The sequence below is a fragment of the Bicyclus anynana genome, chromosome 6 (genome assembly GCF_947172395.1).
Source record: "Bicyclus anynana chromosome 6, ilBicAnyn1.1, whole genome shotgun sequence".
Classification (NCBI taxonomy): domain Eukaryota; kingdom Metazoa; phylum Arthropoda; class Insecta; order Lepidoptera; family Nymphalidae; genus Bicyclus; species Bicyclus anynana.
The window spans coordinates 14,626,206-14,745,009 of record NC_069088.1 but is presented as its reverse complement, the minus strand read 5'-3'; the positions used below and the strand labels follow the sequence as shown (position 1 = coordinate 14,745,009).

The following is a 118,804-nucleotide window of genomic DNA, read 5'->3' as shown; positions in this document are numbered from 1 at the left end:
AGGTCCAGAGAACTACGATGAAGTTTCACAAAACCACATAATCTTAAATACAATAAAAGCTAAGTTCAGTTATTCTTCAAAAGTGTGTTAGCAGTTATCGCATTGTAAGGAGCTTCCAATTGGACCCATGTCATGAATAGTTACATTTTCCTTTTCTCGTTGAATAAAAGTAATTTCTACATAATAAAATTCAAGTAGGTTTACATTTGTATCTTTTTCTTACAAGTTTCTTTTATATAGGTTCAATCTGCAAAATAAAAGGCAATCTAAAAAAAAATTAATTGTATTGATATTGACTTAAGCTTACAATAGTTACCGTCGCCAAAAAAGATTTAATTAGACATTTTTTGTGAATAACCTGTTTATTGGTTGACACGTGTCAATAAACAAAAACTTAATGACTTTATTATAATTAGAATACAAAGTGACTGTTAGATACATGTATTCGAGTCATCTCGTTAAATTCATCAATATTATTCATCGATAATAATTTATAACCAAATCCATTACTTTCTAATTTTGAGACGTAAATAAATAATATTTTTTCAAAATTATTATTTATTTACGTCTTTAAAAATAAAATTGTAGGGCCCGATAGTATAGTTTATAGAGCGCATTCGGGCCTCCATCGGCGGTCCGAACCATTCCATCTCGAAGTTTTCGACCACCTTAGCGAGGAAGATTTCCATCTCCAATTCAGCGATCCGCCGACCTGGAAAAATTAAATATAGAGTGTTAAATCCAAGCTTTGTCACTGTAAATCAGTTTAAAATTATATAGCTCCATATTAGAAACGACTCACGTATTTAATGGATTAAAAGTATCATAAGCACGTTAAAAAATTTCGAGACATTATTGTTGTTGTCAGTTGTGAACTTGTAACACGGTATTTTACCGCTTGAAATTGAAAGTATTTCCAGTCTCTAATACCGCTGCCACATATTATACTAGTGCGAGGAAGTGAGCAGGGAAGTTATGTAGCCACGTTGTATCGGACCATGAACTGATCAGAGTGGGCAGCCGGGCATTCGTAATACGGCATTGCACGTTCGTTCGTAATACGCGTATACGCGAAACATGAACCTTCAAAGAATTGGTTAGAGAGGCAATTAATATTCACGGTCGAAGTGTCGCGAGTTGACCAGGGTTGGTTGACCCCAGCTGACGAGCGATCTGAGTGTAATGTGTCTAGTGTAGGTCGAGAAATGGTGTGTTCTATGTATTCACCCGTCCGCATTCAGCTCTATGCACTTATATGTCCAGATATGTATAGTCCACTACCGCGGCAAAAGTTAACTTCGTCAAGTAGGCTATAACAATGCATCAACGCAACAAAAAATAGTCATAGGGAAACCAAAAAATACTAATTCTCCAACATAACTACACGTGTTTTGCTACAGCCGTCAGCCATAGACAACAACAAAAAAATTGCGGCCGCAGCGCGCACGCGGTACAATGTTGCCCGCTCACTTTTCAAAGTTCGCGGCTTCAACAAAGGTATCATTTGGGATTTCATCAAAATTCAAAAGGAGAAAAGAAGGAAGTTATTGATTTGTTTACCTATGCACATACGAGTTCCAAATCCAAATGGAGTAAATGCGAAGGGATGTGCGTTCCGGTGAAACAGTGGATCATCTTTTTCGGTAAGCCATCTTTCGGGTATGTACTTTTCGGGCTCCGGGAAATGTTTTTCCATTTTGCATAAAGCTTTGTGCATGGATGCCACATATGTCTGTAATGTTAAGGAAACTTATCATAAGTATTTTAGCCAAGGAAAATATTAAAGTGTTAACTTTATGTAGCGTCACTCGATTTCATCACCTGGCTTTGATGGCAAGCTAAACTTGCTTTTCATACAATGATACACTCTATATCAAATTAAAAAATATAAAATCCTAAACTGATCCGAGCTGGGAACGTACTCAGGAGCTCTCTGTTGCGTCATAGCAATACCATACCATAGGGCTATCTCAAGCGCTAGGCTACAGGTATTACGGCTCCCACAAATATAAGACGTAACTAGATTTATAAAGTGTCAATTCTTTGTATTGAAACCAGCGTACCCAGGGGCGTGGCCTAAATGGCTGTTTAATATTTAGTGAACAATTAAATATGTCACTCTTACTTTACAGTTGAATAATATTTATTCCTTTTGTCCCAGAACAAAACAAGACTGCTAGTACATGCGCGGACACACTTGCGATGTTCCGCACACCCGGGTGTACTCGGGCCACGCTCCCTTGCTACTTATATTGCTAAAAGCTTTTAGCGTTGTCTGTTCTGTGACGGCTCCAACCATAGATTTACGAGTCGGTACATATGGCTCCAACTGACGTTCCAAGGCGACGTACGCATTGTATAACAAATTACTTAACAATAATAATAAATACTAGCCGATATCCTGCAGTTTCACCCGCGTAGTTCCCGTTTCCGTGAGAATACGGGGATAAAATGCCTATGACACTTACAAATAACGTGTCTTTCTAATAGTAAAAGAATTTTGAAAACAGTTCAGCAGATCCAGAGATTACCCCCTATAAATCCACTAACTTTATCTCTTTATTATTAAAGAAGATGATAAGTACTTACGTCCTTAGGTAATTTATAGCCTAATATGTTGTATTCCTTCGTAGTGACCCTAACATTGATTGACACAACGGGCATCAGTCTCATAGACTCCTTTATACACGCCCTGAGGTAGGGGCGCTTCTCTTTATCAGTGAGAATTTCTTCTCTTAGCTTTTTCTGTTTGTCTGGATTTTTTGCAAGAAAATATAAGATCGCAGTCATGGTATTCGCGGTCTGGGAAACATGAAAAAATTAGAAGTAACCTTTAATAGTAAAACTAGAATATTATATAAAACAAAAAATATATTTAAATAGTTATGTTATTTATTTATTTATACATCTTTATTGCACAACACAAATGTAAAAATTACAAGCAAAAAGCGACTAATAACTTATAATCTTTTTCAGGTACCTAACCTAGATAAACGTATAAAAACAGTTTGAGGTTGCAAAAAGGGAACTGGAAATTGCAATAAAATAAAATAAAATTCTTAGACATAAACATACATATTTCGATTTTAATCTACAAGTTTAGGTATCTACCTCAATTTTATTTATGCTACAAAAGGTAAGGTTTAATGTTATTTGTATTTTTAGCGACAGACTTACCGAATCAACACCAGCAAATATCAAGTCATTTGCCACCGTAACGGCAACGTATTCATCAATGTCAAGTAGTTTCTCTAAAATGCCCTTTTCGTGAGTGGAAGTCTTTTTAGATGCGAATGTTTTGACGGCCTCTGCGATAAAATGTTTACTTAAACTGAAATAATTCAAATTAAATAAGTTATTATGAGTAAATCGTGTTAATTTTTATCTCGAATAGGAAATATTTACTTCATTTGGTCGTCATACAACTTCATCGCCTTTCTGTAATTTGGTGTTGAGACGTATCTCCAAAGACTCGGTTTGAAGTCCAGTTTTTCAGATATTTTAAATATGTCGTGGATCATCTGTAACAGTTTCTTCGCGGGAGATTCTTCAGGAAGATTGGGGTCTAAGCAGTTCAGTCGGTCACCGAGAGCTACCACAGCGATAGACTCTAGTGCCCATAGATTCATTTCAACGTCGAAGTTGCCCTCTAACATATTTTTTTCGTTTCGAATCGTCCTCATCCTGCAAACGTTATGGTGTTATAAGCATACCCCAAAAATCATAGAAGAATTCTAAAGTGATGAATTAATTAAAATAGTTTGCTAGTTTTGTAAGACCCCTAAGAAATTATCGTAACATAATCATTTGGGGAAATAGCGGACGGTATACGGCGTCGCGACGCAGAGGGTTCGTGGGCAGTTTTTATTTTCTTTGTTTTTTTTTGTTTTTTTTTTTTACAAACTCAATGCAATTCAGATTGCATTGTATTAGTTGACTAGCTGACGCCGCGCGGTTTCACCCGCGTGGTTCTCATTCCCGTAGGAATACGGGGATAATATATAGCCTTCCTCGATAAATGGGCTATCTATCACTGAAAGAATTTTTCAAATCGAACCAGTAGTTCCTGAGATTAGCGCTTCAATCAAACAAACAAACAAACAAACTCTTCAGCTTTATATTAGTATAGATATACACGATACAAAGACTAAAAAGTCGGCGCTCAGTCAGTAGAGGTTACGTCGAATAGCCGTCGCGTCCGATGTGACTTTCATCTAACACAGTTGCAATGGAAGCCATCCCGTCCCAATGGGGATGATGACTAGGTTTGAATATATTGATTTTATGATACATTCGGATAAATAAGGTCAATGTTAACTAATTTATACATAAAAAGCAAATATTGTCTGGATATTTGCAAAATAAATAAGATTATAAAATTTATATATTCAAAATCTATTAAGAATGAAAATATTTATTTATATAATTCTAAATATTTATTTATACACTAGCGGACGCCCGCGACTTCGTCCGCGTGAAAGTCGTTGTAAGCTTTCAACTACCCCTATCCTACCTTACCCTAACCTACCTCTACCCAACCCTAACCTTGCCCTACCCCTACCCTACCCTACCCCTACCCTACTCATTAAGGATGCACTTCTTTATTTATTCCTCCCACCGCGAGTCGCGTCGAGCGCGGCAACCGTTACACAAAAATAATCCATAAAGCATGAATTAGTATTCACGCGCGATGGCTTAGCGTATTTCATGTATAACTTTGGTGTTTCTTTACCAATGTTTATGATTCTTTTTTTATTGAATAGGTAATAATGGTAACTTTCTTATTAGGGATGAGTGATGAGTGTTATAAACATAAGAGTAGACAAATATAATTAGAAAGCTTCGAACTGCTAAGCTATCGGGAGTTACACGTGTTATTGTGAGTCAACCATAAAAGATAGACATATATATGCTGTTGTGTTTTTAAAGATAATTTTAAGGAGAATATTTCCGTCATACATGATTTCTATGTAGCTTTAACCATTAAGGCTGTACACGCGACGGAATCTTAAAAAATTGAGTAACTTCTCCCGTTTTCTCAACATTTCTCTTCACTGCTCTGCTCCTATTGATGGTAGCGTAATGAAAAGTATACTATAACCTGCCCAGGAGTATGTTGAATAATTGTACCAAGTTTCGTTAAAATCCGTCCAGTAGTTTTTGTTTCTATAAAGAACATACAGACAGACAGACAAAAATTTTACTGATTGCATTTTTGGCATCAGTATCGATCACTAATCACCCCCTGATAGTTATTTTGGAAAAATATTTCATGTACAGAATTGACTTCTCTACAGATTTATTATAAGTATAGATATATATTTATTTGTTACCTTTCAATCATGTCTTCTGCTACTCTTGTAAGTGAGTTGGTGTATAGTTCACTAGTTTTGAGATGTAGTAATATTGGGTTCACGGTCGATCGAAATTTCTTCCAAATCTCCCCGTGCCTGTAACAGTAAATTGTTAATATATAAGTCTATATAGAATACGCTACCTGATACGACAACGCAAATCAGTCTACCAAGTTTAGATTAGAATAAATTAGAACATCAGAAATCCGTTGAGAAACTATTTGTAAAAATATCAGAGTTCAGACTTGCTTTCTAAATGATTAGAAAGACTATGGATATTTGTCAAACATTTAATTGAAAGCAGGTCGTTATTAGTAATTTGCTTTTAATTATACTAGTTAAATTTTATTTTTCATTAAAAATATATTATTCGGTAGGTATTTTGGTATATAAATTGATGGAAGCCAGATTTGAACACTCACTCTGTAAGAAGACCAGTCGGTGCGTCAGGGGGAAGACCATTTTGCTTCCTATAGTTATTTCGAAAATAACCAAGCGATATGAAACCCGGACGAGTTGGCATCAAATTTTCACCGCGAAGCACCTAAATAAAATGTAAACTTATAGCTAATATAATGATTTATTTATTTTGCTATCACTCTACAACGTGCAATTGCAAAGTTGCACGTTGTAGAGTCAATATCTCCTGAGGATTTTCCGGTTTCGGGGTGAAACGTACGTAGAGAGTATTTTGTCGGACCTGGGTGACGTTGTCGCATGGGTTCCTCGACTTTTCGCGGAGTATATCAAAATAAATAAATCATTATATAAGTAATCATGATGAACTTCCGCAAAGTAACGCCTGCTTCTATCCAACTTGTAGGTAGTTTTATCAATTAATGTGTTTTATTTCGGAAAGTGTTCAATTCACTGAGATACAGGTCTCGGCTGAAAATCAGCGCCGTGTATTATGCTTGTAAATAGTACACAGCATATGCTGAACTGTACATACATGCTGTTTTTATGGTAGGGTACTGTTTGTAACTTTTAAATCTGAATAAATTTATTTTCTTTCTTTAAATTATAGTTATAGTTAAATTATATTGTCCGTCATTCGGTTCTTAGTCAAGTCATCATGGTAAGGCGAAGGCAATTTTACCAAAACTTTTGACAGAGTCCAGCTTCTCGCTGGACCAAGTGGACGAAGTCGCGGGCGTCCGCTAGTACCTATTAAATGCATTCTACTTTATGCAATAAAATTCTAAAATGCAGCAAATAAATGAAAATAAAACGAAAGCTACTTGTTATTCATACGATTTTCTCGCCAAACTCCTAGAAAACGCAGTTGTGACAAACCAAAGAATAGCTCAATTACTTTTTAGCCGAAGTCAGGATTTTTAGAATCACTCGAGCGCAGCGCCGGATCGAAGTAAATTTTAAAATGGAGCGAGATCCAATTATGGCGCCTCTCCTGTTTGTTCCTAATAATATGTAGATACCTATACCAAATTATGAGTGTAAAGTAAGAATGGAATGCGAAGATCTCGTCCATACTCTGGGGTGACCACTTGAAAATCAGGTGCAGCAATGTCTACGGTTGAGTAGGATTATAGGATTTGGCGCCTGGAGCGACTGCTCCGTTCGCTGAATGGACGGGCCGGCCCTGCTCGAGCGCGGCAGATGTACCTCCACCAAGTACTCAATATTAGTGGGATTCATTTAGGGTAGCACGTTACGTTATATAAGGATAAGGCATGCATTGCATTGCAATTGTATGCAAAATCCGATTTCAGAGTAATCTAACGGAGTTGGAGGGTTACAAATTTGCAAGAAAATCTCATGCATTTCTGTTTTCAAATCACGAGCATGTGCCATTAGGTGAGTTTAGGGAACATGTTATTTGTTAAGTTGACCTAATTTTTGACGTAAAAACGTCTTATAATTCGGTGGAGCTAAAAAAAGAGAGAAAAAAGATGACGTCATGCGTCGTTCCCTCTCTCTAGGGTTGCCAACAATTTTACAAAAAATAAAGTATATTCTGGTCTATGAAGATTATTAAACAGTATTTTAGAAAAACGAACATTTTCTTTGGAAAAATGCAACCATTCCATCGTTGTCACGTTCAGCTATCGTCAGTAAACCGACTTTACAGACAACCGATTTTTTGATAGAATTTACGTACCTGTGACGCAGCTTCTGCGTCGTAAAGCAGAACGACTGATGGCGCTCCGAAGAAGCCGGCCACTCTTACAATGGGACCGTATCGTTCATACATAACCGTACTATTAACGCCGTCGGTTTTATATAGAGAACCTGAAATGTATTTTGTATCATTGATTTTTAACAAAAAATAGTAATTATCTTCTTGTTTTGTATTAAGTAGTTAAGAGTACCTACAACCTAATCTTTAGATAGGACGAGAGTGTTGTGGTTGTGTTGTATATTGAACATATTTTGTTAGGGGGCATTATATAATCGATACTGAAGCTAGAAATATTTTTTCTATTTTTTGTCCGTATTTTTTTGTTATTCGGGCATCACGCTGAAACTACTAAATGAATTCAAATGAAACTTGGCACGGTTTAAGACCATAGTACGGAGAAGGTTATAGAATACTTTTTATGGCGAAAATAAAATGAGAAGGGGGTGAAAGTCCTTCATTTTTAGAGTTACAGTTTTAAAAATTTGTTCATAAATCATAAAAAAAAATTCGAAATATAATGTAATTAATATTTTTTTTAGTTCAACCCATAAAGTTGTGAAATAGGGCTTAAAAGTTTACATTGATTTCCACGCGGACGAAGTCGTAGACTTCCGCTTGTACCTAATATAATAATATTCCACTCCTAGATTTACGGTTACCGGTGTGTGGTTCAGGTTGACGGACTGTGTGACTGTGGTAGTATGTATATATAATTGGTGCCATGGGATGTTGTGACGCTCTACCATAAGCGATGGATGTGGTCCACTTACCGCCAGGCATAAAATGATGCAATTGCCCGATTACGGGCAGTGATGAAGGCCCGGGTATTTCCATCAATGACTTCAGGTTACTCTCCCCATTTGTGACGACTGACGAGCTGACTGCAACTGATCTGTAAACAGTCTCATTTTCATGTGAAATAAGCAAATTTGTGATACTACTAATCTTTCTAATCTTTCTCTCTGAGCATATCTTAATGATTTTATTATTTTTTGCCCGACTGCGTCAGAAGGAGGGTAATGTTTTTCGACGGTTTTAGACATATGAGGCGTTGAGTTTGTTAGAACTGTGGCAGTGACATAGATTCTAAAATGGCGCGTGTAAGTGGAAAAGAGGTGGGGGAAGTGGGGGTGGGTAAGTTTTTTTTACCTTATCCTAAAAATATGGGTATCAAATAAAAGGTCTTAAAAAGACCATTTCAAAAATATATATACATTATACCATGTATCTATTACTGTTTTAACACAAATTATCAAAAAGCGTACCAATTGTATTGGGACCATTGAAGTAAAATTTACTAACTAGAATGTATTCAAGTCGAGAATGACATTGTCTGTTCTTAGTTATATTAAAAAAAAGGTCTAAAATATTATTATAAAAATAATATTTTTAATTTTATAATATTTTTTTTCATTTTAATATCAAACGAAATATACTCTTACATATTTCGTTCGAAGATACTTGTAACAATATTTTGTAGAAATATCTCGCCTATACGAGAAAGTACTTAGAGCTCTGTTCATACATACGGAGCGATGTGGAAGTTTAATTTAATTTTAACTTTTTCCTTTTGAAACTAATGAGGATATTAGAAGACTGTACTCCTCTAAATATTGATGATAAGAGTTACGTATGATTATCTTGTATTAAGTAAATATGCCGAGCAGAGCCGTGATAGCCCAGTGGATGTGACTTCTGTCTTCGATTCGGACGGCGTAGGTTCGAATCCGCTCCGGGGCATGCACCACCAACTTTTCAGTTATGTGCATTTTAAGATATTAAATACCATGTGTCTCAAACGGTGAAGGAAAAACATCGTGAGGAATCGTGCATACCTAAGAATTTTCTTAATTCTCTACATGTATGAAGTCTGAGACACTCATTCTGAGAGGAAATTCATGCTCAACAGTGTGTTGAAAATGGTTTGCTAATGATGAAGTAAATATATAGGTAGAGTAAAATTTCAATTGAAACACAAATAAAGATCATGAAATAGACATCAAAAAAGATTTTAATTTAAAATCTATTATTAAAATAATTTAAAATATTCCTTTGTCAAGACTAACTTTAACTAATGGGTATTGACATTACCAAATTGATGGAATGGGTTTGATTGGACCCTGAAATAGAGTCAAATTACTTACTGTTATCATACACTTAATTAATCGTAAGTTAATCAACTTATGCGGCACCGGCTGCGGTTACAATAGGTTGAATTATTAATTTCTTTTTTAATTTTCAAATACATTAGCTATTGTTGCATCCATACTAATATTGACAGACATTTATAAAGTCAAAGTAAGTCTGTCTGTATGTTACCTTTTCACGGCTAAACAGGTGAACTCATTTTTATGAATTTTAGTTGTAGATAGATTGGAGCAGAACATAAGAAATTTTTGTCGGGAAAATATAAATAGAAGGGGGTAAAAGCAGGAGTCAAAATGGCGATATTTTACGGAGTTTTGATTTTGTAGGGTTCCATACTGAATTCCAAATATGATGATGAAGTGCATTCAATAGAGCTATTCATGAACTAAAAGATATATTAGATATATAGATTATCGAAGCAGAAGATGCTAAAAATTAATCTCGCATTGAATCGTTCTCTCCGACTAAACTTTCTGAGTAGTATTATCTATGGAAAGGATTAAAAAACTGATCGGCCTGTTGTTGCCAAACCAAGGATAAGAATTCCGGGCGGAAATCTTTGAGCAAGGACTCAGCAAGAAAAGGCAGACATATTTTATAGCTATCTAGCAAAAATAATCACGCCAAATACGGTACCAGGAAATGTAGACGATTCTGACATTGATAATGCTCTCCCTTTAAACATACGGCAATCAAAGACACTGGACATTTTTAAAAATGCCGTAAAGTCTCATTATCTGGTGCAGTAAAGACGATCTGTATATATTATTTCTTTTCAATATGAGGTATTTATTAGTATATTTTGATATGTATTTTATTCATTATTGTAGGTATTTGTGTATTATTTGTATGTATGTGTATTACTAATACTATGGTTATTTTTGTTTTACGCCACCTGCTGATGTCCTTAAGTTTTCCTAAACCGAAGGTTGCCTGGAAGAAATCGCTACTTAGTGATAAGGCCGCCTTTTGTATGCTGATCTCTTCCTAATTTGTTTTTTATTTCACTTGTTTTTGTCTTTGTGGTGTGCAAATAAAGTATATTTATCTTATTTATCTTATAATATATTGGACCAGGACTTACAGCTAGATCCACTTCTTAAATGCGTCACACCTCAGGAAATTCGAAGAACAGTCATAACTCTTAAATAAAGCTTTTATCTAATAGACAAAAGGATTATAAAGGAACTCCCTAAAAAGCCATTATGTGTCTAACTATCCTGTAAAACAGCATTATTAAAATTGGACCTTCCTACTATTATGGAAAGTGTCTCAAATAGTAATGATCTGCAAACCTGGTCAACCTACTAGTAACTTTACTTCTTAAAGACCTGTAAGTTTGTAGCCACTGCTGTCCAAACTATTTGAAAAAATGTTGCTAAATAGATTGCTGCCTGCCATATCTCAAAGAAAAATACTGCCAGACCACCAATTTGATTTTAGGAGGGAATGTGCAACGCGGTGAACTTGTTCTATACAAGTTATCCGCGTATGTTAAGTCATAAGAACATAGACAATATTGTTCCTCAGTATTCCTCGATATACAACAAGCATTTGATATAGTTTGGCACAAAGACTTGTTATGCAAAATAAAATGCTTTTACCACACATTTTTATGATTTATTAAAGTCCTACCTTTTCCTAAGTTAAAAAAAGGTGAATCTACCTTAAGATTCTACGATATTAAAGCTCAGTGTTGGGTCCAGTCCTATACACATTATTTATTTCTAATCGACCACAAACCCCTGATGTAGCAGTAGCAACTTTTGCTGACGACACAGAATTACTAGCGTCTTATGAAAATCCTATAGAAGCATCAGAAACCCTGCAAAATTGTCTACGTAATAAATAACAAAATATGCCAAATAAAACTTAAAATTTAGATCTAAATTCAGAATAGTTCACAGCGGCGTGCCATAGGGCAGTGTGCTGGGTCCGTTTTTGTTTCTAATTTATGTTAGTAATGCAGATGATACAACAATACTAATAACTAATAATAACATTGACCATCAACAAGTTGTAAAAAATTGCGTGTAAGTAGAATATAATATAATGAAATAATGAGAAAAAATATAAAATTATTAATGAAATATGAAAAGAAGACTTTTAAATTTAATTAACAACAGTCAAGTTTAGGATATTGATAAAGATATAAACACACCAACCTTGTGAACTGCTTAGTCGCAGTCGCTAACATCAAACCTGATCTTTTAACGCTATGCATATTTTCTAAGCAGAAAAACCAAAAATTTTAATTGTTTTTCATAAACACACACATTTGTCACTTCTATCTCATAAGCACTAGATGATTTCAGTTTTTCTATAAGACACAATTAGCTTATAGTTATTGAATAAATAAAGGTTAGAACTGCTTATAACGTAGACTCGTATAATCAGGCTGTGCGTAAGCTTTAGTCCGTGTAGACGAAGGTAATGAGTCCAAATGTGTATAGTACCTTGGCGTAGGTTTAAATAATCACAGACTCTTATCTGTAGCGCTATTATGTCATGATGTTTTTAATAATAATAATAATCAAGTCAGATAATAAATACTAAACGAAATATCTTAATTGTAGTAGTGCTTTACTTAATAATCAAAGAAATGAAATATTAAAAGGTTTTGTATGATAAGTAAGATTGTCTTCCATTTAAATATCTACATTTCTTTTTTTTAATTTTATTCTTTACAAGTTATCCCTTGACTGTAATCTCACCTGATGGTGAGTGATGATGCAATCTAAGATGGAAGCGGGCTAACTTGTTATAAGGAGGATGAAAATCCACCCACGACTATAACTGATCGTGTATTGGTCACTGCGTGCATGACGGCTCGACTTATGAAAAGTCTTCGCTGCCGTTTGCGCTACAGAAACGTGAGAATAATTGAACGTCAATGACTGACTAGTTGTGCATTAATTAAACTGATTTAGTGCAATATTTACACGGATTGGTAGGTATATTAAGAATACACACATTAAAAAACAACAAGGTATTTTAAGGACGTATTCACGCCAAAAGAAAGTTCAGTTATTCATTAGAAGTGGTAATCTCGTACTAAGTTGCTTTCAACTTCAAGAGGACCCACGTCATACATCTACTCGTATTTACATTTCTTTTTTTATTGAATGCAAAGCAATTGCTACGTAATAAAAGGCTATACAATTAAAGTAGGTTTACAGGCATTCGTATCTTTTGAAAGGTTCTTTTCTACAGGTTAAAACCGTTGACGTACGTGCTATGAGGTCTAAAAAGGCAATCTGCATTCACTATATCACAATTCATCACAACTTTTAATCATTATCAATTTATTGTTTAAAAAAATAGATAATGATTAAAAAAATATAATGACCATTAATTTTAAATATTATAATATACTAAATATTTAGTATTTAATATTAAAATAAATTCTAAACTGAATTTTGTCTAAAGTTATATTTATTTTCGAACGACCATTTGCCGTCTCATTCTTTCTTTCTTTCTCTTTCTCCCCAAGACGGTGGATTAAACATAAACAAGACGTTTTTAAGGTGCAAAATCTGCAAAATGCTATCTGAAGTTTTATTTTAAAAACCATATAATCGGACTATATCCGAAAATCTAAATACCTCGGGAATTGATTCTTTCCACCCTCGGTTAAGAATCTACTATTGGCTATTTTGAGATTCCAAAAAAAATCTTTTCATGATCTTTATTTTATTCATAAATCTTCTATATATTGTTCCAAATATTTGCATTTTTGCACATTTGCAAGATTGCACCTTGTTCATATAATACGATTCAAATTGGTAAGATTTTTATTTTCTGATTGAGTAGGTGCCGTAAGCTCCTTAATAAGGCTCTAGCGGCGTCACCGGGGGTTTGGGCGAGCCCAGAAACCTCGTCTGATGGGGCCTGCAGAGTAAATGGATGGAATGATTAAGAGCCGTTTCGTTAAATGCATCAATAAGTGAATACAAGTCCTTTATTTAATAATATATATTAGTTACACTTAATTTGTAATATATTTAAATTATAATTATTTATTTGCATCTTTAAAAATAAAATTATAAGGTCCGATAGTATAGTTCAGAGAGCTGGGTCGGAACTCCAGCGGCGGTCCGAACCATTCCACCTCGAAGTTTTCGATCACCTTAGCGAGGAAGGTTTCCATTTCCAATTCGGCGATTCGTCGACCTGGAAACAATGAAATTGCAATATTAAAACCAAGCAAACGTTAAATTTACAATGGACGAAAACTTTTAATTTTAATTGAAGAAAAAATTAAAAAGAAAATAGTATTTTTAACCGACTTTAAATAGGAGGAGGTTCTCAAGATTTTTTTTGATCTGAGTAATTAGCGTGCTTGTGGACAAATATATACTTATTTATCGTTCACATTAACTATGTCCAGTGTCCTTAAATTATTCTTGTGCGCTGGTACTTTATCTGTGTTTTTATTTCATTAATACAATATGAACAGAACTTGCCCGAGGCATTAAAATACAGCTGTTTGCTACCTAGTAAATGTTATCACTATTTATGGCATTACTACTCGTTTTCAATAACTACATAGTATACTATATTATGGTGTGGTAACTACAGTCCAAGGTATTAATTATTTTACCTATGCACATTCGAACTCCAAATCCAAATGGATTCCAAGCGAAGGGATGTGCGTTCCCATGAAATAGTGGATCTTCTTTGTCAGTGATCCATCTCTCAGGTATGTACTTTTCAGGCTCTGGGAAGTGTTTTTCCATTTTGGATAAAGCTTGGTGTATGAATGTCACATATGTCTGAAACGTAAGAAAGTTATTATTATTTATTTGAACTAATTGCAATTTGCGCGATTTCAAATATAATCTACATACAAAATTATAAAAAGGAAAGATTTATAGTTTGATTGATTGTTTGTTTGCATTGAATAGGCTCCGAAACTACTGAACCGATTTTGAAAATTTTCTGTTGGGAAGCTACACTATCCCCGGGTGTTATAGGCTATACTTTATCCCAGTATCCCCACGGCAACGGGAACTACGCGGGTCCAACCGCGTGGCGGCTGCTAGTTAAAATATAAAGGCTAAAGCGTTTAAGGCTTCTGCCCCTTTAGTGCGTTGACTTACGTTGTGTCGTGTTCCACATATTTTAAATGACATGCCATAAACGTTGCGCCCAGATTAAGCGAGACGAAGAGGACGCTTTCGGACTATTGGAGCTCCAGAACGACGACATCCATGAAAAACATTTGCTTTGTATGCATGTTTGAGACTGGGTGCGTGCGTCGTCCTCTTGCGCTGCGACGTCGTGCGTCATTGCAACGCAGGTGTGGCATACATTGCCTTGATCTGTTGCAACGATGCTTTACAACGTACCAATGAGGCATCGCCCTATACTGATTGGCGACATCACAACTCGACAAACGTTTAATCGATTATAAAACTATGTCACTTACGCCCTCAGGTATTTTATAACCTAAAATATTGTACTCCTTGGTAGTTAGCCTCATGTTGCCAGCAACTACGGGCAGCATTCTCATTGACTCCTTTATACAGGCTCTGAGGTAAGGTCGCTTTTCTCTATCCGCGAGTATCTCTTCTCTTAGTTTTTTCTGTTTTTCAGGATTATTGGCCAGTAGAAATAAAGTTGAAGTCATGGTATTAGCGGCCTGGGAAAAATTAGGAAATGCTATTACTATATTACTGACCCAAAAAAAAAACTATACAAAATCAACCTATAACTATTAGAAGTACATTATTTTGATCTATATAGTAAAAAAATAATGCATAGTCTCATTTATCTGGGGGCACGGCAGTCACTGTAAGATGTTGTTAGGTTAGCTAATTAAGTAATAACTTGAAACAGAAGTCCCTTAATTATGGACAGAATAAGGTAATCGACTTGGTATTACATGGATCTCACAACTTTTTGCGGTAGAATAGCTGATTGCGAGAATTGCTACATTTTACAAGTGTTGTTTTTATGGTATTTAAGTTTCACTTACCGTATCAACACCAGCAAATAACATATCGCTTGCCATAATAACAGCAACATTTTCATCAATTTCAAGCAGTTTCTCTAAAACGCCCTTTTCTTCAGTTGAAGACTTTTTGGATTCAAGCTTTTTAATGGCCTCTCCGATAAAGTGCTTACTTATGCTAAAATAAGTCAAATTATAGGATTTAATACAGTTTGTGATAAACGAAGCTTATTAAATATTTAAGGATTGTTCACTAATACATATCAAGTGGCCTGAGCTGCTGCTTGTTTGGTTCAACGGATAAGCCTTGTCATTCAGAGAGGTAAAAGCGCCATTGCATTGGGCACCCTGTTCATTTATTTGATGAACCATTTAGATGGCGTGTATTTCTTTTGTTAAAGTCTTAGTTTAGTTATTTAATTAAACTATTTTATATTATTTTATTTTAATTAACTAATTTAACTATTTATAAGCGAATTTAGTTTTTTAGATTATGTAAAATACATATTTACTTAATTTGATCCTCATACAACTTCATCGCCTTTTTGAAAGTTGGTGTCGAGATGTATCTCCAAAGACTCGGTTTGAAGTCCAGTTCATCAGCGATTTTGAATATGTCGTGAACCATCTGGATCAGTTTCCTGGCAGGCGATTCTACCGGAAGGTTGGGGTCGAAGCAGTTGAGACGACCACCAAGAGCTACTACACCGATGGACTCTAGCGCCCATAGATTCATCTCGACATCGAAATTACCCTCTAACATGTTTTTTTCGTTCCGAATCGATCTCATCCTGTAAAACAGAATAATATTATAAGCAAAAACTTTGAATGCTATTTGGAAATATATAATAAATTGTTGTATAGTTTTGTGAGCCATATAGCGCTGTCTCTACCTTCCATTTCATCTTGTACGCTTTTGCATTGAGTTTAAAACCTTCTATATTAATGACTAGCTGCCGCCGCGCGGTTTTACACGCGTGGTTCCCGTTCCCGTAGGAATACGGGGATAATATATAGCCTATAGCCTTCCTCGATAAATGGGCTATCTAACACTGGAAGAATTTTTCATATCGGACCAGTAGTTCCTGAGATTAGCGCGTTCAATCAAACAAACAAACAAACAAACAAACTCTTCAGCTTTATAATATTAGTATAGATTTCTTATAATCATTAATTTAAAGAATTTAATATAATTACTTCAATAATCATAAACATTTAGTCTGCTTTTGTGTAAGTCAGCTAAGTGACTCTATCATATATTTATACACAAATTATTATTTTATTTATACCTTTTTATCATGTCCTCTGCTACTTCTATAAGTGCGTTGGTGTATAATTTAATGGTTTTGGGTTGTAATAAAATGGGGTTCACGGTCGATCGGAATTTCTTCCATACCTCGCCGTGGCTGTAACATACAAAATACAATTTAAACTTTAAAGAAATAAATCTTTTTCTTTCTTACCTTTCTTTATTAAAAATATTATTATTTTATTATTAAACTAGCGGACGCACCGATTTCGTCCGCGTGGAATTCTGTTATTCACAAATCCCGCGGGAACCATGGATTTTTCCGGGATGAAAATCAATCCAGAGTAAAATCTATGTCCATTTCAAACAATTTACTACTTTACTATTTACTAGCAGCGTTAAAGAGTATACCATCCATTCCATACAAAGTTTTGTATTTATAATATTAGTAGGATAATTTGATATAGTATTAATTAATTATTAGTAATTGTCGTGAACACTTACTCTGAAATAAGACCAGTAGGTGCGTCAGGGGCAGCGCCATTTTTTTTGTAATATTTATTTCGAAAATACCCAAGTGATGTGAACCCCGGACGAATCGGCATCCAGTTTTCACCGCGAAGCACCTAAAAAACATTTTTTACAACAAATAGAGACATAGTAGAAGATCCGTATTAGAAACGATCTTCACCCATCTGTTTAATGGATGAAAAGTGTTTTATATCAAAATTAGGATGTTAAGAAATGTTATCAGTAGGTTGTCTCAAAAACTCCCGGCCAAACTATTATTAAGTATTATTAACATATTTAATAATAATAGCTTGGCCAAGAATTAACGTACTTACTAAATTAACATTGGTTTTGACAAACAGACGGACTAGAAAGTAACTAGTTACACTAGACTAGTTATAAGGTTTCAGACTTATTTCTTTTGAAGGTCCCCTTTGAATTCCCAATCTATTTTAAAACTCATTTTTTCGAGGGATGTTTACACATTTTACAAGTTTTAAGAAAAAGTCCAGTCAGATCTGTAAGCAATCCACCTCTAGTTATGTTTGACTAATACAGCTACGTTTAATAAAGCACATTCTTGAAGTTGCGTCTATTTGACCTTAAACTGGATATTAGGTAATATTAATTTCTAAGAATCGCCCTGAAGTTCCACTCTTTTATAGAGCCATCTTGAATTAATAGACGATCTAACACTGAATTAATTTTTCAATTTGATCCTGAAAATTGTATGTTTAACCAAACAAAACTAATCAGCTTTATAATATAAAACAGACAGACCTTAAAATGTACGCGAGTGAGATTATAAGGGTTCCGTTTCTGTACTACGTACGTTCGAAACCCTAAAAAGTATAAATTTATCTACCTTTTTGACGGCCTCCGTGGCGCAGTGGTATGCGCGGTGGATTTACAAGACGGAGGTCCTGGGTTCGATCCCCGGCTGGACAGATTATGATTTTCTTAATTTGTCCAGGTCTAGCTGGTGGGAGGCTTCGGCCGTGGCTAGTTACCACCCTACCGGCAAAGACGTACCGCCAAACGATTTAGCGTTCCGGTACAATGCCGTGTAGAAACCGAAAGGGGTGTGGATTTTCATCCTCCTCGTAACAAGTTAGCCCGCTTCCATCTTAGACTGCATCACCACTTACCATCAGGTGAGATTGTAGTCAAGGGCTAACTTGTAAAGAATAAAAAAAAAATACCTGTGCTGCCGCTTCTGCGTCATAAAGCATAACAATCGACGGCGATCCGAAAAAGCCATCCATTCGTATGATGGGTCCGTATCGGTCATACATAGCTGATGTAATGAAGTCGTCGGATTTGATCGGATATAAAGAACCTGAAACATATTGTAACAATCAATCAGTGAGCCTAGTGGGAGTTTTCAATATTTTCATACTGTTACCATCACGTTGACGTAAACGCAAATTTATATGGAATTGAAACAGTTGTGCAGTAGTGCCACTAGGTGGCGCTGTTTCAACTCCTAAGAAATTCCCGTTTACGTTACGTGACATTAACAGTATCAAAACTGCCACTAGGCCCTCTGTATATCTATAAAGAAAATCGTATTAGTTACACTACTTAAAATTTAAGAATGGCTTTTCTTTTATTCTTTACAAGTTAGCCCTTGACTACAATCTCACCTGTTGGTAAGTGATGATGCAATCCAAGATGGAAGCGGGCTAACTTGTCAGGAGGAGGATGAAAATCCACACTCCTTTCGGTTTCTACACGGCATCGTACCGGAACGCTAAATCGCTTGGCGGTACGTCTTTGCCGGTAGGGTGGTAGCTAGCCAAGGCCGAAGCCTCCCACCAGCCAGACCTGGACCTGGCTGGACCGATTTGGCTGAAAATTGGTGGAGAGGTAGCTTAGAACCAGGAGACGGACATAGGATACTTAGGGTAGGGGTAGTGTTTCACACAGACAATGTCGCGGGCGTCTGCTAGTTGTTATTAAAACGAAGTTTTTTACGCTGATTACTAGTAAGTGACTAGAACCGGCAGCAATCCAAAACAGAGGCGCAGAAGCAATGTAGATCCCGTATATTTCATGATTTTTATACATTTATTTAGTCCATAAGAGATTGTTACAGTTTTTGCATTTATTTGATCAATCTTATAAAAGCAGATACTGCATACGTAAAACACAATTAAAAAAAAGTGACAATAACACAACAACAACAAAAATATTAAAGTAATCTTACAATAAGTAGTAAGAAATGACGGCCGCGTGGCGCAGTGGGTAGTGACCCTGCTTTCTGCATCCACGGCCGTGGGTTCGATTCCCACAACTGGAAAATATTTGTGTGATGAGCATGGGTGTTTTCCAGTGTCTGTGTGTATTTATACATTATACATATAAGTATTTATATGTAGTATATAATTGTAATAATTTATATTTATTAGAAAAAAAAAAAAAAAAAAAAAAAAAAAAAAAGAAATAGTTAAACGTAAAACGGTGATAGTGCTATTATTTTTTTAAATATGGGTATCTTGTGCGGGTAACTGTCGAAAGATGACTATAGCTTGGCAACTTTGTTCATAACACTCCCGATGTTGCGCGCGGGCCGGAGGGCGTGTAACGATGAATGAAAAACCCACGACTGATGCACGTCACATCACATGATTTCACATCCCCGCAGTCTTTTTCCCCTGTCGCCCGCATATCATCACTAAATCACTGTTGCAATAGTTTAAAGGTAATGATCGAGAAACAATGTTTCCTGTGAATATTGTTGTAATTTGTACGAAATCCAGTGTTTGCGTAGTTTTGTTTTTGATGCTAATTTCCGCATTTTTCTAAGGATTGTTGTTAATTTATGTTCCTAATCACAAATACAGTTTATATTTATACATTTTACATTTAATAATACATTTTTCATTCATAAAACATTTTTACAATGTTACTTATCACTGATACATTTTTAAACACTCTTTTCTAATCTATACTTATATATTAAAGAGGTAAAGTTTGAGAGATCGTAAGGAGTAATCTCTGGATCTATTGAACCAATTTTGAAAATTTTTGATTTTTTTTTATTATTATAACAGGAACAGGAATTACCCGAGTGATACCGCAGGGCGTCGGCTGGTAAAAAATATTTCCGGTACAGTATATGGCACACCTACCTCCAGGCAGAAAATGATGTAACTGCCCGATGATGGGCAGTGATGAAGGTCCTGGTATTTCCATCCATGACTTCAGGCTGCTCTCTTCATTTGTGACCACAGACGAGCTATTAACTGCTACTGATCTGTAAACAATACTTTTTTTGTAGATATTATAAAAAAAATATAAATAAAGCATCAATATTATTATCACGACATTTTATCAATTGAAACATTTTAAAATAATAATCAAAGTGTAATTAATGTATTTTCGTATGAATATAAAAATAGTGATGACTATGCAATTATACAAATTACACTTTTAATCCGTCCGGGGAAACTCTGAACTTCTGAACTACTACATGCTTTATTAAGTTTTTTGCTTGCCACTCTATTAATTGCTAAAAACCACTTTGAGATCTAAGCGTACCTACTGAGAGAGGGTGTGAAGCGATTTTGCTTTACCTTATATTACGATATATTACGAGTAACTATAGGTATGTGTCATCATCAACATCATTGACAAGCCAAGCTCAGTCAAGGAATTCCTTAACCCTACGTTCATTGGTCACTAGTCCAGGACTCTGGACTAATTTGTATATGTTACAGAATTTTAGTGAAATCAAACATAATGTAAAAATAATCCGAAAACTACAAGAATGATTACCAAGATGCAGCCGATTTGTACAGTTCTCAGTACAGTTCTCAGAGATAAAGTGTTTCATGACGTTTACTTCAAACAAGGGTTGTTACTAAGCCTGAATAGATCCACGGTTAGGGGGTCAGACTCAGACTAAACACCCCATAGGTCGTGCCTTCGTGTATATAGCCATACCTACGAGTGTATAGCCATACCTATTTTGTACACTGTCTCTACGACTACTCGGAGAAGATAAGCGCGAATAATTTGAAAACAGTTAATTTTACAAAAAAACTGCAAGAGACATGTTTTGTAGACAATTTTCTGAGGAACAATTGTTATAATGACCTCTATTGACATCCAAGCAATAAGTCGCGAAATATTTGCAAAAAACTGATTTTCGTGACCTTTTGACCTTTGTAACTTTTTTAGCCGGCACGATATCGATGACCTTCACCTCTTCACAATAACACCGTAATACAGGCGTAAACAAAAATTCAGCTCACTAGGAATTTTTCCCCAGATTGGGGCTTAAAATGCCTAAAATTACTGGACTACTAGTTGTCTGAAATATTTATTGGGCACATGATGTCATTAAGAACGTAAAAGGTTATTGAAATAAACAATATTTTATTTATATTTATTTACATATACTCGTATGATCATAAAAGCGATGTAACGCTAAATGCTATAATTACGACGATGATGTTATTCATAATTATCTTATAATTACGTGCTAACAATAACAATAATATAGAATTGTAAATAAATTAGCGTCTGTGAACGGTTGCCAAGATTATTATTAACAGAGTATACAATAAATTGAAAACAAGCAGATGCTATAACAAGAAAAAGAAGAAAGACCTACTCGTACCTTCTGAACTGCTTCGCGGTCGCTAGTACCGATGCGGATCTTCTGACGGTTTGCATTATCACTTCACAAAGCGAAAAAAACTGTTTTTTTCTTCCATAAACACTTCTGACACTTCTAATTCATAAGCACTTTATGATGATCTCAGCGTATTTTATGAAAACAATAGCTTATCAATATAAAGTTATCGTTAGATAGGAGGGATTTCGCTGTACGTAACCGATAGTCAGTGTACATGAACGTTGTGAATGACGAATGTGAATTATGAATTACGATACGAGCGCGTCCAAATGTTACCCATAACCTTGGCGTACGTTTAAATAATCACAGACTACAGACTCCCGCAGACTATTTGATCTGTTACATATATTTTGTATTCACAGAATCAGTGAAGCGATTCTCGTATAAAAACAAGTCGCAATATTGATTTAAAGATAAAAAATTGTAGATACTTTCATAACAATATTTTGTTTTTGAAAATTAATTGTGCACAATGAAATAAGATGTGAAGATAATGTAACAATGAAACTGCTGACGTGGATTTGTCATAATACGAGTACCTACGCTCGATAACCGAATCAATTTATAATTCATGGAAGAACAAATGGAATAAGATGTAAGATATAGAAACAACTAACGTGGATTAGGTTCTAACTGACTCATTTTAAGTGCATAGATTCTAACAAACTTGAATAAAAACTTTAAATCATATACAGAATCTATAAATTGCTAGTAGTTAACTAATAAATGAAATTAAAATAAAATATTTAGGATTTCTTCTTTTTATATAGTGTTATTTCTTTTTATATAGTGAGATTTTATAAAATGAAACTATTGATCAATAAACTTTTCACCGTTGGGTTTTATTGTTCACGTAATATAAGGGTAGAGCCGTGCGCTCCTGTGACAGACACTGACACAGGCATTGGTAAATATTTAACTTCTAAGGCTTCATTGTGTCAAAATTGAGGCGCTAATTAGCTGGGATTAGTCTAAAACGTGGTTTCCATCCAATTAGACGACATTACGGATATTTTATTATTATTATTATTTTTTTTTTTCGTGAGGACAAAATAATAGGAGTATTAGGTATATGTACAATTTGTACACCTAGCAATTACTTAACAGTCGGACTAAGATAAGACTAAAACGAAAGTCTTCGATCAGTGCGTGTTGCCCTTGATGACCTACGGATCTGAGACTTGGTCGCTGATTATGAGCCTTATTAGAAGGCTCAAAGGCACTCAGCGGGCGATGGAGCGAGCTTGCTAGGAGTTTTTCTGCGTTATCGAATCAGGATAGAGGAGATCCGTAGACGAACCAAAGTCACTGACATAGCTCAGCGAGTCGCGAAGCTAAAGAGGCGAATGGCAGGCCACATACTTCGAAGAGCCGAAGAGAGAATCGGTTCAGGCGTCTTCGAGTAATCAATATACATACATAAAAAATACCGATCAACTTGAGAACCTCCTCCTTTTTGAAGTCGGTTAAAAAGTGGTAATGTTTTGTATTACTTACCTACCAAATGGCGTGATCAAGTAAAATATGTGTGTTTACCTATACGATAAATCATGTGATTTCGTAGTAAAGTGTGTTAAATACATTAGTAAATATGTCTAGAAACGTTCCTCATTTCCAGTCAGTTGCTTGTCATATAAGGAGCATTTATTCAATTAAGGCCGCTACGGAAACAAAGGTCAGCTAATAAGTTGGTGTTATATTACACGTGGGTTGTGGAACCTACTTATTTCTTGTATTTGTTTTGCTTGGTACAAATGCTCGCTTATTCCATGTATGAACATAAACTAAATGTAACAGTAATAATGTTCAGAATCCTGTCTTATTAGAATCTTCTTTTAAATCGTTTGATAGAGATGATATTGTTTTTACTGTTAAATATTTTTTTCCAGTAATAATCGTAGTAGTTGTGACATGGATTAGTATATAAATACAATTAAAAATTGCAATGAATATTATTTAGGATTAATTATGAAAAGATGCTATTTAAATTCTATTGATCAATGAATTGTTTTTCTTTGAAATTTACCTATTGATGCCTTTTTATTGTATATATAAAAATATTTTTAAATAATTTGTTAATAAAATCGGATAATTTACTGTCGCTACAATAACAATAATTACATAATATTTATAAACTATTATTTATTTTTTTACGTCTTTGAAAATAAAATTGTATGGTCCGGCAGTATAGTTCAGAGAGCTGGGTCGGGTCTGCAGCGGCGGTCCGAACCATTCCACTTCGAAATTTTCGATCACCTTAGCGAGGAAGGTTTCTATTTCCAATTCAGCGATTCGTCGACCTGGAAACATTGACATTTCAGCAGTATTAGAGGTTAAATAATCTAAAGCCAACAATTCAAAGAAAGAATTTTAATTAATTTAAAAATTGCTAATTGGCAAAAAATTTCTGTAGAGCTTTTTCACTAAGAGATATTTTAGCAATATAGGTATTTTTGTCTTCGTTTACTGCTATTGAGCAAACATTAATATAATCATGACATGTTCTTACCATCAGCTAGGCTATTCTGTAACTATATTTTTATAACTCGCATGTGCGAGTTATGAATTCACCTCTATCTCTCTCTGTTTAACACGATACTTCAGAATGAGAAAGATAGCGGTGAATTCGAAACTCGCACTTGTGAGTTATACAAAACATCGCCGTGTTGTTGTGAATTTGTTATGCGGTTTTTGCACCAGTCGCTATACATCTTTGTACTTTCTTTGAAGTTTCATCAAAATCAAAACATATTTTACCTATGCACATTCGAACTCCAAACCCAAATGGATTCCAAGCGAAGGGATGTGCATTTCCATGAAACAGTGGATCGGTTTTTTCAGTAATCCACCTTTCGGGAATGTATTTTTCGGGCTCTGGGAAGTGTTTCTCCATGTTTGATAAAGCTTGGTGAACGAATGATACATGTGTCTGAAATGGTAAAAAAGTATACATTTATAAAATACTAACTTCAATTTTAGAACACGACTTATGCATATATCGTAACTAGCTGACGCCGCGCGGTTTCACCCACGTGGTTCACGTTCCCGTAGGAATATGGGGATAATATATAGCCTTCCTCGATAAATGGGCTATCTAACACTGAAAGAATTTTTCAAATCGGACCAGTATTTCCTGAGATTAGCGTGTTCAATCAATCATTCAATCAATCAAACCAACAAACAAACAAACAAACAAACTCTTCAGCTTTATAATATTAGTATAGATATGGTAAATCTCTAAGCTATTGAAAAACTTCATTATTTACTACCGGACGCCCGCAACTTCTGCTTTTCACAATTCCCTCGGGAACCATAGATTTTTTGGCATAAAAAGTATGTTGCATAATAACCTCCTTTATCTATCAGTGAAAGTAACCCGGACAAACAGGCAGACAGATAGACATACAAAAAGTAAAAAAAAAACTCGATTTGTTTTAGTATCGTGTAAATATAAGCACAACAGTTATCTTAAAATCACAGACAGACACTTATTTATATATATGTATTGATTAATCCTTCATTGGTCCACAGCAAAAGGGGCTGGACTCAACACTGAAAGTTCATGGGTTCGATCCTCACCTATCTATTGTCACACCCTTCAGTCCAGTCTTTCTAGGTGGAGGAGAAAGCGAACAATGGTTAAATTAAAATATATAGAATTTTTTTCCTAAAAATACTTACACCCTTAGGAATTTTATAGCCTAGAATATTGTACTCCTTCGTGGTTACCCTCAAGTTGCCGGCCACTACGGGCATCATTCTCATCGACTCCTTTATACACGCCTTGAGGTACGGCCGCTTCTCTTTTTCTGAAAGAATCTCTTCTCTGAGTTTCTTCTGTTTGTCAGGATTCTTGGCCAATAGATATAAGGTCCCAGTCATAGTATTCGAGGCCTGGAGACATAAAAATGTTATTTACTATCATAAAATAAATGTGTAAATATATTTCTATATATAGTGCGGGAACGGGAACCACGCGGTTTCATCCGCGTGGTTCCCGTTCCCGTAGAAATACGGGGAATATATTTATATATTTATATTTCTCGATAAATTGGCTATCTAACACTGAAAGAATTTTTCAAATTGGACATGTAGTTCCTGAGATTAGCACGTTCATACAAACATACTCTTCAGCTTTATAATACTAGTTTTGATAGTATATATTTGATATGATTAAAGATATCTTAACTGCCACAGATTTACTTACCGTATCAACACCAGCAAACAGCATATCGCTTGCCATAATAACAGCAACTTTTTCATTAATTTCAAGCAGTTTTTCTAAAACACCCTTTTCTTCGGTGGATCTCTGACTTTTAGACTTAAACTCTTTAATGGCCTTTGCGACAAAGTATTCACTTATACTGAAATAGTTATAGTTAATTAATATAGTAACAGTAAATGAAATGTACTTAAATATATATTACTAATATATAATAATATTACTAATATATACTTGATTTGGTCTTCATACAACTTCATTGCCTTTTTGAAAGTCGGTGTCGAGAAGTATCTCCAAAGATTCGGTTTGAAGTCCAGTCTGTCAGCGGTCGTGAATATATCGTGAACTGTCTGTATCAGTTTCCTCGCAGGAGAATCTTGAGGAAGGTTGGGGTCAAAGCAGTTCAGCCGACCACCCAGAGCAACTACGCCGATGGACTCTAGCGCCCAAAGATTCATCTCGAAATCGAAATTTCCGTTTAGCATATTGTTTTCGTTACGTATCGATCTCATCCTGCAATCATTTAAGAAGCAGTGAAGTAAGGTTAACAGAACGAACAATTAGGGTTTCTTATATCATTACTTCGAACTATTCGTTGCTGATTCGATCACGCGGATATATTTCGAACACAGCGCTCACTCAGAATAGATAATAATCTAAGAGCCTTCATTATCTATTTAGAGATTGCGATATTTTTAATAAATGCTAAATTCAATCTGAATATATACGTATCACGTATTCTTGAAAACCGCATAACGTACAAAGTTGAGATTTAGCAGGGAGATAGGTAATAGTTAGTAGATGCCCGCTAAGAATAGATTTTGCGAGAGGGAAAGATAAAGGAGTTTCAAGGGCTGTGAAAATCGCGGGCATTCGCTAGTATTTAATCAACGAAATAATTGTAATAGGGACGTCCCCATTGATCAATCCAAATCTATTGATTAATGTAATTAAAAACCTTTTAACCATGTCTTCTGCTACTTCCGTCAGTGAATTGGTGTAAAGTTTAATAGTTTTGGGTTGTAACAGAATTGGGTTCACGGTCGATCGAAATTTCTTCCATACATCGCCCTGGCTGTAACATAAAGAATGTTTTAGCAGTAGTTTCAGTTTGGTTGTATCAACGCATTAGTAATAATATGACATAGAAGAAAGAATATGATAATTTAAATTTAAGTTTTTAAGTAGAACTTAATTTCGTTTTAATTAATTCCTTCTATTTTCGTAGTCGAAAATACTTCATGACCACTTACTCTGAAATAAGACCAGTTGGTTCGTCGGGTGCAGCACCTCTTCGTTTGTAAAAATTTTGTCGAAAATAATCAAGAGATTGGAAACTCGTACGAATTGGCATCCAGTTTTCACCACGAAGTATCTAAAAAAATAAGGAGATACACATAAGAACTGAAGTTACTGACATAGCAGAAATGGCAATAGGCGTGCCATATAATTTGTAAAACCGATGGACATTGGGATCCCAAAATGCTGGGATGACGATGTGGTAGCATAAAATAAGATACAAATAATACCTAAATATAGGTAAGACATTTACTTAATACAGGCATGTAACAAATATTGACGTATAGATATATACTTAATTAATAAAGTATTTTTTTTAATCGTAAATATTATAAGAATAAATCAATCATACATCGTAACAACTCATACATATACCAAGGTATCGGCAACATGAAATATTGTTAGTTCAGATTCTTTATAGGCAACTACATACGGGAAAGCACCGCAGTGTTATTCGGCCCTTACTACCCTTACTACCTAGCAGTAGCGAAGACTGAAATTTTTTAGAAAGAAGAAAGAAAAAACATTTATTTAAAAAATTGTGCCATACACCACAATGCCTAATTTGTATTGTAGTGTCTGATGCTTCAACCACCTGAACGATTAAAAATCAAAACTAAAGTAGTTGAAGCATCAAAAACCACTTCGTGTTTGGCACAACCTTGAAAAAAGATAACAGTTCAGTATTGTGCCGCATTATCCAAGCAAAGTACTTAGCCAAGCGGCGCTGATTTTCAGCTGCTACCTCGATCCAGGTGACACCACGGATATACATAGCCACAGTGACATTATACCATATTAGCTTTAAATAAAACAAAAACAAAACAACCTTGAATTAATGTGCTAAATAAACAAATAAAAGTATTTCAACAAATTAAGCAACAATATAAAATTAAAATGTATAAAAAACACACACACACACACACACACATACACAATAATGATATGCCTTATATCTGACTATCTACGAGTATAATAATAATAACAAAAAGAAAATAAATTTTTGCATTAACGAGTTTACAAAACTACTGTAGTATGTACCTAAATAACAAAATATATGAAGATTACTAGGAAATCTCATTCACTAAAGAAGTGAAAACTCCGCCACATAATCCTGTAATTCCTCCTGTTTACTTTAGCAAATATCTTTTTAATTTCTTCTTAAATGTAAACTTACTCTTAAGGTTCTTTATAGTCTTAGTTCTGACCCGTTCATGTGTTTTTGGTTAAATTATGAACGTCCGTAAATGTAGTGGATTTTTATAAGGTAACTCGATAGGAATCGTGTTATTAGGAACCATCGACTCTGCTACGTATTAAGGGCCGAATAACACTGCGGCACTATGCAAACTGTTAGAAGATATCAAACAGTTTACAGGCATCGTCGTGAAATGGCATAGCACCCAGCCGCAATGATGATTTTGATGATGATTCACCTGAGCTGATGCTTCTGCGTCGAAAAGCAAAACAATCGAAGGAGATCCGAAAAAGCCATCTATTTTTACTATTGGCCCGTATTGATCATATAAAACTGTAGTAACGAAGTTTTCATGTAGAGAACCTGAAATACAGTCAAAGTCTTATTATTTCAATTACGATTTCTTTTCAAGCACTTGAAACGTCAGGTAATGTTATTAGATAACATTACCAGACGTTTCAAGTAATGTTATTAGATAATGTGAAATTTAGTCGAAAACTTAAAATTAAAGTTATGTGGGTTTCAAAGGGCGCCTTGGTCCGGGAAGAGCCTACAACGAACTCCAGTGTTTTTTTTTATTTATCACCATTTAACAATATTTTATTTTCAAGCATTTTTATAATCATTAACACTAAGTAAATACGACGTTTCAATAATATTTTTTTTACACTATATACTATAACTTGCGTTTAATAAAATCTTTGCAATTATTTGAATACTATAAATAAATATTTTGCAATATTTATTTTATTTATAAAATACGGATAGCGGACACTCGCGACTTCAGCCGCGTGGAATTCAGTTTTTCACAAATCCCGCGGATTTTTCCGGGATGAAAAGTAGCCTATGTTTTCCGGAGTAAATCGCTTCAGCAGCCGTTAGGCAAAGGTGGAACAAACATACACACACAAACTTGTGATGTATGACTGCCGAGAAAATATATTCCATACTAGATCACAGGTAAAATTCGCAAAACATACACATCTGAGGTCGTCGGGTGCCGGTCACAGCATTCTGGTTTGGGGTGACACAAATGTTACAAATAATATTTGTAACATTTGTGATACCTGATATGACGCATTAGACGATGGATGTGAAGATAAACTCACCTCTAGGTAGAAAATGAAGTAACTGCCCGATTATGGGCAGTGATGAAGGTCCTGGTATTTCCTTCCATGACTTCAGGTTGCTCTCATCATTTGTGACTACAGATGCGCTGTTAACTGCAACGGACCTGTAAACATCTTAATATAATGAACTAGTTATTAGAAGACGTATTATGGAAAATAATACATGCATTTATGGAGGTAGTTCAAGAAACGTTGTCTGCATATGTAATTGGTCCGAATGAGTAGCATGGAATCATTCTTTATCGGTATTTCGTGCAGTTTAGAGCTAGTGTTTATGAATTTAAAAATCAGTGTTTGTGTGTACGTGTATTTAGATCATCATCATCATCATCACATCAGCCGATGGACGACGACTGCAGGACAAAGGCCGTTGAGCTATGTCGGTGACTTTGGTTCTTCTGCGGATCTCCTCATTTCTGATTCGATCACGCAGAGATACTCCGAGCACAGCTCGTTCCATCGCCGAGATGCCGCATGAGACGATCAACTTTTTTATTTACGAAAATTCTTGTTTCTGGTAGCTAACTAAGTTACCAGGGAATGACAAGTTCAGAACGTTGGAACGAGATAATTTACCACGCAATTTGTAGGACAATGTGGCTGTTAAATTGTATAACTATTAATTAATCCAAAAAATTAGGTTGTTAGTAAACAGGTGTACAAAATGTTCTAGAGATCCCTGACTATGAAATTTTGGCAGTCCTGCTACCGTACAATGACCCCACTGCTCATACGCCAAAAACATAAACGTGTGTGTCAGTTTGTAAGTCTTCATGTCGCATGTACATTTTTTCTGTCAAAAGAGTATTAACTTTCGATTAAGGTGTAGTTAAATGAAAAGAAAACATGTAGAAAAGGGGTAATTAGACCCACCTTGTAAACTTCTTACTCACAGTTGCTAATGTTAAAACTGATCTTCTAACGGTCTGCATACTTGTATCTTCACTTCATAAGACGGAATTAAACTGCATTAGTTTTCCATAAACACTTATGTTAATATCATACGTAATCAGTTCGAGTATGCACTTAATGAAGGAGTATTTGTACAAAAACAATAGTTTATCAGTCGTTGAATGATCGTTAGATATGAGTATCGCGATGCATGTGAACTTGAACGAATGATATGTGCACGTGCGACTGCATCCATGACCTTGGCATAGGTTTAAATAAGCTCAGCCGTTTGCAGATGATGTTACACAGGATTGTATAAATAGAACCATTTGATGCACTATAAAATATCCATCTACTATATAAAAATAAGTCGGGTTTTCCTTCCTGACGCTATAACTCCAGCACTCACGAACCGATTTCCACGGTTTTGCATTCGTTAGAAAGGTCTCGGGTTCCGTGAGGTTTATAGCAAAGAAAATTCAGGAAAAATTTCAACAGAACAGCGGGAAAATGTAGGGATTGGGTAAGGTAGGGGTAGTTGAAAGTTTACATCGAGTTTCCCGAGGATGAAGTCGCGGGCGTCCGCTAGTGTTTTTATAAATATATAACTTCGGAAAATATTTTTGTATATGTATATTTAACGGTTGAACTTGTCGGTTGTGGTTTTACGAATTGTTATTTAAATGAAATTAGGTTACTGTCGAATCATTCGAAGACATACAACGCAATACGTTTAATTGGTATACCGAATAAAACCCCTGTGTGCACAATTTTATCAAAAATTATTGTTGACGGCCTCCGTGGCGCAGTGGTATTAGCAGTGAATTTACAAAACGGAGGACCTGGGTTCGATCCCCAGCTGGGTAGATTAAGATTTTCTTAATTGGTCCAGGTCTAGCTAGTGGGAGGCTTCGGCCGTGGCTAGTTACCACCCTACCGGCAAAGACGTACCGCCAAGCGATTTAGCGTTCCGGTATGATGTCGTGTAGAAACCGAAAGGAGATTTTCATCCTCCTCCTTCATCCGCTTCCATCTTAGACTGCATCATCACTTACCATCAGGTGAGATGTGTAGGTAGTCAAGGGCTAAGAATAAAAAAAACAAAAAAAAAATTGTGATTAAGCCATGTGTACGCTTTTGCCCATCCACAAAACAGTTGATGATTATCTACATTGACTCACAGAATCAATTACAATTACTGACGCATGCATAATTTAAATTGAAAAGTAAAATTTTATAAGTGCTTTCCAACCCCAAAGGGTTGAAGGAGAAGCTGAAAAGGCCACTATGTGTTAATATCGAATTTACACGGTCTATTCCCTTTTGAGTGGAATTTATTTGAATAGAGGCTTTAATTTAATGTATTCAGAGATATTGGGATTATCCTTTTCGTATTTTATCAGCAAGGGAGATCAGAGGGTTAAAACCTGTTTAGCCCATGGGTGACTGAATTTCATATAAATTCGTCAGGGATTGTATTTACAACTATTCAATTTATTTTAGACGGATAAAGATCATTGTGATAAAATATTGTTTTAAGTAATTTTACCAAAAAATAAAACTAAAATTCTAAATAATTTTCGTGTTGGACGACTTTTACGAGAAGTGTTTTAAAGAAAAATAAAACCAAATAAGGTACTGTCAACGAAAGTTACGTACGGCATAGGGAATTCGGATTGTTCTACACTATAAGACGAACAAAGTTTACTAGGTAATAATTATGGTCTCTACTCTTAAATCTATGGTTTCTGCGGAGTCAGATTTATAAAATGGAAAATTTTAAAATTCTAAAATAAAATTCTATCTAGTCTCTAGTCGGGTCTAATTACCCTTTTTCTTAGCATCCACATGTTTTTTTTTCATTAAACTGCACATTAATCGAAAGTTAAAACTCGTTTGACAGAAAAAATGTCGAAGCGACATGAAGACTTACAAATGACTCTCACGTTTATGTTTTTGTCGTATGAGCATTATATTTAAGTTCTTACTTTGATTACAGCGGGTGGCAAATCAAAGCAAGAAAATGAAAATTTATTAAATCTATGGTCTCTGCGGAGTCAGATTTATAATATGGAAAATTTTATACCTGTTCACATACTCCTATGTGAACAGGTATAAAATTTCAATCAATCACGTCAAGATGTGATTTAACTATTTATTATAGTAAGGATTTCTTTCAAGTATTGAAATCGGAAACAAGAACAAAGTTGTCCAAAAATATCGAACAATACACATTCGGAATCGTCTGTTTATATGCAGTGATGTGTTACAAATAAACTAGAAAGAAAGAATATTAACGCTGTGTAATACATTGCCAAAAACATAGCGTATTACAATTTTAGTAGCATTGTAGAGTCAGGCGCTTCTACTAAATAATCTAATATCTAGAACCAATTAGTAGATGTACCTTGAATCTACCGTAAGTATTTACCTAAATATAATATTGAGAAATAAATGCTCGAAACATTGGTCATATGCGTAATCTTTTGTTCATTTCCGTTAAATGAATGAGATTTTAATTTTTCGTCTGAAAAAAGGAATTCAGGAAGAATTCAATTAGGCGCTTACAAAAAATTTCGTCCGGCGGCATTACAAAAAAGCCGTAATTCGGTGAGTGGAGAATTAATAGGGACTAATGGTTGGTATCACTCGAACTTAGGTAGCCATTACACAGAACATATGAGATGGGTTCCAATCTGCACGAGAATTGAAATAGATCTACGGACGGAAACCGGTTATTAGGGCTTTACTAGGTATATAACAAAATAGTTGAAAATTTAACTTTAAACTGCTATTGTTTATCTAACAGGCTTCAAAAAAGGGTGTATTTCATATTGTGAATGATGCACAGTTTTTGCTATGTTTAGTGTTTAGTAGCCTCCTTGATTACTATTATCAAGCTTATCTAGGCATAGGGTTAACAGGAATAAAGCTATGATATGAATATGTCTGAGGTATGTATTTTTTACTAACATCTTCTTATTAGATAAAATGAAAAGCTATCCGAGCATTGTGAACATACCTTTAAGAAAATGTGAGTCGGTTAGTAATTTCTCAATATTAAAAGTTCAAAAAAAATATATTAAAATTTTTTCGATCCCGAACAATCATGTAATTCACTCGGTGTTCTCGTATTGAAAATAGCCAATAAATCCGTTCAGTTGATTTATTACTGTTAGTTATTTGAAATAGCGGGCGGCTATAAATCATTTCGACTCGTGTTTCTCTACTGGGTGAGAATTTGTTCATTAATAAGTTGTTGAGACACGAATTTCATATTTTAAAGTAACAAGTTGAAGTGACTCAACGTCAATAAATGATACTTCCATCCTACGAAGTATGATTGATTGTCTGTCTGTTGGCAAAAAATTCGAAAACGGATTTTATCCGGTTTTCACCAACATAGGTATATGAAAATAGTTAAGGTATATAATTCCCAAGGTTTTGTGTTCAGTCTGTTTGAACAGTCAACAGTCGGTTGAAGTATGACGAATTATCATCATACTTCACGCAAGCCGCCATCTTTCATCAAAAATGTTGCCTAGCAGTGCATGGTAGGATATTCCTCTTTTGAAGATCTACAATAAGCCCGCGATGGCGTATCTATATCTACTTTTTCCAGTCAAAGCTTTCACCTATTTTCTCGCGTACGATGTCGAAGGTATACGCATATATATGTGAAATTATGATAAAATACTATAGCCTAATTTTTGTAATTTCTTTCAAAGTATCAGAGACAAGGAAACACAAAAACATAACAATATATTATTATTAAGTAAAGATATAAAGTTTCGGCAATTATTATGCCCGAGCACGTATAAGCTTCTTGTATATGAACGATACCGAGAAACAAAATCCATCATAGCTGCTGGGAATAGTCCATCACTGTATCGCTAATATTAATCAAAGAGGGTTGGCCTTGCCTCACGTAATATGAGATGTTTATTAGGAAATGTATTAGCCAGTATTTGTATATGCCAAGATAATTTACGCATCTACTAGCGTTTTAATGTAAATAATAATCATATTCCTGGAAATTTTGCTACTTTATATAATATGTGATAATGAATTCTGAACTAATATTATAGAGAGGTAGAGTTTGTGAGTTTGTAAGGTTGTTCAGGCAGATGAATCTACAATAAATTAAAAATCCGTTTGATGCGATGCATCCGATATGTAGGATGCGTATCTGTGGACGCCTATCATTAGGGTAATCTCTGGATCTACTGAACTGACTTTGATTTTTTTTTAACAATAGAAGTCTACGTTAAGTGTAAGTCTTATGGGCTTGATTTTATAATCTTATTCCTACAGAAATTGGACCAACGCGGGTGAGTCCGCGAGACGTCTGCCAGTATTTATTAAAAATGCGTATTGTTTTCTAACATAAATGTTATTATACAAAAAATAAATTGTAAATTAGTGACATGGTTATACACAGATCATAAAGCACTTATAAAAGTGGATCATGTGTACAGGCGGTTCATCAATTTACCTCGTCGAAGTACGTTTTGTCGTTTATTAAGAAGAAGCGTTTTGTCCAAAAAAAAAAGATAACATGAAATCTCCATGCTTTCTTTCATAATAAATAATCGTAAATATTTAATAAAGATGACTACCTACATAGAACTATTTCGCACAGGTAATTATTTATCGTTCGTCACGAACTGAATTTGTTTATGTTGACCTGCGATCTAATGAAGATTTGCCAAATAGAAAACTCTTGAGTCATCAAACTAAATGTCCGAATTATTTTGTAATTTTTAGTGCGTGCTAAAAGCGTTGTTTTTAGTTTTTTAAACAATTATTTTTATTTTATACTTTTTAGTCTTCTTAATACTTATTTCTTGTATTTGTTTCGTATGGTATAAATGCTTGCTTCTAACAAGCAAATATCAACAATAAATAATAACTTAATGTAACAGTATTATCATGTTCAGAGTCCTGTCTTCTATAAATTAAATTAAAAATAATAAATCTTATTTTTAATTGTTTGATAGAGAATACATTATGATTGTTATTTGTTAATATTTTGTTCTAGTAATAGTAGTATTTTTGTGAAATAGATAACATATTGGATAGAAGCAGGCGCTAGTTTGCGGAAGTTCATCATGAATATATAATAATTTATTATATTTGCTATCATCCGCGAAAATCCGACGAACCCATGTGACAACGTCACCCAGGTCCGACAAAATACTCTCCAATTGAAAATGTTTGCAACATAATATTTTGATTAGTGATTTATTTTTCTTTGAAATTAACCCATGGATGCCTTTTTATTGTGTAGTTATAAAAATATTTTTGAATAATTTGTTAATATTGTATACTATCGCTACAATATCTCTAATTACATAATATTTATAAACCATTATTTATTTTTTTGCGTCTTTGAAAATAAAATTGTATGGCCCGACAGTATAGTTCAGAGAGCTGGGTCGGGTCTGCAGCGGCGGTCCGAACCATTCCACTTCGAAATTTTCGATCACCTTAGCGAGGAACGTTTCTATTTCCAATTCTGCAATTCGTCGACCTGAAAACATTGATATTTCAGCAGTATTAGAGGATACTTAACCTAAAGCTATTAAATCAGTTTCCAAAGAAAGAATTTTGATTACTTTTAAAATAGCTAATTGGCAAAGAACCTCGAATATTTTTGTAGAGCTATTTCACTAAGTAATGGAACTTATAGTTGTAATAGTAGATTGTTAACCGAGGGTGGAAAGAATCAATTCCCGAGGTATTTAGACGGCTATAGTCCGAGTAGGAATTGATTCTTTTACCCGTCACCCGTGTTAAACACTCTACTTTTCATTTCGAATATGTGGAAATTTCATTTCGATAACGAGGAAATTATAATTATTGTCTATTTATTTGACCCGCTCTTGGAACGTCGGTAAAGCAGTCGTCAAATTGGACGACTGCTTTACCGACGTTGTGACTACTCCCCGCTAGGCGGCTCTCTCTAAGGAAAATGACTTACGTAAAAATCTCGTTACATCCTACTCGAAGAACCACTAATGTAATAGAATTCACTTTTCCTTTGGTGGAATACCTATATTGCTTATTGCAATATAAAATTACTGGTTTACATTTGTATGGTTTTTAAAATAAGCCTTTAGATAGCACTATGCACCTTAAAAACATTTTATTTAATCCACCACCACCATCTTGGGGAGAGAGAAAGAGAGAAAGCGCGAGAAGAAAAGAGACGGCAAATAGTCGTTCGGAAATAACTTTAGACAAAATTCACTTTAGATTTTTTTTTATATTAAATACTATATATATAATATTTAATATTTAAAATTAATTGTCATTATAGTTTTTAATCATTATCTATTTTTTTTTAAACTCCGTCACTGTTATGTAACAAATTAGTATCCCGCCAATTTATGTCGACTTTACAAATTTTATTTAGGGAACTCAACACATTATTGTTGCGGCTTATTCCGATTAAGAAGTTTGCGCTAAATTTACACTGGCTGTTTAGAAACTCACATGGCCGTAGCATTTTTTTTATAATTACTTTACTTTTTACATAAAAGTTTTCCTCTAGAACTTCATTGACGTCTGAATAGGCTGTATGATCAACGATCTTTGCCTGTCCCCGAATTTAGTTGGGGACAAATTAAAAAAAAACAAAACTCTTCACAGCTAATGACAGCAGTTCTATTTTTAAAGTTCATTCCGGCCCTTAGGTGGGAAGTAATTTGTATGAGTTATTCCCTCCCTGTGTAGGGAAGCAGTATTTTCCACCCAATAGTCAGATCAAAACAACACTACTTTCCGAGTATGAGAAATGAAAAGGTATTTTTTGTCTTTCGTTTACTGCCATTTCACTGCTATTGAGCAAAAATGAAAATAATTATGACGTGTTCTTGACATTAGTTATGAATTTGTGATGCGGTTTTTACACCTGACGCCTGTACATATTTGTGATGCTTTTCTTTGAAGTTTCATCAAAATCAAAAGTATTTTACCTATGCACATTCGCATTCCAAATCCAAATGGATTCCAAGCGAAGGGATGTGCATTTCTATGAAACAGTGCATCAGTTTTTTCAGTAATCCATCTTTCGGGGATGTATTTTTCAGGCTCTGGGAAGTGTTTCTCCATGTTTGATAAAGCTTGGTGCATGAATATTACATGTGTCTGAAATGGTAAAAAGCATAGTTATTGTTCATTTTTATAATTTCAACTTTAATTTTAGAACACAACTTATGCATATGGTAAATATCTAAACTATTAACAAACTTTATTCATTACTAGCGGACGCCTTCGACTTCTGATTTGTTTTTCACAAATCCAATAAAAGTTGCCTTTATGTATGTTATTATCGGTTCAGCCGTTCCACAAATTCAGACCAGACAAAAAATTAAAAATAGCTCGATTTGTTTTAGTATCGTGTAAATAAGCGTAACTATATGCACTTGAGAAAACAGTTATCTTAAAATCACAGACTGTATTAATCAATATGACATATTGATTAATCAATACATTGTATCAATACAATACATTGTATTGATTAATCCTCCATTATCCAATCCATCCAATATAATCAATACATTGTATTGATTAATCCTCCATTGGTCCACAGCAAAAGGGGCCAGACTCAACACAGAAAGTTCAAGGGTTCGAGCCTCTCTATTGTCACACCTACATTCAGTCTAGTCTTTCTAGTTGAAGGAGAAAGAGAACAATGGTTATATTTATACTTTTATTAAAACTTTAACAGGTCAAATTATGTACATCTTAATATATAAATGCGATAGGTCATTCATGACGAAATCTCGAAAACCGCTTGGTGTACAAAGCTGAAATTTGGCAGGGAGATAGTTTATAGTTAGTAGGAGTCCAATAAGAACGGATTTTTTGATAGGGCCGCATTAAAAAGGTCTAAGAGCGGATGAAGTCGAGGGGTCCGCTAGTTGAAGATGTTTTGAAAATTTTTGTTGGAGGGCTTTATATAATCGATACTGAAGCCAAACAAATTTTTCTTTTCGATTTTTTGTCTGTCTGTCTGTCTGTCCGTGATTTTGTTGACCGGGCATCACGCTGAAACTACTGAATGAATTCAAATGAAAGTTGGCACGATTTAAGGCCATAAAACGGAGACGGTTATAGGATACTTGAAATAGGATACTTTTTATTGCGAAAACAAAATAAGTAGGGGTGAAATAGGGGTTGAAATTTTTAGAGCGACAGTTTTAAAAATTTGTTCATAATTCATGAAAAAAATACGATATGTAAAGTGATTTAAGAATTTTTAAAATTCAACCCCTAAAGTGGTGAAATGGGACTTGAAAGTTTACATTGATTTCCACGCGGACGAAGTCTCGGGTGTCCGCTAGTTTAAAATATGTGGAAATTATTAATTAAAAATACTTACACCCTTGAGAATTTTATAGCCAAAAATATTGTATTCCTTCGTGGCTACCCTTAAGTTGCCGGGCACTACGGGCATCATTCTCATCGACTCCTTTATACACGCCTTGAGGTACGGCCGCTTCTGTTTATCTGAAAGAATCTCTTCTCTGAGTTTCTTCTGTTTGTCAGGATTCTTGGCCAATAGATATAAGGTCCCAGTCATGGTATTTGAGACCTGGGGACATATAAATGTTATTTATTATCATAAAAATAAATTGGTATATAAAATAGCACAAGTTATTTTTTTACGTTATATTACATTTATAATAAGTCTGAAAGTTATTGTAAACAAACCATTAATTACTACAAATACGGTTGTCAAATAAAAAAAACCATCATTGTAATTTTTTCACCTTTTCTTATTGATACATTAAAAATAATTCTTATAAACTGTTATCTGGAACTTAACTCAACCGTCCAATATGTAATATGAAAAAAAATAGCTTAAACACTTGCAAATAAATCATTATTATTATTATTTGTCATTAAATTTAAAGTTATTATTTTATTTTCATGACTACGAGTACATTTTCGACAACCATAACTCAATAAGCGGACATGTCTTATCAGCTTTGTAGGTAAGTAACCTTTGGTTCTATTTTCATCTCATAGTTTTACTATTTATCCTGATACTAATGGTATGTCTCGACTAGGTTCGACGCTTTACGTGTCAGGGATGGCCAATAAAGTAACACTATCAATCATTACCGGAATGATCTTTGATTTGATTTGACTTACTAATACAGTTCTACCCTTCAACTACAATATTTATCAATGATATCGCTGATACTATCAGATGGAAACCAGGATTAAATATCGCATCTCGGTGCTGATCTCAGACTTGCAACCAGATGGCAGTAGGGTTAAAGGATACTTTTAAAACTAGTTAACGCTCCCCTTCACTGCTCGTGTTGGCTTCCAGATAAGTTACCCACAATGCAATGGCCATACTATACGGATAACTCGCCCACTAAACGTCTACATCACTATCACTATTTAAAAAATGGAAGACGACTATCCGTTTCGAGAACGCGATTACAAAGATTAAGTTCAAGATATCTTAACTGTCACAGATTTACTTACCGTATCAACACCAGCAACCAGCATATCACTTGCCATGATAACGGCAATTTTTTCATCAATTTCAAGCAGTTTTTCTAAAACACCCTTTTCTTCGGTGGATGTCTGACTTTGAGTCTTAAACTCTTTAATGGCCTTTGCGACAAAGTATTCACATATACTGAAATAGTTATAGTAATTAATATACTTATAGTGTATGATATATATTGATATGTATGTATATTTGGAATTAGTATATACTTAATTTGTTCTTCATACAACTTCATTGCCTTTTTAAAATTTGGTGTCGAGAAGTATCTCCAAAGATTCGGCTTGAAGTCGAGTCTGTCAGCGGTCGTAAATATATCGTGAACTATCTGTATCAGTTTCCTCGTAGGAGACTCTTGAGGAAGGTTGTGGTCGAAGCAGTTCAGCCGACCGCCCAGAGCAACTACGCCGATGGCCTCTAGTGCCCATAGATTCATCTCGAAATCGAATTTTCCCTTTAGCATATATTTTTCGTTACGTATCGATCTCATCCTGCAATAATTTAAGTATCAGTTTCTTCTGCATCGGCTCACTGTTGGGTACGACCCTTCTCTCAAAATGAGAGGAGTTAGGCCTTAGTCCACCACGCTGGCCCAATGCGGATTGGCAGACTTCACATGCGTAGAGGATTAAGAACATTCTCAGGTATGCAGGTTTCCTCGCGACGTTTTTCACCGTTTGAGACGCGTGATATTTAATTTCTTATTATAATTATCTATTTAGCGATTACGATATTTCTTATAAAAACTTCTGTTTAATTCTGTAAATTAAAACTAAGTCTGCCAATCCGCATTGGGCCAGCGTGGTGGAATATTGGCCAAACCCCTCTCATTCTGAGAGGAGACTCGAGCTCAGCAGTGAGCCGAATATGGGTTGATAATGGTGATGATGATGATGATGATATAAAAGCAAAAGGTAAATCGCGAAAACCTCTTGACGCACAAAGTTGAAATTTAGCAGGGAGGTAGGTTTTAGTTAAGCCGGGTCCAGACGTGTGTAACTTAGCGTCAACGGTGTGGACGGCACACGAATTCGAAGCGAATTGCCTACGCGAATCTATTTCAAGAGCTACAAAAGTAGTGCTCGCAACTATTGAAAACCGTTAGCGAGCGTTAGAAAGAAATCTTTACAGCATTAGGTACATGTACAATGCTCGTAGTGCCGTCCACATGTAGAATTCGCATTACTTTACACGGTGGATTACATCACGCGTTACACACGTCTGGACTCGGCTTTAGTAGACGGAGATTTTGCGAGAGAGCCGGATTATGGAGGTTTAAGGGCTGATTAAGTTGATCGTATCCGAAAGTATTTAGTATGATCACGAAATAATTGTAATCGGGACGTCCCCATTCATCAATCTAAATCTATTGATTGATGTAATTTAAAACCTTTTAACCATGTCTTCTGCTACTTCCGTGAGTGAATTGGTGTATAGTTTAATAGTTTTGGGTTTTAACATAATTGGATTCACGGTCGATCGAAATTTCTTCCATACATCGCCGTGGCTGTAACATAAATATCTATATTAAATACAACAGTGGTAATACTCGTAATATGACAGAGAATAGAAACAAGAAATGAAGTTTTTATGCAGTACTTTTTTTAATTATTTCATTACTCATTTTGTAGTCAAAAATATTTCTTGAAAACTTACAAGACGGAGGTCCTGGGTTCGATTCCCAGCTGGGCCGATTGAGGTTTTCTTAATTGGTTCAGGTCTGGCTGGTAGGAGGCTTTGGCCGTGGCTAATTATCACCCTACCGACAAAGACGTACCGCCAAGCGATTTAGCGTTCCGGTACGATGTCATGTAGAACCCGAAAGGGATTTTCATCCTCCTCCAAACAAGTTAGCTCGATCTTAGATTGCATTACCACTTACCATCAGATGAGATTGTAATCAAGGGCTAACTTGTAAAGAATAAAAAAAAAACTTACTCTGAAACAAGGCCTGTTGGTTCGTTGGGTGCGGCACCTCTTTGTCTGTAATAGTTGTGTCGAAAATAATCAAGAGATTGGAAAGTCGTACGAATTGGCATCAAGTTTTCACTACGAAGTACCTAGAAAAATAAGATAGAAATGAGAGTTCTTATGGAGATACACATAAGAACGTTACTGACTACGTAACATGTAGTTCGTAAAACCGATGGATGTTTATTTATCTATACTAATATAATAAAGCTGAAGAGTTTCTTTGTTTGTTTGTTTGTTTGATTGAACGCGCTAATCTCTGGAACTACTGGTCCGATTTGAAAAATTCTTTCAGTGTTAGATAGCCCATTTATCGAGGAAGGCTATAGGCTATATATTATCCCTGTATTCCTACGGGAACGGGAACCACGCGGGTGAAACCGCGCGGCGTCAGCTAGTATTATTTATACACAATAATAAAAATTTAACACAAAACACTATTAAAAATTTACTACTAACTAAAACAAAAATTAACCCTCCCGCTGCGGGACATCTGAGTTCCCAAGCAAACGGTGCTCAGGGTTCCAGAGTGAGGAATCTCCTCACAATAAGCGCCGTCTCAAGAATCACTGTATCCGACTCTTGATCCAACAGTTAAGTAAAGCTTCTATATTATTCCAAATATCTACAGTGTTGTTGTTTTTTTTTTTAATTATTCTTTACAAGTTAGCCCTTGATTACAATCTCACCTGATGGTAAGTGATGATGCAATCTAAGATGAAAGCGGGCTAACTTGTTAGGAGGAGGATGAAAATCCACACCCCTATCGGTTTCTGCACGACATCGTACCCGAACGCTAAATCGCTTGGCGGTACGTCTTTGTCGGTAGGGTGGTAACTAGTCACGGCCGAAGCCTCCCACAAGCCAAACCTGGACCAATTAAGAAAACCTCAATCGACCCAGCCGGGGATCGAACCCAGGACCTCCATCTTGTAATACCACTGCGCCACGGAGGCCGTGTTGTTGGAAGATATCAAACAGTTTGCAGGAACCGTGGTGGGGAGGCATTGTACCCAGCTGTAATGATGATGATTTTGATGATGATCTACCTGAGCTGATGCTTCTGCGTCGAAAAGCAAAACAATCGAAGGCGATCCGAAAAAGCCTATTTTTACTATGGGCCCGTATTGATCATATAAAACTGAAGTAACGAAGTTTTCATGTAAAGAACCTGAAATAAAATCAAAGTCACAATTCTTTTGTTTCTCAAGCACTTGGTACGTCAAGTAATGTTATGTTTAGTCGAAAACTAAAAATTAAAGTTGTGAGGGTTCCAAACGAACCTTGGTCTGGGAAGAGCCTACAACAATCGCCGCTAGGGCATTTTTGTTTATCTGGTTTTTGTTTATTCGACTGATAAGGCTGCATATATGCGTCTAATGTGAAGGTAAGCTCACCTCTTGGTAGAAAATGAAGTAACTGCCCGATTATGGGCAGTGATGAAGGTCCGGGTATTTCCTTCCATGACTTCAGGTTGTTGTCATCATTTGTGACTACAGCTGCGCTGTTAACTGCAACTGATCTGTAAAAAACTCAATATAATGCTATGATGTTAAATACTGTTAGATGTGTTACTAGGTTATGAAAAATGCTGAAAAGAGGAAATTTCCACATTTCATTGTTAGTTGTGGTCAACAACGAACGTTACTTAAACGAATAAAACCTAAATGACGTCTACAATGTCGAGATGTGTGTTCAAGAAATGTAAAGACTATATGTACATAAATAAATAATGGAATTAAAGACAAAATTGTGCAAGTGTACGCTCAGTTTTGTAGTCTATTATTCGGATCACTTTTTGTGGTGATTTTGTACAGACATAACCGATCTATAGTATCAATATATCATTGATATAATGTCAAAATCCATACGAATATTATGAATAGGTAGAGTTGGGGTATTGTAGCGAGTAATCTCTGGATATACTGAACCAATGTTTTACCACTACTTTTACTTTTTAAATGCTGCATTATTTGTTAATGTCATATTTTATCCCCGTATTCTCACGGCAACGGTAACTACGAAACCGCGAGGCATTGGCTACAAGTAAGTAGGTACTACATAAAAGGGGTAACTCGACTCACCTCGTAAACTCCTTGCCCGCAGTTGCTAATGATAAAACTGATCTTCTAACGGTCTGCATTCTTGTATCTTCACTAAGCGGAATTCAACTGCGTTAGTTTTGAAGTTAGTTAGTTATGAAATGACATGCATTGTCTATCCTCAATTTCTAATTTGTTTGTTAGCAAACAGTACTCCTCGAGTATGGCTTTAGTATAAGTCTATTTTTAATTACAAATTTTACGCGGAGCTAATGTTCACTTGTCAATGCAAGACGCGGACGAAGTCGCGGGCGTCCTCTAATTGCTAATTAATCATCGTCCTCCACCTTCATGCGTTCACAATGCTATCACTATCTTTACTGACAATATACATTCCGAATGAAGAATAACATTAAGTCTGTGGTCTGCGGAATTCCTAATCGTAAAAACGCATTAGGAAAACGGGAAGCGAGTTTATGCGGCCAGCCTAATGGCACAACACACATTTAATTCTATAAAGTAGTTTAAGTATCAAGTGTATTAGTTTTAAGTCTTTTCAATGTTTTATGTGCTAACAAATAAAGTATTTTCTATTCAAATAATTACATAAAATAAAACTGTAACAGGTTAAATTCTGTACATTGAAGATATTTTTAAAAATTTAGTTGGAGGGGATTATATAGTCGACACTGGTCAGATCGACCATCAAGAAGTTGAAGCCCATAAAGGCGTCTGGCGCAGATGCTATCACCAACGTTGCACTCCACCATTTGCAGAGAAAGCCTGTAGTAGCCCTAACAAGGCTATATTCAATGGCATACTGCGCTCGGGTCATTTCCTAGATGTCTGGAAAACAGGGATCATAATTGTTCTGCCCAAGCCGGGGAAGAATCCCCAGAAGGCTAGTTACAGGCCCACCATGTCAAAACTCTTCTATACTACAGCCTTTCTTGATGAGTACTGTTTACCAACAAAGAAATTAGAAATGAAGGTAGAAAACGCCTGTCATTTCATAACTTATTTATTTTAAAAAATGTATGGTTTGTTTTAACAATGTTATCTAAAATACATTAACGATATCTAATTGTTTAAGCCTATTAATCAAATTTATTTTCATTAATTTACGAACAAGTTAATTTTAGTTACTATTAGGTGTGTAATGACTAGTGATTTATACCCTCATTTTTAATTTGTTTGTTAGTAAATAGTACTCATCAAGAAAGGCTATATAGATGTTACTCTTGCAGATGATGACACCGCACGCCACTGCCTGCCCGGAACAGTTCGGATTCCGGAACGAGCATAGTACCAAGAGTAAATACATTTGACTGCATCCGTGGCGCAGTGGTATGCGCGGTGGATTTACAAAACGGAGGTCCTGGGTTCGATCCCCAGCTGGGTAGATTGAGATTTTCTAAATTTGTCCAGGTCTGGCTGATGGGAGGCTTCGGCCGTGGCTAGTTACCACCCTACCGGCAAAGACGTACCGCCAAGCGATTTAGCGTTCCGGTACGATGCCGTGTAGAAACCGAAAGGGGTGTGGATTTTCATCCTCCTCCTACAAGTTAGTCCGCTTCCATCTTAGACTGCATCCTCACTTACCATCAGTTGAGATTGTAGTCAAGGGCCAACTTGTAAAGAATAAAAAAAAAAATCTCCTAGCGAGTGCACATACTAAGGAGGAAAAGGCTTTGGCGGTCTAAGTCGGTTAGTAATTTCTCAATATTAAAAGTAAAAAAAATCAATTTACAGTTTTTCATCCCGAACAAACATGTAATTCACTCGGTGTTCTCGTATTGAAAATAGCCAATAAATCCGTTCAGTTGATTTATTACTGTTAGTTATTTGAAATAGCGGGCGGAGATAAATCATTTCGACTCGTGTTTCTCTACTGGGTGAGAATTTGTTTATTAATAAGTTGTTGAGACACAAATTTCATATTTTACAACAAGTTGGAGTGCCTTAACGTCAATAAATGATATTCAATACATATTTATAAAACAATATCCTTCTCCGCGTATGATTTTCTGTCTATCTGTTGGCAAAAAATTCGAAAACTGCTAAACGGATTTTCATCTGATTTTCACCAACATGAAAATAGTTAAGGTATATAATTCTAAAGGTTTTATGTTCGGTCGGTCAACGGTTGAAGTATGACGAATTTTCGTCATACTTCAGCTAATTGACATACATAAGTCAAGCCGCCAGAGAGCTTTAATACCTTACAAATATAACAAAGCAGTATGCATGGTAATAGTAGTAGCATATTCCTCTTTTGAAGATCTACAAAAAGTCCGCGATGGCGTACCTATATCTATTTTTGCGGTCAATGCTTTCACCTATCTTCTATTGGACGTTATTTGTGAGTACTATGGGCTTCATTTTATCCTCTTATTTCTACGAAGATAGGACTTAAAAAAATTGATAAGGGGTGGCATTTAATGAACCTTATTTTTCTATGAATCTGCGATTTCGATTAATGTTCTGATGAACATACTCCTAATGTTCTGATGTACAAACTTTACTTTGTGTGCGAACAACAAAGAGTTGAATATTATTATTTTATAATTATAAAAATACAATACCACACAAAAATATTTATTGTAGATTACAAACATATTGCGAATTTGAGATAGTAACTGAGAACATGACGTAATCTTGAAGTTTAATATTGTTCAACGTGGAATATCAAAAGGTAAATCTGCAACTACGTACGCAAGTGCGGCCCAAAACGCGGCACAATTTACTACATTCGATTTGTTCTGAGCCGTTAATGTATCAGCTGGAGTGTGATGGAACCACATGTATTGGTCATCTTTAGTTAGTAACGAAGCTCCTGGTATACCTAAATTTATGAATAGTTCTATATCAGTTCCTGTGATATTGTTAGCATCCTTTAGTTTATCTATTGGTGCTGTTAATTTTAAAATATCTGCCATCAAACATTTTAAATCTTGAGACCCCGCTACTTCTAAACCCAGTGGTTCAAACGTGCCAGAGTCTGATTCCATTACGAATTCAATATTATTTATTTCATTTGCATGACGTTTTATATACGAAGCTGCACCTATGTACCCAGGTTCTTCTGAAGTCCACAGTACACACCTTATAGTTCTTTTAGGTCTTAAATTCAAGTATTTTAGAATCACCGGTACGAACCAGCTTATCATCATACCACCTCCATCATCTATAGCTCCCGTACCAACGTCCCAACTATCAATATGCCCTGAAACTATGACCATTTTATCTGGAGTTTCTTTTCCTTTTAGATCAATTATGACATTTCGAGATTCTTTTAAAGTAAAGTTATTCAACATTTTCAAATGAACCAATATTTTATTGCCTCGATTATAAATTCTTTGAATATAATCAGCATCTTCCAAAGTAATAGCAGCTGCAGGTATTTTAGTTATACCGTTCTCATAGAGTACTGAACCAGTATGTGGAGTATATAAAGAGAAAGGTGTTATACTTCTCACTAATGCTGCAACTGCTCCTTGTTTTGCTGCAGCTATAGCACAATTCCGTCGGTACTTGACAGTCTCTTCATAAGTAGTAAAATGAGCATTGAACAGTACAATTTTTCCTTCTGCGTCATTATAGTTAGCTTCTAGTTCTGAAAAACTGTTAACTACAATTACTTCCGCTGTCATACCAGCGGCAGGTGTTGGTACACTGGGTCCTAAACCTAATATCGATATATTTCTTGTATATGGCAATGTCATAGTCAACGACTCATATCCACGTTCCCAGTGAGGCACCTGTAAGAAATAATAAAAGATAGTTAAAGTTAGGTATGATATGTTATAATATCTTCGAAATATACTAGATTCAGACGTTTGTATGTCAATACCGATGTAATTTCATATATATTTTTAAAATTTTAATTTGTTCCAAGAAATTGGCAATAGTCTATGACACAACTTAAGAAGCTGGTAGTGTCCCTAACTTCCCACCCCCGAGTCTGCGAATTTGCTATGAAAACTTCAAGGAAGAAAGAGAAGCTTGGTATTTCATAGCCCAAACCAAGACTCAATCTCGAGTCCTCGTGATCCTTTTAACCACTGGACCAACGAGGCAGCACGATTATAAAGGATACCTTTCAAATAAGAAGTCAAATCCTATTTAATATTATCAATGCGGAAGTTTTTATGGATTTTTGTTACTCTTTAACGCCGCAGCTACTGAACCGATTTGGTTGAAATTTAAAACGAGGATAGACAATACCTTGGATTATTACATAGGCTACTTTTCATCATGGAAAAAGTGGTTCCCGCGGGATTTGTGAAAAATTAAATTCCACACGGACGAAGTCACGGGCGTACGTTATTGAGAGTAACTCCATAAAATAAGATCTCTCTCTCTCTCTCTCTCTCTATAGTCGTTGCTTCATTACTGAAGATCGTGGTCCTGGTAAGATCCCAGCCTCCTGCGGGTCCACGCCTTCCATCGGCTTCTGTTGGTGGCCATAAAATAAGATATAATGTAATAGTGTAAAATATTTACCGTAACATTCTCCGTCCATACATCATTGAAACTGGTGTCCAAAGTAAGATCAACCATGTGATCAATCGCTCTTTCCAACGTGGGACTTCCAGAGGGACGAGCGCCGAATGTATCAATAAACTTGGTATACCTGTTATTAACGTAATAATTCTTTGTACATATAAAGAGTTTGGCGGGAAAAACATACGAATCACATGCAGCTATTTTATTGCTTAAAGTAGAATGTATTTTATTTAATGTATTTCTATGAAGGTGCACAAATGAAGAAAATGAATGAAGGTGCACAAGAGTGTTTTAAGTGATTAATTCGATTTCTTCGACGGACTCTATCATTTTTTTTATTCTTTACAAGTTAGCCCTTAACTGCAATCTCACCTGATGGTAAGTGACGATGCAATCTAAGATGGAGGCGGGCTAACTTATTAAGAGGAGGATGAAAACCCACACCACATTCGGTTTCTACACGACATCGTACCGGACCGCTAAATGCTTGGCGGTACGTCTTTGTCGGTAGGGTGGTAACTAGACGCGGCTTAACTCAACTAAAGATAAATGAATATGATTTGTTTTCTAGAACCTTTACTTACTTTTCATAGAAATCGTCAGCGATTGGATCCGATTTCATAATGTTCGTAATATAATTTACAGCAGGTGTAAAAATAACAAGATTTTGAGCCCGAGTCCAGTTGAAATTACATTTATTTTTGACAGTATAGCTTATAGCTTTTTGTGGAAAATATATTTGTTCTGTAAATTTTGACGAAGAGATAAGAAGCAAAATCGTTTGCAAAATCATTTCGATGTAATTTATATAACTTTCATATTAAAATACGATAAACTGCAGCAATAAATAATTCTGTATTAACGCTAATATGTTTTCATACTACTCTATAAAACATAAATAGTAAGTAAAAGCCATGACAAATTTTCAACAAATGGTTCGTAGGTTAAATTAAATAAACAATTTCTTTAATTTGACAGCCGGCAACAATTGATTATAATACTCGTAATCAAAAAAATTGCTATTCATAAATCATATACTGAACTACTTCTCATATTTGTTATCTATAAAATGAATCCATAATATTTCCCTTGGGCACGCTATCACGCGTGAGTGGTTGGATCGATTTAATTTAATGAAAAAAAAAAAAATCTTTATTCGTCAACTAAGTCTTACAAACAAGTAGCAAGGGCCCCTGTACTAGATGGAAAACCCGTATTACTGGGTGCCCCGCTCATTCACCACACAGATCAACCGTAGTTAACAAATAACAGAATTATAAATTATAATATAATATGTTAAGTGTGTGGTTTGATGTGTTTGTTATTGTCAGGAAAAGGTTCTTCTGACAGAAAAAAATTAAAAAGGGGTAGGGGTAGGGTAGTGGTAGGATAGAGGTAGGGGTAGGGTAGGTGTAGAATAGGAATAGCTGAAAGTTTCACGCAGACCATCACTGCGGGGCAGATATGCGCGCGACCGGTGGCCGCGCATGGTTACGCTAGTCACGGCCGGAGAGTAGCATATGCACATAAGTTAAAGTAACCAGTCGAAACCCTAGGCAGAGGAAGTCACGGCCGGTTTTTATGATTACGAGTTTTATAATCGAAAATATAATTGCACCATTGGATAGCTGAGGAAGTCAACTATCCAATTTTCGATATGTATGATAGTTACGTAACTGAAACAACAAACTCTATCCCCCGATTTTGTAATATTCGTTTTTTTGGAATGATACCACACTATGGAAGCTATTTTAAAGTCGTACTTATTCACGTCAAAAGGGGTTGAAAGTATTTTCGATATAAATCGTACATGTTTTAAGTGACATTTTAGTAAAACAGTTAACGGACTAATGTGTTAATAGATATAAATCCTTATAGGGAAACAAAATTTACACCGATTTTTACGCAGGCGAAGTCGAGGGCGTCCGCTAGTATTTAGATAGAAGAGAGACAGATAACAAAAGAAATATATATCACACAATGCAGTTTACTTTTTTTTTATTCGGAGGCACAAAAGCTAACGAAGGTACCAACAAGGCAGTTAGACAATAGTTAGTGTACAAATTAAAAGCCGGCGACCCTTTTGCAATGACGCGTCGACTTTGTTTGACATTGTTGACAAAATTGCGTGACTGGAGGTTTAATTATAAACTTGGTGTATTGGGTAGTCATCATGAGTAGTTTCTAAACTTAATGTCGCATAAAATTGCGTACTAATGCGGGTAAGAGTTCTCTAATGTTTTAACAAAAATAATTTATAAATAATAAGATGGATTTTTTAAATTCATTGGAAAAGCATGCCTATTTATTCAGTAGCATATAAAAGCCCAGTGGATAAGACTTCTGCCTTCGATTCTGAGGGTAGGTAGGTCCGAATTAGATAGGGGGTGCACCTCAGTTATGTGCATTTTAAGAAATTAAATATCACATGTCTAAAACGGGAAAACCATTATGAGGAAACCTGCTTACCTGAGAAATTGTTTTCCAGCTATGGAAAATCTTTTTCACAAAAAAATTTAACCGACTTCATAATTACAAAAATAAACCAAGATTTAATCGGCTTTAGTTAATGCATCAATGTATTGGCACCGCCTTCAAAGTGATCAGAAGGTAGCACATACGATGTTATTTTTTGTTTTTTGTTTTTGTTTATATTTGTGATTTTGAAGTCGGTTATTTTTTTTCAAAATTGGTTAAGAAATGATGAAGTTATGAGGTACCAAATATTAAAAAAAAAAACATACGCGTTGAACTGAGAACCTCCTCCTTTTTTGAAGTCGGTTAAAATATGTTTGTTTGGCCATTTGTTTATAAATAAAACAACTAACTAAGAAGAAAACTAATGTATTTTAATTACAGCTAATTAATGTTTCAGCATATGGCAAGTCTCCAAGTTATATAATTACACTGCAGTTACAGTTTCGTGTAACCTTATTAAGTAGGTACTCGTAGTGTGCTCAAATAATGTTAAATGGCACTGCGAGTTTATCATTAACTAGGAAAACTAATGACAAGTTCACGTGTGTCGTTAAGTTGCCTTTTAGGGCATCTTGATATGTTCGACGGCCTCCGTGGCGCAGTATGAGCGGTGGATTTACAAAACGAATGTCCTGGGTTCTATCCCCGGCTGGGCTGCTTGAGGGTTTCTTAATTGGTCCAGGTCTACCACCCTACCAGCAACGTACGTGTCGTGTCAGCCAGCGTGGTTTACTAAGGCCTAACCCCTCTCATTTTAAGAGGAGACTCGTGCTCCACAGTGAGCTGAATATGGATTGCTGATGATGATGATGAATTAATACAAAACCGGCCATTAGTTGTAACAAAAAAAAATCAGTTGTCTGTAAAGACGGTTTACTGACGATAGTTGAACGTAACAACGTTAGAAAATACTAATGGAATGGTTGCATTTTTCAAAAGAAAATTTTTACTAACGCATTTAAAACAATAAATAAATAAAATAATGTTCGTTTTTCTAAAATACTGTTTAATAATCTTCATAGACCAGAATATACTTTAATTCTTGTAAATAAAAGTTGGCAACCCTAGAGCCAGGGAACGACACATGACGTCATATTTTTTCGAATGTGCAGTCTCCATCGAATTATAAGACGTTGTCACGTCAAAAATAAAACCTCATAATATTCAAATCCTATTAAAGCTTGTTTACACGTGTGTTCCAAATAGCTATACAAATACGCCAAGCTGTAAATGTATTGTAATTAATTTAAAATGGGGAGTCAAGCCTTTTTCAACGGTAACTAGGTAAAGGACGCTTTCAGTTAATTAATTATAGGCATGCACGCTTAAAGGTTACATGTCTCCACGTCTATTCATAATCGTATTTATATGTGTTTACTTGAAGCCGTGCCCGTAGCCTTGTGGATATGACCTCTGCATCCGATTTCGGAGGGTGTTCGAATCCGGTCCGGGGCAAGCACTTTTCAGTTGTGTGCATTTTAATAAATTAAATATCACGTGTCTCATACGGTGAAGGATAACATCGTGAGGAAACCTGCATACCAGAGAATTTTCTCAATTCTCTGCGTGTGTGAAATCTACTAATCCGCATTGGGCCAGCGTGGTGGACTATTGGCCTAATCCCTTTCATTCTGAGAGGAGACTCGAGCACAGCAGTGAGCTGAATATGGGTTGATAATGATGATAATGATGACTTGAAGAACTCTTGCCTTTTTCTTGATACTTACTTAATTTTAATTATCAGTGCATCCGGGATCCATAGAACATTTTTTACAACTGATTACTATAAAGTTATTTTGCGTAAGTAGTTTCATCTCGTTGAAACGATCAACTTTTTTATTTACGAAAATTCTTGATTCTGGTAGCTAACTAAGTTACCAGGAAATAAAAATTTCTGAGCGTCGGAACGAGTACCACGCATTTTGTAGGACATTGTGGCTGTTAAGTTGTATAACTGTTATTGCCGCTTTGCAACGACTTGCGGTACTGACGGCTTCAGTGTGCTCGTGGCGTTCGAGCCGTCCACATCTCTTGTTGTGTAATTCTTTATGGGTTACTTGGGATAGGTGGGGAGAGTGACTTGAGTGGAAAAGGGGAGTGTTAGTCGACTATCAAAGGATCCTTTAACCCTACACACATCGTTCATAAGTACGTGACTTCACTCAAGGTCATTCTCTGCCATTCTAGGGTCTTATTTTGGTTACAGCTTGATTTGTTGATGAAGTTGTCCTGACAAGTGTTGTGAATCATAATATTTTTTTGACATTAGTTTTCTTATATTTGTAATCACTTTTGAGTCCTATAATATAACTATTAATTAAACAACAGCCTATTAAATAAAATAATGATAAAGGTAAAATAATTCTAAACACGCGTCAAGACTCGCACGTTGTGTATCGCGGGCAGGAAGACGGAAGGTGGCCATGAATAATTCACGCGGTTCCCTTTGTGGCAGCTAATCCATTTAGACTGGAGATATGCGGGAATATCTCCAAATAGCTTGACGTTAAGATGTCATATGGGGATGGTATAGAATGTAAATTTCTTTAATTTTCTAAAAGAAGAATGTGGGAAGTGAATTTTTGTATTTTATAAAATATCACGTGTTAATCGCACTATTATAAAGGCGAAAGTTCGTGTGTAAGTGTGTAAGTATGTTTGTTCCTCTTTTACGCTGCGGCTACTGAAGCGATTTGGCTGAAATTTTGACAGGAAATAGATTTTACTCCGGATTAACACATTGGCTACTTTTCATCCCGGAAAAATCCATAGTTTCCCGAGATTTGTGAAAACTGATGATTTTGATGATATGAATGTTTGTTCCTCTTTCACGCCTCGACTACTGAACCGAATTAGCTGAAATTTGGTATTAAGATATATTATAGCCTGGATTAACACATAGGCTACTTTTTATCCCGGAAAAAAACCATGGTTCCCGGGGATTTGTGGAAACTGAATTCCACGCGGACGAAGTCATCCGCTAGTTTATAATAAAACACGACAAAACTTCACGTGATACAACGTCGGAGTTTGTCCGACATGTTTCAAACCCATACAGGGCCCTAGTCATGAGCTGGTTCTTGCAACACGTCCTTTTTGATTGGATCGTGCTGCGTTGCAAGAACCAGCTCATAACAAAGGGCTAATTAAATTCTATAATATTACGTGTCTCAAAAGGTGAAGCAAAAACATCGTGACGAAATCTGAACCTACAATTTTCTTAATTCTCTACGTGTGTGAAGTCTGCCAACCCGTATTGAAAAGTTGGAGGTGCTTGCCCCGGACTGGATTCGAACCCACACCCTCCGGAATCGGAGACAGAGGTTATATCCTCATATAGAAAATATTTCAAACTATTTCCTTTTAAGTTATGTAATATATAATAAAAGAGTTCCCATTGAACTAAAAATGCATTCATTAAATGTTGCTATAATTACTCACGTTAAATTAAAATTCATTCCACTAAATGAGAGCAGCGAACGTACCTACCTCTTGAGCATTCCTGAGTTTTTATATCTCGAGAGAGTACTGGACCAAAGTCAAAAGAGTAATTGTAGGCGATAAATAATGCAAAGGTGTTTTACAGGAACGTGTAATTTTATTTTATACTCCCCGAGATGCTGTCGGTACTCAGAGAGGGAATAGTAAATAGGGACATTTCACACGCGGTCGGTTCTTTTTTCAATTTAATGATTCTTGGCTTCTCACCTGATACTAAGGGCTGGTTTCACTATCTTTTGATGTCTTTTGAAGTGTTGGATAGTCTAAACGTAAAAAAATCATCATATCAGCCGATGGACGTTCACTGCAGGCCTTTTCTAAGAACTTCCAAACATCACGATATTGAGCCACCTGCATCCAGCGAATCCCTGCGACTCGCTTGATGTCGTCAGTCCACCTGGTGGGGGGTCGACCAACGCTGCGCTTACTAGTGTAGTCGCCATTCCAGCACTTTGGGATCCCAACGTCCATCGGCTCTTCGAATTATGTGCCCCACCCATTGCGCTTCGCAAATCGTTGAGCTATGTCGGTGACTTTGGTTCTTCTGCGGATTTCCTCATTTCTTATTCGATCACTCAGAGATAATTCTAACATAGCTCGTTCCATCGCCCGCTGTGTGACTCTGAGCCTTCTTATGAGGCTTATAGTTAGTTAGTGATGTCAAAAGACAAAATTTGTGTAGCTATCCGACAAATATCAGACGGTGGTAAAAACTATACAACGTGTTAGGTAAATGGTATAACATCCAGAAATGTACTCATATAGTTCGATTTTATAAACACAATTATGTGTATATAATAATTAATTAACTAACAAAAAAAAATAACTAACTAACTATGTGTAAAATATATAGTACCAGGGAGATTTGGCGAAATTTGGAATAGTGATAGATTTGGTCTGATAAAACACTCTAATACCGATATTCAAACAGAAACGGTACGCGAGTGAAACCGCGGGGCGCAGCTTGTAGAAAATGTAATTGTCCTACCGTAGTGTATTATGCGGAAGCCGTTTCTTTAGGTATGGTTCATAAACTTTTTTCGTCGACTTGTTTTGTCCTTTCCCTGGCCTTTACTAAACATTAAGTATAATATTATGTAAGTACATACTATTGGGTATAAAAAAATTGTAGTTTTTCCATCCAAAAAGTGTTTTTTGTTAGGTTACTAGAAAATCTTCGTTTTTAAAACCGATAAGCTGTGATTTCGATTGCCAGCTCTTTTAATTTAGGCAGACAAATATCATTAATTTGTAAATTGGATTATGTCTGGTCAGCGGCCATGATCTTTACTAAACGTGAGGTGAATTTCTGATAAAATACTATTATTACTTTTATAATATTATTACTTTTACTCTACTATGATTATTCCTCGTTCAATAAAATAAAGATGTAAAGTGTTTTGGTGTTGTAGGGGGTAATCTCTGAATACACTAAATTAATTTTGTTTTTTTTATTACCAAAAGGCCACGTTATTTGTGAATGTCATACGTTATATTTTATCATGTTATTCTTACTGAAACGGGAACACGAAGGTGAAACCTCGGGGCGTCGCCTAATAAAAAACAAACTTAATATTTTTTTTTCATCATTATCAACCCATATTTGGCTGAATTCGAGTCTCCTCTCAGAATGAGAGGGGTTAGGCCTATAGTCCATCACGCTGGGCCGATGCGGATTGGTTGATTCACACATGCAGAGAATAAGGAAAATTCTCTGATATGCAGGTTCACGATGTTTTTCCTTCACCGTGATATTTAATTCTTTAAAATGCACGCAACTGAAAAGTTGTAAGTGCATGCCCCGGACCGGCTTCGAACCCACACCCATCGGAGGCAGAGGTAGTATCTACTGGGCTATCACGACCTAACTTAACCGAATAATATTATAGTATTCCACGAGAAAGACATACTATTAATATTTGTTCGTCGTGCTGTAATAAGAGGTGCTATTTGTTAAAGGGTACGTGATGCGGCGTTAGGGGGTAGATAATAGACGTGGGGTAGGTTAGACCCGACTTATTAATATCAAATCTAATATGCGACTCGTGTTGCAGGGAATAACAAGAAAGTTATAAGCATATCTAGGCGAGAGTCGTACATTACAAATGATTAAGGAAATAAGTTACATAATTACGCCATTTCTGACTTGGCACACCCAAATACCATAATAGGTACAATATAATGTCGTTGATAATATCTTGCATTTGACATTTAAGGGACCACAACCACAAAACGCCGCTGCTGGCATATATTCTGTAGTTATCATACATTTTATATGGACGCCAGTGGCCGCCACACGCTACAGTCGTCGCTGTTCGTTTCTTGTGGCCCGCACCGGCCACTAAACGCCGACACAAAACGCAGCAACGCCGTATGAGTTAAAAAAGTAGTAGCCACCGACCACAGGTGTCGACCACCGGTCACAAGTGGCTGTCGCGCGCTTCAGCTACTTTTGTGGTCCCTTCTTGCTTCTTGTGGCAGCGTTTGTAGCTGTTGTGTGTGGCCCGTGTGCGGCGACATTAATTCAGTTTTCCTCAAAACGCGTGCCGCGGAAAAATAGGCTGTTTTTAAATACGAGGGTACATTACTGGACGACTTATGAAGAGATGAGTGCGTCGTGAACAGTGGCAGTCTTTTGTAAAATCATCTGCACATTACCTACTTGACTTACTTTTACAGATCCGAATGATTTGAATGTTACTTTAAATATTACTTTGTATGTTTATTGTACTATGTAGTTATCAAAGAACAATCGATTTAAAATTGTTAACAATTTTTGATAAGCTTTTTCAAGTGTTAGTAAACTCAGAACCCAGACAACAAAAACATTTCGTGCGAGCCGACTGGATCATGCACCAATGATATTTTATACTATAGACATACAAAATTACCGCAAAAAGTGATGCGAATTAAGCTACTCCACTGAGCGCACACAGGTGCAATTTTCTGTTTACTTACATTATATATTTATGCATACTTATATAGTGTTTATACTTCCTGAACACACAACACCACACTGTAGACAATATTTAGGTATTAATTATTTAAATAATTTTCTTTGTTTACATAACGACTAAATGAAATTAGGATAAGTAGCCACCTTTGTTCGCATCAGTTTCGACGCGTTAGTGACAACTAATAGTATCTATAAAATTTTTGATCATGCGCAGATACGCACCATGCATTTATACCCTCCGTTTTCGCTCGTTTTTAACATCGTCATCAACCCATATTCGGCTTACTGCTGAGCTCGAGTCTCCTCTCAGAATGAGAGGGGTTAGGCCAATAGTCCACCACGCTGGCCTAATGCGGATTGGCAGACTTCACATACGCAGAGAATTAAGATAATTCTCTGCGTATGTGAATGTTTTTCTTCACCGATTGAGACACGTGATATTTAATTTCTTAAAATGCGCACAACTGAAAAGTTGGAGGTGCATGCCCCGGACCGGATTCGAACCCACACCCTCCGGAATCGGAGGCAGAGGTCATATCCACTGGGCTATCACAGCTCTCTCACAGAGAGTTTTTAACATCGAGGGTTACAAAAGAGAAGCAAGAAGGAAAATCGTTTTTGTGCCTTTTAGAGCCGGAAAATGTTAAATAAGTTGTAAGTTGTAAAGCTAGCGATATTTCATGGCAAACGAACTGGAACTAACGCGCTGAAGCACTCTATACTTTACAGACGGCGGCCCGCGCTTCCATTTTAGGGCAACAAACATCTATGGACTGTTTTACAATTTATGCTAACCTGAGTATTTTTTTTATAGCCGTGATAGCCCAGTGGATATGACCTCTGCCTCCGATTACAGAGGATCTGGGTTCGAATCCGGTCCGGAGCATGCACCTCCAACATTTCAGTTGTGTGCGTTTTAAGGAATTAAAATATCACGTGTCTCAAACGGTGAAGGAAAAACATCGTGACGAAACCTGCATACCAGAGATTTTTCTTAATTCTCTTCGTGTGTGAAGTTTGCCAATCCGCATTGGGCCAGCGTGGTGGACTATTGGCCTAGCCCCTCTAATTCTGAGAAGAGACTCGAGCTCAGCGGAGAGCCGAATATGGATTGATAATGATGATGATGATGATGACTATTCGGTCGTCGGTCCAGTTAACGTATTCAGTAGCGGGTTATGAGGACCGGGTTCATATCCTGGGTCAGAATATTGAGTTATTAGCTGAATATTGATGTTATTTTTAGGTTATGTCAAAGCAAACTTTGCAATTCAATTTGAGGTTTTGAAACCACCTTGCATGTTTACGATACTCAATACCATTTTTTGGTAAACAGCAAATTATTGAAGCACTCCAGGGAAACAAAAAGATAAAAATTAAAAGACACTAAACTAAACTAGCTAAAGATTAAAATAAAACAACTATGTATTTTAACTTCATAATTGTTATTAACTTCATATTATTACACGTGTTGGTCCAGAAGTATGCTTATGTGGTTTTGAATAACTAGTTCCTGGGCTATGCAATATCAGTATTGATCTTTTAGTTTATTCTTCTAATAAACTTAAATGATATTTTATAAAATTTAATCATCAGAAAACATGAGCGATTATTCAGAAGATTATTTCATTCAAAAAATTAAACGCAATCGTGGCTCGATAACAGAAATATGAGTGTTTTATTTTGTAATTCAAGAACAACCCCATTCCATTATAATTTTTAAATTAAAACTCTCACAGCTCGGAGTTAGAAAGTTGGTGGTCTTACACCCCGTGCCTCGTAGAGCACGTAAAGCTGTCGTTCCTGGTCATTATCATTAACATCTAATAATGGTCATTAATGAATTTAGCATCCCCTATGCCCACCAACCTGCATTACAGCAGCGTGGCGAGTTTAAGAATACCCCCTTTCCGACGAGGGAGGCCTGGCTGTTGACAATGATGATGATGATGATGATGACGACATCTTTTTGTCTAAAGATAAATAAAATGTGATATTTAGTGATAATAGCAATAATGTGATAAAGATTTTAAATGTTTTCAATTAGTAAAGGCGATTAAAAATAGCTGTGACCTTGACTTCTCTGATATTGAATTTTTAGTTTTTGTTTCTCTAGAAAATAACTTTTTTTTAGATATAGGTATACTTTTCGTACCTCTAACCCACTTCAAGGAACAAACTTCCATTCTACTATAGAACAGTGGGATTTAGAGCTCAGAAACAGGCTTATGTTTGTTTTTTGTTTTGTTTCTATGTGGTGTACAATTCTATTATTTTCATGTAATGACGTTCATTTAAAAATAAAAAACTAATGTTGATGATTTGATGAGTTAGTTATAAATTAATATCATAAGTCATATAAATTAGTTAAATACTTTTATATAAAAATACTAGACAAAATCTTTTGTCAGAAAATAAAGTCTAAATACGTCAATTGTAATAATCATAATTATTCCAGCCTCCGCCGTTATGCATGAAGCCTTGTCCTCCGTTATTATTGCTTCCACCTCCTCCGTTATTATTGCTCCCGCCTCCGTTATTATTGCCTCCGCCTCCGTTATTATTGCCTCCGTCTTCGTTATTATTGCCTTCGTTGCCTCCGTTATTATTGCCTCCACCTCCTCCGTTATTCATGCCTCTGCCTCTGCCATTCATGCCTCCAAAACCGCCGGGAAAACGTTGTGGTCTCCATTGACGCCACCGTGCGAATGGATTATCATTTGCTTGAATGTGAACCTGATTGGTGTTGTTTGTTCCGGTACCAACGTAGTTGATGGTGCATCCAACGCAGTACTGGTGTGGTGGACGTTCGCCAGATGGCCCTAATGATGAGTTATTTTGATTTATGCTTCCACTGCTTGGCTGCATGTTGCCACCACCATAGTAGTTGCCGTAATCGGGATTGCCGCCACCTAAGTTGCCAAAATACTCTGCCCACGATTTTCCACAATATGTCATGCCCATGTTGCCAGCTCTACTGTAATAAAAGTCATGCGCATTAGAAATGAAAAACTTTGTACTATATGAGAGTTACTCTTAAAACAACTATATATATGTAGATAATTTATAGAGAGTTCCAATTTTAAATAATCTTACTCATTCATATATGAATAGCAATTGTGTTAAAGAAGAAGAATTTCTTTGACTCCAAAGTCCAACTAAGAATATATTAATATATGAAGCTATAATATAATCACAACCGCCGTAAAAATCCATTGACATTAAAGTGTGAACAAGTGACAAACAATAAACACTTAAACATAAATGAATCACTGACGTAGGAGTATAGTGTTATTATTTTAAATCAGTTTGACATTTGTGTATTGACTGACAACGACACGTAAAATCAAACGCCAGGCAACAATGATTTATTGTATTTGCCTTAAGAATATACGAATAACACCGATGTGAATGTCATTATGTCTATAATTAAAGTAATAATTAGTAAACAATAATTAATTAGTGTTGAAAGAAGTGTTTCTTGGAGCGACTTAAGAAATTATGATGAAACAATATATGTACACATAAACGACGATCATAAAGACTATTAGCAGAACCTCGCGATTTGGCGTAGTGACCATTCCCGTGGTAGTGTGGGGTTAAAATAAAGCCAATGGTATTCTTAATAATGTAGCTTTTAGTTGGTGAAAATAGCTTTTCAAATAAGTCCAGTTGTTTTGAGTTTATCCTTACAAACAATAATATACAAAACTTTCTCTATAAAGTATTACTGCAGATGTAGATTGGCAAAAGCAAAAATGCAATAAACAAAATCACAATAGCAAAGTTAAAAAATTACTGTAAAAATTCAAGATTTTCTTCTTATTAAAATATTTTTTCTTTTTATTTAGTTTAAAGCAGTTACTTAAAACAGTGTTTAAAGATTTATTTGCTTACCATCGCTGTGGTTTCGCGTTGGTTATTATTGTATACAAGGCAACATAGATAAGCGTGCACAGATACGCTTTCATGGTTAAGCTTAACCTCAAAACGACTGAGATTATTATTCTGGTGCACCGAAAAATATGTTTCCGATTTAACGGCCTCCTCTAGACTGAAGTACGTAGGTCTTGTTATATCATGTTACAGACCACATTATATTGACCTCAATGATAACATAAATAGCAACAAAAAAACCCGATGTAGTAAAGTTGAGAAATGGATTTTCCATAATGATTTATTTATTTAATCTAACTAATAACTTTTTTTAACACCAAACTGTTTACTTAAATTTCGACTCAAGTATTTTCTTGCTTTAAAAATTATCTGGGTCACAATGGGCCAATGATTTTAATTAACGACGTAGAAACGCGATTGACAATCGGTTTTATACCGGAGGTTAGGTAGATTGTAACAAAAATTCTTTAAGATGAATATCTCTATTAAATGAATAATATAACTGTAAAAGGTCAAATTATTATTAAAGATATTTTGAAAGTTTTACTTGGAGGGCATTATTCGATACTGATAAGCCATAAATGTTTTTTTTTAATTTTTTGCCGGTCTGTCTGGCAATCTGTCCGTTTTTTTGTTGACCGGGCATCACGCTGAAACTACTGAATTCAAAGTAAACTAGAGACCATAACACGAAGAAGGTTATAGGATACTATTCCATTCTTTTTTTATGTTGAGATATTAAAATTAGACTATGTTAAACTTCTAACTGCCGATAAGACTTCGGCAACCATTATAGTATTAAATAGTCATTTGTTCAACAACATTGCAAAGTCCATTTAATACATTTTTAATAGCCCACTTTAGGTGGGTCTAATAGGGCTTTTAATTCTTACAGGAGAGGGCATTTAGAGCTTACATCCAGCACACAGCCTCAATGCGGGCTGGTGGGTTAAGGGTGATAATGACTTCAACGACTTGATGGTATAATATCGCGGTGAAAGCTCTTCTTATGCTAAGGTGTGTTTGAAATTCTCACTTTGAGTTTGCGGCTATAATAAATAAAATGCACTTTGTTTTTTTATGTAAAATTAAAAAAAAACTATTCATAATGATTTTTTAATTTAATGTGCTTTTCCGAGCACATTAGATTCAAATGCGGTGGCAATGCTCCTGCAATTTATGAAGTAGTTCAACAAAATTGCCACTTGCAATAGAATGCTAAAACCGACTAAGACAAAGTAAACAGAGTACAAACTGCCAAAGGATAGAACAATAGGATTTCTTATCTTGCAACACTAAACAAAACCAGCGAATCGTAAAGCGGTGATCAGAGATATACGGATTTGCAGTCCCAATTGGTAATGACAAAAGCTCTTGAGTACTCAATGGGACTAGCCCGGGTCCGGTCTTTGAAGGCTTACTTTTGCTTCATCCTTGATATTCATGACGTAGCCACTTTATCTTCAAGGAGGAATGACCCTACCTTTCAAGACGGCTAGGCCGGTACGTCTGAAACCATTTGATATATTGTACGTGGTTAACGAACCAGTTTATTTTTGTCAGTCTATTGAAAAAGTTTTATGAGACTATTAAGGCTTTTTTATGATCTGTCTAGGTTGTTTATTACCTAGATAGATTAATACATGTTTTATAGATTATGCATGGAAAATGGTAGAGTACCTACAGTTGTCTTTTACGATCGATTTTAATTACCACCATTATCTAATATCACATTATACAAAACATAATTAGTTTACAATCAGGTTTGAAACCTCAATGTAGGTTTCAAACCTGATTGTAAACTAATTGAAATAAATGAATTTTGACTTTGACTTTGACTTTCAGTTAGTCAGCTCAATGCTCATTTATCATTTCATTCGTGGTGGTGGTGGTCGTGGTGTCAAAATGGTCGTTGTTTCACCATCATCCTCATAATCATTAGTCTTTTTTATATTTTAGACCTGGCATACTTCAATGCCAGGTCAGCTTTCCGTATATGAGGGTATTTTTAGCAATAGATCCACCTGCTGCATTGCGGGTTGGTGGGCTTCTACTGATAATATCTGCCTCAATAACGATCACTCATTATCATTTCAAGCCGATGGACGTCCACTGCTGGACATAGGCCTCGCCCATAGACTTCCAAACACCTCGGTCGCGAGCCGCTACCAACCAGCGGCTCCAACCCGCTTGATGTCTTCGGTCCACCTAGTGGGGGTCGACCAACACAGCGTTTTTGGTGCGGTTTCGCCATTCCAGCAACTTGGGACCCATACGTCCATCGGCCCTTCGAACTATATGCCCTGCTCATTGCCACTTCAGCTTCGCGACTCGCTGAGCTATGTCAGTGACTTTGGTCCTTTTACGGATCTTCTTATTTCTGAGTCGAACATATCATTATCAGATGTAAGTAATAAATAATCAGAAGGCTTAAATTGTTTTCTGATGCACTCATAATCTCACCTGTTATTTCGTAGCGTGAATGGCAGAGTGGTTAGTAGCTACGACCGATGCCGTTGAAAACTACAGCAACTAGCCAAAGGGGTCATCAGAATAAATAATGTCTACATTTACACAAGCCTTGTTCATAGCTTAGATTTTGGTTATTACCCACTCGTGTAATAAAAATAAGCTGATCCAAGAACTTCATTAGTAATTCTAGACTTACACTAGTATTTGTTTTTTTTAATAATGTTATCGGTTGCAAAATACATGCGATCCGCGTAATGCAATAGTCACATATTTTTGTTGGTGACATATTCTTTCAAGTGCGAAATTCAGCGAATTCAGAAGCGGCTTTCGCGTCGATTGCAACGTTGATCAATCGTTGAAATTATATTTTTGATATTGGTGCGCTGTTGAAACTAGGGCACAGCAGGTTGAGACCAATATTTTAATTTAAATCGGTATAGGCATAATAGTTGAAGAGCTGGTGACTATTTCGGTGAAGTCATCTGTAGGTATCCTAATTAATATTATAAAACCATTAAACATTTTTTCACCATTGGAAGCTACATTACCAGTGAGTAATTGTGTATGAAGTGGTGGTGGTATGTACTTAACTTAGTTACTTTCGGCTTAGTACAGAATTTATTAGAAGAAAGATAGCTCATCATTACACAGCCAGACCCCGGGAATAAACTTTTTATCGTATTTATGAAGATACTAGCGGACGCTCGCGACGTATTCCACATGTTATTCCGATCCCGCGGAAACTATGATTTTTTCCGGGATCAAAAGTAGCGTTTGCGTTAATCAAGAGAAAAATATATTTCCATTCCAAATTTAAGCAAAGAGTAGAATTTATTTCCATTCCTTTCGGCCAAATCGCTTCAGTAGCCGCAGCGCAAAGGAGAAACAAACATACACACTTACACAAAAACTTTCGCCATTATAATATTAGTGTGATGTGATAATTGATGTAACAGTTGATAATTTTTAGCCACTTATTCGTTGTCTATAAAGCTGCTCACTATTGACAAAACTGACCGAACATATTGGAACACATTTCGATTTTCGTGTGATTTTCGTTTAATATCGCAAAAGCAAACAACTATATGTCACTCATCGAGCAGGAAAACAACAGGACGACGTCGCTTATTAATATTTATTGCTCATTGTTATTTAAATTGTATTTTATACGTCATGAATATGGATGTTTTCGATGAGTGTATTACTTTGATAATAATAAATCCTCTTTTCCGCTTGATTTACTTTTTTGTTTTCTATGAATATTGAAATTATGAAAGCTAACAAAGTGACTATAGAGAGTGTTAAACAGTATCTTCATTTCCCACTGTTCGTTATAAATTTTCACTTATTGTTAAATTTTCGGGACATACAGATGCCTCGCGCTTGTGCAGTTTCTGTTCCCGTTGGAATACAAGGATCAAAGATTGTTTGTTACTCGATGTAGATTTCTTATATTGAAATGAGTTTTAAAATCGAGCAATTAGTTTTTGAGTTAAATTATAACCAAGAAACAAAATTAAAACCTCATTAGAATATTAGCTAAGATAAAGATTACGGGATCCTAGAACTTTGAAAGGATTAAAAATAATTAATATTCATATTTACTTTTTTATATATATAGGTTATTCAAGATTTTTCAAATTTCTACCTCTAAAAGGGGTTAAGTTTTTTTCAATATAAAACTTTCATATTTTGAGTTACATTTTTTTCAATGATTATATCGGACTATTATACATAAAACATGTGAAAATATAAATAGAAAGGGGGTGAAGAAGGGGTTGAAAATAGGTACATGAATTTCCACGCGGACGAAGTAGCGGACGTCCGCTAGTATAAGATATAAACGCAGAATAGGCTTTATAGAATTTAATGAACCTTTAATTATAAATAACTATAGGTATAAAAAATAGTCGTTCATGAAGTTCATTTTTAACGAACTTCTTCGAATATTTAAGTCAATTTGAACTACTGATTGCACAAGAAGATACTAGCAAGATTAATATTCAGTAGAGACTTTTCAATATCCTAGTTTATTTGCTTTCTTGACGTACTTAGCATAGAAGGAAAATGAAATTTCAAAAACCAAAATTCCTCAAACTTAACTTAATTTTGTCCATTTTGTTTTGTAATTGAGTCAACACTACAAGCATCACAGCTTACTACAAATTTGCCTCTGTTCTTGAATATGAGGGGTTTTAGAGCTTAGATCAATGCGATAAGGGGACTTAATAAAAATGACAAGGATAATAACGGCATGATATGATCTCGGAGGTGAGTTTTTTGAAGAATTGACGGCCTCCGTGGCACAATGGTATGCCCAGTGGAGTTACAAGACGGAGGTCCTGGGTTCGATCCCCGGCTGGACCAATTGAGGTTTTCTTAATTGGTCTAAGTCTGGCTGGTGGGAGGCTTCGGCCGTGGCTAGTTACCCTACTGGCAAAGACGTAACGCCAAACGATTTAGCTTTCCATAAGGACCTCCTCCTCCTCCCTGCAACCCGCTTGATACCCTCGGTCCACCTAGTGCAGGGTAGCCCAACACTGCGCTTTTCGGTGCGGGGTCGCCATTCCAGCACCTTGGGACCCCAACGTCTATCGGCTTTTCGAACTATGTGACCCGCCCATTGCCACTTCAGCTTCGCGACTCGCTGAGCTATGTCAGTGACTTGGGTTCGTCTGCGGATCTCCTCATTCCTGATTCGATCACGCAGAGAAACTCCAAGCATAGCTCGCTCCATCGCCCGCTGAGTGACTTTGAGCCTTCTTATGAGGCCCATAGTTAGCGACCAAGTCTCGGATTGGGGCTTGTAAAATAGGATTAATATTTCAAATGCAAGAATTTTCATTTATTTGAGCAGCTGGAATATACTACCATAAACAAACCATGGACAGATAAAAATAACCGTTTCGCTGATATAAATAAGATGGCACTAAGTTAAATCATCCCAATTCTCCGAACCACATTAAATTGAAAACGTAAGCTCAAATATCAGACCGACATCGTAAAAGCTTGATGCGTTAGTTACGACCCTCTATCAAAGAGTTCTTTTGCTTTGCTCGTATAAAACCTATATAACCCGGGACATAGGTTTATAGGACAATAGTAAATTGTGTCAGGGTGATTTATACGGTAAAGTTTATTTGTTTTATATAGGGCTCCTTTGAGAATAGAAAAAGGCCCAACAAGAATCTGGAATAGTCTTCCCAAGACCAGATAGATGTTGCATTGTTAAAATTTTTTTAATAGAATATAATATAACAAAAATATTAATTAGTTATGTAACACGGCTAAAACTCACGTGTTATAAGGTCGGAGTATGCCCGACTAGTTTGGAACCCATACGCACGGCACGATCCAAACAGAAGTTTGGATCGCACAGCGATGTTTCATAATCAATTAATATGAATAACACTCACGATAGTTTAAATACTAAAATAACAGAAATAATTTATTTGTTAGCACAACACAACTACAGAATAACTTAAAACTAATTTTATTTCTTAGAATAAAGATTCTATAAAAATGCGAAAGGTCATCACGAAAACTCGGTATGACGTACGAAGATGAAATTTGGCACGGTGGTATTTATATTTGGTAGGTTTCCACTGAGAACGGATTTTGCGATAGGGCCGGATTAAAGAGGTCTAGGGGCGAAGCCGCGGGCGTCCGCTTGTTATTTAATAAAGATACGACTAGGGTAAACGCTAATCACATGCAATTTTAAAAATTCAGTTGCTAGCCTCTGTGGTTTCGGATTTCTGGATTCGTTCGATTATTAAATATTTCTTGCTTCCAAGAAATTCTTAGTAGCAACCAGGTGTAGTGAAGTTTGTGCTGCCACACTCCCGTTTCATACAAGTAACTTTTGACATTCGATACGATTCCTCACCAACTTTGATTAGCAAAGTTGTGTCACGAAAAAAGAGAATTTGAATTTATTTGAACAAAAATTTTGAAACAGGAACGTGGATACAAATAAAACGAGACAGTATCGTTTGATATTCGGTACAAGTCTGATTCGCAAAGTTGTGACACCAACGTTAGCGTACAAACGGGATGCGACGAGTATCGAGGGCTCTTGTTTTTCGGATATTGGACTTTTCAATGGATTTAGGTATTTGGATGGATTGCGAATGCCAGTAGAATATCGAGGCGTCTGATATATCTGTATGCTGAAATGTTTTTTTGAGAATATTTTGACGCACTTTTTGTTGAAAAATGTTTTTAAATGTTACCACGGTCAGTATTCTTAATAGGCCACTGCTGAACATAGGCTTGGTATGTAATTACAAACTATTCCCTGCTGGTTTAGCGTAGGTTATTTTCCTGTAGTAATCACCATCGTCATCATTGTCAACCGATAGATGTCCACCACTGCAGGATATCGGATCTTGATCGGCATGCATCTAACGGCTACCTGTTGATGTCGTCAGTCGGTGCGCTTTCCGATGCAGGGTCACTAGTCCACCAACTAATATTTGTTGGACACCAACGCCCATCGGCTCTTTAGCTTCGCAATTATTTGATCTATATTGGTGACTTTGCTACTTCTGTAGTTTTCTAATTTTTGATTCGATCACGCAGATATATGGGGTACAGTACTTACTCTGTACTTCATCGCCCACTTCTGGACTCAAAATGAATACAAGGACGAGTTCAAAGCCTGCAAACTCATTCAAGTTCAAACTATTCTTCTTATTTAGGCAGAAAAATTCGTGGGTAGCCGTTAGTCAGCAATAAAAAGCAAAAGAGTCAGCAATAAAAAGCAACAAAGCGCCCCGTAACCGGGTTAATGAAGCTCTTTGATTCACGCCTGTTATTCGTTATCAGGCTTGAAAGCGTTGACGTTTACAAGCTTTCGCGATGAAAATCGTTGAAGCGTTTCTTGGCAGTTGAACGATTCGAGAGCTGAGGACATACCTACTTAGATAACATTTTACAGAAACTTTTCATGACAAAATCACGTAAACATCTCAAACAAATGATTTGCTGTTTTCGATGTGCACTGCAATGAAAGCCAGCTGTACTTCCAGCTGTAGTTTTTCCTATAGTAATAGTTATCTTCAAGTCAAGAATGAATAGGCATCTTCTAGCCTGTATGAGCGTTTCATATTATTTGAAACTATTATGTTCTACTTAATCATTTACAAAAATCAAAGTAATAAGCTCATGCTTGAGAAAAGTAGTAATTTATTCGTTTATTTTCCCTCAGGACCCTTCTTCTGATATTGAATCTTGGCGGGCATTTCAGTAAAGCCTGCGATATTTGGGGAGCATTTAACAAAAGATACGAGGGTACTCGTGTAAGGGTGCGGCGTGACATTGTAGAGAAATTTATGTGAACACATAAGCACCCAAACGTTCCCAGGGAAATCTTTAAGTGAACTTTTATTTTTATTTTTTCATACGAGCGTGTTACAGGTGATTTAAATGCTCCAAATGTTATGGAGATGGTTTAGATACGAAGATTTACGACTAAGCCTCTGTCCCACAGGGATCAGTTGCGGATTGATCTCTGCGACATCTTGGCAACAATAATAGATTTTTGAATAAACGTAGTCACTGACCTAAATTTCGTTAGATACTGAACACCGTCCATCCAAGCATACCCGAAGTATTTGTACACTGCTTGTTTATTAAATTAAAATATCTATTTTTCTATCTCTGTATTTCTTGTCTATAGCAATATCGTAAAGAGGTAAAGTTTGTAAGGTTGTAGTAGATACAGAATTTTGGTTGGTTTGAGGCTTCCGCCGTGGCTAGTTACCACCCAACCGATAAAGCCAAACTGCCAAACTGCCAAACGATTTAGCGTTCCGGTACGATGTCGTGTAGAAACCGAAAGGAGTGTAGATTTTATTCTTCTCTTAACAAGTTAGCCCGCTTTCATCTTAGATTGCATCATCACTTACCATCAGGCGAGATTGTAGTCAAGGGCTAACTTGTAGAGCATAAAAAGAAATTTGCAATTTTTCAATTTAACACTTCAGAGTATTGTTCGTTCAGACAACGGTTTTTTACATCTGAAAGTTTTTTACTTATAAAGCAAGTAGTGACAAGTTGTACGTACCTCCAGACACATTTCAAAATCTTGAGAAACGCTTTGGCTGTTGGCAGTCATCCAAGTGTATATTACATTCAAGCTGAGAAACTTTAAATCTTATGCGAAATTTTTAGTCTCTGTAAAAGGCTTGCTAAACTTTCCTTTCTTTCTGGCCTTTTCATTTCATACTTACTGTTACTATTCAACTTGTTACTCATTATTATGAAGTTCTGGGTTCGAGTTTTGGGTTCGGCTATGAAATGTTGGATTTTTCTTTCTTCCGATAATTTTTTAATAGTACTTCAGTGTTTGGAAAATCGGTGATTATTAAACATTAGATTAAAACTTTTTTTTTTTTGACGGCATCCGTGGCCCAGTGATATGCGCTGTGGATTTACAAGACGTAGGTCCTGGGTTTGATCCCCGGCTAGGCCGATTGAGATTTTCTTAATTGGTCCAGGTCTGGCTGGTGGGAGGCTTTGGCCGTGGCTAGTTACCCTACGGGCAAAGACGTCAAGCAATTTAGCGTTCCGGTACGATGCCGTGTAGAAACCGAAAGGAGTGTGGATTCTCATCCTCCTCCTAACAAGTTAGCCCGCTTCCATCTTAGATTGCATCATCACTTACCATCAAGTGAGATTGTAGTCAAGGGCTAACTTGTAAAGAATGAAAAAAACTAAGCTTTCAATATTATCGTATCGTAGTATAGGTCATTATCATTAATCTACTGACGAGACAAATATTATCACCACCCACATTGGAACAGTAACCTTAAAAAAACCCCTTTCTCTTGAGGATAACATTTATTTATAGTGTATCTTCAGAATGGAACATCTATAGCGTAGCGTAATATTACATCATGGAGCTTTGGGTTAAGGAATAAAACAAACGAAATTTAGCAACATTCAATAATATATTATATTACTTTGTTCATACATTCGACTGTAGACTTCGTTAAGGCTCTAAAGTAGTTTTCATTTATTTTTCTGTCACGTTATGGTACCTATATACAAACATCCTCTTAATTTTCGAAAAATTTGCTTATTGTTTTTATTGTACAGTTTTGTATCACGTAACCTCGAACAAAAGTTTATTAAAAAGTTACAAATCCAGTTGATTGAATGAATAAAATAAATGACAGAAAAGAATGATATTCGGTATCGAGCATTAAAAAGCATACCCCTTCTTGGCAGTCGGGTAAAAATACGCGTTTTTATTTATTTATTATCATTCAAGCAATACATATTTTACATTATATAATATAAAAATTATACTAGTCACACTTTTATTACATAATGCAAGCTATGGAGTTTGGGCGTAGCTTTAGTTGTCTAGTGATAGGGAGATCGTTTTTATTATTTTTCTCTATCATGCGTTCTACTACGCGGTAAATGACTACATAGTCATTTACCGCATAGTAGAACTTTTCGACTAGAAAGTCCCTTAATATATTTATGAATGCATTATCTTTTACCTCATTCCGTATATGGTGTGGCAGGTTATTATAAATTTTTATTGACATAACATATGGGCTCGAACTGTGTAGTATTAATTTTGACTAAGGATAAGCGACTTTATTTTTGTTTTTATCATGAAAACGCCGTGGTTTATAACTAGTTCAACTTTTTTATAAAATTTGACATTTTTTCTGACAAATTTGCATATTTCAAAAATATACATGCAAGGCAGTGTCAATATTGTTAGTTTTTTGAAATACGGTTGGCATGATTCTGATAACTTCCTGCTATTTTGACAATTGTCAAAAACAAGCCCAAATTGTGAAATTAAAATTCGATTATTTCAAATAGGTTTAGTTTGAAACGTCAAATTTGTCTGTTAGTAGCGACTCTACCATTAGTTGAAAAGGCAGAATGTGTGAAGGTGTTGTTTAGAGCTGGTGACAAATTCAATATTAATATCAGGAAGAGTTTAATTCTGATTTTAGGAGATAATATTACATAAGTAGGTATTTTACGTCCTGCTTTTATGGTCTTTATTACGGTTATCGGGAATATTGTAGGTACTTGTTGGACAAAGTTATATCTTATCCGATATAAAAAATAATGAACACTGGTGTATTCATAGGCAGGCTCTGTTATAACTCATAATATTAAGATTCAAGTAGTCTTATCTGTTCTAATGATCTTGTAGGTGAAAGATACAATTTGCGGGTTTTTGATTTTTAGTAGCAAGTAAGCAAGCAAAAGATATTTTTTCAAATAAAACAATAATTGTTAAAATAAATCGTTGTTTTTGATAAGTCATTGTCATGTCGGAGGTTTTGCCTACTTAAGTAAGTTAAAGTAAAATTGAATTTTGTTTTTGTATATTTAAATATACACTTCCTTTTTTAAAATTTTCTAAATTACTAAGATTATTAAAGGATACGCGGGAGGCTGAGCGTCATGTAAATCGATGTTACTCGTTACTTACTTCGCTAAATAAATTAAAAAAAAAACCGCAAAACATCTTCAAAAATTGGTCTTTCATATTGTTTTAATTAAAATATTAATTTCCCAATTTATAACACAACTTTTTAATTTGAAAAATAAGTACACCGTCACATATATTTTTTTTAATATTCGTCATTTTTAACCGATTTCAGAAAGGAGGAGGTCCTCAACTTCATCTCATTCTTCGAAAAATTGCTTGAAGAATATTTCATTGAAATTTCAAATCGAAATATTGAAACCGACTTGATATATTAAAAAAAAAGTTAAAATTTTATATATTTGAAAATTAGGAATTTACGGATTTTCATCGATTATTTCAATTTTCGGAAGTCGAATCCAAAAAATATGTATTACATCGTGTGTAATATGTTACAACAATCGTTTTGGTACTAATTTTACATTGCGCTTACAATGCAATCGTCTGCAATATATTAGGTGAGAGGCTAACAACCAAAATTTAAACTAGGGTTTAAGTTTAAATTTTGGTTGTTAGCCTCTCACCTAATATATTGCAGACGATTGCATTTGCTGCATTGCTTGCTACATTCGCTGGTAATGGTAAAAAGGTTTGTATTTTTTAAATTTATCCATCAAAAGTTATTTTGTTTGTTATCTATATTTTGTTTGTTTGTTGATATTGTCCTGTAAGTGTCAGTTACATCTATTCTGAATTAAGTTAAAATGTGTGTCTCCATATCATTCTCTTTTGGATACAACGTCATTTCACCATTTATATTTAAAAAGGTCAAGGTTGACAGTTTCAAATTGCGTATTTGTAATCTTTAGCCGGGTCCGCTCTTTTGACGGATAATGTATGAGGTCTATCCATCCTGGGACCTTATGAATATCTTAATATACAAGTATTGTCTGCTGTATTAATGGAAACAAAATTCGTTTTACGTCTCACCGTCTGTGTGTCGTCTCTCATTGCATAATGTGAAAACGTCTTATAATTCTAATTTATATACAGAAAGTGACGGTAATATTTACATTCGCTTTATAACAGCTTTTTAATAAACAACTCCCTCGGTCTCACTTTGCATCGTCTTTCGTGTTTACATACATTGAAATGTTATAACAGTTTTTTTTTATTTTATGGAATATTTTGTTCGAAATTTATTTTAACTACGACGTTATTTACAATGTCTATTTTACATTATTATTATTTTAGCATCTGCAATGTACAATAATTATCTAGTAACATCGAAGATTAAAGTAAACGAGTTACATTCATCGACCAATATAATAAGGCAACGTCTACACAATTCTGTCTCTTTGTCTGTCCCGGTTACCTTCCGGAAAATCCTTCCGTTTTCTAGTTACAATTTGTTAAAATTTGTACATTTATATAGATACCAAAAGAATTTAATTCAAGATTTTACCAAATTCTACCCCTTAAGATTTAAAAATGGGTGAAAGTTTTTTTAGTTTAAATCGATTATGTTTTGAGTTATATTTTTGTACTTATTGTATAGAACAAACGGAAATATATATTAATGATATAGGTGTTGTTTTACATCTAGTTTCACGCGGATGAAGTCGCGGGCGTCCGCTAGTAGATATTAAAGTTATCGGTTCATGCATTAATGTGCTAACGTCTTAACTCGAGTGTTGCTAGCTCAAATTATTCAAACACCCCGCAGTAGTGTGTACCCAAATTTTGTAGTTTGAGCTTCGTATAATCATGAATGCATTGCAATACGCGAGACACTTTGTATAATTTGGCAACACGCAAGTGTGCTACCGAGGCGAGGATTGTTATTCTAACAGATATATTCGAGATTGGTATACTCCATTATGCTAATTTAAACATAAGATTGGAACTAGTTGGTATGTTAAGACAAACATGTGATGTTATTAGTTGAAGTTTAAATTTAAATTCGCAAGTTATACACATCCGTTTATATAAGTACCTAGTTTTAAGTTGTGTGTATGTAGACAATTTTCATGTACTTACATATGTAGACTTATACAGAATGCTGGGTTTCCCATAATTCTAGTTATATTCTTTACCGAAAATTAATTAAAAATGTTCAAGGAACATGTGTTTTAAAGTTAAAATTTTCGAGGTAAATAATATTTCTTTTGTAAATAGATCAAAATGTGTCCCATAAACGCATCTTTATAATTGTGATGTATCCAAGTTTACGCGTTTTAAAATGCAAGGATAGATAAAGGCGTGTGTTACATGGATAGTCAGAATTATTTCAATTACTTTGTATGAAAACATATTTTTTTAATTTTTTAGTTAAAAAAATATTAGTTATGCAGTTTGGCTCCTATGAGTGAACTCGTCAACACCATGAATGTATGGGAAATACTCTCGAGCATTCTGTATATACTTCTCACAATTCTCACTTGCGGACTGTTTAGATTGTTTTGAAGAGAAGTATAATTTGCTTGGAAGGCAAATTGGAATAGTCGATTTCGTATTATTTATCTGAAATTTGTGAAAATTTGTGAAGGTTCCAAAACCATTCAGTATAGATATAACTTCTTCTATGTAATAATATATTTGTTTGTTGGCAATCATAAAACAAACCTCATCATCATCTATATCTATATATCATGATCGGCATAAACCTTATATACCTACCAATTAAAATTATCTAAATAAAAAAATATATATAATTATTATTTAATATTACTCATCTATATAAAAGAAATCAACCAGATCTCGAATGATTACAATTTCTATTTACCAGCTAAATATTTTCAAAATATCTCAATTATAGCAAAGAAATATCGGAGTAATATTAAAACATTGTGTAGACATGCCTTATTATAATGATCGACCATAAACATAAAACACGACATTGATCAACTATACAGTAAATATTAATCTAATTTTAACAATCGGAAGATTTGTCATAGTGAATGTAGACTGGCATCTGTGTCGCTCTCGGCGCCGCCTAGTAATAGGCTCGTTTCACACGGAGGGCGCTGCGTCGGCGAGTCGGGTCGCACGTCTGGACGCGGCATTAGTCACAGCTCTATAGCCGCGGAGCCTTTCCACGTGATGCCGGCCCTCAAGAGATGGTAGAGCCGCAGCACGCACCATATGCATAGACACTGTAACAACAACAATTTTATATAACAAAATTTTGGCGCAGTGGTGTGCGCGGTGGATTTACAAGACGGAGGTCCTGGGTTCGATCCCCGGCTGGGCCGATTGAGGTTTTCTTAATTGGTCGAGGTCTTACTGGTGGGATTCTTCGGCCGTGGCTAGTTACCAAACTACCGACAAAGACGTACCGCCAAGCGAATTAGCGTTCTGGTACGATGTCGTGTAGAAACCGAAAGGAGTGTGGATTTCATCCTACTCTTAACAAGTTAGCTCGTTTCTATCTTAGATTGCATCATCACTTACCATCAGGTCAGATTGTAGTCAAGGGCTAACTTGTAAAGAATAAAAAAAAGTGGATTGTTGTTTAATCTAATAATTTTGTTGTAGATCCATCTCCTAACACAAAAATTTCATTATACAGAACATGCTCTACGATGCTCTGTCGTCTATAATAAGCGCGTAGTTAACTGAGTCGCCGGACCATAATGTTTAGCCAATTTGAATGACCTACTTTAAACTTCAAGGCTAGGCCTCCCGCCTTATAGTTTATCACAATGTGGACTAGTGGGCGGGTCAGCAGGCTAATTCACTAATTTTGACGTTTGTTAACTTAACATATACGAAATTGAGACTATGTAATAAATGTCATCCGGTATCTACTACAACCCTTCGTGGATATCATACAGTAGATAGATGACGTTTCTCAGTAACATTGAAGTCTATTTAATAGGTTGTTAATAAAGACCAATTTAGTGAATAGGCCAACCAGCCTAATGTGTCTTTCGACTTGAATGTCTCTCAATCCATTAATTCAACACCTATCCTAATCAAATGCCTATCTCTAATTGATAGAGCTTTTTCGCTTAAGCGTAGCTTGAGTGCTTTATGTTCTGTGATTTTGTTGATGACAGAAACCCAATCATAATAAAAATGCTGTTATATGACGTATAATTATGTAATTTATTGCAATCAACAGTTGAATGTAATACGGTTCTTAGTATTCGAGAGTTTTTACCTACTATTTACTATTTAGATTGCGTAACTTTTTACTATGCGAAAAATTTTGCGTATTTTACACAATCTTACGATTAAGACGAGACATTTGTGTAACTGATTTAATTATTCTGAAAAAAAAATCTCTTAAGGTTTTATTTCTTAAGCTTGTTTATCTTTTCCGTAAAAGTGCGTAGTACGAGTAAAATTACGAAAGGAAAACAGGAAAAAATACGAGAAAAGTCTAAATATCCAGCATAAATGAAAGGGATTAAAGAATTATCGTACTCTCAAGGCACACTGTAATGGTGTACTTACATTTAAAAGTACTCTGGGTATTAAAAATAATACCTCCGCTTTGCATATCGCGTCGAATTGCTGAAACAAAAAAAGATTTTAAGCTCAGATACTCTGCTCTAGTTCTTGCTTTTATTAATCCAGCGCTGAATTTTACACCACATTTTTTATTTTTTCAAGTTTTTATCTTTTCTTAGGAAAAACTTCTTTGGTTATAACTGTATCTGATTGTAATTTTTGGTGTACTGTTTATGACATGCATGTTTCTGTGTAGTAAAGAGTAAAATTTGCTCCTATTGATAGGAGCAAATTTTACTCTTTACTACACAGAAACGCTAGGAAATGGAAACTGTGCAGTGGGTATTGAATCGTGAAGTCCAGGGTTCGATTCCTGAGTCGGGCTATGAAGCTGTGGTGTAACGCCACAAGACTATATAGAGCACGTTATGCCGCCGGTTCCGCAAACCGACGGACAACAGCGTGGTGAATCTGAGATCCAAAAGCTCTTTTCCTTTAGAAGGATCTATACCCTTAAGTAGGCTACTAAAGAAGGCTGATTTATTATGATGAAGATGATGATGTTAATGAGGATGATAATGATGATGGCATAATCGTAGCTATGTTGTAGGAAAGCAACGGAAACAAGAAGAAAGACAAAACCAAAATAATAGACTGAAATTCACCGCTAAATGTTACGTGTATCCACTAGTATTAATCATAGGCAAGCTAGTTTTCAGCATTTGTATAAACTATTAACGGCTAAGGGTTTATGAAACTGCCATAACCTTTATAGGTCAGCATGCTGATATCTTAGACGGGACTTACGAGGTCAAAGATTGAGGTCAAAGGTTATCGAATGAAAAATAATAACCCTGCATATAACCTTGACAGCAGCGAAGAATATTTTATTAGACCTTGATTAGGGTCATCGTACACAGCGTTATCAAGGCCATTTAGTTTCATAGACATTTCAAATGGTTAATAACTACTTGTTCGTACGAGTATTATAAATATCGAAAACGTTGGAAAATATTATAATGTTTTATTTCAAAATAAATATATAAATGAACATACAGGAAGAAAATTTTTTTAGTGCGGATATTTTTATATTTTGTACATAAACAAAATTTAATGATCACGTATTTTTTCTTTTTTTTTTAACTCAAAAATAACAAAATTATCGTTAGCTAAAGTTATTTACTTTTGAACAGAATTTTAGGGTCACCCTATTGTGCGTTTATTTTATTTTCGTTTGATACCTAAAGGACGTCACCAGATCACTTTTAAGCTGAATATATCTTGTTTAGTAATAATATGTACATTATTTTGTTATTTTAAAGACATAAATTAAAAAAAAAATTACATAAAATGTATCGAACTGTTTGTAGATTTATATTCTATTAATGATACAGAACCACGAAAAAAAATATCCGCACTAAAGACCGAATCACCCTGTATATCGATTCAAATCAAATATTGATTATATAAGTTTTTATATAATATTAGGTCTTGGTTAATAAGCTGTACCTAGCCATCGACTACATAGAGGTATAAAAAAATTGATTATACTAGAAATTCGATTTACAGATATATTATGTAATTTTTCCTTTTATACGGTTTTCCAAAGAGCTAATCTAATTTCGCAAACAAATACCTAACAGAAAATTAATGTTTGAATAATAGGCACTTTCGAGATTCGACAAATCTAATAAAGACGTCAAAGGAAAACGTTTCTTCACATAGACTACATTTTTAATCAAATTTCCCCAAACTAATTATTTATCTTTCAAACAAAATAAATTTTCCTCACAAATATGTTAAGAGTCGTAAAACATACATGCGCTTTGATAATTTCAAGCTTTTTTTATTCTCCCAAATCTCACCTACGGCTCGGGTTAGCAATATCGCCTTGCTTGTAATTTTCAATTTACCGCACATAGATATTATACTATTTTACTATTAAAGTACAATTCGAGCTCTGGGTTCTTGGATTTTAAGACAAAAGAAGTTAAGCGCGTGTCAATTTTTTTTAAGTTAATTCCACTGTTTAATTAATAAAACGCTGGGAATGGCCTCCTAGATTTAGTATCGGCGTGGCCAGCTAGATTTTGTCTATTTTATTTTTTGTTTGATAGCCCTGACTCGTCTTGAGGTGTACTCTAAGAACACCTAATTATAATTACTAGATAATTATTTTCCTTTGAACAAAAGTTATATCATTATAATGCACTAGTATTTTAATAAACCCTATTAAGCAACTGTTTCATAATCTACTAATATCTTCTTTTATTATGATCGTAAAGTGCGAAACTTTAGATTGCATGTTGTAGACGGTGGTTTTATTAGATTAAAAACACATCAGCAATATTCATCATTAAAGTAATGAAACAATTAAGAAGAGTACGAGACACACCCGTATTACTGTTAGTAAAAGTTGTTGGTCATTTAGTAATGGAGCCGTAATGGAAAATCGCTATGCCGTATACTTAGTGGACTCAGACGAAATAAATATGGACCTGTCTCGCAAGACGTTACCCCTCTGTCAAAGTATAAGATCAACGATCTAACGCATTTATGAAAACAACAGCAGATTTCTGTAACTCTTTTATTTCATTCGCAAGTGCGAGTTCAAAATTAACCTTACCTCTCTCTATCTAACATGATATTATAGACAGAGAAAGATAGAGGTGAATTCGACGATCACACTTGCGAGTTTTACAAAACATTGTTACAGAATAGCCCTGTTGTTTCTATAGAATTGATGTTTCATTGTTGTAATCGTTTTTGTTGGGTAAAAAGCTCCTTAAAAATGTGGGTTTGTGTACATCAATGGGATAAAAAACGGTCAACAACTTCTAGTTTTCTAAAATATTATGAAGTTACGTTTCATTTACGTAAGTATTTCTAGTACGTAAGTTTAATCAATTTTTTAAAACTATATCTAAAAAGAATCAATTCTTCAGCGGGAACAGCCAAACATCGATCAAGTAATCGAAAATTCGTTGTTACGAGTTTATGCGACGTGTTTGTTAGTTTAATTTAGTGTAAAAATTATGTGTTATTTATTGCGAATAAAATTTATAGTCTGTGTAGTGTAAGGACACAAAATATAATTTATTGGTGTTAAATATTTTCAATGTGTTAGTTTACCTCGCCCCCTAAAAACCACAAACAATTTTGTTGATGAGTTTGGGTGCTATTTATGTCCATAGGTATTTGGTCTGAGCTAGTAGAGTAGTAAACTTGGAGCGTCAAATTAGGTATGCAGGATAGGTAAGTTTCAAGGGCGGTAAGTTTTTTGATCAATACAAATGCGTACTATCGCTACATTTTGTCACGTCACCTTGTTGTGACAGTTCCGTACCAGACTGTGTCTTGGATTCGATTATCAGGTCGGGTAAATTTAAAAAGTTACGGGTATAATTTTTATTTTAAGGCTTAATATGTCCTCCAAGTTCCTGAAAAGGCTTCGGAGACACAAACTATCTCGACTCGAAGTGATAGTTATAAGAGAAGCGACTTATTGATTGGTTGATAAGTATTTTAAAACAAAGAGAGAGAGAGATAGAGAGAAAGAGTCAGACAATTTTAATATTAAGAACTTTTTTTTTTTTATAAAACTATTACGTCCCTGATTTCATCAAATCGTTTATAGCTACGTACCTTATTGACGTGATCTCGGAGTATGTTGGAGTAAACCATGGCCATAGCTTCCAATGCCATAAACGTCATGCAGCCGACAACCCATGGCACCAGGAATGCAATGTTTTCCTGTAAAAAGGTTTGGTTAAACATACTCGTATAATTATATACGTCCTAAAATATGTATCTATAATATATAAATAAGAAATTTAATCCTCACGCAATCTCAAAAACCGCTAGAAGTATAAGGATGAAATTTGGCAGGGAGGTAGCTTATACTCGTAGTTAGTAAGTGTCCGCTAAGAACCGAATAAGGAGGCCAAAGGGAGGACGAAGTCGCGGCCGTCCGCTAGTATCGTATTAAGCAATCAAAAAGCACATTGGCCGATTCTCAGATCTACCCGATATGCGCACAAAGTTCCATAAAAATTAGCCTAGCCGTTTCGGAGGAGTTTGGTAACAAACATTGCGACACGCTGACTTTATATTATTACAGATAGATAAATGTTAGATTGCTTATACAGGACGTTCCGTAAATATTACGACATACTCTACTTGGGTGATAGCTGACATCAAGGCTTACTAAAATATCGAAATATATGTTAACCGTAACTTTACGGTTGTTGTATATTCATTTTTGTTCAAAATACAAAAAAATCCTAACTTCAGTGCAGTTTAATTACACCATAATATGCTGAAAAACTACTTAAGCGTTGTTTTTATACCTACTTGGTAATTTTAATGCTAGGTGTTGATGTCAGCTATCACTCTGTAAAGTATGTCGTAATATTCATGGAACATCCTGTATATAGAGGTGTGGTAAACTTTCATAATTATGTTTACGAGACTTTATCGTGCCATAACGCTGAGCGGCTATTTGTTTGTTTAAAATAAATTCATGTTTGTACCAGTTTTGCAACAAAGAAATTAACGTAATGCGTAACTCTCAAACTGGATAAAGCTTGCGAAAGCAGTTAAGATAAGCTCTTTATAACTGCTATAACACTGCGATAAAGTTATAAAATAAAGTGGAATCCCCTCATAAAACCCTATTTGACACTCAATCTTATTTCAGAACACTTTTATCGCGTTAAGTGTATGCATAAAACCGAAAAATTCTTACGCATAAAGCTCGAAGCAAATACATTCGGATCGTTCATCTATTTATCTATACTTAAAATAAAACTGTAACAGTTCGAATTCTGTATATTTAAGATATTTTGAAATTTTTTGTTTGTCTGATTGTCTATCCGTGTTTTTTGTTGATCGGGCATCACGCTGAAACTACTTAATAAATCCAAATGAAACTTGGCACGATTTGAGACTTTAATAAGAAGAAGGTTAGAGGATACTTTTTGACGCAAAAATTAAAGCCCTGTTTCACAGGGGTTGAATGTTTGTATGGAAATTCCTTCAGTATAATGAGTATTAAGTATATAAAACATGCATAAAATGTAAATAGAAGGGGTTAATCTCTCCTTTTCTAACATGATACTATAGACAGAGAGCGATAGATACAAATTAGCATGTGTAATTGGAATGTTTGCTTTGAGCATGCTTATTCAGGAGCATACTTAAAAATAGCATGCTTATTGCTAGCATGAAAGTTTGACGATAAGCATGCTCGTATGGAGCATACTTAATAGCACGTTTTTAGCATGATATTTTAGAGCATATGTAACAGTACCTTTAGGTTCTTTATATGATGGCTAACACGGAGTGGTACTATTGTTAGAATTTAATGATGTTTGGCTAGATTGAATACAATTACTCGTATTTATGTATATTAGTGAGTCGGTGAATTTTGTATGAGGTATGTACTCGCAGCTATCATACTAATTTAATTATATTCATTTTTGTCTATTATGTTATTTTTTTCTTACGTACTATGAGTAATACATATGTAGGTAGGAGGTTAAAGAAATGCTTCACAAATTTTATTTGCAATAAATACATACTGTGACCTATAAATTGAGAAAAAATCTATGAGATATGAAATTAAAGTCAAAAGGATTTCTTATTTACTACCTACTAAGAGCGAAAATGGCGACAAGGAAGAAATTTTCTTACTAATCCCTAATCCTAATAATAATGTAGGCCAAATGTGTGAGTTAACATTATAGTATAGCACTTACTTTATAAATCCCGTAAAACAGAAATATGCTGAGGACAATCATAAACATTTGCGTTCCTATGATTGCAAAATATGCTATCTGTACACCTGCAACAATAAAATACGTATAATTAAAAAATCTGAATTTTCCTACAAGTGTAAACAACGAAAGTTATTTAACCATATAATAATTAAATATTGTCTATTGTTGGAAATAGTAGTCTAGGACGGATATGACGTCGCTCGATCTCGTGTTGGTTCGTGCCGACGCTAGGTGGCACGACTTGTTTCGTAAAGAATACAGATTTGGAGAGGGGTAGCGATCAGTTGGTGGTAACGACTTGCGATATATCGGCTTTCAGTGTGTGTGTGTGTGGCGTTCGAGCCTTCCACTTTACTTGTTGTGTAATTCTTTAAGGGATAGGTGGGGAGAGTGACTTGAGTGGAAAAGGGGAGTGTTGGTTTACTATCAAATACGTCTTTAACCCTACACACAACGTTCACAAGTGCGTGACTACACTCAAGGTCATTCTCTGTCATTCTAGGGTCTTATTTTGGTTACAGTTTTATTTGTTAATTAAGTTGTCCTGACTAATATTGTGAATCACAACCTTTGGAATTCTTATTTTTGTAATCTACTTTTGAGTCTGCTAAAACTATAATGTAACTATTATAGATTGTGCATTTGTGCACTCAGTTACCAACCCATATTCGGTTAACTGCAGAGCTCGAGTCTCCTCTCAGAATGAGAGGGGTTAGGCCAATAGTCCACCGTGCTGGCTCAATGATTGGCGGATTTCACACACGCAGAGAATTGAGAAATTTTTATGGTATGAAGGTTTCCTCACGATGTTTTCTTTCACCATTTGAGACACGTGATATTTAATTTTTAAAATTGCACATAACTGAAAAGAAGAAGGTCCATGCCAGACCGGATTCGAATCTACACCCTCCTAATCGAAGACCGAGGTCTCATATCTACTGGGCTATCACGTCACTCAACGTCACTTACGTACCGGATTTATTGAATACAATTTACAGAACAAACTGTGATTTTCCTACAAATCTCTTACCCCTCACGTAATCGATTCTGAAGTGTACCAACAGACCGAGTTGAATCGATCACATCGATTGCCCTGAGGTATTTGCCGAGCGACGCGATAAAATATATCGAGGAATTACGTTTAAGATTTACTGGTTAATTGCAGAATTTTCTTCCCAAAATGTTGTTTTTTTTCATTACAATACATAGGCGAGCACTTGTGTTATAAGTTTCTCAAGATTACAGGTGGTATTAACATTCATTATGTTACTGCAGAGGGAAAATATCAGTGTTGGTATAAATAAGAGGGTATTTGATGACTTGGGTTCAGTTGTTTGTTAGGCAGCGTAGACACCGTCACAAAACATTATGAATAGCTACAACACAAAACATTATTGCACAAAATTGGCAAACTTGGCTGCAAACATGCTTGACAGTAAGCGATGATGCAGCCCATGGTGGAACGCACTAGCCTAGAAGATGCTATATACTCTTAACTTGGAGGTACCCATGTTGTAGGTGGTAGGGTATCAAGCTGGAAGGGCATTCCATAACTTCGCAGTGCGGATCAGGAATGAAAAGCCGAAACACTTCTTACGAGTCCACGGGAAACCAACATATTACAGGGATTACGAAATTACAAAGATAATTGATTAAACCAATTTGAATATGTGTTTTAAGAATAAAATCAATTAGTGACAGTGTTTAATAAAGAAGAATTATTCCCAGGTTTCTAAATAAACATGTTGTTATAAACGAGTAGGTACTCTAACCTTTAGCAGGTTATCAGATTTTTACCATATTAAAAGGCAATCTATAAAACAAAAAATCGGTTGTCTGTAAAGTCAGTTTACTGACGATAGTTGAACGTGACAACGTCATAAGAAAATACTAATGAAATGGTTGTATTTTTCAAAAGAAAATGTTCGTTTTTCGAAAGAAAATCTTCATAGACCAGAATATACTTTATTTCTTGTAAAAAAAAATTGGCAACCCTAGAGCGAGGGAACGACACCTGACGTCATCTTTTTTTGAATCTAAAGCCGACTCCATCGAATTATAAGACGTCACGTCAAATACTTATCAATCTTTGAAGAAAGCATGAACGTTGTGGCATGCACGATATTTCTAGCCAGGGTAAGCACTTATCAAGTAGACCATAGAAACGAATAAACAAATCTTACACCAATTTATAGGGACAGGCAATGCTTTGATGCATATGCAGGGTACATTACTACACGAAGATCAATTAAACAATTACAAAACAGGCTGATAGACTGTGTGTAGAACTACTTGTGTCCTTACAACATTATTATAGTCCGATGGGACGGTAATCTCCCACAAGTCGGGAGAGATTAGTCGCAGGGCCAACGGCTTTACATGCTCGCGGACTGCCAAGTGTTCCTTAGACAAACAAGTTCCTAATACTGGGTTGCTACTTAGCGATACTTAGTATAGAAGCATACATACGAATTTATATACATAATGAGGTATTTGTAGGAAATATTATGAAAGTCAGCAGGCTCATTCACTATCTTTGAGTGCCTACTGGTGGATATCTTATAGTAGGTATATCACATTTTGTCAATTTATTTGATGTTTATTTTAATACGTTGATAAAAAAGACCAAAATAGTGAATAAAGAAAAAAAGAAAAGATCAGTAGTTTTAAGAAGTTTTAGTTCTGTATCCTCTTTGTTTGAAGTCTGCTACAAATTCATTAAATAAAGTTTAGGCTAGGGTTCTAATGTTATTATTTCAATAGGCGTGTATGTTTTCAAATACTTAATCGAGCCGTATAAGCCCAGTGAATATTCTACCTTTGCCTTCTAATCAAAGGCAAAGGTCATTCACCTTTGCCTTTGATTAGAAGGACGTAAAGGTTCGAATCCGGTCCTGGGCAGGCATCTCCAACTTTTCAATTATGTGCATTTTAAGAAATTAAATTATCGCATGTCTTAAACACGGAGAAGGAAAAACGTCATAAGGAAACCTGCATACATAAGAATTTTCTGACGTATTTAAAGTCTGCCAATCCGCATCCGCTGTTGTGCGTGAGTCTTCTTAGAAGGTTAACCCTTCTAAGAAGACAACGCACAACAGTGAGCCGAATATGGATTGTTCACCAGTGGCGTAGCGTGACTTAAGGGGGGTCATGTATCAAAATTAGTTTGGGGCCCATTGATAGACGAGCGGCAAATCGAAATTCTTTAGTATTTGATTTACCCACATAAAATATTATATCTTTCACCACAGTGTAAAATCGGTACCAAAATGGTCGTTGCAACGTACTACACACGATGTTATATTTTTTTCGAGTTCCATTGTGGAACACTGAAATAAACTATGAAAGTAGTTTTTTTTATATTGTTTTTTTTTTCGGGAAACACCAGATTAAGTGAGATTGTGGATTACATTTTACTTATTTCATTCGTAAGGGGCCCCCATAGTTCGGGTACCCCGTATTTTTGATACGGCTGATACGGCGGTAGTTTGTTGACTCAAGCTATTGGTATGAAAAGAATGAATACTCACCATAATATACATCGTCGAGTTCCTTGTACCTTTTTGCATTGACGCCTATCCTCCAGCTGTACAAGAGCACCACCAGTATTGATATATTCTGTAACAAGTAAAGGAGAAGATTGTTTATTTGTTCCTTACAACAATAGCACCAAAAGTTTGAATGAGTTTGTTTGTTTGATTGAACGCGCTAATCTCAGTAACTACTGATCCGATTTGAAAAATTCTTTTATTTTTAGATAGCCCATTTATCGAGGAAGGCTTTAGGCTATATATTATCCCCGTACTCCAACGGGAACGAGAACCACGCGGGTGAAACCGCGCGGCGTCAGCTATAATTAAATAAAAAGTACCTACCTACGAGAGCTTGCAATAGACAGACATAATTAATTTATGAAGTCTGGTTTCATCTAAATTTAACCTTAAATAATTAAACTAAACATAATCAAATCTTTGCAAGCAAGTTTGCAATGCATGCAAATTGTATGCAAGTTAAGGTTCACGGATGATGAGTTATATGAATAACAATTTTCTGCTATTCCACAAGAAAGTAAAATAAATCAGTCAAATAACGATATTTTACAAGTAACGAGTTTTTTATATAAAATTCGGGAACGGTCGACTCGGGAGGCGGTGCGGCCAATCGTAAAAAATGTCTCTCGATCAATTTGCTTCCAGTATTATAAGTCTTCGAATACACTACATTGTAAATTTCAATATTTTGTAGTTTCCGTTACTTAAATTATTTATTGATAATGTAGTTTTCTATTAGTGAAATTAGTTTTGAAATAGGATTCGTAGTTTAAGCGTAACAAACAAACTTGTAGTTGCATTTTTAATAATACGGTTACGATTAAGGCTACGATTAAGGCTGATACATAGTATAAATGTAAATACTGTACTGCAACACCCTAAAAATTTCAGCTCTATAGTTTTCAGCTTAGAATTGTAACTGTTCTTAGAAGAAAGAATACTCTGTACGTCATAACCCAGACTCCAACCTTGCACCTTGTGTACCGAACCCACATAGACTAACCAACGGCCAAACAAGGCAGTTAAGTAACATACGATTAGTTACATTAATATCAATTAATTACAGTAATATCAATTAGTCAAGAAACAATTAGAATGCTCGGTCTAACTACTGGGAAAGTAGTAAAAAGAGATCGTTATATTATGTTGTCTAGTCACGTTATAGCTACATTTTCAGTTATCTAACTTACAGTTCTACCTACAGTAATAATAAATATAACACGCAGTAGGGTTGACAAGCCGCATTTTCCGGATTTTGTCTCCAATTGAGGAGGAGGAGGCACTTAGGTGTTAGTTGGTAAAGTCTTCCATTGTACCCGGATGATCCCAATTTCCATTTCCGGCTCAGAACAATTTAAAATTTAATATTACCTTAATTGGAAAGGGTTTGGCTACGCAACAAGTCGGCCCCTCAAAATATAATATTACGCTACGAGGTAGCGTAGAAGTCAATGAGAGTACTAGTCTAAATAATTTCACCCTTTCGAGTTACCGCAGTCCAATATAGGACTGCATCAGTCAGTATTTTACATCAAGAACTAAAATACGCAATCTACAGCAGGAGTGTGGTAAATAGGCGCTCTTTTTCTTCTAAGCAGTGGCGTAGCGTGCCTTAGGGGGGGCCTGTATCATACTTACTCGTAGTTTGGAGCCCTTGAAGTGTAAAGATCTCTCACAAAAGAAAAAAACAACACACTTAACCCGCGGGAAAAATAAAGTTTTGATTTTTGTCATTTCTAAAATTAAACTCTAGTAAAGTCCCTGTAGTCTGCGGCCCTGCTTTTGAGCATTTGAACAGGCTAGCGGTATCTAATAAAATATTAGTCCGTGATACAGGTTTAAGTAATTAAACATCACGTGTTCCAAACGGTGAAGGAAAACATCGTGAGGAAACCTACATACCAGATAATTTTCTTCATTCTCTGCGTGTGTGAAGTCTGCCAATCCGCATTGGGCCAGCGTGGTGGACTATTTGCCTAACCCTTCTCATCTTGAGTGGAGACTCGAGCTCAGCAGTGAGCCGAATATGGGTTGATAATGATGATACAGGTACTCAGTTACCAGACTGTCTTATAATATGTATAGACATTAATTAAATCAATAGCATGTTGGTTAATTCCCACGTTGTCAAGTATCGTGTGCCGACAAATTAACACTAGATTCAATTATGGCGTCTGGTATGCGACTGTAATTATATGATATGATATAATTATGATAATTTATGATATTTGATTAATACTTATTAGCATTAATTTAGGTTTAAGGTTAAGCCTTCGGTCCCGCTTATTATCATTACAGTTAGTTTCATGTAGGACGGTACGGTTGACAGTTTGTTTCACTCTTGAAAATTTGCCGCGATTCACGATAATAGTACATTTTATGAACGTCATACAGGCGACTGTCACCGTACCCATGCTATCTGAACATCTAATAATAATCGTTATAGAGGTAAAAAGTGTAACTCTAAGCTCGCCAACCTGCAAAGCGTGGTGGGTGTAAACTCCATATACCCTTTCCTACAAGGAGTAAGGCAGTAACTGAAGTAGGCCGTTAATTAAAAAGTAACACATAATAAAGTCAGTAGGTAGGTACCTATTACTGAATCAGACGTAATCAAAACCGCTTAAATGCAAACCCGTTAATAAATTAGAACAGGAAAACCAATATACGGTTAACTTAAATGTAATTGTTAATTACTCCTTTTGAGCCAGCGCAAATTGTTTCGCATACCTTACACAATAAGGGTTAGCATGGACCCTCAGGACATGTTAATGTTTTCCAAATAGCGCTATTTGTAAAACATGGGTGGGTAAAATAAATCTACCGCCTAATAAAGGGTACAGGAACAAAGAAACGAATGTATAAAAGAATTTTCAAAGTACTGTGTTTTTATATTTCGTTTGGGAACTGTATAAAAACTTGACCTTGTCAAATATAATTAACTCGTTTGCTTTCAAGTACTGGTATCCAGGGCCGTAAAATGAATTTAAAAAAATACTCGTACATTTTATTGAAATGTTTTAGCCCTCTCTGTTATTCTTACGTTATAATAAATATTATTATATGAAATACCGTGTAAATAGTGCCTTGAAAGCCCAGTGGATATGACCTCTGCCTCCGATTCCGGAGGGTGTGGGTTCGAATCCGGTCCGGGGCATGCATGTGTCTCAAACAGTGAAGAAAAACATCGTGAGGAAACCGGCATACCAGAGAATTTACTTAATTATCTGCGTCTGTGAAGTCTGCCAATCCATATTGGGCCAGTGTGGTGGACTATTGGCCTAACTCCTCTCATTCGTAGAAGGCACTCGAGCTCATCAGTGAGCCGAATATGGGTTGACAATGGTAACGAACGAACGATATGAAATACATAAACTCGGTGTAAGGTCACTCTAACTAGGATTTCCTTTTTATAATCGTCACTTAATTGTACTGATATATGAATTATTCAACTTTAGGAGGCGTCAATTACAATTAAAAATGTAATGGTTGTATTTACTGAAGAACGATAATGATTGCGATTAATCGTAATCGGCTTCAATGTCTGAGTTGCCATATAGTTTCATAAGTTTTAATTGAAACCGCCTGTCAAAACGGTTCGATCGCGAGCCTCGTTACTTACATAAGCCTTTTAAGCCCCTACGTAAGCCTGCACGCACGTTCTATAATAATAGTTTATTTTATCTCTTTTTATTTTTAAAACTAGTTTGAAGAAAAAGCAATGCTTTGCCAATTCGAGGAATCTTCCATTTTCAGAAGTTTCCTTGAAAATAAGCAGTCGAACTCGAAATTGTTTCGCTTGGCTTTGACATCTAAAATCGCAGTCCAATTCAACTTTACAAAGCCGTTTTAGTGCCCAAAAGAAAAGATTTTTGTACCAAACAAATGTTAACATTATTATTAGCTAGTGGACGCCCGCGACTCCGTCCGCGTGAACACATACCCCTACCTTACCCTACTCCCGCCATACATCTACCCTACCCTACATCTAACCTACCCCTACCCTAGGTACCAAAAAATAAAGATAACTCTTTATTTGTGTTCTGAGTAGTTAACTTTTTAATCTAGAAAAGACGTATCCTACGATAACTAACACTATGAGATAAACGAGTGAAATAAAAATCATCCTACGGTAGATACCTTAAAGAAATAATATTTTTAGTGTTCATACTCATGCTTACTTTTAGTTTTAATAGTCTCTGCGCTAAGCCAGGGACAGACGGACGGACGGACAGATAGTCAGACATGGAAAAACTATAAGGGTTCCTTGTTGACTACGGAACCTTAAAAATTGCGAAAATTAAGAAACTCGCAATCAGCGATTCCCGTTCCTATAGACGAATTTTTTTAACACGCTTCATCTTCAAGAATCAAATCCTGGAATCTTAATTTGACCCACTTTCCGGTCTTCGATTAGGATGAAATTTTGCACACGCTCTGATTATGATGACAATACATGACTAGCTAAGAAACGTCATTACAAATCTAATGTGGCGGCCTCCCCAAGATGGCGGACTGGCTGTTTGAAATCCACCCCCATGATATGGATATCAAATAAAAGGGTTTGCTGTCAGGAATATGCAAAAAATAGTCACGTGACTTAAATCCAATATTTGTAATTTTTTGTGTGTTTTTAAAACTATTACACACGAAAAGCGTGTTTTTTAGGTTTTTTTTTAAACTATTTATAGTTATTTCAATATCCTTACAGTAGCCTAGTAGTACACCTTAGCTTGACTGGTGATAGAAGGCCTAGCTTTTTGTGCAAAGGATCAGCCCGGAGTTCTAGCCCGAAAATGCAGCCCGTATTCTTGCCAATATGATATCTTAAATGATTTGTATAGTTATTAGAATAAGCTAGCTTAAATTCCTTTATTCTTTCTTAATAAAAAACATTGAAACCTAGTAGTAACAGCCTTATTATGTAACGTCCATGTACAACGTGATAGTATCGCTACACTTAACTTTCCAACACGTGAGGACCTCACGTGCTAGAGTGGGGTAGGGTATACTGTTGTGACTCACGTGTTCCTGTAGAACCTCGCAACTTTCATCTTTCATTAAGCAACGTGTTCACATCTCGTCGTCATTAATCTATATTCGGCTCACTGCTGAGCTCGAGTCTCCTCTCAGAATGAGAGGGGTAAGGCCAATAGTCCACCACGCTGGCCCAATGCGGATTGGCAGACTTCACACACGCAGAGAATTAAGATAATTCTCTGGTATGAAGGTTTGATCACGATGTTTTCCTTCACCGTTTGAGACACGTGATATTTAATTTCTTAAAATGCACACAACTGAGAAATTGGAGGTGCATCCCCGGACCGGATTCGAACCCACACCCTCCGGAATCGGAGGCAGAGGTCATATCCACTGGGCAATCACGGATGTAAGGGTACCTATAAATTATTTATTAAATACATAATATAGTCAGGCTCAACAAGTAGGTAGCGTACAAACAAAAGGCACGAGGGTTGTAAGGGCGTGTTTATTAGCATAGAAGGTCGCGCCGAGAATTTGATTATGCAGGCTGGATGCTAATATTAAAGATCCTTCGAGTAGAGAGTCTCTCAACATCAAGGTCTTAGATAAGTTTACCACACCAAACTACTATTTATTAACTGAAGATCCAAAACTTCTATTATACAGGGTGCTCGGGAGTATTTTCCATAACTTCAAGATGTTGACGGGTCAGGAGCCGAACTGCATAATTAACATTTTTTAATTAAATAAAATTAAATCTTTTTATTTTTTCATACAAAGTAATTTAAATAGTTCCGACTATCCATGTAACATGCCTTTATCTATCCTTGCAATTTAAAATACTTAAAACAATAAAACGCCTGTATTAGGATGTGTATAATTGACACATTTAAGATCTATTTACGAAAGAAATATTATTTGTTCCGAATATATTAATATTAGAACATTCTTTGATCATTTTAAATTAATTTTCGGTAAATAATATAACCCCAGAGTTATGGAATATACTCCGCAACACCCTGTATAAAAAAGCTAATATGATGTACATTACCCATGCAAACTTCCACCGAAAGTTGGTTTGCACGAGATCTTGTAAGTAGTTTTTTTAATACGTCATAAATCTTATTCGTAATATTTATATTATATATAATGTGTATATGTAATTAATGAGCAAGAAGTTTATGTTACTTGCTGCTACGGAACCCTTGGCCGCTTTTTTTTAAAGTCACGTGTGATTGCCCTCACAGAAACGGCTTAACAGATTTTAATGTAAAAATACCAACAACATTCATACGCATAGTCATTACATTATAATAGTAGATTGTTATACAAGGGGCTAAAAAAACCCATTATATACGAGGTATTTTTAGGGCCTGAGACGTAAGTCGAGGGCCGCCTAAATAGAAACCGAGTATATAATGGGTTTAGCCCCACGTGTTACACTCTGCTTTTCACTACGATTGCGAGAAAATAAAATATTTTAGTTCAATATTCAATGATTTATTTAATTGAAAATTAAATGTACAAAGTCTACAATTTTGGATATTATGGGAGATGCTTTTACCCGGTAACATAATTTCCGACTACTGTGAAGATGGATAACGAGTATATGAGGTAAACGTGGGAGATAATAGTTTAAAAAACTCCTTTCGTAACTGAATCCATTTGTTGTTGTTTTCTTCACTTATAAAATTTTTCGTAGGTAAGTATTCAAGTAAATGCGTCTGGACTGTGATGGTAACAGATTGAAAATTTCATCCATCTCCAAATTAGGATCACCATTCTCAGTAGATGAAGACACCAATAACAATTAATGTTGAAATATATGAAAGTTACGGTCACAAATTTACAATTATTTTCTGAATTAAATCAAGTGTGTATTATTTGTTTTTTAAATTCTCGCTTTTTAATTTTATTTTTTTCACATGAGAAAAAGGCAAAGGTATTACACCGTAAAGGATGTCCCATGTCTTCAATAAAAATTAAATAAAAGAATGAACGCATTCCACAGACAAGAACGCTGCATTTATTTCCAATTTAAAGTTTTTTATTTATTTTTCAAAACAATCAGAGCCTTACCTATAATGATTCAATTTTCGAATAAAACCTCCTCCGTTTTATAGTAGGCTAGTACTCGTAACAGACAAGAATTAAAAAAACAAAATTACTTTAGCCCCTAGAGGCTAATATGCTTGTTTAGCCCCGCTGTGGAGTGGTAATATGACAGTGTTTTTGAGCAAGAGTAGTGAAAATGTAATTATTACATGGTACACATGGTGTGTGCAAATATTCTCACACATTTGCTAATTTATCGACTTTCTGTAAACATACATTAATATAGGAAATTAATAAAAGCTTGCTCTGCAGCTAATTAGTGTTTGGCGATGGACATCCAGTGTTCACTGAGTTTGATTTGATTGGGGTCGCTTATTAACCAATCAACGATCAATCAATTCGTTTTCGATCACTAAATATGAAATAAATTTAACCCGAAATCAAGAGAGTAAACAGTTTCTGGAAGACAATGATTTTATACTATTAGACATGTTACGTTCCTACAAAATCACCGCAAAACGTGGTCCGAATTTAGTTATTCTACACAACCCACACATGCATAATTTTGTGTTTACTTGTTTTATATATTTATGTATAATAATAATATATACATACATTTTAGTTTTTTATACTTCCTGAACACACAATTCGACATTGTAGACTATATTTAGGTATTACTTGCTTAAACAATTTTAGTTGTTTACTATGCGACAACATATAATGAAGACGACGACCACTTGTTCGCCTCAGTTTCGACGCGCTACTGACATATCTAATAGTATAAAAATCTTTGCCTCTCTCAGTTTAGTGTTTTATGAAAATGGATTATTTCATAGGTATAGAATAAAAAGTGTTAGTCATAGATAAACCATTAAGGGAAAACATTATTGTTTGACTAACTTGTTTTGCGGCAGAGCGTTGAACTTAAGGCTATTTTTCTATAAAATGCCCTTTGCCTTGATCATCAAAGGATAAAGGGAATATTTTTTATGAACCTTGAAATGGTTATAATGTTTTTCAGCGGATGTTTACATAAAAATAAAAGGGTAGAAGAGTTCAAAGAGATGGTAGCAACAACTGGGAGTGGATAGAATGGATTTCAGATTAATTTTGTAAGCTTTTTATTCAATATTTTTTTCCAAAGAAAAAAGTTTTTCAAAGAATCTTCTCCTCGTTTACTATTATTATATTATCTAGACTAGTATGAGCTATAATTTTTTTTATTACTTACAAGTTAGCCCTTGACTACAATCTCACCTGATGGTAAGTGATGCAGCCTAAGATGGAAGCGGACTAACTTGTTGGGAATATGATTAAAATCCACACCCCTTTTTTCGGTTTCTACATGACATCGTACCGGAACGCTAAATCGCTTTTACTCGACGGCGGTACGTCTTTGTCGGTAGAGTAACTAGCCACGGCCAAAACCTCCCACTAGCCAGACCTGGACCAGTTAAGACAATCTCAAAACCCAGGACCTCGGTTTTGTAAATCTACCGCGCATACCACTGCGTTACGGAGGCCGTCAAAAAAGTTATATATTTTTTTTTATTCTTTACAAGTTAGCCCTTGACTACAATCTCACCAGATGGTAAGTGATGATGCAGTCTAAGATAGAAGCGGGCTAACTTGTTAGGAGGAGGATGAAGATCCACACCTCTTTTTCGGTTTCTACACGACATCGTACCGGAACGCTAAATCGCTTTTACTCGACGGCGGTACGTCTTTGTCGGTAGGGCCACGGCTAAAGCCTCCCACCAGGGAGAACTGGACCAGTTAAGACAATCTCTAAACCCAGGACCTCCTGCGCTGCGCTACGGAGGCCGTCAAAAAAGTTTTAATTGTAGTTGTAGCACAGAAAACATATGGTTGTAGTGTAGCTGCCTAAAATATTTTCGTTAAAAGTTTGATTGCAGAAAGAACTTACCCGATTATCAAACAGCATAAAAATGCCTGTCAGTATTTTCAATTTATTTTCACTGAAACGCATACCAAATAGTTTTTGCCGGAAATTTGCTCGATTCGTCGACGTAAATCCAAGGATCAAAGCTTAGAGGGAATCGATGGGATTTCATTTTCAGCTGGGAATCAACATTAATAGAATTTCGACGTATTGTTTGCTGTTCCCAATATTAACGCCTCGTGTTACAAAGGATAGTTTAAATTAGTTTACGATGATTGGAATTATTCATGAAACTGTTGATTTCGGCAGAAAATACATAAGCAACGTACTCGTAAATATTCATTGAATATATTCTCGAAATATTAATATTACACTGAGAAACCTATTCGTGGAACGCCATATTTAAAATACGTAACAAGCCAGCCCTTGTAGCCAAGTGGCGCGATTCTCTTTCTACGATCGCAAACGCTTCGAAAACTAGAAAAATTTATGTATGTATTATTTTTAATTTTAAAATTAAGATATCCGTAATTCTTGTCTGCATTTGGTTTTCATTTTATTGTAATGGTATAAATTACACCTTTCTCCACAATAGTAAATGTCTTACGATCTTTGACACCTATATGTATCTAACGTGATATTGAGGTGTCATTTTTTTACATATGATATCAGTATAAGCAATGTGTGATGTTTGACTATCAATTACTCAAAAATTGGTCATAATAAACGACATGTCACTGTACGTCATAATATCCGAATTTTGGAAGAAAAACAAACTTCGTCAAACAAAAAATATTTCAGTGTTAGATTGCCCATTTATCAAGTAAGGTTATAGGCTAAGATCAATAGGAGCGGAGCAATGAAGAATGTTTCAAAATCGGGGGATTTTTTCCTATTGACGTCGTAATAGACGGTTGGTCGATATAGGCGGGGTCATAAGAAACGGATTCCACTATATACGAATAGAATCCACCTTCACACAAGAAGTAAAATTATAAGAAATTCGTGTGGTCGTCAATTGTAAATTATAATACTGTATAATTTTTTAAGAGCAACTGTTGAGTTTCTCGCCGGTTTCTTCTCAGCAGAACCTGCCTTCCAAACCGGTGGTAGAATCTTTACAAATAGTCAAGTGATGTATGAAATATCAAAAGTGCTTGTAAACTGAACCTACTTGAAATGAATGAATTTTGATTTTTAATTTGAATCTATTTTATGTATACCGCACCCGTAATAGGTAGTAATTTGAATGCTTACGTCAGTAAATCATTTAATTAGTTTATTCATTTAATTAGCTTAGTTTTATTTGTCAATGTATAAATCTAAAGAGTTTGTTTGTTTAGTTGAACGCCCTAATCTCAGGAACTGCGAAAATGTTTAACAGCTTGTCAAACTTTAATTTATGACTTGTTTTAGTAATAACTAGGTATAACTTGTGAATTTAAAAATATAATTGCCTCGTTGGTCCAGTATAGATTAGCCTAAAGTAGGTTTAGACTCCATATCTTATCTATACTAATATTAGAAAGATTTGATTGTTTGTATGTTTATTTGCATTGAATAGGCTCTGAAACTACTGAAACGATTTACAAATTTCTTTCACTGTTGGGAAGCCACAATATCCTATAGGCTATATTTTATACCCGTATTCCCACGGGAACGAGAGTAAGCATTCCCATGCGGGTGAAACCGCGGGGCGTCTGCTACCCTTCTGTATAGAGGGATCAAGTACTTACATATGAAATGAGATACTGTGAAATATTACTTGTATACGTATACGTATACGTAAGTATACGAGTAGAAATTCATAACAAAAGCCAAAGCGTGCCGCGTCGAAAGTAAATCTAATCGAGATACGATACCAGAGATAAAAGCTTGTAGGAAATCGATACAATTTCATTTACAATTCGTTTCGTATACGGTAACATTCGCGGCATTCCAAAGTGTTGTTTGTTGTGTTCAATTTCGCTGCCCTTTGGTATGCCACAAAGGTTCATTACGAACAACGCCGATTCAGCTGATTGGAAACAAAATGGAGACCGACAAAATGACCGAAAATATCGGTGTAAAATTCACCGACGTTTTACTAATGATGCATCTGTATTGGATTCGGTTAACATAAACGGCTCGACAACATACAGAGCGCCGAAATAAAAAGTTGGTTGGTACTCGGCTTTTTTCGACAGAAATCCCGATGTCCGATCTGAATATGGCTCCAAATTGATTACCTCTATGAAAGTCCTGTTTAGTAATTTTAGGGATTAGTATTTAGTATAAACAAATAAGAGCCGTGATAGCCCAGTGGATATGACTTCTGCCTCCGATTCCGGAGGGTGTGGGTTCGAATCCGGTCAGGGGCATGTACCTCCAACTTTTCAGTTGTGTGCATTTTAAGGATTTAAATATCACGTGTCTCAAACGATGAAGTCAAACATCGTGAGGAAACCTGCATACCAGAGAATTTTCCTAATTCTCTGCGTGTGTGAATTCTGCCAATCCGCATTTGGCCAGCGTGGTGGATTATTGGCCTAACCCTTTTCATTCTGAGAGGAGACTCGAGCTCAGCAGCGAGCCAAATATGTATGACAGAATTATTGTTCACCTTTAAAAGTTTAAAAAAAAGACTGCGACAGTTGGAGGATTTGTGAAAAACTGAAAGTCACGTGGACGAAGTCGCGGGCGTCCGCTAGTATATAATGTAAAAGCACATTTTATGAGAGCGTATGCAAATGTGTAAAATTACATGTTGCACAGCTGCACAATGTAGAAGGGAAGCTGTAAGCTTCCATCATTGGCATTGATAAATTGTCTAACATTTTCGACTCGAGATGGCTAGCGAAAACTTCGACTTTATTGATTCCTTTTTCTTTTGTTTTTCATGATATTGCATTTTTAGTTGAGAGTTTTAAATGAGAAGACATTATTAACCGACTTCAAAAAGGAATATGTTCTCAACTTGATTTGTCCTATATTTTTTATACAATTATGTACCTACACCGATTAGTCGAAGGCGCCTACCGATTTCAAAATTTTCTTTTTGTTGAAAAGGTTTATAATCTCTTATTAACCGACTTCAAAAAGCAAGAGGTTCTAAACTTGATTGGTCCTATATTTTTATATAATTATGCACACCGATTAGTCGAAACCGCCTGAAACAGCCTGAACTGATTTCGAAATTTTCTTTTTGTTTAGGTTTTTAATCTCTATGTCAGGACCTGATGATGGGTTCCTGGAGAAATGGAGGGGAACTTACAAAAATTATAACAATAAGTAGTGAAAACGTTAGTTAGTAAGGATATAACTTTTCAGCAGCAGTTTATAAGGGTTACTTCGTTTAATTTCTAAGACGTAAGAGAATAATGCATTTCACCTTAATTAATTATGAAACACGGCTAAAACTCACGTGATATTAGGTCGGAGTATGCCCGATTGCCAGAGACGGAGTATGCCAGTTTGGATCGTGCCGCGATGCAAGAACCAGCTCATGACTAAGGGCCCCGTATGGGTTCGTCTAGTCTATCACGTGAGTTTAAGCCGTGTTTCATAATCAATTAATATGAATAACACTCACGATAGTTTAAATTCTAAAATACATATCACTTTCCTAATTTTCGTGAGAACAGAAGCAAATATAAGAAATGTTTTGCAGTATCAACACTCTTATAAATGTAATTCTATTATAAATATAATTCCTAAAACAATATGCCTTTACAATGTAATGTTAAGTATTTACTTTATCTTACAATGTGTGTATGTCTGTATTGCTATGATTAAAGCACGGTTGGAGAACTTTGTACATGAATTCGGTATCATATTGTGTCGCCATTACGTACCAACTTTGGCGATCTACGCGAAAGCAATGTTTAATTTGTTGTTTGGATACAGTTTGCTACCGTATGAAGTTACAAATGAATATTTTGCTATGTAATTTACAAGTTATGTTGCATTTAAATTCTAGCTCTGTTTCTGCTCATATCAATGTTTAAATATTCATTGAATGTGTCTAATGAAATTATTCACAGCGCACGTTACTCAAAGAAATTAAATATGTTGGTTATTTTAACTAGTTTTGTTGTATGATGATTAAGAGTAAATTGAAAATTCGTAAGTACCAGTAAAAAGCAAAAGTTGACGAAGAGAAATTCGAAGTTTGGACATGTTTTCACTATAAACTTCCCGTCAATTTAGATCACAACATAAACAGACAGTCTTATGAATTTTTAGACTTGATATTAAAATGAACGATAAAAATAACAATATTATTAAAAAAATTGTTTTGGTTTATAATAATATTCGCAACCCTTTAAGCAGCACTAGCACATGAAAATGTATGTCTAAATATTTTACCAGGTCATTGCGCTCTTTAAAAAATTAAAATAAAAATAAATTCAACCGACTTCTAACAAAAAAAATGACTTACCCGCACTAAACTAAAAAGTGAAAATAACATCAAAGCAAAAAATAACATCGTATGTTCTACCTTCTGATCAGTTTGATAGTGGTGCTAAACCAGTGATGTATTAATTCAAGAGTTTATATTACAAAACTATTGTTTCTTTCAGAAGCGGCTTTAATTAAAACACGACACTGGATTGGCACCGCCTCGTAGCAACACACGTAGAATTTCCTCCTTTTGGAAGTCGGTTAACACGGGTCAATTTTTATTTATTTTTTATTTCGTTATCAACCCATATTCGGCTCACTGCTGAGCTCGAGTCTCCTCTCAGAATGAGAGGGGTTAGGCCAATAGTCCACCACGCTGGCCCAATGCTGATTGGCAGACTTCACACACATAGAGAATTAAGAAAATTCTCTGGTATGCAGGTTTCCTCACGATGTTTTGCCTTCACCGTTTGAGACATGTGACATTTAAATTTTAATGTCTTAAAATGCACACAACTGAAAAGTTGGAGGTGCATGCCCCGGACCGGATTCGAACCCACACCCTTCGGTATCGTAGGCAGAGGTCATATCCACTGAGCTATCACGACTCTTTTTTTTTATTTAATACTCTTTATTTGTACACCACAATAAATAAAAGAAAACAAGCAAAACAGAAACATAAGAAAATGTAGAATACAAAAGGCGGCCTTATGGCTTAGTAGCGATCTCAACAGGCAACCTTAGGCTTAGGAACTTATTATAATAACTGTAGGTGTACGTAATAATAATGTACAATATACATACATACAAATAACTACACACTTATACATAAACCATAATACACAAATTAATGTCATAGATAAAGGTCTAAAGACCGATTGTGGAATGTTAACTGTAAAAACTTACTGTTGGTTAATAATTTTAGTAAGAACAAACAAATCGTAGGGAACTAAATTGCCACAAGGCCTCATCAGACGATCTATGGCTATGAGCTAAAAAATGACTATTGCCTAAGAGTGAATTATTCAATCTCTTTGGACTGTATTACTCGAGAGTATGATTTTCGTTGGTTTTTGGAGCATACTTATGTTACATACACATACATATAAATGTTTGTACAAAGATTCTGAAATGTTAAGTGCGTTTCAGCTATTGGAGTAACATAGAGTATTTTTCACAGGTTTCCGAAAATTTTTTTTTTTTATTATTTAAGTTCTTTTCAAGCGTTGCTATTAGAGTCCAGTCCAGTAAATATAATATTTGTTTCCCCGAAACACAGACTTGTAAAATAAATTCAAAATTCAGTCCATCAACATTAAATATTTATTCCTTTGTTGAAAGAAACGTATAAAAGAAAAACATTTTCATCGCTCTACGTGTTTATGAAATACCTTTTGACAAGCGAAATTGCTATCAAATCAAACGAAGTAATTTGAAAATGTAAAACGAAATGTCTGGCATTAAAATCTAAATTATAGATCATCAATGTAGTTTTTAAGAAAGTCCGTACATGGGGGGGGGGGGGGGGGTTTGACATAGGCCTCTTGCATAAAGTCAAAGTCAAAATTCATTTATTTCAAATAGGCTTAGATTACAAGGTCTTTCGAAACGTCAGGTAATAATATTAAACTTAAGGTAATGGTGATAATAATTATTCGAAAACTTAAAATTAAAGTTACGAGGGTTCCAAACGCGCCTTTGTCCGAGAAGTGCCCACAACAAACTCATCCAGGTTTATCCTTTTTTAGCTTATCACCATTTAACAATAGGTATATAAGTAGCCTGTCATGTAATACATTTCTATAAGCTTACGTTTAATAAAAACTTTGAACTTATTGAGAGACATGCCAGTGATTTCATGTGGCAGTTTATTATAATAACGTATGCAATTGCCCTTAAAAGAATTACTAATTTTTTGTAACCTAGTGTGATGTGCAAAAATTTACATAGACTTACAAATAAAACGGTCTGGGGCCGCCACCATCCAGGGGCTCCCTCCAACCCGTTTGATGTCCTCGGTCCACCTATTGGGGGCTCGACCAACACTGCGCATTCCAACGTCCATCGGCTCTTCGAACTATGTCCTCTGCCCATAGGCAAATGCCTATGGGCAGAGGTCACAGGAACAGCTTCACGGTTCGCTGAGCTATGTCAGTGACTTTGTTTCGATGCAGATCTCCTCATTCCTGATTCGATTACGCAGATAAACTCCAAACATAGCTCGCTCCATCGCCCGCTGAGTGACTTTGAGCCTTTTTATGAGGGCCACAGGGCGACCAGGTCGTGAATCCGTAAGTCATCACACGCACTGTTCTTATTATACGCACTCTAATGTTAAGCTTCCAGCTTATCGTCATGAGTGAATAGTCATCTAGTAAGCACGTTCCGCTAAAAGTTACATTATCGCTTACCATTAGGTATATCAAATCGCGTGTGTCTGCTAGTATCCTACTATCCTACTTATATTATAGACGGGAAAGTTTGTATGGAAGTTTGTTACTCTTTAACGCCGCTACTACTGAAGTGATATGGCCGAAATTTTGAATGGAAATAGACTTTACTCTGGATTAACACATAGGCTACTTTTCATCCCGGAAAAATTCATGGCTCCTGCGGGATGTGTGAAAAACTGAAATCCACGCGGACGAAGTCGCGGGCGTCCGCTAGTAAAATAATATTCCTCTCAGTAACAAATGCGTAGGTTCTTGGTATCAAAGAGCCTTCAAAGTCAAATTACTCGCGAAGACTCATGAGTGCAGATTCTTAATTGTCGAAACTCGGTTAATCTTTCGCGTCTCTTCTGTAACTGTTGGTAACTTCGTTATCTCATTTGAGCTAAGATCTTATACTTGTAAGTATAAGGACTTTGAATTTGAGTGATTATACGACAAAATATTTAACATAATCCACAGAATAAAGATGATCTAGAATGAGTCTCTACAAGCAGCGTGGTGAAGCCGGTGAAACCCATAAAAAACCGTCACGTGTCTCCTTGACATCCGCATATAAAACGCCCTTTACGATCCTGACGATGACATAACGAACGACAATGCTTCCCAGGCAACACAAACACAAGCTACACAGTGTCTTCGCCGGCGAAGACGAGGTCCCCGATATCTGACGTCACCCAAACGTAGGCTTTTTAACTCACGATCTCGGGGGCGCCCGGACTGATACACTCAGGCCAAAACACCCTTCCCGAACGGCCCTCTAAGTAGAATATCCGAATCCGAGTCCGAATCTACCGAATCTACTCTGCTTCTGCCTTCGGGCCCCATCAGGCGATGCTTCTGCGCTCGCCCAAACCCCCCCGGTGACTCCGCTGAGGTCCCATAAGGAGCCTACGGCACTTAGACAATCAGAAAAATAAATATATACAAACTTTTTTCATAATTTGTATTTCAAAACTTAACTTTCACAACAATTAAGTATATTAATATAATAATCAATAATTACCAATAAAAATACTCCATCTTGGTTTTTGTAAACAGTTTTTAAAATATTTAAAAACACAATACGCTATTTTTTTTGAATTATATTGAAAATTACTGATGCGACGCTTCATATCGTACTGACTCGAAAATGAATATTCGTTTTTGAATTTTGTTTTGTGTGCTACGACACCGTCTTGTTCGGTGCGCTCTATCTGCTTATTATTCTTTAATCTGTGATAGAATCCAAAAAGTTGATCAATTTATTAGTACGATAGTACCTACCTACGGTATTTGTTTACGTTGTTTCTTGCCGCGCATGTTTGCTTTTAGTTTGTTGTCGATAAACATTTTGTGTACGGAAACATTTGATTATTTTAACAATGTGTTCAAAAACAAACACAATTCCGTTATATTGAGTAGCGCCATTCCCAACATGAAAATGTTGAAAATTAAGTTGCTAAACTCCCGTATCGCCATTTCCAACGTATACATTAAGTTGTTTTTCCGCAATGGAGAAGTTTCCATTCGCTGCCCGCGAGTATTTTATCGAAAAGCCCGTTTGCGTTGAAGAAGCCGACAGTCAGGAATGCGGTTTTAATCTACCGTTGTGAGCCATTTAAAAAATCTTTATATTCCTCTATCGCGCGGAGCATGATACTGTGCTCGCCTATTGCCCTTAGTTTACTTTATATTTTTTTACATGTCACGTAACGGATACGATAGGCGTCCATTTAGGAGTCAAATGGTTAACGCCTGTTATTGTTTGTATTTTGTAGGGATCAATATGACTTAAATTTATCACTAGTTATTGAAGTTCGCGGCTTGCCTTGCGTGTAATAGATCAAAATCAAAACTAAAACTCATTTATTTTATAATTTTAAATATCAAGTTTGACTATTTGTAAAGAGTTTGTTGTGGTGCGATAGGCAGGTTCTGCTAAAAGCCGATAAACTAGACAGTTGTTTTTTTTTATAAAATCTTACATTTTTTTACAATTTACGATTGTTAGGTACAGTCATTACAATTAGTTGAAGGTAGTTACAGGGTAAGGAATGAAGCTAATCCAATGATTTTTCATAAATTTCGTAGTAACCTCGATTTTATATTTATAACACTTTTTATATTTGTTACACTTCAATTTATTTATTCGGTTTTTAACAAGATTCGGTTTAATTTAACCCTAACACAGTAGGTATTTATATTTCTATACAGTAATATAAAGAAATGTAATAACAAACAAGTAGATATGTTTTACATTAAATAAAAATGTTGTCACTGAATGTATTAGGATTGAAAAATGTAAGAGAGGTTTGTTTTTTAATCTTTAGAAGCTTTATCACAGAGTGATAATGTCGCTCCGTAAAATTCGTATAAAACCAATCAGCAGATACCAGATAATTTTATGTTTTTTTTTTGCTTTTTAGTTTAATGGGGTTTTTGTTTTTTGATTGATTTTTTTTTATTAGACAAGTAAATACAACTCACCAGTGTGTAGAGAGCACTTGCATAAGCAGCGTGCTTTACGTGCAGCGATCTGCAGCAGGACAGTGTCGTGTCCTGCTCGTGGGCGCTCCACGCTTTCATCTGTAAATGTCAAAGATTTTATACTATAGATATGTCACTGCGCACACTATGCGCGTCGAGACTGAGGCGAACAAAGGTGGCTTTAATTTCATTTAGTCGCATAGTAAACAAAGTTTTTTAAACATATTGATATCCAATCATAGTCTAAAATGACGAGTGGTGAATTCAGGAAGTTTTAAAAACTATAATATACATAAATATAATATAAAGTAAGTAAACACAAAATTGAGTGGATATGACCTCTGCCTCCGATTCCGGAGGGGTTCGAATCCGGTCCGGGGCAAGCACCTCCAGCTTTTCAGTTGTGTGCATTTTAAGAAATTAAATATTGTGTGAACGTGTTTCAAACGGCGAAGGAAAACGTCGTGAGGAAACCTGCATACCAGAGAATTTTCTTAATTCTCTGCGTGTGTGAAGTCTGCCAATCTGCATTGGGCCAGCGTGGTGGACTATTGGCCTAACCCCTCTCATTCTGATTGTTCATGTGTGCGCTTATTTGACGTGATAGCCCAGTGGATATGCTCTGCCTTCGATTCGGAGGGCATTCAAATCAAATCCGCTCTAGGGCATGCACCTCCAACTTTTCAGTTGTGTGCATTTTAAGAAATTAGGTAAATACGTATCTCAAACGGTGAAGGAGAATATCGTGAGGAAACCTGCTGCATCGTGAGAATTTTCTTGATTCTCTAGGTGTGTCAAGTCTGCCAATCCGCATTGGGCCAGCGTGATGGACTAAGGCCTAAATCTCTCATCCTGAGAGATGACTCGAGCTCCACAGTGAGCTAAATTCGGATCACTTTTATCACAGCACGTAACATTATCTAGTAGACATCGTTCTTAAATGTTATGTTACATTAACATCGTTAATAACTGCCTCCTTGGTCCAGTGGACTTAGAACTCTGTGGATTTACAAGACGGAGGTCCTGGGTTCGATCCCCGGCTGGGCCGATTAAAGTTTTCTTAATTGGTCCAGGTTTGGCTGGTGGGAGGCTTCGTCCGTGGCTAGTTACCGACAAAGACCTAACGAGAAGCGATTTAGCGTTCCGCTACGGTGTCGCATAGAAATAGAAAGGCGTGTGGATTTTCATCCTCCTCCTAACAAGTTAGCCCGTTTCCATCTTAGATTGCATCATCACTTACCATCAGGTGAGATTGTAGTCAAGGGCTAACTTGTAATATTTAAAAAAAAATGTTTCTGCTTCGGATCATGAGTCTCAGTTGAGTCTAGTGCTGGGTTCTAATCAGGCTTTGAAATAGTGAGCTTTTCTTTCTTTAAAGAAAATTTACAGGAAAAAATTTCAGCTCAGAATTGGAAAGTGGTGGTTACACTGTGCTTCAGAGAGCACGTTAGGCGGTTGGTCCTGGTCATTACTATTTATATCATCATAATTAGTATCAGAGCGTGGTGGGTGTAAGCTCCATATCGAGTGTAGTATTAGAGGAGGCAGGCTTGCCCATGTAGTGGGCTGATAAAATTTAACTATGCAACAATATAACTACGCAATCTATCATTTATTTTATTTGAAACTAGCTGATGCCGCGCGATTTCATCCGTGTGGTTCCCGTCCCAGTAGGAATATGGGAATAATATATAGCCTATAGCCTTCCTGGATAAATGGGCTATCTAACACTGAAAGAATTTCTTAAATCGGACTTGTAGTTCCTGAGATTAGCGCGTTCAACCAAACAAATTCTTCAGCTTTATAATTAGTAAGTATAAATAAATCCACTATTAAACAGCTTAATTAACAGACCAATAGAACTTGATTAGGCGTCCGTTCCCATTGAAGAGGGATATTAATTTCTTATTCGAGTGATATCTAAATAGTACTAATTAGACCCATAAATGCGAATATTAATAAAATTCACGTATAAGTTATTGTTATGTTCAATCCACATCTAAAAATAATGTTTTTAATTTTGAATAAGCGTTTTTGTATGAACAATCTCATGGAGAAGATTGGTGTGATTTTTTTTTTTTCGTCGAGATTGTATTATGATCCTATGCATTTTGAATTGTACTACATATGTATAGAGATGTTGGAGTGGTAGGTATTGCCTACCTTTAACCAGGGGAATCTTTCTTCTTCCTACGATCTTCTTCACGCATCGGTTTCACTTTTTTTTTTAAATAGAAACCGTGTTTGCTCGTCTAAATTCAACTTATTATAATGATTAACTCTTAGAAGATTGTATATGAAAGTTATTTAGTAATTTTTTCCCGCAATCCCAAAATTGTGATGAACATGAATAAACATGAAATTGGTGATAAACACTAATAATAACTAAACGTCGGATGAACCACACACTAGTTTAGCTCGCTGTTATATGTACAACGAATAAAGGAATTATATTTATCAATTTCTGTTTGTAAATACTAAATAGTGCTTTACAGATTGAGGCGCGACTTTCCTCCTCGCATCACTCAAATATTAAAATGTTTATTTTGTTTAAAACTCATTTTTATATTTTCTTAGATCCCATGTTTTTTTTAAGAAAACACTGGTATTTTATAAAAAAAATATTTTCAATGTGTTATTATTATTTATTACTTATTGGTGTATATCTATTCTTATGGATTTTGTTTAATTTTTTTTTCTTTTTCAAACAAAAGAAAAAAAGAAGACGAAAGTAACACAACGCAGTATTGTATGCGAGTAAAAGTAATGAAAAGTTCAGTATTCTGCTCAAATATACACCGAGCAGCAAGACCCAAAGCAATGAAAATTTAATGTTTCACGAATTTTCCGAGCCTCAAACTTTTCGAATGACGTCCTTTTCACGTTAGAAAAGGTTTCCCGCTGAATAGAATTTGTAACGCCCTTATATGACCCTTATAAATTACTTAAAATCTAAGCAAAAATGCACTGTATATACCATATATATATTGCATATTTCCTAATTAAAATATATTCCTAAAATATTTTTATATTAAACAAAAATTTTTATAATTACGATGTATACTTTGGTTATTTGGACAAATGATTTGTTATTAAAAATATTCACCTTTGAGTCTTTTTTGATGTAGTAAACAACACCGGGTTAAATAGCATAATACCCTCAAATATTCGTTCACTGTTTATTTTTATCGTATTTTTCCCCGAGAAATGCGAGAGCGGAGAGACGTGCGCTCGTCGCCGCGGTCCCGATAACACTGAAAATTGGAAAGCTTTTCAGCGAACGTATCGTCGTATCCTGAATATTGCAGGCACCACTATGCCACAACGTTGACTTTTAGTTTCGATGGAATCAAGCTCTTGTGGAATATCGCATCTATTTTAAAAAAAAAATCTTGCAGTGCACATTTTAGTAATTCTCTTTCATTTGTTTTCTTATGTTTCAACAGAAGTAGTACAGATCAACTAAAAATACATCATAGTACTTGTACGGCTTATCATTACCTACTTTACTATGAGAAATAAAGTTATACCAATATACAGGGTGATTCGGTCTTTAGTGCGGATATTTTTTTTCGTGGTTCTGTATCATTAATAGAACATAAATCTACAAACAGTTCGATACATTTTATGTAATATTTTTTTTTCAATTTATGTCTCAGAAATAACAAAATAATGGACACATTACCAAACAAACTGCGCAACTGCTGGCGGCACTTTGCAAGACGCCGACAAAGAAATACCGGCCGTAGGCATATCGCTTCGGCTTCGGCTGACGGGGGCGGCAGAGGTGAGGGGATCGAAAAATCCCTGAGGGCGCCTATCGAATTGCCGATGGGCGACCAGTGACAGACAATCTGCCGTCGCGTGCGCATTTAAGTTACCTAATTATTAAATCGCATGTGCAAGCCACTATGTCGGGATTTTCAAATCGCGAATATTACGAAATGATGCGACTGTATTGTGTTCCTAGGCTACGAGCCCAAGGAATCCTGAACCCCGCAGTGCCTAATGTGAGGAACAAGTGTTTTAAATAAACTAATTTATTAAAACGTGTTCGGTTGTGCCTTGAAAGGAATGGACTTCATTTCGAACAATTGTTAAAATACAGTGATTAACATTTTAAAATTAACAAAAACAAACTTAGTAAGTAGATATCATTGATTAATGTAAATAAGCTGATTACAATTTTTTAAATACGTCTTTAATGCAAAAGTTTGCGTAATAATAATCATCATTTGTATTTTATTATTTCAATCGAAAGTTCATAGGTTCATAGGTAGTTAATTATTATTACGCATGCACTTCAGGCATTATTGATGGTCCTAAGCCCAATAAAGTATGAAGAGAATATCGGTACTCAGCTCAAAAGTGATGACCTTTAATTATTATAAAAAATAATAGGTATCAAACAAAAATAAAATAAACGCACAAAGGTCAACGGCCCTCGGCGCGGGCGCTCGCTAACGTAGTACCTACCAGCTGATTTTGTAGTTGCCTATTACCTAGTACAGCGATAGGGTGACCCTTAAATTCTGTTTAAACGTAAATAACTTTAGTTAACGATAACTTTGTTATTTTTGAGTTAAAAAAAAAAAGAAAAAATACGTGTTCATTAAATTTTGTTTATGTACAAAATATAAAAATATCTGTACTAAAAAAAATTTCTTCCTGTATAAAGACCACACTATATGAATAAATGGATATTATGACCTAACAAATGAACTAACTAACTATGGTCTGACTAGAACTGCAATTAAATTCTGTATAAAATTTGACGGGTCTTCATATTTGCCCTAGCAGGTACCTAGCAAATTAGGCTAAGCTCTAAAACATACACCCGGGTGATAAGTTCCCGACTTTAGAGAAACTTATCATCCGGGTGTATGTTCCGGGGTCAGGGCCAATCCAGGGAATACTAAGAAGTCTTCTTTTTATTTTTTAAAAGTTAGCCATTCACTACAATCTCACCTGATAGTAAGTGATGATGCAATCTAAGATGGAAGCGGGCTGACTTGTTAAATGAACATGAATGATGTAATGAAAATCCACTACCCTTTCGGTTTCTACACGACATCTAGTCACTTGAATGCGCTTTGGTACACATTCTGCTTTAGTGGATAACCATAATTTATATTTCTATTACTGTTGAGCATTTTTTGTTAAAAAATTGTTTTTTTTTTTCAAAATTTGAAAATTAAATTATAAATGATATTTTTTTATCAACAATCTATTTTTTGAATAAAATACCTAGTTTATCAATATGGGTAACTATATTGATAGGCTAGGATAACAAGTCAAGCGTGAACAGGTCTAGGTAAGCGCGTTCCACCATAGATAATATCATTGCTTACGATTATGCACGATTGTAGTCAAGTGCTTGTTTATACATATGTATATAACAAAAAACATTGCGATAGTTCAAATTGCTTCATTTCAAAAAAAGCTCACAACAAACCGGAATATAGGACGCTTCTCTTAAAAATCTATACTAATATTATAAAGAGGAAAACTTTGTTTGTATGTTTGTTTGTTTGTTTGATTGTAATGAATAGGCTCAAAAATTACTGGACCGATTTTAAAAATTCTTTCACCATTCGAAAGCTACACTATCCACAAGTAACAAAGGCTAAATTTAATTTTGAAAAAAATAGGGTTCCGTAAGATATTTGGGGTTTTCGGACACAAAATTTAAAAAATCAACCAGAAAAGTTACTTATTTTGCGTACGTTGTCTAAACTATAAAAGATAGAACCATAAAATGTTCTAATTAATTGTAGATCTTATAAATATCTACATAAAAGTCCGCGACACACTATACCAATCTATGTCGAGTGAGGCACAATAACGATTTTTTTATAGGGTGGGGGTAGGGTAGGGTAGGGATAGGGTAGGGGAAGGATAGGGGTAGTTGAAAGTTTACATCAAGTTTCACGCGGACGAAGTCGTGGGCGTCGGCTAGTATCTTATATTTTTAATGAGGAACTTGTGTTTCGCAAATTGGTATAGAATTTTAAACGAAGCTGGTACTCTTATTCGGACTTAATAATTACTATATTTTTAATACAATGTTTGTAGTGCTTGTCTTACGACTTGCCTGATTGTTAGAAGTGTAGTATTATATTAATTGCACGCTACTTCACTATTGCTAATTGCCTCGGCTGCCTCATTATTTACGCAAAGGCCTGGCTGTCTAATTCGAAAATGCAGCCAGTGTTCTTGCCACCATTCCACGTAGGCATGATTTGTATAGCTATTAAGATAATTTAGTTTTAGTCCCTTAAAATATACTAATCTTATAAAGACTGAGGTATCTCTGGATACCTATACTTAACCTATTTTTTATTTTTTTTACCACTAGAAAACCACAATGTTTGTAAGTGCCATAGTGAGGGTATATTTTATGCGCGTATTCTCATAGGAACGAGACCTACGCAGATGGAACCACGGGGCGTCGTCTACTTAGTACCAAATTTTTTAGACAAGCGGACGTAGCCTATGTTTAATCCAGGGTATTATCTATCCTTGTTGTAAATTTCAGTCAAATCAGTTAAATAGTTGCGGCGTTAAGGAGTAACAAACATTCAAACAAACACCCATACAAACTTTCGCGTTTATAATATTAGTAGGGTTGAGCTGGGAATAATTAACCAATTTTATGGAACTTACATCATGTTGGTATAGTAAGTATGTATATAATTATACATAGTATATACGAGTACATAATATAGTGTATTAGTATGATGCCAGTGCCTATGTAACTCCAGATCAAGAGATCCTTTGAGATACCTATGTAAGAAAACTTTTCCATTAAGCTCCATTTGTTCCGAGAACTTCTCAGTAAAAATTCTCAGCCCGGATTGGATAGTTGGTCGTGGAAAATTCCCGTCCCTCGGAGAGCATGTTAAGCTGTCACGTCGGTTCCGGTGATTGGGACCGATCAACATGGTGGGTCAAAGTTCTATATTCCCTCTCATATAATAAAGCAAATCAGGTCTAGTAGGCTACTAAGTAAGTTGATACTGATGATTGTAAGTGTAAATACACCCAGAGGCACAATTATCCGCCCTCTTTAATATGACACGAGTATATTAAAGTGGGCGGATAATTGTGCCTCTGAGTATATTTCCGAGTTCCGTTATTTTGCGCCTTCATCAACCAAGGTCGCGTAAACAGAGTTCACCGTCACCAACAAAGCCGAGCCCGCGGTAAAAATAATATTTACCCATCCACTTACAGTCTACAAACTTTGGGGGTGGTTCAGGACAATCTTGTTAAGGTAAATGTAAATACGGCTTCATGAATAAGAATTTTATTAGATATTTTTTTTCCTTTCGGTTTTTTCGACTCTGTATCAATACAGTGAATTGAGTTAGCGAAAACGGCTGGGGCTTATTGTGTAACCTGTCCTCATAGTTGGTTTCAAATATTTGAATCATCTGCGTAGAATCTAGTTTACTTTTTGTATCATACGTGTCGAATTTTATTTCTTTTCGTACCTTCAAATAAAAATTCCAAAAATCTATACTAATATTATAAATGCGAAAGTCTGTCTGTCTGTTAGCGAAAACGGCTGGGGCTTATTGTGTAACCTGTCCTCATAGTTGGTTTCAAATATTTGAATCATCTGCGTAGAATCTAGTTTACTTTTTGTATCATACGTGTCGAATTTTATTTCTTTTCGTACCTTCAAATAAAAATTCCAAAAATCTATACTAATATTATAAATGCGAAAGTCTGTCTGTCTGTTAGCGAAAACGGCTGGGGCTTATTGTGTAACCTGTCCTCATAGTTGGTTTCAAATATTTGAATCATCTGCGTAGAATCTAGTTTACTTTTTGTATCATACGTGTCGAATTTTATTTCTTTTCGTACCTTCAAATAAAAATTCCAAAAATCTATACTAATATTATAAATGGGAAAGTCTGTCTGTCTGTTAGCGAAAACGGCTGGGGCTTATTGTGTAACCTGTCCTCATAGTTGGTTTCAAATATTTGAATCATCTGCGTAGAATCTAGTTTACTTTTTGTATCATACGTGTCGAATTTTATTTCTTTTCGTACCTTCAAATAAAAATTCCAAAAATCTATACTAATATTATAAATGCGAAAGTCTGTCTGTCTGTTAGCGAAAACGGCTGGGGCTTATTGTGTAACCTGTCCTCATAGTTGGTTTCAAATATTTGAATCATCTGCGTAGAATCTAGTTTACTTTTTGTATCATACGTGTCGAATTTTATTTCTTTTCGTACCTTCAAATAAAAATTCCAAAAATCTATACTAATATTATAAATGCGAAAGTCTGTCTGTCTGTTAGCGAAAACGGCTGGGGCTTATTGTGTAACCTGTCCTCATAGTTGGTTTCAAATATTTGAATCATCTGCGTAGAATCTAGTTTACTTTTTGTATCATACGTGTCGAATTTTATTTCTTTTCGTACCTTCAAATAAAAATTCCAAAAATCTATACTAATATTATAAATGCGAAAGTCTGTCTGTCTGTTAGCGAAAACGGCTGGGGCTTATTGTGTAACCTGTCCTCATAGTTGGTTTCAAATATTTGAATCATCTGCGTAGAATCTAGTTTACTTTTTGTATCATACGTGTCGAATTTTATTTCTTTTCGTACCTTCAAATAAAAATTCCAAAAATCTATACTAATATTATAAATGCGAAAGTCTGTCTGTCTGTTAGCGAAAACGGCTGGGGCTTATTGTGTAACCTGTCCTCATAGTTGGTTTCAAATATTTGAATCATCTGCGTAGAATCTAGTTTACTTTTTGTATCATACGTGTCTAATTTTATTTCTTTTCGTACCTTCAAATTTGAATTTCAAAAATCTATACTAATATTATACATGCGAAAGTCTGTCTGTCTGTTCTCACAGCTAAACGGCTGAATCGATCAAGATGAGTTTTTGGTATAATGGTAAATGGGACCTTAGAGCAAACTTACTCTTTGATCCTAAAATAAAAATAGAAGGGGGTGAAATAGGGGTTGAAAGTTTGTATGGAAAGTCCTTAATTTTTAGAGTGACAGTTTTAAATTTTTTCATACAAAACACGAAATATAATGTGATTCAAGAAAAAGAAAAGAAAGAAAATTCAACCCTTAAAGTAGTGAAATAGGCGTTTTAATGTTAACTTTTCCACGCGGACGAAGTCGCGGGCATACGCTAGTAGATAAATATTTTTACAATTGGCTATTTCAGTTTTTTTTTGTCATTTTTATCAAATATTTAATCTATACTTATAATAAAACTGTAGCAGGTCCAATTCTGTACATTGAAGATATTTTAAAAATTTTCGTTGGGCATTGTATAATCAATAAATAAATATTTTTTTTTCGATTTTTTGTCTGTCTGTCTGTCTGTTCGTGTTTTTTTGTTATTCAGGCATCACGCTGAAACTACTGAATGAATTGAAATGAAACTTTTGCTCGGTTTGAGACCTTGGAAAATATTTTTTTTTATAGGGAAAATAAAATCAAAGGGTGTGAAATAAGGGTTGAAAGTTTGTATGGAAAGTCCTCTATGTTTATAGTGACAAATCTAAAAAAATGACCATAAATTATGAAAAAAAATACTTTTACAAATTGATTGTGATTCAAGAATTTTTAAAATTCAACCCCTAAAGTGATGAAGTGGGTTGAAAGTTTACATTGTCCACGTGGACGAAGTCGCGGGCGTCCGCCAGTTTCTAATATATTATTAGAGCGTCAATTTATTCGGTTCAAATTTCCAAAGGAGATCATATCCTACTTACGTTAACGCTTCCTTAATTACAGTTGATATAGGCTGAAGATTACACTCTAGAGACCACAGTATCAAACCGTGAATACCTTATGATTTAAAAACATCACATTTACTTAGTCGAGGTTACTACATTGATGAGTTCCTTAAAGATAAAAGAGCTTGGAGGCCATTGAATCAGCTTCCAGCTTCACACAAAAAGTAAAACTATAAGAAATTGTAATGTTATCATAAATTGTAAATTATAATACTTTACGATTTTTTTAAAAGAGCAACTGTTGAGTTTCTTGCCGGTTTCTTCTCAGCAGAACCTGCCTTCCGAACCGGTGGTAGAATCTTTACAAATAGTCAACTGACGAGTCAAAACTGCTTGTAAACTGAGCCTACTTGAAATAAATGATTTTTGATTTTGATTTTTAAATAATTTTGAAGTAGATATGACGTAGGTACTTAAAATTAAAAGACGAGCGAGTATTTAATTTCATTACACAATCAGTTCCAAAAAAATATTTTAATTTTAAGAATATTTATTTACATTTAATATTTACTAAACTATATTAATAATAATATATTTATATAAAGTACATAGACAATTTACTCGTAATTAGTTGGACTGAAATATGGAAATTAAATTACAATACTTTGTCTTGCTGTGTCTAATTTAAATAATTTCAAAAAGTTTATAGAAAACCTCTGGTTTTATTAGGATACTAGCTGACGCCGCGCGGTTTCACCCGCGTGGTTCCCGTTCCCTTAGAAATATGAGGATAAAATATAGTCTATAGCATTCCTCGATAAATGGGCTATCTAACACTGAAAGAGTTTTTCAAATCGGACCAGTAGTTCCTGAGGTTAGCGCGTTCAATCAAACTAACAAACTTTGTAATATTAGTATAGATTGCGATGTTTGTATTGCGTTTCGAGCATGAATATAGTATATCAACAAACTATAGTAATATGTGCAGTTGCGTAGCGTGCCACTTTGAGAAGCCCAGTATCTCAATTAGTTAGGGGGACAGTATTTTTAATAACATCTTTTTTTATATAATGATTTATTTATTTTGCTATCATCCGCGAAAAGTCGACGAACCCATGCGACAACGTCACCCAGGTCCGACAAAATACTCTCTACGTACGTTTCACAACAAAATAAATAAATCATTAGATAATCATGATGAACTTCCGCAAAGTAACGCCTGCTTCTATCCAAACATCTTTTTTTTTGGGAAAGAACCCGATTAAGGGAGATTGTTAATTAAATTTTACTAATTTTTGCTTTGACACGTAAGGGGCCCCATGTAGTCCGAGGGCCCCGTATCATTGATACTTCTGGTATGACGGTAGCTACGCCGCTGGATATGTGTTGTTGATGGACGCCCTAGATCGAAAGTGACGAATGCGGAAACACAGTACAGAAAGCCTAGTGGCAGTTTGATACTGTTACTGTCACGTAACGTAAACGCGAATTTCTAAGGAATTGAAACAGAGCCATCTAGTGGCACTACTGCACAACCGTTTCAATTCCATATAAATTTGCGTAAACGTCAACGTGATAGTAACAGTATGAAAATATTGAAAACTCCTACTAGGCACAGTGTAGAGTCGAGTACAGGGCTTAAGTTTTTCATACATTTTGGGCGCGGCAACAAGGTCACGGTTGTATGCCATTTCTATTGCTTTTGTACTTAGACTTCTATGGTTTCTACCATCGCCATTTCTAAATAATGAGGTACGTTTGTTAAATAAGTTCCATAGTTTGCAGTATGTACAGAATTTCTATTTTGGTATTCCCCTTTCATACATGTGAACTTCATTATGGTTTTTGTAGCCGTTTCCAATGTTGTTTATAGTACAGCCGTCGCACGGAGAGTTCTCTTTGGAGTCCTCTTCGCTCTCCTTACTCTCCTCGCTGAAGGGGAACCGAAACCGTCCCATCCTGCCATTTTTGTATCTGTAAAATTAAAAGCTCAGTTTAGCTTTAGCAGTTTGGCGGTAGTATAAAATATGTCATAAAATAAAATGTATTCAATTAACTACTTTACATAAATAAAATTTTATTTAAAGTCATTTAAACTCTTCAATCCATCATCATTATACCTATATTGAGCACGAGTCTTCTTTCAGAATGAGAGGGGTTAGGCCTGAGTCCACCACGCCGGCCCAATGCGGATTGGCAGACTTCACACACGTAGATAATTAAGAAAATCATCATAGATATATTATATGTATGTATGTATATATGTATTTATTTAGTTATTATTTATATATAGTATTGATATGTACTGTTATAATTTATATATTTATTTCAATTTATTTATTAGTGTTATTTTTAATGTATTTAATATTATTTACTTTTATTATTTATGTATTAAGTATAATATGTTTCCTCACTTTTTTTCTGTTGTACCTATCCAATTCTTTTGTTTAAAATCTCTCCCACTGCCAAGGGTCACTGGCAGAGATCTCTTATAGAGATAAGTGTTTCCTTGTATACTGTTGTTCTTTTTACTTTTGTGTGTTACTAATATTGGTACAAAATAAATTAAAAAAAAAAAAAAAAAATTCTCAGATATATAGGTTTTCTCACGATGTTTTTCCTTCACCGTTGGAGACTCTTGATATTTAATTTCCTAAAATGCACATAACTGAAAAGTTGGAGGCATCCGAATCGAAGATAGAGGTCATATCCACTGGGCTATCACGTCTCTGAATGTATAAACAAGGTAAATCAGAACGTTGTAGTAGCTATCACAACCTAAAATAACTTTTGAGTGACGTTAACTGTTACATAAAGCCCCTTTAGAGGCCTGGAGTGTTCTGGGATAGATAACATTTAACAAAACCCGCAAACTTGTTGTTGTATCAGGGAAATATAAAAAGTTTGCTATAACAACAACGACAATAATTTCTTTATAACAACAATGTTAATGTGAAATCAATAAATAAACCTGTTTTTCAATTAACTTTTACGTTTTAGTTGTAATCCAAATAATAAAATAAATTAAATATATAGATAATTATGATAAGTGATATAGAAAAAGATCAATAATGTAAAATAGAAAATTTATTTGATAAGGTTGTTTATATAGAAAAAAAATATATATATATAAGTTCTAAATTACCTTTTTCATTATAAGATTTTACATACAATTAATATAAAACTTGAAACACTTTTTCAATTATTTTTTTTATACAGTAACTACTTTTGTATATTCGATAACTTAAGTATCGGAGTATGTGGTTTTTACATCGTTTAAACATAATAAAATGTCACATTTTCCTACCTTGGCTTAGCTTCGCTTAAAGTCACCAGAACGAGTAGACAGATCATAAAAATAAAAGATATGTTCATTTTGTATATTTTTTGCAACTACTATTACTATAAGTTGTATGTTTTAGTAAAAAAAAAAAATGTGAACACAGTGCAGATGTAACCTAACAAAGCAAACGTAATAAATGACTGGATGTTATAAGATGTGTTGCTTATTTTATACGTATGCTGTGGTTAACCGAAGGCGTTACTTAGATAAGGAGCAATAACATATTTATAAGTATAAATAATAATTGTTTTGTTACGATGTGACTTAAGTTATAAGTCGAGTCGAATACTTATGTGTCCTGTGATGCTGTTGTAAAAAAAGCATCATGTTCACAATTATTAGGGCGAGGACTGGATAAAGATCTTTCTTGATCACAGATTAATCAATAACATACAGATGGAGCGTACGGAATACGACGGTGTCGTAGCCGCTCCAAATACGAAATTCAAAAAGTATACATTTTCGAATCAGTACGAACCGTCGCATCAGTAATTTTCAATATTATTCAAGAAAAAATGGCGTCGTATGTTTTTAAATATTTTAAAAACAAAAACTAATGAAGTAAGATAGAGTATTTTTTTATTGATAATTATTGATTATTATATTAATTTACGGAATTGTTGTTAGTGTTAAATTCATAATACAGATTATGAAAAAAATTTGTATATGTGATTGTCAAGGAGACGCGTGACGATTGTTTTTTAAAGGATTTCACCGGCTTCAGTACGTTGCTTGCAAAGACTTATTCTGGTTAATCTATGTTCTAGATATACAAATGTTTTTTTTTATTATAAGCAACATTTTGATTCACATTTTAGCATTTTGCTTGGTGTATAGGTACACTGCCTTACACTAAATCAATATAATCTTGCATTGAAAAACCTTTCTTTCAGTACAAGATTAATAGATGTGTTTTAAAATAAAAGTGTATTTATAATACAGAATACTTAGATAAGAAGCAATAACATTTATAAGTATAAATATATTTTTTTATATTTATTTACATGAAAATATGCCCAGAGAAACATTACAGTTTCCCAATTCGTTTCCCGAGCAATCATAAATAGTATCTAACTACAACAATAAATATTATATTACAAAATTACTATTAAACAAACAAAATAAATTAAAAATAATCAATTCTAATTAAAAAAATAAAAAATAAGCAATTCAATAGCAAATAA

At 35.3% G+C, this 118,804-nt stretch overlaps 7 protein-coding genes and 2 long non-coding RNA genes across 10 annotated transcripts; 1 reads left to right on the top strand and 8 right to left on the bottom strand.

Moving 5' to 3' along the window:
• Positions 1 to 269: 269 nt before the first annotated feature.
• Positions 270 to 12,091, bottom strand: LOC112055288 (cytochrome P450 CYP12A2). Its single transcript, XM_052882032.1, has 10 exons — positions 11,811 to 12,091; positions 8,268 to 8,389; positions 7,477 to 7,607; positions 5,777 to 5,898; positions 5,334 to 5,450; positions 3,406 to 3,684; positions 3,178 to 3,331; positions 2,590 to 2,802; positions 1,561 to 1,732; positions 270 to 712 (listed from the first exon to the last, which is right to left on the bottom strand). Exons 1-10 carry the CDS (start codon positions 11,867 to 11,869, stop codon positions 555 to 557), a joined length of 1,527 nt encoding a protein of 508 aa, XP_052737992.1. The 5' UTR covers positions 11,870 to 12,091; the 3' UTR covers positions 270 to 554.
• A 1,497-nt stretch (positions 12,092 to 13,588) lies between these two features.
• On the bottom strand, positions 13,589 to 22,450 carry LOC128198159 (cytochrome P450 CYP12A2-like). Its single transcript, XM_052882031.1, has 10 exons — positions 21,988 to 22,450; positions 20,495 to 20,619; positions 18,563 to 18,699; positions 17,355 to 17,476; positions 16,891 to 17,007; positions 16,114 to 16,392; positions 15,626 to 15,779; positions 15,077 to 15,289; positions 14,249 to 14,420; positions 13,589 to 13,818 (listed from the first exon to the last, which is right to left on the bottom strand). The coding sequence occupies exons 1-10, from the start codon at positions 22,041 to 22,043 to the stop codon at positions 13,661 to 13,663; spliced, it is 1,533 nt and encodes a 510-aa protein (XP_052737991.1). The 5' UTR covers positions 22,044 to 22,450; the 3' UTR covers positions 13,589 to 13,660.
• Positions 22,451 to 24,127: 1,677 nt separating this feature from the next.
• LOC112055283 (probable cytochrome P450 49a1) lies at positions 24,128 to 30,992 on the bottom strand. Of its 2 annotated transcripts, XM_024095310.2 has the most exons (10): positions 30,728 to 30,990; positions 29,834 to 29,958; positions 28,963 to 29,087; positions 27,481 to 27,602; positions 27,186 to 27,302; positions 26,462 to 26,740; positions 26,213 to 26,369; positions 25,687 to 25,899; positions 24,763 to 24,934; positions 24,128 to 24,305 (listed from the first exon to the last, which is right to left on the bottom strand). In XM_024095310.2, exons 1-10 carry the CDS (start codon positions 30,784 to 30,786, stop codon positions 24,148 to 24,150), a joined length of 1,527 nt encoding a protein of 508 aa, XP_023951078.2. In that variant the 5' UTR covers positions 30,787 to 30,990; the 3' UTR covers positions 24,128 to 24,147. The 2 variants fall into 2 exon arrangements, with proteins under 2 accessions (XP_023951078.2, XP_052737994.1); XM_052882034.1 differs by lacking the exon at positions 26,462 to 26,740 and having other exon boundaries at positions 30,728 to 30,992.
• On the top strand, positions 24,323 to 37,719 carry LOC128198160 (uncharacterized). Its single transcript, XR_008250897.1, has 3 exons — positions 24,323 to 24,337; positions 36,311 to 36,445; positions 37,553 to 37,719. It is a non-coding gene; the product is annotated as an uncharacterized LOC128198160 (long non-coding RNA).
• On the bottom strand, positions 36,101 to 44,687 carry LOC112055276 (cytochrome P450 CYP12A2). The gene is made up of 10 exons (XM_052882035.1): positions 44,336 to 44,687; positions 43,649 to 43,773; positions 43,301 to 43,422; positions 42,219 to 42,340; positions 41,671 to 41,787; positions 40,493 to 40,771; positions 40,256 to 40,412; positions 39,135 to 39,347; positions 37,726 to 37,897; positions 36,101 to 36,278 (listed from the first exon to the last, which is right to left on the bottom strand). The coding sequence occupies exons 1-10, from the start codon at positions 44,392 to 44,394 to the stop codon at positions 36,121 to 36,123; spliced, it is 1,524 nt and encodes a 507-aa protein (XP_052737995.1). The 5' UTR covers positions 44,395 to 44,687; the 3' UTR covers positions 36,101 to 36,120.
• A 2,281-nt stretch (positions 44,688 to 46,968) lies between these two features.
• Positions 46,969 to 49,424, bottom strand: LOC112055284 (carboxypeptidase Q-like). The gene is made up of 3 exons (XM_024095311.2): positions 49,387 to 49,424; positions 48,800 to 48,929; positions 46,969 to 48,054 (listed from the first exon to the last, which is right to left on the bottom strand). Exons 1-3 carry the CDS (start codon positions 49,422 to 49,424, stop codon positions 46,969 to 46,971), a joined length of 1,254 nt encoding a protein of 417 aa, XP_023951079.2.
• A 9,739-nt stretch (positions 49,425 to 59,163) lies between these two features.
• LOC112055711 (N66 matrix protein) lies at positions 59,164 to 61,794 on the bottom strand. The gene is made up of 2 exons (XM_024095898.2): positions 61,635 to 61,794; positions 59,164 to 60,714 (listed from the first exon to the last, which is right to left on the bottom strand). Exons 1-2 carry the CDS (start codon positions 61,706 to 61,708, stop codon positions 60,168 to 60,170), a joined length of 621 nt encoding a protein of 206 aa, XP_023951666.2. The 5' UTR covers positions 61,709 to 61,794; the 3' UTR covers positions 59,164 to 60,167.
• Positions 61,795 to 73,072: 11,278 nt separating this feature from the next.
• Positions 73,073 to 107,887, bottom strand: LOC112055712 (uncharacterized). The gene is made up of 7 exons (XM_052882159.1): positions 107,661 to 107,887; positions 104,555 to 104,653; positions 86,291 to 86,378; positions 82,737 to 82,822; positions 80,623 to 80,730; positions 76,981 to 77,040; positions 73,073 to 75,674 (listed from the first exon to the last, which is right to left on the bottom strand). Exons 2-7 carry the CDS (start codon positions 104,651 to 104,653, stop codon positions 75,588 to 75,590), a joined length of 528 nt encoding a protein of 175 aa, XP_052738119.1. The 5' UTR covers positions 107,661 to 107,887; the 3' UTR covers positions 73,073 to 75,587.
• A 3,960-nt stretch (positions 107,888 to 111,847) lies between these two features.
• Positions 111,848 to 117,805, bottom strand: LOC112055708 (uncharacterized). The gene is made up of 2 exons (XR_002887524.2): positions 117,585 to 117,805; positions 111,848 to 116,251 (listed from the first exon to the last, which is right to left on the bottom strand). It is a non-coding gene; the product is annotated as an uncharacterized LOC112055708 (long non-coding RNA).
• Between the last annotated feature and the right edge of the window lie 999 nt (positions 117,806 to 118,804).

What these genes read in the sequence shown, in the direction of transcription:
- LOC128198159 (XM_052882031.1), bottom strand. Translation starts at nt 22,043, where the DNA reads ATGCAAACCGTCAGAAGATCCGCATCGGTACTAGCGACCGCGAAGCAG. An exon ending in ACCGCGAAGCAGTTCAGAAG is followed by an intron (nt 20,620 to 21,987) that starts GTACGAGTAGGT and finishes TATTGTTTACAG; the next exon opens with ATCAGTAGCAGTTAATAGCT. An exon ending in CCTACTGGTCTTATTTCAGA is followed by an intron (nt 17,008 to 17,354) that starts GTAAGTGTTCAC and finishes TGTATGTTACAG; the next exon opens with CCACGGCGAGGTATGGAAGA.
- LOC112055276 (XM_052882035.1), bottom strand. Translation starts at nt 44,394, where the DNA reads ATGCAGACCGTTAGAAGATCAGTTTTATCATTAGCAACTGCGGGCAAG. An exon ending in GCAGAAGACATGGTTAAAAG is followed by an intron (nt 40,772 to 41,670) that starts GTTTTAAATTAC and finishes AAATTATTGCAG; the next exon opens with GATGAGATCGATACGTAACG. An exon ending in TGGAATGCGAATGTGCATAG is followed by an intron (nt 36,279 to 37,725) that starts GTAAAATACTTT and finishes CAATGTTTTCAG; the next exon opens with GTCGACGAATTGCAGAATTG.
- LOC112055284 (XM_024095311.2), bottom strand. Translation starts at nt 49,424, where the DNA reads ATGAAATCGGATCCAATCGCTGACGATTTCTATGAAAA. An exon ending in GCTGACGATTTCTATGAAAA is followed by an intron (nt 48,930 to 49,386) that starts GTAAGTAAAGGT and finishes CGTTAATAACAG; the next exon opens with GTATACCAAGTTTATTGATA. An exon ending in TATGGACGGAGAATGTTACG is followed by an intron (nt 48,055 to 48,799) that starts GTAAATATTTTA and finishes TATTTCTTACAG; the next exon opens with GTGCCTCACTGGGAACGTGG.
- LOC112055283 (XM_024095310.2), bottom strand. Translation starts at nt 30,786, where the DNA reads ATGCAGACCGTTAGAAGATCAGTTTTAACATTAGCAACTGTGAGTAAG. An exon ending in GCAGAAGACATGGTTAAAAG is followed by an intron (nt 26,741 to 27,185) that starts GTTTTTAATTAC and finishes AAATGATTGCAG; the next exon opens with GATGAGATCGATACGTAACG. An exon ending in TGGAGTTCGAATGTGCATAG is followed by an intron (nt 24,306 to 24,762) that starts GTAAAATATGTT and finishes CAATGTTTCCAG; the next exon opens with GTCGACGAATCGCTGAATTG.
- LOC112055712 (XM_052882159.1), bottom strand. Translation starts at nt 104,653, where the DNA reads ATGAAAGCGTGGAGCGCCCACGAGCAGGACACGACACTGTCCTGCTGC. An exon ending in CAAGTGCTCTCTACACACTG is followed by an intron (nt 86,379 to 104,554) that starts GTGAGTTGTATT and finishes TACTTGTTACAG; the next exon opens with AATATATCAATACTGGTGGT. An exon ending in TACCCAGAGTACTTTTAAAT is followed by an intron (nt 75,675 to 76,980) that starts GTAAGTACACCA and finishes TTGTTGTTACAG; the next exon opens with TGTCTATGCATATGGTGCGT.
- LOC112055711 (XM_024095898.2), bottom strand. Translation starts at nt 61,708, where the DNA reads ATGAAAGCGTATCTGTGCACGCTTATCTATGTTGCCTTGTATACAATA. An exon ending in AACGCGAAACCACAGCGATG is followed by an intron (nt 60,715 to 61,634) that starts GTAAGCAAATAA and finishes CTTTTATTACAG; the next exon opens with TAGAGCTGGCAACATGGGCA.
- LOC112055288 (XM_052882032.1), bottom strand. Translation starts at nt 11,869, where the DNA reads ATGCATAGCGTTAAAAGATCAGGTTTGATGTTAGCGACTGCGACTAAG. An exon ending in GCGACTAAGCAGTTCACAAG is followed by an intron (nt 8,390 to 11,810) that starts GTTGGTGTGTTT and finishes GACTGTTTACAG; the next exon opens with ATCAGTTGCAGTCAGCTCGT. An exon ending in GCAGAAGACATGATTGAAAG is followed by an intron (nt 3,685 to 5,333) that starts GTAACAAATAAA and finishes TAACGTTTGCAG; the next exon opens with GATGAGGACGATTCGAAACG.